General features: G+C 43.2%; 3 protein-coding genes and 1 pseudogene across 5 annotated transcripts; 2 read left to right on the top strand and 2 right to left on the bottom strand.

The window, feature by feature from the left end:
* Positions 1–44,996: 44,996 nt before the first annotated feature.
* Positions 44,997–89,954, top strand: IKBKB (inhibitor of nuclear factor kappa B kinase subunit beta). 2 transcript variants are annotated; one of them, XM_061592394.1, is made up of 21 exons: positions 44,997–45,218; positions 49,472–49,566; positions 50,608–50,725; positions 52,516–52,585; positions 53,245–53,333; positions 54,076–54,165; positions 54,811–54,935; positions 60,208–60,315; positions 60,860–60,989; positions 65,059–65,253; positions 65,768–65,882; positions 76,276–76,399; positions 77,343–77,494; positions 78,420–78,481; positions 80,651–80,760; positions 83,726–83,775; positions 84,464–84,563; positions 84,789–84,936; positions 86,998–87,041; positions 88,786–88,876; positions 89,726–89,954. In XM_061592394.1, the coding sequence occupies exons 1-21, from the start codon at positions 45,102–45,104 to the stop codon at positions 89,792–89,794; spliced, it is 2,202 nt and encodes a 733-aa protein (XP_061448378.1). In that variant the 5' UTR covers positions 44,997–45,101; the 3' UTR covers positions 89,795–89,954. The 2 variants fall into 2 exon arrangements, with proteins under 2 accessions (XP_061448378.1, XP_061448377.1); XM_061592393.1 differs by having other exon boundaries at positions 44,998–45,218; positions 86,914–87,041.
* LOC133368313 (transient receptor potential cation channel subfamily M member 3-like) lies at positions 56,652–58,053 on the top strand (annotated as a pseudogene).
* A 2,421-nt stretch (positions 89,955–92,375) lies between the features above and the next one.
* On the bottom strand, positions 92,376–115,461 carry VDAC3 (voltage dependent anion channel 3). 2 transcript variants are annotated; one of them, XM_061592396.1, is made up of 10 exons: positions 115,311–115,461; positions 107,995–108,118; positions 106,911–106,982; positions 106,265–106,314; positions 98,946–99,098; positions 98,021–98,073; positions 97,494–97,721; positions 94,934–95,084; positions 93,818–93,875; positions 92,376–92,905 (listed from the first exon to the last, which is right to left on the bottom strand). In XM_061592396.1, exons 2-10 carry the CDS (start codon positions 108,020–108,022, stop codon positions 92,814–92,816), a joined length of 885 nt encoding a protein of 294 aa, XP_061448380.1. In that variant the 5' UTR covers positions 108,023–108,118; positions 115,311–115,461; the 3' UTR covers positions 92,376–92,813. The 2 variants fall into 2 exon arrangements, with proteins under 2 accessions (XP_061448380.1, XP_061448381.1); XM_061592397.1 differs by lacking the exon at positions 107,995–108,118.
* Positions 115,462–125,492: 10,031 nt separating this feature from the next.
* Positions 125,493–135,257, bottom strand: LOC133368618 (S-adenosylmethionine synthase). The gene is made up of 9 exons (XM_061593065.1): positions 135,065–135,257; positions 131,967–132,044; positions 131,745–131,867; positions 131,526–131,638; positions 130,942–131,085; positions 130,552–130,770; positions 129,928–130,110; positions 128,765–128,898; positions 125,493–126,985 (listed from the first exon to the last, which is right to left on the bottom strand). Exons 1-9 carry the CDS (start codon positions 135,141–135,143, stop codon positions 126,883–126,885), a joined length of 1,176 nt encoding a protein of 391 aa, XP_061449049.1. The 5' UTR covers positions 135,144–135,257; the 3' UTR covers positions 125,493–126,882.
* Between the last annotated feature and the right edge of the window lie 8,922 nt (positions 135,258–144,179).

The following is a 144,179-nucleotide window of genomic DNA, read 5'->3' as shown; positions in this document are numbered from 1 at the left end:
GTAGTCATTGAGTTGCTGACTGTGTCCACTCTTGGACGTCTTCTGCGTCTCATGGTATGAGGGAAGGATTTCCAGTTGTCACAGTCAAGTAACATGTTGAACAGCTCATCTGATTCTGTTTCTTCTTCGTCCCACGGAGAGTTGATGTTGAATAGTGCCAGTAAATTTAGCATGTCTTTTTTAGTTGATGCTTTATGTTGAATGCCATCAATTTCTGTTATTAGCACAAATGGGAAGCCCCACCAATATTTGATGCCTTCTTTTCTTAGTAGTTCTGTAGCAGGGCGAAATGCTTTACGTTTTTGCAGTGTTGCAGTGCTCAGGTCCTGTAGAAATAAGACGGGGCTGCCTTCAAATTCGATTTGATTTTTTGTACGTGCAATTTTAAGCAGTTCTTTTTTTGCAAAATTATAAAATGCAATTATAATGTCTCTAGGAGGGGCATTATTTTTTGGGCGAGGACCCAGACTTCTGTGTGCGCGTTCTATGTCTGATGCAATGATGCCTGCTTCTGGCATGGTTGCTGACCACCAAGATATTAAAACCTGAATAATATTTTTATTATCAGTCCATTCCTTAATCCCACGCACTCTTAAATTCCGGCGACGACTTCAATTTTCCTGGTCATCGACGCGGGTTAATATTTCTTTTTGATCGCGAATAATGTGTTTGATCACCTCTGTGTGTTGAGTGCCTAAATCTAAGGCCTCATCTGCAGTTTTAGCAACGTCGGCCATTTTGGTTGCCAGGGATGAGATTTTTTCATCTAAGATCTTAAAGCTATCGTCCCATTTTTGAAATAGTGAACTTTGTAAGGAGGCAATTTGCGTAGAGAGGAGGCTTGTAGCTGGGTCTTGCTCTGAATCAGGGATTAAGGGCTGCATTAACTCACTTTTTGATGATGTTGATGTTTTCGCTGCCATTTTAATGTTTTTGGGTTGCTTTGATTCACGATGTGTCCACTGAGAGGTTGTTTTGTCAAGATGAGAAGTACTGCTGTTGATCTAACTCTGCAGGAGGTATTCCTGGTTCCGTCAGATATTTTTAAGAGGAGTTTTGTAATTTGTGTCGGCTTTTTTCGAAGAAAAGGCTGCAGGGTTAGCAGAGCTCACAGCTTACCCTGTTGCTCCGATGGTCGCCACCTGGTGGATCACCTTAAATCCACTTTTGATTCCATGTCCAGAAATAAACTCTGGCAAAAACTTGAGGCCTCCACAATGGAGCATCACTTGTTACTCCTTATGTATAAATTACATGAAATAACCTTTTTAAAAATCGGGTGCAATCCAGAGGGTCTTCTTTCAGGCCCTGTTCCAACTTCTAAAGGAGTAAAGCAAGGATGTATACTAGCCCCGCTGTTGTTATAACTTTTATATAAACTCTCTACCCATAGCCCTTGACCACTTTAATACACATCCCCCAAAGCTAGCCCACAGGAACCTATTGGTGCTATTATATGCTGACTGGCCTGGCCTGGACTGCCTTCAAGTCAATCCCGATTTATGGCAACCCTATGAATAGGGTTTTCATGGTAAGCGGTATGATGACACAGTAATTTTATCCCAGTCACCTATAGGACTGAAGAGAGCTCTTCAAGCTCTCACTCAACACTGCCATGAAATAAATTATGCCATGAAAGAAAGAAATACTGCCAACAAATAAATTACCAAAAAACAAAGGTTATGGTTTTTGTTAAAAGACTGAGGACGTATAGATGGTCAATAAACGGGCATAGGATTGAACAGATAAAGATCTTTAAATACCTGGCTGTGGTCTTTCAGGCAAATGGCAACCAGAAGGCGCAAATAGAGTGCGCTGCCAAACAGCCCAAAGAAGTGCTTCTACTATACTAAATTTTATCCCACTAGAGCAGGATTTTATGTACCAGCGGCAATAAAGTTGTTTGAAACCAAATCATTAACCCAGCTTCTATACGGAACACAAATCAGACCTTATTCCAGTTTTAAACCTCTAGTAGTACAATCCAAATTTTTGAGGGCTGCCTTCGAAGTACTTCACTGTGTTCCAAATGTTGCAGGCTGGCCTCCAGAATGTCAAACTAGAGCCTGGCTCCCCAACTTTAACTTCTGGCTGAAACTAATCTTTTTTCCAATTGGTTTAGCTCCACTAATTTTACAAGATGAGTTCCAGTCAATATGGAAGTAAACCTTGCCTCAAAAACTCCAGTTATATGGACTTCCCTTGGGTTATGTGATACAGCTAGAATGATTATCAGACAACGTATTGCTGATGTTGAACACCAATATGATCTGGGCTTAACCTCCAACTACACCGCAATTGACAGAGCACTCCAGCCTAATCAACCTGCAAACAACCTTTTTGTACTCTTGGTTCAGAAACATCACAGCACTTTCACAATGGCACATTTTAATGTCCTCCCTTCATCGGTTATGGAGGGAAGATATAGAAAAATCCCTTACCATGATCATTAAGTGCCCTTGTGACTCTGGAGAGGTGGAAACAGTGACACATGTTCTCCTGTAGTTTATTGTGGTTTACATAGAACTCTGATTGAACCTCTCCTACTGAAATCCCTAGGACGATCTGAGGCATTCTATGTTTCTTTACTCCTTTCTGACCAAAATACATTTATTACTTTTAGTGTTGCCAAATTTTGTGCTGCAGTGAGTAAAACCCGCCTGGAATTGACCCTCGCCATCTTGTAACCTTCCCCCCCCCCTTGGAATGTTATACTCTTATGTCTTAACAATCTTATCTTATAATATCATGTTTTAACAATTTTATGTTGTATTTTCTTACTCCATTTTATGAAATAGAAGTAGAAGCAAGAGACAAAACCAAAAAGGATCCTTTTAAAAGAGATTTTAAATTTTAAAGGAAGAGAAAGATTTGTTATCTGCTGAAATCTAAAGGTGAAACTAAATATATGGCACAATATGTGAATATGAAGAAGGAAACTCTGTTGGAGCAATATAAGACATTAAATCTCCCCTCAGAAAGGAAAGGGGCAGATGAAATAAAGTTAATGAGATAGCAACACCTTCTGAGAGAACTCAAGTGACACCAATGAGCCCAGAGTATATACAGTTTGAAAGGGAAGTCAGAAATGCAGCAGAAAGAGAGAGATGTTATAGAAAGAGAGATTGAATTAGAAAAATTAAAGGCAGAGATGTTATAGAAAGAGACAGAGAGGTAGAGGTAGAGAAACTGAGAATTCAGACACAGAAGAAGTGAAATTAAGAACTGAGAGAGAAAAAATGCCGGTTGAGGAAAACAGAAGAGACAGGGAGGAAGCAAGACCTTCAAAAGTAAGTCCAAAAGATTTTAATGTGTACATGGTAAGTGAGGATGCCCAGTTTTACCTCACAACATTTGAAAAAGCTGCTCAAATGTGGGGAATTGACAAGATGTTTCTGCCCAGTTTTGTGAGAAATGAGTTAGCAGAAGTGCTGGCAAGTTTTACCTCAGAAGAAGGAAATTATGAGAAATATAAATCTGCTGTCTTCAGAAGGTTTCAGTATGGGTCTGATTATTTTAGAAGACAGTTCAGGAGCATACGAGTTACACAAGCTAGATCATTCATGGAGTTTGGAGTAAAGTTAACAGATCTATTTGATAAATGGACGACTAGTGCTACTGCTAGAACTAAAGAGGAAATTAAGGATCTGATTATTTTACATCAGTTCCTGTACCAACTGTCCTCACAAATTCATCTGCTTGTGAGATACAGAAGTCCCAAAAATGTGAGGGAAGCCTCTGAATTAGCTGACCAACCTTCCTTGAAAAGAGGAGTCGGTTTTGGGAAGCTAAATAGAGATTAGAAATATGAAAATACTGATTGTTCTGGTGAATTTAGGAAGGGCCTAAATGAAGACAGAAAATCCCAGTCAAGTGAAAATGAAGAGAAAGTCAAACCTCTATTTGGGAAAAATGAAAAATGAAAAACTTAATTACCTCAGAACCTGAGTCATCACACAACACAGCTACTATCAGAGGTGTGAGAGAGGGTCCAACAGAAATACCACTATTTAATATTAAGGTATAATGGAGAGGTGCAGAAGACATCTACTCAGTATGTGTAAATTCTGACCAATCTGAGCCATTCATATTAGATAAAGACATTATGACAGCTAGTAAGCAAGTGTACATTGTTACCAGGCAACAAGGAAGATGCAATTAAAATACAGTCTCAGCTAAACTTAATAGAGGATGGTAACATCTTGACAGGAACTGAAACTTTTACCTCAGGATATGTTCCTGAAGAACAGTCTAATGAGGAGCAAGCTGTTTGTATGGTGCACAGACAGAATTAAGGGCTGACCCAGAGTTCTTTCAAAAAACAAAAACTGACAAGAATCTGGAGTTGTTAAGAAAACAAGCTAATCCTCAAGAAGTACCCTTCACTGACAGACTGAGGGAACAAACTGTGTGGAAAGGTGACCTATTGTATAGAATGTGGTTACCACACAAAAGAGATGAGGATTGTGAGCCAGTACAAAAGCTAACAGTACCACAAAAATACAAGGTATTTTGGCTCACAATTTGCCTTGTGCAGGACATTTGGGTCCAGGTAAAACTAAAAAAAGATTGTTAGCCAAATTCTGTTGGCCTAACACAGTGATTCTCAAACGGTGTGCCCAGGCACACTGGTGCGCCCTAAGAGGTGGCTAGGTGTGCCTCAAATATTATGAAAGTATGTTTTAAAAATGAGAAGAAACCCATTTGTATAGGGTAAGTAATAGTTTTCTATAGTTTATTTTATTCATAGTTTAAAATATATTAATATATTTTTAATTTTGTACATGAAGTACGCCAGAAAATTTTTATATGTTTTACAGTGCGCCGCAAATCAAAAAGGTTTGAGAACCACTGGCCTAACATCTCACAAGAAATTGCTACATATTGTAAAACCTGTGAAGTATGCCAAAGATCAGAGAAAGGGGAAGGAAAACAATTGCTCCCTTACAGCCTTTACCCTTAATGAGGCAAGCATTTTACAGGGTGGCAATGGATATTTTGGGACCATTTATTAAGCCAACCCAAAACCACAAGAGATTCCCGTTCCGCACCCAGTACTTACCGGGCAAAGGGGCGAGTTTGCAGCCGCAGCTGAAGCCTGAGCCACCATCTTGGGGGTGTGCATGCGGCGCGCTGGCACGCCGACATGTCACACAGCAAGGGCCTTTTCCCCGCCAGCTGGAACCGAAGGGTATGGGCAATCTGGGACTCCCACGGGGGGGGATGGTACGCCACAGCAACAGCATCCCCTAAGGGAGGCCTGTGAGCAGGTCTGGCACTCCACCACTGGGACAGCGATGGAAGGGGGGACTCATCCCTCCCTGCCAGCCAACCCCTCTGCAGAGACTGCTGACCCTCTGGGCTCAGTCAGAGACGGGGCTATACCTTTTGGGGAGACATCAGCCCCACTAGGTTTTCACCTGCTGCCTGCTACGAAGGAGAGAATATGGAGGGATGACCTATTCTCACTTCTGTACAGGGAGCCAGTTAAGAAGGATAAGGATAAGGGTGAAGATGCAGAACCAGATAAGCCCAAGCGGCAATGCATAGAGTACTCTTGGGCTAACTGGTTGCCTGCATTCCTAACATACATGGGGGTGGTAATACAGAGGCAGCCTCAGAGGGCCTCTGTACTTATTAAATACCTCGATATCATATATCGGGGCTACTCTGAGTTCCAGGGGGCGGCATGGCTAGACTACGACCAGGCGTTCCGTATGAGGGTGGCCTTTGACACTTTCCTCCCCTGGGACAAAAGGGAGGCTGACCTGTGGCTGCAATTTATGTCACACTCCAAGCCCGTGGCCAGTGATAGGGCAGACAGTGGCCACCTCTTGGAGCGGCAAGTGTCAGCAGCTCCTTCCTGCGGGCCTGCGGGGCAGGGGGTTCAAACCCACCTGCTTTGCTGGGAGTTCAGCTCCCGCATCTACTGCGGTCGGAGCCCCTACAGGTTCAGACATGAGTGTGCGATATGTGGGGGGGGCATGCCTGCACTAGCTGCCCCAGGGGCTGCCCCTTCGGAGGTGGAAACAGGGATTCAGCTGGCCCAAGGAAGCTGGGCGCTGTAGGCACAGCTCAAGGAAAGGGGCCCCAGTCCAGTTAAATTGGCTGAGCTCCAACACTTGCTCTGTCTTTACCCCCTAGTCCAGGATGCCCAGTTTTTGCTCGAAGGCGTTACAGAGGGTTTTTAGATCCCCTATTCGGGTCCCAGGCGGCTTTTCATGTCCCGCAACCTTAAGTCGGTGGTGGGCATGGAAGCGGTTGTGAGGGAAAAAATGGGAAGGAAGTGAAGGCAGGCCGAGTGTTGGGCCCCTTTACGGCACCACCCATCCACTCACTCAGCGTTTCCCCGCTGGGCCTTGTCCCCAAGAAGGCACCAGGTGAATTTCGCCTCATACACCACCTGTCCTTTCTTCAGGACGAGTCTGTAAATGACTTCATCCCATCGGACCTGTGTTCTGTCCGCTACACATCATTTGACTGTGCAGTATGGATGGTTAGGGACTACGGGGTTGGGGCCCTTATAGGGAAATGTGACATCAAGTCAGCTTTCCGTCTCCTCCCTGTTCACCCACAAGACTTCGAGCTGTTGGGCTTTGCTTTTGCGGGTGAATATTACGTGGATAGGGCATTGCCTATGGACTGCTCTATCTCATGTTTGGTTTTCAAGCGCTTCAGCTCCTTCTTGGAGTGGGCAGTCAGGAGATGGGCAGGCCTGCAATCAGTGGTACACTATTTGGACGACTTCCTGTTTGCGGGTCCTGCAGCATCTGGCACCTGTAAGGCGTTTATGGCTCATTTCTTGGGGCTGGCAGGAGAACTGGGTGTCCCCCTCACAGCCGAGAAAACTGAGGGCCCGTCCACCACTCTCACTTTTCTGGGCATCGAGATCGATACCGTGACCCAATGCTGTAGGCTCCCTATGGATAAGCTGGTAGCCCTGAGAGGGAAAATCTCGGAGGTAGTCAGGTCTAAGAATGTGACATTGTCCACACTCCAGGAGCTGGCGGGCCATATGAACTTCGTGTGCAGGGTTATAGTGCCCGGGCATGCATTCCTGCGGCGGGTATATGACGCCATGTCAGGCCTGTCACGACCCCACCACCACACGCAGGTTACAGCCACTCTTAGAGCTGACCTGGCAGTGTGGTCTACCTTTTTGCGAGAATGTAATGGGGTCTGCCTATGGAGAAGAGATTGCCTGTTGGAAGCCGAGCTACAGGTAAACTCTGATGCTTCAGGTTCCTTTGGTTTTGGGGTCATTCTTCATGACTCTTAGTGCCATGGCAGCTGGCCACAGCACTGGGCACAGGCTGGGCTAACCAGAAACCTTACTTTCTTGGAGTTCTTTCTCATTGTCGTGGCCGTACACCTCTGGCCCGACAAGTTGGGTAATTCCTCAGTCCACTTTTGGTGTGACAACCTTCCTACGGTCCAGGTCATCAACACACTGTCCTCTAGAAACCCCAACATTATGAGCCTTGTGCGAAGGTTCGTGCTCCAAAGTCTTCGCTATAATATCCAGTTCCTTGCACGCCATGTTCCGGGTATTGACAACAGTATTGCTGATGCTCTATCACGGAACCAGATGGAGAGGTTTCGCCAGGTGGTGCTGTGGGCAAGGGCTCAGCCGGACATGGTCCCCCCAGCGCTATGGGAGATTGGAGGACCGAATCAGAAAGGCCATAAGCCTGTCTGTGGTGCCCAGCACTTTGGCCAGCTACCAAGGGGCAGGTAGGGAACTGTCAAACTTCAGGGAGGCCAAAGGCTACGCCCAGGAGTGGCCCATTCCCATGGAGCTTCTTATGGAGTTCGGCGTGGAGGGAAAACTGAGGAGCCTTTCAGTCAGGACCATCAGAGGTAAGCTCTCAGGTCTCTCTTTCCTGGTGAAGGCACGGGGCTTTCAGGACTACTCGAGTGACTTTAGGGTCCGCTGTATGCTGGAGGGTTGGTCCCGTGAGTGCCCATGCCCCCCAGATGCCCGCCTCCCCTTTTCCCCAGAACTACTGTTCAGCCTGCAGGGACAGTGGAAGTACTTGTGTTCTTCACCTTTTGAGACACTGCTATATCACGCTGCAGCCCTCACTCTGTTTTTCAGGGCCTTCTGAATTGGGGAAGTGGTGGCGGGTTCTAAGGCTGCCGGCTCCCTCTGGGCTCTTCTGGTTTCCAACTTCAGCTGGAAGGCAGAGCGGGCCCTCCTGCAACTCAGGCAGTTCAAAATGGAACAACATGGTAAAGGCCGCCTGGTTGTATTAGCCCCCTGCCAGCAGGAGGAACTCTGTCCAGTGACAGCCCTGCACAGTTTTGTGGCAGTGCGGCGGCCGCAGTCAGGGTACCTATTCATACACAGGGACTCCCAGCGCCTTACCAGGTATCAGTTTTGGTCGGTTGCAAAGGCTGCACTGCGAAACTTAGGTGTGGACCCCAGTAAGTTCAGGACACACTCCCTCCGGTGTGGCCTCCACTGTGGCCCACCTGGGTTTCTCCAAGAAGAGGCTACAGGCAGTGGGCAGGTGGTCGTCAGACGCGTACAAGGCTTATGTTAGACCACTCGCTGAGATGCATGAGGCCAGCGGCTAGATGAGGCCAGTGGCTAGATGTGGCCCTTTACCCTGATGTTGTTTGTTGTTGTTTTGACAGACTTCTGGAAAAGATTGGAGCAGGTGCACATCCTCCTCTGCGGCCACAGCATGGTTTTCTGGGCAGGCCGCAGGGTGGCAAAGTCTCGCTTCGGTACGCAGCTTGGGCTCAGTCAATGGGCCTCAGTGCGGTGGCTGGGACGTCGGGGAATGCGTTGGGATGGGCTCCTACCAGCCTTGTCTCAGCCAGCTGTGGACCTGGCGATGCCCCAGGTGCTGGTCATCCACCTTGGGGGTAATGACTTGGGTCTGTTGAAGGGCAAGGCCCTAATCGAACAGGCTTGTAGTGACCTCCGGGCCATTGCAGGTCATTGGCCAGTAGGGTTGCCAGATCTCCGGTTTTCAGCCGGAGTCTTCGGCAAAAGGGGGCTGTCTCCGGTCTCCGGCCATACTCACATCAAACACGTGGATCTCCGGCTTTTCAGCGGCCCCCTCAGCCACGCATGCGTGATTGACACACGCATACGTTGAAGTCTCTGGTTGGCCGCCTTCCCGCCCTTTCTCAGTCAGCCGGGGACTGCAGACACAGGAGGACGAAGCGGCTGCCAGCAGGTGCCTCAAGACTCGAGCTGCTGCTGCCGTTGTCATTCCTGCACCTGAGCGAGGCCACCTCCTGGCCCGCGGCTGCCGCGTGGGTGCCTTCATCCAGCCACAGCCCAGCACGTCTAGCCGCCGCCCCTGCAGGGACCCCCCCAGCAGCAGCCCCTGCCCGCTGCCGAGCAGCACACAGCCACAGCTGCAGCAGCAGCCCCGCCGCCCACACAGCCGCAGGTGAGGGTCCTGGAGTGAAGCCCGCGGCCGCCTGGCCTGGGGCCAGAGCCGCCGCCGCCACTGCCATTCCTGCGCCTGAGCGAGGCCAGCCTCCTGGCCCGCATCTGCCGCATGTGCACCTTCATCCAGCCGCCATCCCTGCAGGGACCCCAGTAGCAGCCCCCGTGGGAGCGGTTGCTAGGAGACGGCATCTGAGCGGCCTGGCAGCCTCAGCAGGAGCCGTGAAGAGGCGGTGGCAGTGGAGGCCAGGCTGGGCCAGCTCCTTCTTAGCCCCAGAGTCGGTTCTCCTGCTCCAGAAAGGACGACCAGCCACTTCACCCCTCATGCTGTGGGCGCCGCTGGGCGGGAGCGGCCGTGATGGGGCTCAGCAGTCTCTGCCTGGGGGGAACCTAACAGCCCATTTTAGGAATTTGTATGAAGGAAAAGGAAAGGACAAAAGTAAGATGCAGAATCATGCATGGAAAAATCAGTTTTAAGTCTATCCCACTGCAGCTATTTCCAAACAAGCTTCTGGTCTCCCCTGTAACATAGCAGCATTGCTGGTCAGACAGAGGTTGAGGGACAAAGACTGTTGATGTCTCAGTTGTGGCAGAGGGATTGTTAAACATATTTATGTGTTTGGGATTCCCACATGAATTATTATCAGATAGTGGATCTGTATTCCTATCTGAAGTGATACAATGTTTGTGGAAATGTTGTGGGGTAAAACACCTGGCCTCCACTGCATATCATCCCCAAACAAATGGGCTGGTAGAACACGCTAATGGAACTCCACAGCGAATGATTAAAAATTATGTGTTGGAACACCCTAATGATTGGGATAAAAAATTGCCTTGCTTACTTGTTGCCTACAGGGAGGTGCCACAAGATTCAACAGGTTTTTATCCTACAGAGCTGATATTTGGGAGCAGATTTTGCGGGCCCCTTGACCTCATGGAAGAGAATTGGGAGGGAGCTCTAATTGAGGAAAAATATTCTGTAGTGCAATATATACTGAAATTTAAGCAGAAATTACAAAACATGATGCAAGTTGCACAAACACATCTCGCATCTGCACAAATAAAACAAAAAGTATGGTATGAAAACCCCCCCAAAAGAATAGAGAATATGAAATTGGTGAAAAGGACAAGGTCATGGTTTTCCTTCCTAGACAAACAAAAAGAACCTGGGAGGGACCATATACAGGCATACCCCGCTTAACGTCGCTTCACTTAACGTTGCCTCGCTATAACGTACATGCTCCATACTCCACCATACCCCACTTTATCGTACGCGCTTCGCAATAACGGACACTGACGGAACTTGCGTTCCATGTGCCACGTGCGTTGCGAAGCGTCGTCTTCTGAGCGATCTGAGCGGAGCGATTGAGCAATCTAGTGATCTGAGCAGCTGCTGCCTTGGAGACAGAACCTTTTACAGTACTGTAATCATTTAAAGATATTTTATTTTACATTTAAGTACAGTACTTTACTTTACAGTACTGTAAAGAGAGATCGGAGCTCTGCCTGCCCCGGCCTAGGTTGGTGGCGGCAGTGTGTGTGTGTGGGGCACCTTGTGCTCTTTAGATCCCCCTGATTTCATTTTAGATCCCCCTGATTTCATTTTACTGTCCCATTTTATACCTCTCCCTCTCCATTGTCCCATCTGCTTTACTGTAATTGTTTGTGATAAAAAAGTAAAAAAATAAAAAATAAAAAAAATCTTTAGATCACCCTGATTTCATTTTATACCTATCAATTGTCCCATTTTATACCTATCCATTGTCCCATCTTCCTTTCCTGCTTTTTCTCTCTGTCTCTGCCCATCATTAGTTCTGGCTTTTGCTTGTGACTCCCAATAGCGTGTGTGTGTGGGGGGGGTGTATTGGTATTGTTTTCCCTTGCCTTCAGTACTGTACAGTATTGCAGTACAGTACATAATGGCAGATACAAAGAAAAGTCGTAAATCTGTCTCCTTAGATATGAAGCTTAAAATGATTAAACTGTCTGATGAAGGTGTTTCTCAAGCTGAGATAGGCCGAAGGCTAGGCTTCACTCGAATGACAGTTAGCACAGTCATGAGGAGCAAAGAAAAAATTCTTGCGGAAGTTAAGAGTGCTACGCCAGTGAACACAACAAAAATTAGAAAAAGGGAAAGTGTTGTTGCAGATATGGAGAGACTCTTAATACTTTGGATAGAAAATCAGACTGCACGCCAGGTTCCTGTAAGCCAGGCAATGATTCAAAGTAAGGCCTTAAGCCTATTCAATGACCTGAAGGCTAAGAAAGGTGAGGCAGCAAAGGATGCTGAATTTGTTGCAAGCCGCGGATGGTTTGACAGGTTCAAGAAGAGGTCTAGCCTACATAACATCAGAATGCAAGGAGAGGCAGCTGCTGCAGATACTGAGGCTGCAGAAAGCTATCCACGCGACCTTGCCAAAATTATTGAAGAGGGAGGCTACTCCAAAGAACACATTTTTAATGTGGATGAGACAGGGCTGTTCTGGAAAAAGATGCCTGCAAGAACCTTCATCACCAGAGAGGAGAAAACAATGCAAGGCTACAAGCCAGCTAAAGAAAGAATAACCCTTCCAGTGCTGGATTTAGGCATAAGCTAAACAAGCTACAGCTTAGGGCCTCACAATCCTCAGGGGCCTCAAAAAAATTCAGAATTTTTTGGGGGGGCTTTTTAAATGTTATGTGTACTGAATATATAGATAGATAGATAGATAGATAGATAGATAGATAGATAGATAGATAGATAGATAGATAGATAGATAGATAGATAGATAGATAGATAGATAGATAGATAGATAGATAGATAGATAGATAGATAGATAGATAGATCTATATCTATATATGGTGTAATTTTTTAACAAAGGGCCTCCAAGCCATATATAGCTTAGGGCCTCACCAAGTCTAAATCCGGCACTGAACCCTTCTGTTAGGTGGCAATGCCTCTGGTACCTTGAAACTAAAGCCTATGATAATTTATCGTTGGGAAAACCCTAGAGCTTTAAAGAACTATGTTAAAACTAGACTTCCAGTGCATTGGAGGTCTAATAGAAAAGCATGGGTGACTGCAGCCGTTTTCGAAGATTGGTTTGACCCCTGCTTTGTACCAGAGGTGAAAGCCTATTGCAGGGACAACAATATCCCTTTTAAAATTTTGCTCCTTGTAGACAATGCTCCTGGCCACCCTTGAACATTAGATGAACTGAACCCTAACATTCGAGTGTAATTCCTACCACCGAATACCACCTCACTCCTGCAGCCCATGGATCAATGTGTCATAGCCACCTTCAAGTTGAACTACTTGAAAAGAACCTTCAGCAAGTGTATTGCAGCGATAGAAAATGAAGAGGGGACAGGGCAAGAAGTCCTAAAGAAATTCTGGAAAAGCTACATCTTGGATTGCATCAAAACTATAAGAGATGCTTGGAATGACATCAAGGAAACAACAATGAAAGGGGCCTGAAAAAAATTATGCCCACAGTTATTTGATGATTTCGAAGCTTTGAAGATCCTGTACCTGATGTTACTGAAAATATTGTAGAGATGGCAAGGCAGTTAGAGCTGGAAGTGGAGGCAGAAGATGTTGCTGAACTTATGGCGTCCCATACTGAACCCCTCAGCAATGAAGATCTTCTTGAACTTGAAGAGGAGAGAGAGGAAGAAAATGTGCCGGATGAGGATGAGACCATGGAACAGCCTGAAGGCCTAACTTCAAAAGTTCTCTTGGAAGCTTTCCGTCATCTTGATAGCGCCATGGCTCTTTTTGAAAAGCATGATAGGGACTTTGAAAGAAGTTCCAAAGTCAATGCAAACATTTCGGGGGCTTATGCCTGTTACAAAGAAATCTACAGGAAAAAGAAAAGAGCTACAGTTCAAACCTCCATAGACACCTACTTTCTCAGAAGGCCAGCAACAGCACCCAGTCAATCTCCCAGACCATCAACATCCACTGATCCATCTCTAGCATCGACATTAGCCCCAAGCCCTACTCCTACTTCAAGTAGTCCATCCAACTGCCAGCAAGAAAGCGTCTAGCCCTTGATGACTCAACTTATGAAGTAGAAGATATGCCCTCTCCTTCATCCTTCCTGCAATACATGTAAATTTTCGCTCATCCATTTCGCATCTGCCAGCTGACATTAAAGGTAAGCTTACTTCATTTTATTTTATGTTTATTTTAGTTATAAATGTGTTATTTACATAAGTTATGCCCATATATGACGATTGCAGTGCAGTACATGCATTGATAAGTGAAAAAAAAGTAGTGCTTCGCTTTAAGTACATTTTCACTTTACATACACGCTCCGGTCCCATTGCATATGTTAAAGCGGGGTATGTCTGTATAGTAAATTACAAGCAACCTGGGAGGAACCATATATAGTAAGAGATCAATATAATATAACTACTTATGTGGTGGCACGTAATAACAGTGGAAACATAAGGTAGTACATATCAACATGATGAAACCATACTATGAAAGGGAGACACCAGTATTGCAAATAACTGTGTTCCCAAAGTAGGGAGAGGGTGAGAACCAGGATCTGCTCCAAGAAAGGAGGGAGGTGTGCAATGTCTGGAGTGGACTAAAGATTCCTCTGAGCAGGTGAAAGTTGCAGGTACTTGCTCAGTTTGCCCATATATTCAGTGGAAAGCCTGGGAGAACCACTTTAACCAGTCACGTCATTAACACTGGGGACCACACACCCATAAGATTGGCTGCTTATAGGGTCAATGGAAAAGTGCTGGCAAATATCCACAGGAAGGTCCAAGAAATGCTGGAATTGTGAGTTGTGTTACTTCAAGAACTTGAAGGAGTAAAACATCCTGTACCTTACTATAGCTGAAAATTAAATGACAGAGAAAAGAACTATTCATTTGTTCAAAAAGAATGCTTGGCCATTGTGTGGGCTCTTGAAAAGATCAAGCCATACATATGGGGGCAAATGTTTGTTGTACAGACAGATTATTGTGCCCTCACCCGGCTACGGTCAATGAAAAACCAGAACACCATGTTGCAAAGATGGACCTGGAAGCTGCAGGAGTATCAAGCAACCTACTGACATATACCTGGACATGAGAACCTCGTGGTGGACTACCTTTCCAGAAGAGGAGCAGAGACATCACCCATCACCTGAGGCCCCTTAATGGACTTTTGCTGAGGACCCAGGAGACTTCAGGACCCAGACCAGTAAAAGAAGAAGATTCGGACTCAGTGATGTCATGAACTCTTTGGTTATGATCCCTACCTTCACTGCAAACAGAACTTGTGTGGGTGCCAGGTTCTGTTCTTTGCTGTATGTGTGTGTGTGTAGGGGGATAGTGACATCAGAAGACTATGTAAATATGTAATCCTGCTTTTATGTTTATTTGGTAACATATGTCCTTATTTGGTAAGTAGAGGGGGAGGGGTAAATGGAATATTAGGGAGTCATTTGCTTTTATTCTAGAGCTTGGATAGTTAGATAAGGAATTTGGGTTGTACTACTTCCACTACTACTACTTCCACTACTTGGACCAAGATGAAGGAGGTGTGAAAGCTGGAGGGAGAAATAGCAATAAATTAAGATATGCAGAAATGTGGTGGTAGAGGAGAGTTTTGCAGATACCATGGACTGCAAAAAAGACAAATAATTGGGTGTTAGGACAAATTAAACCAGAACTGTCACTAGAAGCTAAAATGATGAAACTGAGGTTATCATACTTTGGACACATAATGAGAAGACATGATTCACTAGAAAAGACAATAATGCTGGGAAAAACAGAAGGGAGTAGAAAAAGATGAAGGCCAAACAAGAGATGGATTGATTCCATAAAGGAAGCCACAGACATGAATTTACAAGATCTGAACAGGGTGGTTTACAACAGATGCTACTGGAGGGCACTGATTCATAGGGTTGCCATAAGTTGTAATCGACTTAAAGGCACATAACACACACATACACCTTTAAGTGGCACACCAGTGCAGTTCACAGAGCATTGTTTGTCTTATGGTAGGCAGTGCCTAAACTTAATTGCAACATTAGGAAATGGTGGCTTTGAGATCTTCAGTTTGAGCAACACTTTCCACATGAACTAATCTGCCAAAGAAGCCCTGCACATTTTGGCACACAATCCTTGTGCACTTCAAATGATTCTAGCGTAAACGTTCAGTTCATATAGGCGATGTTGGACCTCACCATTATCCAGAGAATGTGCCCTAGAACGCAGTCAACATTTCCTTGTGGCTACACATTTTAGAAGATCAGAAGTAGCGGACATACTGCCTTTCACTTGTTCTTTTCATTGCAAGCCTCATGCTCCTACAGAACTGGACAGTGAATTTGTGTGGCCTTCCTGTGATATAATAGGGGTGCATCTCATACGAAGAAGTCTACTTATTTCTGACATTAATCCAGGATCAAGTTTCACAAACAACATCAATACAGAAAAGGTGAGAGCGAGATGTCTCATGGGGTGTGGGTGTCTTCTGCCTTCGGGCGGGACTCCGGGTTGCTGGATAGATGCTAAAAGGGCTCTTACTCAGCCATGCTGAAAGTGGCCCAAATGTTATTGCTGCTCATTGGATTCATTTGCGTAAGATCTTCACGGTGGATAGATCACAGTACATACACCTACTTTGAAATTATCCCCATGTATGACTTAGTTATGATTCTAATTTTCTACATTGTCTACGTCTTCAGAATTTACCGAATGCTGGCCTGCATCAACTGGCCACTTGCAGTCCTTTCTTGGGAACTTCTGAATTGGCAGGATTCCCATGGGACTTCAGACTGGAGTCCCATGACTCCAGACTCCAGACTGCACCAGGGCCTTTGAAATGTGATGGACTCTGCAATCTGCATTTGTAGCTGAAGCAGATGCATTGTGTTGGCTGAGCTGCTTGACTGCCATGGCGATCCAGTTTAGCTATCAGTTTGTAATATGATTCATTCTACATCAACAAAAATGGTTGATGTTTGTCTTATTTGAATTTATTGTTGGCTTTTGTAAACTTGCTTCTCTCTGCACCCCCAGCGCTTTGTATTTTGATATTTTGAATGTTCGTTGTGAGCCACTTTGGGCACAGCATGCTGTAGAAAGGTGGCATATAAATAAACTCAATCAATCAATCAATCAATCAATCAATCATGTTATGCCAGTGTTCTGGCAATGTTTACTGTTCTTTCTATGGTTTTCTCATTTTTATAATATCCTTTTTTCCCCTTTTGACAAGTTAGGAGGCAAGGGTTGGGTAGTTCGTGAGCTATGGGTGACAAGAAAGTAATCTATACTATCCTTACATGTCAATGGCTGAAACTAAGGCACTTACACTGAATGTCAAACGGCTGGGGGAGGTAGTAAAGAGGCACATAACCAAATATTTAAGGGAAAGGCACCCAGGTATGATTCTGTTATGCTGTTAAAGCACATCTGGAATATTCTTAAAATATAAAGATTTTAAAATACAAAGATCTCAAAGTGACATTTTTGCAGGACCTGAGTTCTGAGACTCTGCAGAGATTGAGAGTCTTCTGCACTTATACTGAAATGCTCCAAAAAGAAAAAGTCAAACTCAGCACTGCAGATGGGGGTTCCCATTTAAATTAATTGTTCAGTGATAAAGCTAAACAGATCTTGCAGTAATTAGGGATGTGGGAAGTATATCTGCTAAATTGGACATAGTACCGGATTCCAACTGAATTCGACAGATCTGTCCCGAATGCAGCCCTTAGATTGGAAGCATGCGTACCATCGATTGAACGCCAAGCTTGGACAAATGCCTTTAACTATTGGATTAAACTCTCCTATAACTGTCCCCCCGGGTACCTAAATTCCCTTTGGGAAGACCCTTATCTCTCCTCATGGATGAAATCCTACCACGAAAAACTCCCCCGATTAGGCTTCTCCTTAGAACAATTAACCCTATTAGATTCTAAGTCAGCCAGTCTCTCCATTCGAACCAGACTCAAAGATTTAGACTGACAAATTTCTACTACTGCAGCCCTCAAAACGTGCTCTCCCCTACACTACAAACTGCCTTTAAATCCGTCTAAATATCCTTTATATCTTGAATACCTAACAACACCCAAACTCCGACACGCCTTCTCAAAAGCCAGATTTAATTGTCTGGACTCGGCACTTATGGATGGTAGATACCAAGGTATCCCTCACGATCAACGTTTTTGCCCGTGTAAAACGAAAGCTCTGGAAACCCTTGCCCATGATTCTCCCTTGTGAGATAGATACATGCAAATTCAGATGCAAATTCTGACCAAGATAATGAGGAAGATGTAGTGCAAAAGTTGGAGCAATAGAAAGCTCAGAAAAGAAGAAAACAAGATGCCCAAGAGAAATTAAAAAAAGGAGAAGCTAGGACAGTATTCTAGTATATCAGGATCTCTTCACTTCTCAAGATCTTTCCACTTCAAGTGATTCACCCAAGGGAAACAACTTAGTATGATTATTGAGGCTATAAATGGCTTTGGTGATCCTAAATCAAAAGGGGAATGATAAAATAGTGGTCAGTGGAGGTGCTCTGATTTTATAAGATAGTCAAGCCTGATGTAGTTATGTTTTCAGGGCAGCACTATTGAGCCCCAAGGAATCTGAAATCCAATGGAGCAGTGATACTGGCAAATTTAATATATTACTCTTAGCTAAACCTGAGACCTGGGAAAGGCTTCAAGAAGCTATGCATAATTGTTTTAAAGAAAACAATACACTAGGTATTCCCACCCAGAGAATCTATGGGATTTATTTATTTTATTTATTTATTAGATTTATTAGTCGCCCATCTGGCTATTTGTCCAGCCACTCTGGGCAACGTACAGAATAAAAACATATAATTATATTAGAACATTAAAAATCTCAACAACAATAATAAAACCTGACCCACCCCAAAAGCCTGTCCGAAGAGCCAGGTCTTCAAGGCCCGTCGGAAGCTCATCACAGAGGGGGCATGGCGGAGATAATTTGGGAAGGAATTCCATAGAGTGGGGGCCACAATGGAAAAAGCCCTCTCCCTAGTCCTCACCAGTCTAGCTGTTTTAACTGGTGGGATGGAGAGAAGGGTCTTTTGAGGCTGATCTTGTTGAGCAGCATCGCTGATGATGCTGGAGGCGCTCTTTCAGATAGACTGGGTCGAAACCATATAGGGTTTTAAAGGTCAAAACTAACATCTTGAATTGGGTCCAGAAACTAACTGGTAACCAGTGTAACTCCTTTAAAACTGGAGTAATGTGATCTCGCCGGCAGCTGCCTTTAATCAGGTGTGCCACCGCATTCTGTACCAGTTGCAGCTTCCTGACCGTTTTCAAGGGTAACCCCACGTAGGCCTCATCCGGACGACTGTATAATGTGTGACATGATCGCTTTGTGTATTCATTAATTTTCGGTTGTCCATATGACATTGTGCGCTTTTGCGCATTTTTGCACGGTTAAATTCACTTTTGCATTACCGCAAAAAATGCGATTTGCTTTTTAAAATCGGGAATCATCCGCTGTACCTTCAGGCGCTCGGATGCAATACTGCGGACTTTAGAGCTGTGGGCATTTGATGAGCGGTTCTTGGGCATTTCCCCATACCCCTTCCCTCATTCCCAGCCAATCATGTATTTCCACTTTTGCACATGTGCGCGAATGTCCGGGGAAAGCCCGGGAAAACTGAACCAATCAGAGCAATGGTGTGGTGTTGGGGGGCCTCTGCAATGTCTACTGCGCAGATGCAGAAATGTGCATTTGCACAGAAGCAGCAAGAGCAGTTTATTTTTAGCCAGCCTGCAAACTGGGCGGCTGCTCTGGGTGAGATCTGCAATTGTGGTTGTTTGTAAAGCCCCCCTTTTCCTGGCTGGTCTCACTCAAGTGCAACTGGTTGGTGCGGGGAGCTCACTTTGCTCTTTCCTCCTCGCTCGGAGACAGACAGACACGCACAGGCACACACACAGGGGAGAAAAGCGAGAGCCTGGCACTTTGCAAAGGGCCACGGGAAGGAAAGGGAGAAGGAGGGGGGATGAAGGCAATGGAGCATCAAGTTTTGCCCGAAGTGGTTGGGAAGCTACTGGGAAGCCTCTCTCGGTAGTTCTTCCCTGACACTGACACTGCCATCACTGCCTATGCGGAGAGCGAGAGGCAGGCAGGCAGAGAGAGAGAGAGAATGGGAAGGAGCTGGGAGCCACAGCCGAGCGCTGCACTCTAGAAAAGCTCAGCATTTACCATCTGCCAAGCGGCAACGCGCCTGGACGGGTGTGCGCAAATACTCAGAGTCACAAAGCTGCCCTGCCACCCCAGGAAAACTTGTTGCTGTCAAAAAGGGGGTGCTCCCCATTACACGCTCAGCTTTCCTGCCACTCTTTACAAAAGAAGCAAGTAGTACCAGCTCCTCAGTGCGCCAGTACCTCCCCTTATGCACGCCACTGTAGGGCATTGCTTCCCTCTTTAGCAAACAGCCCAGAATTAAATGGACCAAAGTCCCTGTTCAGGCACATCCAGAGAAACAAAGCTCCTTGCCAGAGCCAGCAAATATTTTTGTTGCTGGTGCAGCTTCACCAAGAACAATTTTGGAACGGTTTTCCTCTCTCGCTGGGAGGGAGAAGTGCTGGGCGTCCTATTGACAAACCGCATGTTTTTTGCTACAGCATCTCGGGCACCAACAACCATAGAGACTGGTGGTCTACCTTCCTAGACATGACACGTCGTTACATGCAGTTCTGGAGAAATAAGTAGAATTGCCAGCTGTGTGTATCTCCAGAATGTTTACTATGCATAAAGGCAAAAACACATACATTCGTTTTTGCGTAATATCGAAAATACAAGCAAACAAAAATACAGGAATTATTGGCATATAAGTGGTTTGCATGTTTCCTTTATCAGAGCCGCCGAGCCGCACAACGGTCCGGGGCTGAACCCAGCAGTGAATGAGCCCAGGGGTTATGGGGGGATTCGCCCGGCAATCACAAGTGCTGATCCCTTGCACTGCCCACAATCCCCCTGGATGGTCAGGGGCACCTGGAGACACACACACCCGGCCAGACCTGCTCCAGAGTAGCGAGCAGCAAGGAACTCCGTTACAGCCACTACTACCGAACCATCAGGAAATTCAAACTTTTGCACTCTTACGTTCAAGCGCATGCACGTTATAGTGCTTTGTTGCAAAGGGGAAGAGGAGCATACATCATATTTTGCGGACCAATTGGCTGATGGGGGTGGTGTTACAGGCGGAGCTGGGAAAAAGCAAAAAGAATGTATGGGTCTTCCCGCTGCGGGTGCAAAAAAAAGGTTTTTTTAATTGGAAAAGAGCGAACAAACAGGCAAAGTGGGGACTGTCAGATGACCAACTGAATACGGAAAACATGGATTATCCTGCTCCGTTTGGACAAGCCCATAGAACGTGTTACAGTAGTCTAGGCGAGAGGAGGGATGCTATGAAGCCTGTAGTTAAAGTAAATGCATCAAAGAAATGGCAATTCTTATGAAATAGAGGAAAAAAGGAAAAGGAAAAAGTACAAGGGGAGATTAAAGATTTAGAAAATAGGTACAACATTTTGGGGTAAGAATAAATATATAGGGAATTGAAAGCTAAAAGAAAATTATTGGAAGCTGTGGAAATTGACAGCTTTGCAACAAAATTCCTATATCCACAACAAAAATTCTCTGAATTTGGTAAAATAATCTCTAAACATTTGGCAAAACTCTTCATGTTTTTAATGAATAGAAATAGAATTACCATGATTAGCTCTAATCTAAACAGTGGTGGTGTCTAATAAAAAAAATGTGGTGTCTAATAAGAAAACACATGAAACAAAACAAATTGCAGAGCATTTCACCAAGTATACTACATATCTGTTAGGCTGTTAGAGCCATACGACAATGGAACCAATTACCTAGAGGGAAGGCATTCAAGACGCAGCTAGACAGCCATCTGTCGAGGATACTTTGATTTGGATTCCTGCATTGAGCAGGGGGTTGGACTTGATGGCCTTATAGGCCCCTTCCAAATCTAAGTACCTACCACAGGGTTTCATAGAAAGTTCTCCTTTAAGTGTAAAGTTGCCCCAAATTGTGGAAGACCACAAGGAGTACTTAAATTTAGGATTGGGAAATCCTAGATATGATTAATCAGTTAAAAAATAATAAGTCACCAGGGCCAGATGGCTTTGAACCAGAACTCTTCAAAACATTTAGAGATATCTAGCAACCCAATTGGCAATATTGGTCAACAAAATGTTGCAGAGGGAACCAACCCCAATGACCTTGGAAGATGCAAGGATTGCAGCAATGCTCAAGCCAGGTAAATCAGCAGAGCATTTGGATTAATACGGGGCCAGGATGAAAAAAATATCACTACAATCTTTTTGTCTAGATTGAGCACTATGATAGCATCAGGCAGGGCTCATCTCTCATTTTGGATCCTGTGTTTAGGATCTTAAATGCTTTATGCATAAGGAAACGGAAGGATGATTTGGTGATCCTATCCTTAGATGCAGAAAAAGCTTCTGATCACTTAGAATGGGCACTCTTGATTATCTGTGTGAGGACTGATGTATTGATGTAAGGACCGGAGTCAGCTGAGCAGCTGCCAGCAGGCTTGAGTAGCTCACCTGGAGGGAGGGATCCTCCTACTAGTAATGCAGGAAGAGCTGAATAATGCACACCGCTGAAGAATAAAAAGGCACCTGGCTGCATTTCAGGGGCAACTGCGAAACTGAGAGACAGAAGGCAGATAGAGTGTGCAAATATAGTAAAAGAAAGGCTGGGAAGAAGGAAACCAGGGAATTGAAGATAAGGAAAGTGGGGAAAGCTGGTGGGAAGCTTTTCCTCAGAGGGGGAGGAACAGAAGAAACAGGAGTTGGTCAGGAAGGTCTGGAGGCCAAGAAACCTCCAGTAGTGGGCTTCAGTGAGTAGAAAGAGATTCCACAAGGCTGGGAACCTAGGCTAAGGAAAGGCCAAGGGCAGGTAAAGGGGAGCACGTACTGGTGGGAATAAACTACACAAAGACGGGATCAATAATATCTGAGCACCTAGGCTTGTTAGAGCAAGCTGCTCACCGGGTGGCCTCTGAAATAAGAGAGATCCCTTGAGAGTCTGATGATCCTTGGGACTGACCAAGGAAGCAGGCCCTCACAATTGATAACTACAACTTGGACATTGCTTTATGCAGGCTGTGAAGTCAGTTTATAAGTGTTAAAAGGCAGTGGTTAGAGTAAACATGTATGACTCCAGACAATTTTTTCCATAGAGGGAAACCAACAAGGAGTCCCCCCCCCCGCCCCCCGCAGTTGCTTGTGCTGTTGCTGGAACTATCAGGAACTATAAAGAATAATGAGAAAATGAAGAGCCTAGAAGTTAACGATCAAACTCATAATTGTAGCCTGTTTGCCAGTGGTATCACTATATTCACTCCTGTACCCTATACTCACTCCATGCTGAAGATAAATGATAAAAAGTGAGGCATTATGTACATAAATGCAAGCCAAAAGGTACAGAAGGATACACAGTTGGCCACAGATGTATCAATACAAATCATTCTGATATTTTTGTAGTCCAAGGAATATTAAAAAGAATGAACATCAATCTGGTTATCTGGCAATTTAAAAGATATAAAAAATTGACTCAAATTTTTCACTCATCATGAGGCACGTTAGTGTGTGTGAAGTGTTCCTACTTCCAATGTTATTTTTCTTTCAGGTTGTTGTTATGTGCCTCCAACTTGACTGCGACCTATGGAGACCCTATGAATCAGTGACCTCCAAGAGCATTTGTCATGAACCACCCTGTTCAGATCTTGTAAGTTCAGGTCTGTGGCTTCCTTTATGGAATCAATCCATCTCTTGTTTGGCCTTCCTCTTTTGCTACTTCCTTCTGTTTTTCCAAGCATTATTATCTTTTCTAATTAATCATGTCTTCTCGTTATGTGTCCAAAGTATGATAACCTCAGTTTCATTTTAGCTTCTAGTGATAGTTCTAGTTTATTTGTTCTAACACCCAATTATTTGTCTTTTTTGCAGTCTATGGTATCCACAAAGCTCTTCTCCAACACCACATTTCAAATGAGCTGATTTTTTTCTTATCAGTTTTTTTCACTGTCCAACTTTCACATCCATACATAGAGATTGGAAATACCATGGTCTGAATGATCCTGACTTTGGTGTTCAGTGATACATCTTTACATTTGAGGACCTTTTCTAGTTCTCTCACAGCTGCCCTCCCCAGTCCTAGCCTTCTTCTGATTTCTTGACTATTGTCTCCATTTTGGTTAATGATTGTGCCGAGGTATTGATAATCCTTGACAAGTTCAATGTCCTCATTGTCAACTGTAAAGTTGCATAAATCTTCTGTTGTCATTACTTTAGTCTTTTTGACATTCAGCTGTAGTCCTGCTTTTGTGCTTTCCTCTTGAACTTTCATCAGCATTCGTTTCAAATCATTACTGGTTTCTGCTAAGAGTATGGTATCGTCTGCATATCTTAAATTATTGATATTTCTCCCTCCAATTTTCACACCTTCATCTTGGTCCAATCCTGCTTTCCGTATGATATGTTCTGCATACAGATGAAATAAACAGGTTGATAAAATACACCCCTGTCTCACACCCTTTCAGATGGGGAACCAATTGGTTTCTCCATATTCTGTCCTTACAGTAGCCTCTTGTGCAGAGTATAGGTTGCGCATCAGGACAATCAGATGCTGTGGCACCCCCATTTCTTTTAAAGCATTCTATAGTTTTTCATGATCTACACAGTCAAAGGCTTTGCTGTAATCTATAAAGCACAGGGTGATTTTCTTCTGAAATTCCTTTGTCCATTCCATTATCCAACGTATGTTTGCAATATGATCTCTGGTACCTCTTCCCTTTCTAAATCCAGCTTGGACGTCTGGCATTTCTCACTCCATATATGGTAAGAGCCTTTGTTGTAGAATCTTGAGCATTACTTTACTTGCATGGGATATTAAGGCAATAGTTCGATAATTACTGTATTCCCTGGGATCCCCTTTCTTTGGAATTGGGATGTATATGGAACGCTTCCAGTCTGTGGGCCATTGTTTAGTTTTCCATATTTCTTGACAGATTTTTGTCAAAATTTGGACTGATTCAGTCTCAGTAGCTTGTAGTAACTCTATTGGTATGCCATCTATTCCTGGTGATTTGTTTCTTCCAAGTATTTTAAGAGCAGCTTTCACCTCGTATTCTAAAATTTCTGGTTCTTCATCATATGGTTCCTCCATGAATGAATCTGTCATCCTGGCATTTCTTTTATAGAGTTCTTCAGTGTATTGCTGCCATCTTCCTTTTATTTCATCTCAGTCAGTCAGTGTGTTCTCCTGTTGATTATTCAACATTCCTACTCTTGGTTTAAATTTCCCTTTCATTTCTCTAATCTTTTGGAACAGGGCTCTTGTTCTACCCTTTCTGTTGTCCTATTTCTATACAGTAACTATTGTAATAATTCTCTTTGTCCCTACGTACTAGTCACTGTATTGTTGCATTTAGGGTTCTGACTGTGTTTCTATCTCCTTTTGCTTTTGCTTTCCTTCTCTCTTTAACCATTTGAAGAGTTTCTTCAGTCATCTATTGAGGTCTTTCTTTTTAACTTGAGGTATTGTCTTTTTGCATTCTTCTCTGATAACGTCTCTGACTTCATTCCATAGTTCTTCTGGTTCTCTGTCAACTAAGTTTAAAGCCTCAAACCTGTTCCTTATTTGATCTTTATATGCTTCTGGGATGTTATTTAGATTGTATTTTGGCATTATGAGTGCTTTGTTCTTCTTCTTTAGCTTTACTCTGATTTTCGATACGACCAGTTCATGATCTGTACCACAGTCTGCTCCTGGTCTTGTTTTTGCAGAAAGTTTGGAACTTCTCCATCTTCTGCTACCAATTATATAATCAATTTGATTCCTATATTGACCATTTGGTGATGTCCACGTGTACAGTCGTCTTTTCGGTTGTTCAAAAACTGTGTTCGCAAGAAACAAATTGGCTTCACAGAATTCAATAAGTCTTTCTCCTTCGTTTCTGTCTCCTAGGCCCCATTTCCCCACAATTCCTAATTCTTCTCTGTTCCCTACTTTTGCATTCCAATCCCCCATGATTATCAGCACATCTTGTTTTGGTGTGTGATCAATTTCTTTCTGTACTTCTGCGTAAAATCTCTCCAATTCCTCTTCTTCTGCATTTGCCATCGGAGCATAGTCTTGGATGATGGTTATGTTGATAGGTTTCCCATTTAATCTCATTGATATCACTCACTCTGACCTTGCGTTGTAGCTCCTAATTGCTCTTGCTACATCACTTCTCACTATGAAAGCAACCCCACTTCTTCTTAATTTCTGATTTCCTGCATAAAATATTTTGTAGTTGCCTGATTGGAAATGTCCCATTCCTGTCCATTTTAGTTCACTCACAGCAAGTATTGTAATGCTGATGCATTCCATTTCTTGCTTGACCATTTCTAACTTTCCCTGGTTCATGGTTCTCACATTCCATGTTTCTATTGTGTGTGTCGTACAACTCTGGACTCTCCTTTCGCATCTGTGCACATGAGCCTCTGGGCTTCCTTTTGGCTTTGACCCAGCTGCGTCATTAGTCACAGCGCTACTCGTACTTGTCTTTTGTTCTTCCCCAGTAGCTCAGTGAGTGCCTTCTGACCTGGGAGTCTCATCTTCCAGGACTATCTCGTGTTGCATTTTGGATACTCTGTTCATAGGGTTTTTGTGGTAAGAGATATTCAGTTTACCATTGCCTTCCTCTGAGTTTGAATGCATCTTAGTTTGGTGTTTCAGCTTTGACCATTCCGCCTTGGGTGCCCCTGCTAGGAGTCTAGCCTCTTGATCTAGACTCCTGACGGCATTGCTCCCAGCTTCTTCAACACACTCAAACCCCCTCACCACGTTAAGGTGTGCATCTGAAGAGGAGGTTCTTTCAGGTACTGCCCATTTTAATAGTTACCAGGATTTGTCAGAATGGCAAAGCTTACTTCCAAGATATATTCATAAAGGGATGTAGCCTAGGTTGAACAAACCATTGCAGCTAAAATCAGCAAAGCAAGGAGGATGGTGCGAACCTAGTATTCTGACAGATTATAAAGCCCATTGTGAAGCACATGGTTCTTCAAATATGCAGATCACAACAGAAGCCATGAGCACAAATGGAGATGTCAGAAGGAGTAATGATTGAGCAAATGATGCTTTCAAAGAATAATATGGGATGGATTGATTCATAATCTATCCCTACACACTGTGCTCCAAGTTTGGAAAAAGAGGTGAAACAAGCTAATTCCAGAAGTGTCAGTGTTGCTTCCATTAGTATTTCATCCATCATTTTACAGCAAAGAGAAAATGGTGCAGTATAAAACCTGGAAACATAAGGATATTTATAGGCTGATTGACTATGAAAATAAAAAGCCACTTAGGCTAAATCAGATGAAGGAAAGGCTTCAAGAAATTCAAACAAATGGGCTGTATTTCTACTGGGAGCATAATTTTATTTCAAATTTGACAATTAAAAATAGAGCTACAAGAGATTTAACACAATCTAACTACCTTATTGAATAATATATATCCAATACATGTTTGTCCTCAAAAATACATCAACTGTTACTTGATCTAGTAACTCAGAAGAGGGTTTAACGTTTATTAGAGAAGGGGATATAGCAATGCCATTACCATGAGATGCTTGGAACAAAATTTATAGGAGACAACCTCCTTGATTCATCTTAACAAAAATTTGGTAATATGCATTACATTTACAGTAGGGCCCCACTCACATGGCGGGTTACGTTCCAGACCCACACTGAAAAGCGAAAACCGCTGAAAAGTGGAACTCATTTAATAGAATGGTACGCAACGCCCGAAAACTGCCGTAAAAGTGGAACAAGCGCCCTATGTGTGGGGTTTAGTCTAATTGCGTCTAATTGAGACCGCCGCATTAGCGAAGCACCATAAAGCGGGGCCCTACTGTATTGCATTCTTTGTTCATCACCCCTGTAAAATTAGCACAAATATTAAAAACCTATAATGAAATCTACTTCAGGGAATGCACTCAAAGAGGGAGTGCCTGAATGTGCCTGTTCTCTAGAAAAAGTATTTTTGGAAATGATAAAGTTAAGCAATCGAAACCTAAGGTTTATGCCCTCTCTGGCACTCCTAACAATATGGAATGTGTAGAACAAGGACCTTAAATCCAAATATATTTTATGCTATCCACTGCTCAGTCATAGCTAAGTTCTAGGAAAATCCAGAGCAGATAAGATTATAACCGCCTGTGTCATTTTGTCTTGGCTAAAAAGTTGACGTACTAACTGAGGACAGTGAAGGTAAAAGTGGACATTGTGGACTCTTACATGGGCTGCTCAGGCCTCATCATGTATACTAACAAACAACAACTGCATGGCCAGTTACCAAAACCCTTCCTTCTGTAACAATATGTGGAACTAAGTGAGAGAGTCAGGAAATCAGACAGAAGCTGCAAGCCAGTGACACAGAGGAAAGACACAGATAGAAGAAACACACCCTGAACCAGAAGTTACTCAATACACGCAAGCAAGGAGTTCGTGCAGGATAGTAGAAGAGCAGAAGAAAACATATTTATGTAGTATAAATAAAGACTCTAGTTTTATATAGTTGCAGACTCTTCATTAACACCATTCATTAACATGGTGTAAGAGGTTTAACCACAGAACCCACTTTGGAGCAGTATTAAAGAGAGAGACAGAGAGAGAGCGCCACTGGAGATTTTGCATCATGGAGCGAGGCTTGAAACCCCCTGCACCTCTGGATTTCATTGTGCCTAATCCAGAGCTTGGAAGATTACTTTAAAAAAGTAATAAATTACAGTTACAGTTACATGGCCCTCCAAAATAGTAATTACCATTACAATTACAATTGCTCTGAAAGTAACTGATTACTTTACTTTTACTCAAAAGTAATTGCTACAATTGCATTTTAGTTACTTTTTTAAAAAAAATTGCCTACAAGGTGCTGGCCTCGGCTGCTGCACATCTAAATAGCCTAAAACAACACACAGAGGGTAGTAGAATAATTTTTTTATCCATAAGATTAACAGAACGGCATAACAGAATCTCACATCCCCTCACCCCACCCCCAGCAACAATGATACCCCAACACACATATCTTTGTATATTTATAATGCCTCCAGCTCTTTTCTCCTTCCACTCCTGTCAATTTTTAAACAATTGTTTTCTCCACGCCGTCTTGCTCTCCACCTCCTCCCTCATTGCCTCTTAAGCACCCATAGAGCATGAAGGAAGAACAACGCTGCACAGAAGCCCAATTTGAAGCACATGGTTTTTATTCACAAATCAGAGGAGCGGAAGACTTCCCCTGCTCCCCTCCCCAAGTAATATGCAAAAGTAATGCTGGAAACATTACAATTACTCCTCAAATGTAATGAAGTTACTACTCGTTCTATTACCAGCAAAACGTAATGAAGTTACCCACTCATTACTCAAAAAAGTAATAAATTACAAGTAATTCGTTACTTTTAACTAGTTACTTCCAAGCTCTGGCCTAATCTAGCTCAGACAGCTGGTATAGCACAGTGGGGAGGAGAACCTGGCTGGGAGTCCAGAGCCTGTGAGTTCAAATCCCTGCTTGTGTCTCCTGGGTGTCAAGGGCCAGCTAAAAGATCACCTCCACAGTGAGGGGCCCAGGGGTTGCATGCCCTGCCACCTGTGCAGCCGTGGGCAAGCTGCATAGTCCCAAGGAGCCCAGTTGCCCCCCAGCTGGCAGCTGTGGACAAGGAAGGGGCTGGCTTGTGCAGCTGTGGCAAGCTGAGCAGGCCCTAGCCAGCTGGGAAGGACTAGCCTCAGAGGAAGGCAATGGTAAACCTCCTCTGAGTACCTCTTACCATGAAAACCCTATGGGGAAAAAAAGGATTCATAGGGTCGCCATAAGTCGGAATTGACTTGAAGGCATATAACAACAACAAAATCTAGCTCAAACATGGCAGAACTGGAAAGAGAAGTTTGAACTGTATCATTCTGGATCTTGCCTTCACAGAAAAGGAAGAAGAGCAAAAGGTAAAGCTGTTATGTTACCCAAATTGGAGAAGAGTGACGAGAAATACCCCATACTCTTGGGCTTAGTACTACTTGTACTCTGCAACACCTATTAAAGGGGCTGAATGAGTACTGCATGCCTAAACAAAATGAAACAATGAGATGCTACCAGTTCTTTTTGAGCCAACAGGGTGCTGAAGAGAGGCTGGATGCTTATGTTACTGCACTAAGGACATTGGCAGCAACTCATAATTTTAGGGATATCACAGACTCATTCATTAGAGGCAGAATTATCTTGTGATTACAGATCAGTGTCTCTGTGAGAGACTATTGCAAGAGCCAGATTTAACACTGACTCGTTGTTTGGGGATTGGCAGAGCAGCAGCTTCTAAAGAGCAGCTCAGGATACTAGAAGGCACCCTTGAATTGCAGGTGCATGCGGTCCAACGCCAGTTAAGTCTCTGCCATGAATATGGCAGGCAGCCTCATGGAAGACTGCAAAGGATATAGTGCATATATTGTGGGAAACAACATGAAAAGAAAGCTGTCCAGTATATGAACGTATGTGCAAAGGATGTAGCAAATCTAATCATTTCCAAAGTCAATGCAGGAATGAGAAAAAAGCTCATAGGCCAGCTGTGAAAGCAATGCAGATTGAAAGTGATGACTCAGAAGGTTATGAGGATGTCTTAAGCCACACTTTGGGATCAATGGATCACAATGCCCACATAGTGGGAGATACAGGGATGACAGAAACCTACCCCACTGTCTTATTTGCCACTGTGTTGTTGAACAAGTATCCAGTTTATTTCCAATTAAATTGTGGAGCCTCCTGCAATGTGCTGCCATTAGCACTAGTAGACAGGAAAACAGACATTGGACCATGTGGTCAATTGCTCAGTATGTATAATAAGAGGACCCTGAAGCCTGGGGGGAGTGCAGGCTTAAAGTCTGCAATCCAAAGAACAATAAACTCTATTGTCCAGAGTTCATTATTGTTAAAGGGAATGTTCACAGACAATTCTGGGGCCTGGACTATGGAATAAATACTGAAAGATTGGGGACGTTATTGAAGGTGAAGGATATTTGGCAGGGACACCGAAATGTGAGTTGGATCCTATGGTAGAGCCAGTAAAGACCACCAAAAGGAGAATACCTATGGCACTGGCAGAGGCACTGAGGAAGGGACTGGCAAGCCTTCAAGCCAGTGCCATAATTGCTCCAGTAGAGAACAGCATGCAATGGATCAGCATCTTGGTCATCATACAAAAGCCCTCTAGAAAACTGTGTATTTGTATTGACTCTAAACCTTTAAACAAGGCATTAAGACTCAGCCATTATCCCCTGCGAACCATTGATGATCTGCTATGTGACTTATCACGAGCCAAAGTTTTCTCAATGTTTGAAGTGAAGAATGGATTTTAGCATATAGAACTTGATACAGAATTCCAGCTACCTCACAGCTTTTGTAACCTCTTTTGGAAGATTCCGCTGGCTACAAATGCCAATGGGCATCAGCCCTGCCCCAGAAGTGTTTCAATGCAGATTGAATCAAGAGCTGGTGAATATCCCAGGCCTGAACATAATTGTGGATAATATCCTCATTGTAAGAGAGGGAGATACAGAAATAGAAGCTACAAGGGATCACGACAAAATGTGCCATTTTCTGGAGCAGCGCAGACAGAAAAACATTAAATTGAATCCACGTAAGGTCAGGTTAAGACTGAAAGAAGTACCCTACATTGACTGTGTGTTGACTGCAGATGGACCCTGGGAAAGTTAAGGCAATGTAAGAGATGACAAGACCTGACAGACGACTGCAAAATGTGTGACACGCCCGCTATGTGTGTTCATTATTTTTCGGTCATCCAAATGACGTCTTGCGCTGTTATGCATTTTCGCAGGTTAAATCTGCTCCTTGCAATACTGGCAAAAATGCGATTTGCTGTTTAAAATCGGGAATCATCCACTGTGCCTTCAGGAGTTAGGATGCAATACCACAGACTTTACAGCTGATGGGCGGTTCTTGGGCGTTTCCCCTTGCCCCTTCTCCTCATTCCAGCCAATCACGTATCTGCACTTTTGCGCATGTGCGAGAATAAGCCTGGGAAAATTGAACCAATCATCGCAATGGTGGGGTGTTGGGGGGGGGTCTGCAACTACTGCGCAGATGCACTTTATTTTTTGCCAGCCTGCAAACTGGGCGGCCGCTCTGGGTGAGATCTGCAATGCACAGCAAGCGAGAAAGGGGGGGTGGTCGGTTTCAGCCTGCCTCCGGAAAGCTTTGTCAATTTCATTGTACTTGCTGGGGTTTTTGCTTCAAATCAGAAAAGCATACATTTGTTTAAGTGTAATATCACAAATACAAACAACAAAAGTGCTTCTGGTGGGTTTCAAGCCTGCTATGGAAAGCTTTGTCAATTTCGTTCTGGTGGGAAGGAAAGGGAGGAGGGGGGGTTGACACGTTTCTTGCTTTTTTGGAGAAATAAGTGCAATTGCCAGTGTGTGTATCTCCTTAAATATCAATAAGGGCAGAAAAGCATACATAGTGTAATATCGCAAATACAAAGAAGGCAGGTGTGAAACCGACCAGCAGCCTTTCCTTCCGAGGCGAGAACTTCTTTACAGCCATATTGTGCTTTGTTGCAAAGGGGGAGAGGAGCATACGTCATTTTTTTGCTGACCAATTGGTTGATAGGGGGAGGTTTTAGAGGCGGAGCTTGGAAAAAGCGAAAAGAATGTAGGGGTCTTACCGCTGCGTGTGCGGGTGCAAAAAAGCATTTTTTTTAGTTGGGAAAGAGTGAACTAAAAGGCAAAGTGAGGACTATCAGATGACAAACCGAATATAGAAACCGTGGATTATCCCGCTCCGTTTGGATAAGCCTGATGTGAAAGGAGTTCAAAGATTCTTAGGAATGGAAAACTACCTGGAAACGTTTTGCAAGGGGTTACCAACTGACTGTGAGCCACAGACAGCTGACACACAAAGAAGTGGAGTAGGAACAAACAGAGGGTCACCAGCAGACATTTAACAAAATAAAGAACACAATAACCAAGACACCCGTATTGAATTACTACAATCCAGGAGAACAGCTAGTCTTACAATGTGATGGATCAGAAAAGAGGCTAGGAGCTGCCCTGTTACAGAAGCAACAACCAATTGGCTTTTGCCAGTAAAGTGCTGTCTGAAACTGTAAGAGGATATGCACAAATTGAAAAAATGTTTAGCTGTGCTTTTTGGTATGGAATACTTATGGACAGACAGTTCATGTCCAATCTGTAAACAAGCCACAGGACACCATTGTACAGAAACCCCAAATTGCGGAATGCCCCAAAGAGACTTCGAAGGATGATGATGAGACTTCAAAAATATGATGTGCACATTCAGTATCATCCAGACAAGCATCTAGCAATGGCAGACACATTAAGCAGAGCATATATCTCAGAGCCCTGTGAAGATGGTACAGTAGAAAAGTACATAGAATGAATAAATATGCTGCAGTATCTACCCATTTCACAGCCACACCTACAAGCAATGCAGGAATGCACAGCTCAGGAGACTGATTTGCAGATAGTTAAATGTATTGTCCTTGATGGTTGGCTGGAGACCAAGCATCAGGTACCAGTTGGAAGCTGCACCTTACTGCTCAGTGAGGGAGCAGCTCAGTGTGCAAGATGGGATTCTCTTTAGAGGAAACAGCTATCATCCCTGTGACAATGCATTTGGACATTATGAAAAGGATACATTCCTCACACATGGGAATCAAGACCTGTCTGAGGAGAGCGAGAGAATGTGTATATTGGCCTGGCATGAATGGTCACTTGAAAGACTACATTGCGCAGTGTGAAATATGTAGGTGACAGGCAGCAGAAAGAAACTTTCCATCCACATGAGATACCAAGTTGAGCATGGGAAAAGATGGGAGCAGATTTATTCAACCTGCAAGAGAAGGACTATTTTGTAACTGTGGATTAGTATTCCAATTTCTGGGAGATAGACCCCTTTTCATATACCAGACTTCAGCAATCATCAGAAAACTAAAAGGCCATTGTGCCTGGTATGGAATACCTGAATGTGCTGTTTTCAGATAATGGTCCTCAGTTTGTGTCTGACGAATTTAGGCTTTCAAGAAATAGTGGACATTTGATCCTTAGACATCACTACCTTGGATGAGATTATAAAACGCCACTGAGCGGCCTTGAAGATAAGATTGCAGCCGGGGAGTGGCGTACTATCTGTTGGTCGTCTACAGCAGCTTAGAGCAGCTCAGAGTCGGGGTTGCTATTGAGATCAACCGTAAACAACTCAGAAAGGAACATCATAGGAGTTAACCCACACTATAACTAAATCACTGTGGAACTAAGAAGAAAAAGACAAAAAGATATTTTAAGTTTATCATCTACTTTGACTGTTGAGCTGGTTCCACCCTGTTGGGTGAATACTGCTGATGAATGTTTGTGAGAGGCCTCTGTAGGCCATGCTTTGTTATCTATGTTTCAGCAGTCTTGAGTGGAGGAGGATGCTGATTGAATATAGCCCAACAGGAGAGCTGATATTGAATAACGTTGTGGTGTTGTGGCGGCTAGTGTTTAGCTGAGTTGCATCTGTGACACTCTGTGTATCTGCACTTTCCTGCTTTGGCGGATGCTCATTGACTGTTGCAGATCTGGGCCCTGGGAGTGACGGACACCTATAGATTACAAGAACATCTATGAGGAGAGATACCATCTACAGGTGCCCGTTACATCTTAAACTAAATCTGGCAGAAGCTGGAAGAAGTAGAAGACCATCCGGCAGTTTTAGAAGCCTACAAGAACATCTATGAGGAGAGATACCATCTATTGCATACGGACGTTGTCGCTGCTGCCGGGGGGCATGCCGCTGTCGGGGATTCTGTCGCCGCGGCCCGCGCCGCCACCGTTGCTGCTGTCGGCCCGCTTGCATGCGGGCGTTGTCGCTGCTGCCGTGGGGCGTGCCGCTGCAGGGGACTCTGCGCCGCGGCCTGCGCCGCCATTGTCACCACTTGCCCACTTGCGAGCAGGGCGTTTTCGCCGCTGCTGGGACCGTGTTGCTGCCGGGGACTTCGTCGCTGCGGCTCGTGTTGCCGCCATCGCCGCCGCTGGTTGCGGGCGTTTTCATCGTCGCCGAGGACCGTGCTGCTGCCCAGGATATTACCACTGCGGCTCCGCTGCTTCTCTGCTCGTGTGTGGGCGCTGTTGTCGCTGCTTGGGGCTGTGTTGCTGTCCTGGTGCCATCGCTGGTGGCTCGTTTTTGGCTGGGGGGGCCGAGACTGCCATTGTTGTTTGAAGAGGACTAATTAATTTTAACGTTGTTTGTTCGGTGTGTGTGTGCATTACTGTTGAGTGAATGATTGTATGATTGCTTGTCTGTGTGAGTTTGTGTATTTTTAACATGTGCCTGGGAGAAAAGATTCCATCCTTCGTGGGGGGGCTTTCGGGGGCCCCAATTAACGTAGTGACGGGTAATGGGAGGTATGGCGTTAGGAGGAGAACAGGCCAGGTAAGGGGAACTCGTCGCAGACAAATTGTGTCTGTGCCTTGTTCCGGTTCTCCTCATACCCACAGGTTTGTTGGTTGTCCTATCAGCCAGCTCTCGGATCTCCAAGTGCTGCTTTTGAATGCCAGGTCGGTACATAATAAAACCTCACTTGTCCATGATTTAATTCTGGAGGAGGGTGCCGACCTGGCATGTATAACCGAAACCTGGGTGGCTGATCAGGGAGGAGTTGCTCTTTCCCAGCTTTGTCCACCCGGGTATTTGGTTCAGCACTGTGGTAGATCTGAGGGCCGGGGAGGGGGGGTCGCTGTGGTCTATAGGAGTTCTTTCCCTCTCACCAAGCACCCTGTCCAGATGGCGACTGGTCTGGAATGTCTCCACCTTGTATTGGGCCAGGGAGACAGACTAGGAATACTGTTGGTGTACCGTCCACCTTGCTGCCCAACAGCTTCCTTAGATGAGCTGACAGAGATAGTCTCGGAGGTGCTCTTGAGATCCCCTAGACTTTTGGTACTGGGGGATTTCAACGTCCATGCCGAGGCTGTCTTATCTGGCACAGCTCAGGACTTCATTGCCTCCATGACAACAATGGGGCTGTCTCAATTTTCTACCGGCCCAACGCATGTGTCGGGACATACTCTTGATTTGATCTTCACCACTGGACATGGAGATGGTGATCTGGTGGTGGGGTGTTTTTCATCTACCCCATTGTCATGGACAGATCACCGCTTGCTGAGATTTAGACTTACAGCGGCTCTTTCCCTCTGCAAAGGTGGAGGATCTATTAAGTTGATCCGCTCCTGGAGCCGGATGGATCCCGCAGGTTTTCAGAGGGCTCTGGGAGATTTTCCGGCTGATAGGTCTGGTGCTCCTGTCGAGGACCTGGTCGCACTGTGGAATACGGAAATGACCCGGGCTATTGACACGATCGCTCCCGCGCGCCCCCTCCACTGTAGAGCTCATACAGCTCCGTGGTATACCCCGGAGCTGAGAGCGATGAAACATGAGAGGAGGAGGCTGGAGTGCAGATGGAGGAAAACTCCCAGTGGATACAATCATGCCTTGGTAAGTGCCACCAATAAGTTGTATACAAAAGCGGTAAGGACAGCAAAGAAGCTTTTTTCTGCTGCCTCTATTAGATCATCCCTATGCCGCCCAGCGGAGCTTTTTAAAGTCGTGCGTGGGCTCTTACACTCTGGCCCCCACGATACTACAGAAACATCGGAAGCCCGCTGCAACGAAAATGCTGGACACTTTCAAGATAAGATCGCATGTATCCGCAGGGATCTTGACTCCGATGTTGCGACAGATGAATCCATTGAAGTGTCCGGAGCACGGCCTTGTCCATTATTGGATGAGTTTCAGTTGGTGCAGCTTGAAGAAGTGGACAAGGTGCTTGGAATGGTTCAGGCAACCACGTCTGTTCTGGATCCTTGCCCATCTTGGCTAGTGAAAAGCTAGCAGGGCTGGGACCACCGGTTGGGCCAAGGAAGTGGTTAATGCCTCCTTGAGTTAGGGAGTAGTCCCTGGTAGCCTCAAGGAGGCAGTAGTGAGACCTATTTTAAAGAAACCCTCCTTGGACCCAGATAACTTGAACAACTATAGACCGGTGGCGAATGTCCCTTTTTTGGGCAAGGTTTTGGAATGGGTGGTTGCCGGCCAGCTCCAGGCACTCTTGGATGAAACCGATTATCTAGATCCGTTTCAATCCGGTTTTAGGCCCGGTTTTGGCACCGAAACAGCCTTGGTCGCCCTGTATGATGACCTTTGTCGGGAGAGGGACAGGGGGAGTGTGACTCTGTTGATTCTCCTTGATCTCTCAGCGGCGTTTGATACCATCGACCATGGTATCCTTCTGGGGAGACTCGCGGAGTTGGGTGTCGGGGGCACTGCTTGGCAGTGGTTCCGCTCCTACTTCGCGGACCGTCACCAGAAGGTAGTGCTTGGGGAACATCACTTGACACCATGGACTCTCCATTGTGGAGTCCCTCAGGGGTCGGTCTTGTCCCCCATGCTTTTCAACATCTACATGCAGCCGCTGGGTGCGGTCATCAGGAGTTTTGGAGTGCGTTGCCATCAATATGCTGATGACACGCAGCTCTATTTCTCCTTTTCATCTTCTTCAGGTGAGTCTGTTGATGTGCTGAACCGTTGCCTGACCGCGATAATGGACTGGATGAGAGCTAATAAACTGAGACTCAATCCAGACAAGACTGAGACACTGCTGGTGAACGCCTTCCCTGCTCAGATGGTGGATGTTCACCCTGTTCTGGATGGGGTTACACTCCCCCTGAAAGAACAGGTACGTAGTTTGGGGGTTCTTTTCTATTCTTCCTTGTCTCTCGAGGCCCAAGTGGCCTCGGTGGCATGGAATGCATTTTATCATCTTCGTCTGGTAGCCCAACTACGCCCCTAGCTGGACAGGGACGACCTCGCCTCCGTTGTTCATGCTCTGGTAACTTCAAGATTGGATTACTGTAATGCGCTCTACGTAGGGCTGCCCTTGAAGACCGTTCGGAAGCTTCAGCTGGTGCAGAACACGGCTGCCAGACTATTGACGAGGACCAGTCGGTCTTCGCATATAACACCTATTCTGGCGCGTCTGCACTGGCTTCCTATTTGCTTCCGGGCGAGATTCAAGGTGCTGGTTTTGACCTATAAAGCCTTACACGGCGTGGGACCTCAATACCTTGTGGAACGCCTCTCTCGCTATGAACCTACCCGTTCACTTCGTTCAGAATCTAAGGCCCTCCTCCGGGTACCAGCTCATCAGGAAGCCCGGAGGGTGGTTACTAGACCTAGGGCCTTTTCTGTGGTGGCCCCTGAGTTGTGGAACAGCCTCCCCAAAGAGGTACGCCTGGCACCTACACTTCTATCTTTCCTGCGCCAGGTAAAGACCTTTTTATGCTCCCAGGCATTTTAATCTTTTAATTTTCTTAATCTTTCTACTTTTAACATGTATCCTTCTTAATTTGTGTTCTATTTCGTTTTTGTTGTGCTTTCTGTTGTTTGTTTGTACATGTTTTTGTGATTTTTTACTATGATATATTGTATTTTATCTTGTTTGTTCACCGCCCTGAGAGCTATTCTGCTAAGGGCGGTATATAAATTGAAATAATAAATAATAAATAAATACCTGCCTATCCTCAGAACAATGGGAAAGCTGAATCTGCTGTCAAGACTGCAAATCATATATTGGTCAAAGCCAAGAAGGCTGGGACAGTTCCATATTTAGCTGTCTTTAGATCACAGGGTTTGGGTGGAAATCCAGCAGACATTCTCATGGGCCAAAGAACAAAGACTTTATTCCCAATGCAAGAAAATACTGCTGCATCCAGAAAGCCACGACAAGCTGAATGTATAGTAAAACAAAAATCGAGACAAGCTCATTATTACAATAACTCAGCCAAAGATCTACCTGACCTACACACTGGCAAGCAAGTCTGTATATAGGCGCCAGGACAACAGAACAAGGAGTGGCAGAAAGCAGAGGTCCAATGTCAAGTGAATACACAGTTATTTGAGATGGTGACCCCAGAGGGTCATGTCTTCCAGAGAAATCAAACACACTTGCGGAGAAGCAGCCAATCTTTATCACGTGCAAATATAAGGGACCAAGACCAAGAACAGCAATTTCAGGAGGAAGAAGTAGCCACTTCACAGTCTGACCTTCAAATGAGAAATATTTTGGAATTCCCTGGCAGGCAGAATGGAGGATGATCGAGTTGTTCTCACATCCCATGGACACTAGTGATGCCACCTCTCACCCAAAAGGATCACCTACTTTAACAAGTCAGAAATCAGGCAGGTTGCCCGATGCAGGGGCCACAACATCTAAAAGACTACATTTAAACTTTTTTGAGGGGAGGTAAATGGGAGTTATCAAAAAAAAGTGTGTGTTAAATTTTAACAAAGAGATGATGTAATAATATGAGGAATTAAGTGAGAGAGTCAGCAAATCAGACAGAAGAAGCCAGTGACACAGAGGAAAGACACAGATTGAGGGAACACACCTTCAACCAGAAGTGACTCAATACACACGTGCAAGGAGTTTGTGCAGGAGAGTAGCAGAGCAGGAGAAAGCAAGTTTATTTTGTATTAATAAAGACACCAGTTTTATATAGCTGCAGACTTTTCATTAACAGCAAATGCTTTTTGAAACACCTTTGGTTATAGAAAAATAGACTAATTTCCACAATGTGTAGTAGTATTTTGAACTGGAGTTCCACAGCTTTGCCCCAAATGGAAAGGGTGCAAAGTGACAATAACTTTCTTTTTTCTTTCTCTCTTTTTATACAGAAATGACATTGTTGGATATGTATTGTGTTTTGCTTTTTCATTCAAATAAAGGTTATCTACATATATTATCGACTTTTGATTAAAGAAATAAGGATAAAGTTCTGTAAATGCTTAAAGCTCCCTTTATCATAGGTGGGCAGAATCACAACTGTTAAAATGGTTATTCTTCCCAAACGTGTTTTTCTGGATTATTCCAATAGCACTATACAACAAAATATTAAATAAGTGGCAACAAATGCTAAATATCTTTATACATGCAAATAAAAAGCCACAAGTCAGAACCAACATTAGAATTAACCCACTGAGTTCTGGGTATCCCTAACCTGAAGTTATAGAATGACAGTTCATCTTAGGACTTTGTTGGCATTATTCAGAGATAATAGAATCTGATTGTTTATGGAATTCCCAGCCACAGTGAACAGGAGACAAGCTGAGCTCTCCTTATCCATGGTGTCTACCTGCCATTTTACTACCATACATCTATGAAATTTATTGTTTTAACAGATCTATGGTCCAGGAAAAGATCAGTCTAGTCCAGGAAATTGCAAGGTGTATGTGGGTTAAGCAGAAATGGCATGGTACGTAATTTTAACTGAAAATGTGAGGCAGAGGGTTCAGCATTCAAAGCAGGAGACCATCTAGGGAGGCGATTGGACCCTTGGATGATAAGGGAGTCAAAGGTGTACTAAAGAACGATAAGGAGATTGCAGAGAAGCTAAATGAATTCTTTGCATCTGTCTTCACAGTGGAAGATATAGGGCAGATCCCTGAACCTGAACTGACATTTGCAGGAAGGGATTCTGAGGAACTGAGACAAATAGTGGTAACGAGAGAGGAAGGTCTAGGCTTAATAGACAATATAAAAACTGACAAATCACTGGGCCTGGATGGCGTCCACCCAAGAGTTCTCAAAGAACTCAGATATGAAATTGCTGATCTGCTAATTAAAATATGTAACTTGTCCCTCAGGTCCTCCTCCGTGCCTGAGGACTGGAAAGTGGCAAATATAACGCCAATCTTCAAAAAGGGATCCAGGGGGGATCCCGGAAATTACAGGCCAGTTAGCTTAACTTCTGTCCCTGGAAAACTGGTAGAAAGTATGATTAAAGCTAGATTAACTAAGCACATAGAAGAACAAGCCTTGCTGAAGGAGAGCCAGCATGGCTTCTGCAAGGGAAAGTCCTGTCTCAGTAACCTATTAGAATTCTTTGAGAGTGTCAACAAGCATATAGATAGAGATGATCCAGTGGACAGAGTGTACTTAGACTTTCAAAAAGCTTTTGTCAAGATACCTCACCAAAGACTTCTGAGGAAGCTTAGCGGTCATGGAATAAGAGGAGAGGTCCTCTTGTGGATAAGGAATTGGTTAAGAAGCAGAAAGCAGAGAGTAGGAATAAACAGACAGTTCTCCCAATGGAGGGCTGTAGAAAGTGGAGTCCCTCAAGGAACGGTATTGGGACCTGTACTTTTCAACTTGTTCATTAATGACCTAGAATTAGGAGTGAGCAGTGAAGTGGCCAAGTTTGCTGACAATACTAAATTGTTGACTTCCGGGAAGGGTGACTTCGCTTGTGCCTGCTTTTGAGACGGGCTCCCGCCTCAAAAGAAGCTTATTCAGATATAAATCAGTCAGAACATTTTTTTTTTGACTGATGAAATTTCTCCCGGGCAGGGAGAAACGTAGAGATCAACCTCAAAAGCCTGTTTTTGTTGGGAGGACTGGATTTCATTAATTTATGAGAAAAGGTCCAGCCAGCAATGCCGGACGGACTTCCGAACAAGCTCTATCTGATTAATGCGATACGTTTATCTTTTCTTCAAAGAGAAAACGGACTAACAGGCAAGCACCCTTCTTTCTATTATTTTTTTTACTTGGTTTAAATTGTTGCAGCAAAAAGAGATTTGTCAAATGAATTAGCTTTAAAGAACTTCTGGGTGAGCTATAACTCTTCTCTGTTATTCACGAAATTAACAGCTTATCTCTGTTTCTATTGCAAAAAGCTGTCCTGGAAGTGCATTCTAAAGATATAAACAGAAGAGGGATTTCTATTCCGAGGAACATTATATTGTCTGGGACTATTCTCTTTTTGGTCTATTTTATTTTGACGAATCTGCTTCTTCACGACGCCACTAACTGTTTTGATGCTGGGAACTAAATTTGATTTGTATTCTTGAACAAAGAGAGATAAGGCAGGCTGCTCTGTTTATACTGTGATGTCATCAAGCCTGGAATATTAACCCAATTGTTGCTGAAATAAGAAGTGGTTCTTCTTTATTTTTGTTTTGTTTTGTTTTGGTGGTTTTAAAAATGGCAATCAAGAAAGTGGCTGAGAATCTGGAAGTAATTATGTTTCAGAAAATAATGGATGAGATTGAGATAACGAAACAAACCCTGCGACAGGGCAGTAAGGAGCTGAAAATTGAACTGAGCAAAATGACGCAGGAGCTTAAAGAAATAGGGGATCCTGTGAGAGAGGAGAATGAGATCAGAGATGAGAAAAGAAAAAATAAAGGGAAGATACAAGCCCTGGAGATTGGAACAAATGTGGAATTGGAAAAAGATCTGGAGTTTATGGATATTAGAAATAAAATCTACTGTTTGGAATTTAACGTTATCTCTGAAAAAATTAATGAAGATATTAGAGATAAAGTTATCAATGGCTTGGATAATCTTCTGGACTGGAATGACGTGATGGAGCTTGATATAGAGAAAATCTATGGAATTAACTGCAGCCATGTGACAATGGAAAAACTCTCAAGAGATGAGCCAGTGCATTTTGTAAAAAAGAAGAACACAGATATGACTTTACAACAATATTTCAGCAACTTATTCAGAATTGATGGCAAGAAAATATTTGGGATAGAGGAAATTCCCATCAGACTCTTATTATATGACTATGGCTATGACAGCAAGATTATTATGGAATACTGATAATGGAAGATTGGACACTGAAATTACTGGACTTAACAGGACTATTGAAGATGGAAGATGGAATTAATATGGATAATGGAATAATGGCTATTGAAATTATTGGACCTAACAGATTTTGATGAGATGGATTAATCAATATGTTTATTTGGACTATGGTTATGACAATAAGATTATTATTATTATTAACGAGATGGATTAATCGACATGTTTATTTGGAGAAAAATTGATAGATATATTTCTTAAAGAATTGAAACCTCTCTTTGACTTTTTGTGGAAAGAATAAAGTAATGTTTATGAGATTTGATGATTAATTAAGATAACTACTGGAGGAAAGTGATTTTATAATATAATTTAAGAGACAGGATTGTTATATATTGTAGACCTACAACTGATTTGATCTGCGACAAATGGGAAGTCAACATTTTATTTTTTTGTTTAATCATTTTTGTTTTGTTTTTTGTCTTTGAATGTTTTATGATTTTGTTTTGTATGTTTTATGAAAATTTGAATAAAAATTATTGTAAAAAAAAAAAATACTAAATGGTTCAGGGTTGTTAAAACAAAAACGGATTGCGAAGAGCTCCAAAAAGACCTCTCCAAACTGAGTGAATGGGCAGAAAAATGGCAAATGCAATTCAATATAAACAAGTGTAAAATTATGCATATTGGGGCAAAAAAATCTTAATTTCACATATACGCTCATGGGGTCTGAACTGGCGGTGACCAACCAGGAGAGAGACCTCGGGGTTGTAGTGGACAGCACGATGAAAATGTCGACCCAGTGTGCAGCAGCTGTGAAAAGGGCAAATTCCATGCTAGGGATAATTAGGAAAGGTATTGAAAATAAAACAGCCGATATCATAATGCCGTTGTATAAATCGATGGTGCGGCCGCATTTGGAATACTGTGTACAGTTCTGGTCGCCTCATCTCAAAAAGGATATTACAGGCATACCCCGCTTAACGTCGCTTCACTTAACGTCGCCTCGCTGTAACGTACATGCTCCATATGCCTGTATTTCTGCAGAAACGCAGCGCGGCAGCAGAGGCTTTAGCGCGTGGGGGTGGAAATAGACACGATCGCGCCACCGCAAATCAGCTGGGAGGCACGATCGCGATCAGGTGAGAGGCGTGGCAGCGCAGCAGCAGAGGCTTAGCGCGGGGCTTTGAGGCTCCGCATGAAGGAGAGGAAAAAAAGTTTTAAAAGGTAGTGCTTCACTTTAAGTACATTTTCGGTTTACGTACTCGCTCTGGTCCCATTGAGTACGTTAATGCGAGGTATTACTGTACAGAGTTGGAAAAGGTTCAGGAGAGGGCAACCAGAATGATCAAGGGGATGGAGCGACTCCCTTATAAGGAAAAGTTGCAGCATTTGGGGCTTTTTAGTTTAGAGAAAAGGCGAGTCAGAGGAGACATGATAGAAGTGTATAAAATTATGCATGGCATTGAGAAAGTGGATAGAGAAAAGTTCTTCTCCCTCTCTCATAATACTAGAACTCGTGGACATTCAAAGAAGCTGAATGTTGGAAGATTCAGGACAGACAAAAGTACTTCTTTACTCAGTGCATAGTTAACTGATGGAATTTGCTCCCACAAGACGCAGTAATGGTCACCAGCTTGGATGGCTTTAAAAGATTAGACAAATTCATGGAGGACAGGGCTATCAATGGCTACTAGCCATGATGGCTGTGCTCCGCCACCCTAGTCAGAGGCAGTATGTTTCTGAAAGCCAGTTGCCAAAAGCCTCAGGAAGGGAGAGTGTTCTTGCACTCAGGTCCTGCTTGCGGGCTTCCCCCAGGCACCTGGTTGGCCACTGTGAGAAAAGGATGCTGGACTAGATGGGCCACTGGCCTGATCCAGCAGGCTCTTCTAATGTTCTTATGTAGCCTTGTTGGGAAATTGTTGAACTCTGCTTTCAGGAAGCCCTTCTTGACACAGTTTGAGAAGGAATTTTCACTCTATGTAGGGAAATTTTATTAGGAGGGGAAAGATCATTTTCTCTAAAAAAAAAAAAAAGCTGTACAGCAAACAACAGTTTACTGTATCATCTTTCAAGATGCATCTGAGAGTAGTTGACATTTTTGCAAGAACTGTGAGTAGATCGGTGTGCTTGTTGGCTTGTGAAGTCTTACACTGGCCACTTTCTCTGTTTTTGTCTATTTTATGTTTTACAGCACAACCCCATGTACAGTATATCTATGAAGAAGTAAATTCTATTTAGTTCAATGGGGGTTATTTACATACTTGTTTGACGGTAAACCACAGCTTCCTCACCAGATATTACTTGTCTGGGTAACCTTGACCTATGTCTGCAGGAGGAATGGTAATGTTGTTCTCAAAAAGGAAGTAAGGTACAGGAAAGGAACATTGAGGAAATACCTCTGAGACCACTGGGTTGTGTCCAACATTAGTCTCATTGAGAGTAAAATTAATGGACATTTATTTATTTTAGCTTTATTAGATTTCTTACCCGCCCTTCAGCACAAGTTCCCCAGGGTGGATAACAACAATAAAATATACAATTATAAAACACATAAAGCAGTTACAACCATAAAGCAAGTCCAAAAAGTTTCTTTTTTTAAAAAAAAACACCCACAAATATGACTAATCCGTTAATTTCAGTGGATAGGTCTTCTCCGAGTAAGGCTCAGATGGCTACAATCCCAATTTCTCTGCGTCAGAGACAGAACACTTTGTACATGCTAAGAGGCACTTCTCGCGTGGGACGAGCTGATCTCAGACTGCAAATACAGGCCCGAAGCCTGCCATTCCAGAACAGTTCTCCTCAATAATAAAGTTGTTGTTGTTTTATTGAAAGCTGCCCCTTTAAGAGCCGGCCTACTGGGCCCTCCGCCGAGCTTTTCCTCCTTCCTTCTCTGTATACGGAAGTAGCCGGGCCTGCTTTTGCTTAGTGCTCTCCTCACGGGAGTGGGGGATCCTCAGTCCTCCCCTCGCCATGGCACCTCCGCCTGCTCCCGCACCTCTCCAACCCATGACCAGCTGCGGCCCGTGGGAAATGCGGGAGCGCCTCGGCACCGGAGGTTTCGGCAACGTTATCCGCTGGCAAAACAAGGTGAGGCTGACAGGACGAGCAGAGACCGCCCAGCAAGTTCAAGCTGACTAAACCTCACGCCCTCGGAGGCCCTGACGGAAAAATTGGCGGGAAGGAGGGAGGGGGTGGAAGCAGCGGGGTCTTTTTCCCTCTCGCGCGCGCCCCGTGGTGGATTGGGGGGCAAACGGGCGGGAGAGCGGGAGCGCGCGCCTGTGTGACGAAGGCTGTGGTGGCGACCTCGTGCGTTATCCGGTGTGGCGGTGGTCGCCTTGGTCATAGGCCCCCGATTCAAGCGAAGTCGTATTTCAGTTGCCATCGTTGTCTGGCATAAAAAGAGGACCCCATTTTGCTGAGAGCCTTTTACTTCTCGCTCCTCAGCAGCCAGGAATAAAAGTTTTTAAAGTAGCCACCGTCTTACTACTTATTTTATTTGTAAACCTTACATTCCCTTCCGACTGGGTTTCGGGGCTCCCAAGGGGCTTAGAGATCATATAGTCACACGCGCCATAGGCAAGATTAGAACTCTTGAAAAACACAAATCTGTCTTGTGGTATCTTATTAGAGCAAAAGCTTTTGTGGACTGCAGTGCGCTTCATCTGGACATGGGAAACAAGCGCAAGAAAAGTCATACCTCTAAGGTGGATTACCCATTAAAGAAGAATCAGCTTTTAGTCGGTCAGAGCAAAAACAAGGATTCTTGTGGCATCGTAAAGATTAGTGAAATTTATTGTAACGTGAACTTTCCAGTGCTGGAGCCCACTTTTCAAGTATATTATTATCCTTAGTTTACGTCATATAAGGAAAGCTGAAGGGCCCAATACTGTAAACTCTGGGCCAAATGATAGGTGATGTTTGCATTGAAGGCTCAGAGTTTTTAATATGCAAATTGGATCGGGTTTTTTGGGGGGGGAGGGGAAGTGATAATGATATGAAAGCAGGCCTGGTGGGAGAAGCTTAACCCTCTATTAGCCTGTAAAATCAGTCTTTTGAAGCTAGTGCTAACAAGAGAGACCCCCCATACAAATACCATCTTCAGAGGAGGGTTTTTCCTCAGGACTGCAATGTTAGGGGGAATAAATTTCCCCACTGAGTGTGCTCTCATTGCTGATGCATTTTGCAACAGCTGCAACATAAGATAATATGGCAACCCCCCCCCCCCAGTTAGCTATTATTATTGTTTCCCATCATCACTCTCCTACAGGTAACACCTGATGCACAAAATCTTGTCACATTAACTGTGACCTGTGGGACTCTATCTAAGAGTAAATATTCTAAATCAAATGCATCAGACCTTCCTGGGATATTTTGAAGAATTGGGGTGATGAGATCAAATCGGGAGTCCCGATAAAAAGGACAAAATGAGCAACAGTTTCTACTACATCTCCCATATCACAGGAGCATAAGTGCTCTTGTACTAGCAGAGCACCTTGTTAAATCTGCCTTCTAGAAGCGCAGAAGGTAAACCATTGATACTTGGGAATTTACAAATTTGTCAATTTTTTTAGAAAATGCATGTTAGTTACAAAAAATGCATTTAATGTGTGTAGTTTGGCTGCAAGATAAGAGGAAATCTCCAAGGTGTGTAGGAATCAGTCAGTTATCAAGGGCCAAAATGTTTTGAGTTAAGAGACTATTCTTTGAGGGCAACAGAATTCTTTAAATTATTTCAGAATTAATCTCTTGAAAACGAGAATATTGAATCAAATGTTGGCCCTTCTTATCCTTGTATTTTTTCCTGTTTACTGAGGCCTACACATACACCTACTTTTTAAACAAGCTTTCATGGGCAAGAGCCCACTTCATCATGAGTGAGGTATAATCCTCAATTACTTCATGCATTTGATGAAATGGACTCTAGGTACTTGAAAGTGCCGCAAGACATTTGGTTCCTATTTATTTTTTTCTTGGCTCCTGCTCTTGGGCTTTTACAGCAGCCCTGTGAACACTCAGGAAGTAAATTTTTTCCTGGCATGGAGATAAGTAGTGTGTGTGTGTGTGGGGGGGGAATTTGGCCTGCTATATTTCTTGTTCCATCAGCTGTCTGATAGTACAACAGGGCTAGAAATCAAGGGATAACCCTCAGCAAGACTGCCCTTTCAACATAAAACAGCAATGTGGATCCTGAATGTTTATAATGCTCAGATTTTAGGAGCCATTTCACGTTGCAGCATTTCCACCTGTAAGAGATTTCCATACAGGATTTTTTTTTCAGGCAAGCTGCACATAGAGGGTTCATAAAAATAAAGGAAGCTGCCCGTTATTAAGTCAGATCACTAGTCTATCTTGCTTGGTATATATCTGAGTGGCAGGGACTCTCCAGGGTTTTCCCCCTCTACCTGCAGTTGCCAGGGATTGCACCTGGGTCACTCTGCATGCAAAACAAAACATGCTCCCCCACACATAATTATCAGTGTTGGTTCTACATATGGGGCTTTCTACAATATGTACAGGAGATGCAAACAAAGATGCTTAGAACACCTCTATTCTCCGACTATTAATGGTGAACCCCTACCCACATCATACAATGCTGTAGGCTTTGTTCTACCTGCTCTGTGCTATGTTCATTGTAACTTCAATAACTCCTCCGGCACTAACTTTTGAAACTTTTCATAAATTGGCCAACGACAGTTTCCTTTCTGACTCCTAGGCCTTATGCAAACATAAAAACTTTAATACAATGTTTAAATGTAGAGCCAGTGTGTTGTAGTGGTTAAGGTGTTGGACTACGACCTGGGAGACCAGGGTTCGGATCCCCACACAGCCATGAAGCTCACTGGGTGACCTTGGGCCAGTCACTGCCTCTCAGCCTCATGAAAACCCTATTCATAGGGTCGCCATAAGTCGGAATCAACTTGAAGACAGTCCATATTTGTTGTGGAGCAGAAGCACCCAAACACACTCAGCTGTGTTTATTATCTAGATGCAACTACACTGGTGTTCATGTGAATACATTCTTATGAACATAGAATCATCAAGTTGGAAGGGGCATATAAAGCCATCGAGCCCAACCTCTTGCTCAATGCAGGAATCCAAATTAAAGCATACTCGACAGGTGGTTGTCCAGCTGCCTCTTGAGTGTCTCCAGTGTTGGAAAGCCCAGCACCTCCCTAGGTCATTGGTTCCATTGTTGTACTGCTCTAACAGAATGTTTTTCTTGATGTTCAGCCAAAATCTGGCTTCCTGTAAGTTGAGTCTATTATTCCATGTCCTTCACTCTGGGACGATCGAGAAGAGATCCTGGTCCTCCTTTGTGTGGCAACTTTCAAGTAATTGAACATTGCTATCATAACTCCCCTCACTCTCCTCTTCTCCAGGCTAAACATGCCCAGTTCTTTCAGTCTCTCCTCTTAGGGCTTTGTTTCCAGGCCCCTGATCATCCTCGTTGCCCACCTCTGAACCTGTTCCAGTTTGTCTGCATCCTTCTTAAAAGTGTGGTGTCCAGAACTGGACACAGTACTCAAGATGAGGCCTCACCAATGCTGAATAGAGGGGAACCAGTACTTCATGCGATTTGGAAGCTGTACTTCTGTTAATGCAGCCTAAAATAGAATTTGCTTTTTTGCAGCCACATCACAATTTTGGCTTACATTCAGCTTGTGATCAACAATAATTCCAAGATCCTTCTCACACATAGCATTGGTGAGCCAAGTATCCCCCATCTTATAACTGAGCATTTGGTTTCTTTTTCCTAAGTGTAGAACTTTGCACTTATCCCTGTTAAATTTCATTCTGTTGCATTCAGCCCAATGCTCCAGTGTATCAAGATCCCTTTGAATTTTGTTTCTGTCTTCCACAGTATTAGCTATTCCTCCCAATTTTGTATCATCTGCAAATCTGATAAGTGTTCCCTGCACCTCCTCATCCAGGTCATTAATAAAAATGTTGAAAAGTTAAGAGTGTGCACTAGAGGCAAGTTGCATCTATTCTTGTTCAGAGATTTCTAGAGATGTGGGGAATGGAATGGAAAACTAAAAATTTAAAAGGCATTCTCCTGAAATCAAGACAGTAATTTATTTAAGAGTGATGGGTAACAGTAAATAGGGAAAGTTGGAACAACATGCATGTGCTGGGACTGGCCTTAGCTTCATGTGTGGGTGTTTGTATATATGTAGTGGAAAAAAGCTACTTGTACAATAATCCCAGTACAGTCTGCACTTGGTTTTCTCCTCACATTTCCATAAGACCTGCACTGGAATTTGTCTCATCTACAGTAACATTAAGAATCCCATCAGGCTTGCTGAGTTTGAAGGTCAGTGCACTTTTTTTTAAAACAGGAAACTGGGGAAGAAATTGCTATCAAACAGTGTCGTCAGGAGCTTAGCCCACGCAACAAAGAAAGGTGGTGTTTGGAAATCCAAATCATGAAACGGTGAGCAGTCCTGGAAAACATTCTTTCTATTAAATGCATTCAGTGTCAGGATTTTTATCCTGTTTGGTTTCAGAATTATTTTTTTAGCTTGCCCAATTTTGTAAGCTCAGGAGGCCAGGGCTGGGGGTCACAGCATTTAACCAGGTTAGGGCATGCTGTAACACGGGTGGGGAACCTCTAGCCCATGGGTCAAATTAGGCCCTGTGTAGGTCCCAGGTTGGCCTGCAAGGTCAGTTCCCCCAAACCACACCCCCTTGTATCACACTTGACATCATATGTGACATCAGGTGTGGGGCAAGTAGAGACATGGCAGCAAAGGAAGAATAGGGAGCCTTAAAATGCACTGCTAATTGTTTCTTGGTAAGTGAGGTTTGCTATCAGTGCCACTTAGCTGTTCATTGGTGACAGCAAGCCCTAGTGAGATTGATCACATGCAGAGATCCAGGTTGGGAACTCCTTAGCGTAACTGATCTCTGCCCATAGTGGAGCTTCCTCCAAAGTGTTTAAAAGGTTCTGTGGTGGAGGTTCTCAAATCTTTTTCCCCATGGACCACTTGATAATTTCTGAGAGTCTTGGCGAGAACCACTTAATGATTGTTCTGCCTGTTGTAGCAATTGTAATGTGCTGTGCTAAATGCTGTATGTTCCATAGAATTCTTAGTGTAATACAATATAAGAAATAAGCAATAAAATACAATTAAAAATCAACATGGATATTTAATGCAATGGATGTGCCATCTCCCATCTTCAGCTACAAATCCATAGACATGCTGCGGACCTGAATGAAGCTCACTGACCACAGTTTGGGAACCCCTGTTCTAGGGCACACTGTCCACACGGTCGTGGGGCCCAACAAGATGAACTGAGTGTGCGCTGTAACTTATGCCCCAGAATCCTTTTCTGCACTTGATTTCATGGTGGATACTCAGAAATATCATAGAAAGACAGACCAATACAGAAAGTGTTTCCCCACAATAAAAAGTTAGAAAGCCATTTCTTTAAAGTAAAATTGTGGATGTTTTCTCTATTTTCTTTTCCTCAGTCTAAACCATCCCAACGTGGTGGCTGCCCGAGATGTCCCAGAAGGGATGCAAAATCTTGCACTTAATGACTTGCCGCTGCTGGCTATGGAGTACTGCCAGGGAGGAGATCTCAGAAGGGTGAGTTTGTGGTATATAGAGCTTTAGGGAGAAGTGGGAAGACTGGGGAATCTGATCAAGTTTAATCAAATTGTTCCGTTTTCTTGGATATAGTGATGGGCTCGTCCAAGTTTGTGGCACAAAGAGGGAAACTTAAGCCCGTTAGATAGCAGTTCATTAAAACGTTATCCTTGGAGAGATACTTATTATAAAGCATACATACAAGGCATCTACTGGCAGCAAGCTATAGTGTAATTTCAAAGCCCTTGACAGCAGTGGCAGAGTACTGCTGCTTATACTTCCTTCTCTTTCTCACTGTCTTTGTTGTTGATCACAAGCTGCATGTGAGCCAACAGTGCGATGTGACTGCAAAAAAGGCAAATGCTATTTTAGGCTGCATTAACAAGTATTATTTCCAAATCATGTGAAGTACTAGTTCCCATCTATTTGCACTGGTTAGGCCTCATCTTGAGTACTGAGTCCAGTTCTGGACACCGCACTTTATAAAGGATGCAGACAAACTGGAACAGGTTCAGAAGAGGCAGCAAGGATGATCAGGGGACTGGAAACAAAGTCCTATGAGTGAGACTGAAAGAACTGGGCATGTTTAGCTTTGAGAAGAGAAAACTGAGAGGACATATGACACTACTCTTCAAATACTTGAAAGGTTGTCACACAGAGGAGGGCTAGGATATCTTCTCGATCATCCCAGGAATAATGGGGTCAAGTTGCAGGAAAAACTTCCTAACTGTTAGAGCAGTACAGCAATGGAACCAGTTACTTAGGGAGGTGGTGGGCTCTCCAACACTGGAGGCATTTAGGAGGCAGCTGGATAGCTATCTGTGAGGTGTGCTTTAAGTTGGATTCCTGCATTGAGCAGGGGGTTGGACTCGGTGGCCTTATAAGCCCCTTCCAACTCTTCTATTCTATGATTCTCATTCAGGCCTGGATAGTGGAAAGACAGGTGGATAAGGCAATCTATGGCTATTACCCATGATGGCTATGTTTTACCTCCACTGTCAGAGGCATCTGACTATCAGTTGCTAAGGATCACAAGTGGTAAGAGAACTGTTGCACTCATGGCCTACTTGCACCTGTATAGGCACCTGGTTGGCCAGTGTGAGAACAGGATGCTGGACTAAATGGGCCTTTGTCCAGATCCAGCACAGCTCTTTTATGTTCTTACGTGTGTTCTGTTTAAATTCCTTCCTGCCCTCTTATTTCCAGAAAGGGTTGCTAGGGTTGTGTGCTTGATTTTTCCAGGAGGGCAGAGAAGTTGCAGGAAACAGAGTAGTGGACTGGATACCACAGGGCTGCTCTTACAGAAAAAGAGACAGAAGATGTTTGATAAATTTAAATCCTAAATGTCTAAACATATAGTCCTTTACTTATATCAGTTCAGAGTTTAGGTGGAAGGTAACATGATTTAAAGTTCCACTATATCAAAATATCTCTGCCTGTGGAAAGCTAGTTTGAAAAGTGTGTTCTAGCCTATTCTTCTCCCTGATGTGCTGTTTTTTTACATTCAAGACTTTTGTTAAAATGGAGGAGAATGCAGATATGTGGTCTGCTTTAAGAAATGGTGCAATCTCAGGAGGGCCTATCTACATGAGTTGGTACTGCCTATTTGGTGGACTAGTTCTAAACATTTGGGAATACAGCTGTTTAGCTGAAGGGTGAAACTACAGGAAGGTGTCTTGAAGGAGAAGCTACTTAGCTGTAAGCCAAATGTTAACAGTAAGTGAATGCCAACTACAGAAGCCGTCCAGAGACAGGGTGCCTTTCTCATGTCCTCTGTTCCGATCTTGCAGCATCTGAACCAACTTGAGAATTGCTGTGGCCTGCGTGAGAAGGCTATCCTCATCTTGTTGTCAGACATTGGTAAGTGACTAGAGGCAGCCCTGTATTGAGGTAAGGAGCCTTAGGCAGTGGGTGTTTGAGTGACATTAATGATATCACAGTGGGACGTAGATAGCTTTAAACCATGGGGCACATTTTGGTGGAAAGCTCTCATGTATGAGCCCACTGAAATGAACAGCAGTGTGCAAGAGCATTGTACTGCTCATGTACAACTTCTGTTAATTTCAGTAAGGTTATTGTGCTCCTGGGGTGTGTGGATGCCATTTGGATTTTCTATTTCGGGTGTTATCCCACCTTTCAATGCAGGGGCCTTTTGTTTTTTCCCTTGAGAAGAGGATGAGTTAGAAATTGGCATAGGGCAATCTCTGTGGGTGAAACAGGCCCTCAGGAGAAAATGTAAATGTGCTGTAGCACCTCAGAAGACTGGCTGACTAATTAGCATATGCCCCAGTTGTTAGGGTGCCACAGCTTGTGTTCTTGCTGCTATAAGCTAATTCTGCTTCGAAAGACAGACTCTGTCCAGTGAATCTGTCTGAGCTTCCTTTCCTCATTTCTGGTGCTTGTCACCTTTACAATCCTTGTGCTGCTTGGCCTTTCTGCTCTATCAACAGAATGTGCAAATTGATCTATTACTAGGGAAGATTTTGCTGATGACAATACATTTGTATTCTCTCTCTCAGCCTCTGCTCTCAGATACCTTCATGAGAACAGGATCATCCACAGAGACCTGAAACCAGAAAACATTGTCTTACAACAAGGAAAAGAACGGGTGATTGATGTTCTTCATCTAAGCTTCCTTACCTGCCATCACTAGTGCAGGATGCTGGAAAGAGTTGCACCCATCCCATCCAAAGTGTCATTTGGGAAGGATCAGTGGGTGGGCGTGGAATGTTCTTGTGCTAAGAAATGGACTGACCTGCCATATTTAGCCAGACAGGAAAAGACCAAATTGGCTGGAAATCTTAGTGATGTGGTGTTGCTTTTCTGTAATGTGACTTCTTGGTCTTCTTGGAATTTGTTGATGTGCAGACATCTTTTGTGGCACAACTACTATTTGTAGCACACCATGGTTTGGGTTAAGTGGGTTGTTTTATGGTGGGCTGTTGTAGGTTGGAGGATAGTCCTGCTTTGGGGCAACATGTTGGCTGCAAGGATTAGTATCTTTCATTTCTAAATTACTGATTCTGTTTTTGTGGGCCCTTCCCTCATCTTGATCACACTACTTATATTACTTTGTCAGTCCTCAAACTTTTCTCCTCATTGGTCATCCAAGCACAAGGGGAGAATGAATTAGAGATCACTCTGGGTCCAGAGCTCAACTCAGTGGGGACATCAAACATCCATGGGCAGCCACCCAAGCTTGCTAGGTGCAGGCCATCCAACTCCATGTTTGTGCTCTGTGTTTATCAGCTGTTCTTTCTTGGGGTTTTTTGCCACAGCTCTTGTGTTTTCTCCCCCTCCCCAAGCCCTCTCAGTATACTCACACAAGTGCCATCTCTGTTTTCTTTCAGTTAATACACAAGATAATTGATTTGGGGTATGCCAAAGATCTGGATCAAGGCAGCCTTTGCACTTCCTTTGTTGGGACATTACAATATCTGGTAAGGATTTGCTAGTGTGAATGGAGTGCAAGTGCCCAGGAGGGCACAACTGGGCCGGAGAAACAAAGGAAGCACATTAAGGCTGCCACAAATGGACAGAAACTGAGCTGTTAACAACCAGAAAAGCCAAAGGAAGCATTTCAAATCTGTTGCACAAATGTTGCCTTCCTGGGTCAGATCAAGCCATATGGCTCTGGGCTCTTACATGCTGGACATGGAATGATGGTCTTCCTATACTTTGTCAGTTCCATTTAGCTCCCATGGCTAATAGCCATTGACAGACCTCCTACGTGAACTTGTTTAATCACCATTGCTTTTTTTAACCATTGCCACATCCTGTAGTGAATTCTGTGACAAACTTATCTTGTGTCATGAGGTCCTTTCTTTCATCAGTCCTGAACCTACCAATATAAAAAATGTTTTTTCAAAATGTTGGCATAAGAAAGTGGAGGGAGGGGAACATCTCAAAAGCTCTGCCTTGATTCTAGTAAGTCTTGATTCCAGCGAGCTGGGGTGTGTGTTGACTTGTGTGTAAGATTACGCACACAACCTGGAGTAAATCCCACTGAACTCAATGGTGCTTGCTTCTGAGTAGACATGTATAGGATTATACTGTTAACCTTTTCCTGGGTCTCAATGTTTTAGGCCCCAGAGTTGCTGGAGGAGCAGAAATATACAGTGACAGTGGATTACTGGAGCTTTGGTACATTGGCATTTGAGTGTATAACAGGCTTCCGACCTTTTCTGCCTTCCTGGCAACTAGTGCAATGGTGAGTAACTTAAGATGGGGACTTAGATATGACTCCTATCACTTGAAATCTGAGAATAAGTTGGTTAATATTTTTCTTGGCAGAGAGGAGAGAAAATCAGTTAATGCTGACCTAGCTTCTCTATTGATTGAAGGTGATTTATAAGAAATAGATTAGAGTGTATATAGCTGTGCATAAAAACAGGAATATTTTAGGCCTAAGAGGTGAGCCTGGCTTTCCTCCACCTTCAAATGGTACTCATACCTTTCTTGGCAGCAAATGCTGATTTCTTCACCTGCAAAACTCATTTGGCAAGTTCTTGCACTCAATCCTCAAGAGACTATTGCTGTGTGTGACAATGACTGTGCTTGGATGTAACACGAAACTATGGCTTAGCATTACAAGAATGAGCCTCAGCGAACTTTGGGCTCTTGCACTCCCTCCCCTTCCCCTCTGATGCAGCCACAAAGAGGAATTTGGAAGCTTTTGCTTCTGTTTTGGATTCATCACAGCTTGCCTTATCATCTGATCCCAGGCAAATTGGTTAATTTTTACTGTGGCTTACTGAAATAAGCCATCTTTGTAAACTGTGGTTTGAAGTTGGCATGCTTCAACTAATCATAGTTAAGATTAACCAATTTGTCCGGATTTGGATGACACAGCAAGCTGTGGTTAACCAAACAAGGAAGCAAAAGCTTCTGAGTTCCTCTTCATGGCCGCACGGGGGTGGGAATGGTGGAAGCATGTAAGCCCAAGGCTCGGTGCAGTTATCATCATGCTAAAGTCTGAATCAGCTAGTGTGTCCTTTCCAGAACAAAGTGGCCCCTGCATGCTTTCCAACCGGTGGTGCTCTTCTATCTGACTATTGTGATGTACCACCAGTTATGTCGCATTGGTCTAAACCAGGAATGGGGGACCTGTGGTCTTCCAGATGTTGTTAGACTACAGCTCCCATTCTCCCTGGTCATGCTGGCTGGGGCTGATGGCAGTTGATGTTCCACAACATCTGGAGGGCTACAGGTTCCCTATCCCTGGTCTAGACTCTACTTATGTTTAGCCAGTGCTTCGCTTTTGGAATAAGGGAAGGAATAAATAGAAGAAAAATAAAGCTGAGAGGATTTGGATAGAGGCAGTACTTGCATTATGTGTTGGGTTATATCTATTCTTGCTACACTTGCTTCTTCCTTGTGTGAGGCTCTTGCAGTTTGATCCTGATACTTTCTGTATTCTCTTTCACATGTATAGAATTTATTTATTTATTTATTGTTTTATTTATATCCTGCCCTTCCTCCCAGCAGGAGCCCAGGGCAGCCAACAATAGCACACTTTAAAACATCATAAAAACAGACTTTAAAATACATTAAAACAAAAATATTTAAAAACATTTTTTTTAAAAAGCTTTCAGAACATCTTTTTTTTTTAAAAAAGGATTCACATTCATATGAACAACTTGATGCTTTAGATGTGTGGATATGCTAGTGTGGGCCTAAGTATTGTTGAGGGATATATATTTGGGATCTGCATAGCAATACTGCAGAGATAATGCTACTGCTTGCATTGTGCGGCCTTAAATGGAGTATTGTCCTTAGTTATCTGACAAAGTGGGCTCTAGACCACAAAAACTACTGCCATGTTAAATCTGTAAGTGCTTAGCATTGGAGCAGACATTTCCTGGAGAAAGGAAGATGAGGTCCCTGAACCCTTAGTTACTCTTTGCTCCCTTTCTCTGCCAAGAAGATGGGGAAGAAGTGGAGGAATCCTGGTGAGGCGGAGAAAGGCAGTTGTTCGGACCAGGAAGAACTTGGCAGGCGAAGGAGCAGTAGCACTAGGTGGAGGGAGGTTTGCAGAGTCTTGGAAGATTTTAAGTTCCAGGCAAGGCTCCACCAAACACTCTGGACTTCTGTCACAGCAGCCTCTGGCTCAGAAGTCATGGATAGAAAGAGAATTTTACAAAAGGGAATGTGTTCACATCATACCCAGCACCAATGACCCCCATGGGTGTTGCTGTGGACATTAATAGGTCAACATGTGGGACTTACTCCAAGCATCTCCATTATTCAGAAAGAAAAATGAAGTTGGCTTACTCAAAATGACATCCAGTCAGAGAAGTGGTCAATTAGCAAGCATACTCAGCTCAGTTCCACTGATGGCTTTCGGAACCATTGAGTTCTAAGGAGGAGGTCACTCGAATAAAGCCATGTATGTGCATGTGTCTTTTGACACAAAGCCTGGTCTTCTTCTGCACTTGATGACCAAGGAATGGCAGCTTGAACTACCCAAACTTCTCATCTCTCTGCATGGAGAGCCCCAGAATTTTGAACTTCAGCCAAAGCTCAGACAAGTCTTTGGAAAAGGCCTTGTTAAATCTGCCATGACAATTGGAGCATGGATATTTACTGGAGGAGTAAACACAGCAGACATTTGGCATGTTGGTGATGCACTGAAAGACCATGCATCAAAATCAAGAGGGAAGATCTGCACTATTGGAATAGCTGGGGAATTGTAGAAAACCAGGAGGATCTGATTGGCAAGGATGTGGTCCAGCCATACCAGACAATGTCCAATCCAATGAGTAAGCTGGCAGTACTCAGCAGTATGCACTCTCATTTTATTCTGGCCAACAATAGGACAACAGGAAAATAAGGTGCAGAAGTAAAACTTTGCAGACAGTTGGAAAAGCACGTCTCACTTCAGAAGATAAATACAAGGATTAGGCAAGGGGTCCCAGTGGTGGCTGTCATTGTGGAACGAGGACCTAATGTAATCGCTTTCATCCTGGAATATCTACATGACACTCCCACTGTTCCTGTTGTAGTGTGTGATGGCAGTGGCCAGGCATCTGACATCTTTGCTTTTGGTCACAAGTATTCAGAAGAAGGAGAACTCATCAATGAATCTCTAAGGGGCCAATTGCTTGTTACCACTCAGAAGACCTTCACCTATACTTGGACTCAGGCTCAGCATCTATTCATAATCCTAATGGAATGTATGAAGAAGAAGGAACTGATTACAGTGTTTCACATGGGATCAGGAGGACACCAGGATATTGACTTGGCCATCTTAACAGCTTTGCTAAAAGGAGCAAACTCATCTGCTCCAGATCAACTGAGTCTAGCATTAGCCTAGAACAGAGTAGATATCGCTCGCAGTCAGATTTTTATTCATGGGCAACAGGGGCTGGTGTGGCCCCTCGAACAAGCAATGTTGGATGCCCTTGTACTGGACAGTCAATTTTGTGAAATTGCTCATAGAGAATGGAGTAAGCATGCCCCGTTTTCTCACCATCTCCAGACTAGAGGAATTATACAATACGAGACATGGACCATCCAATACTTTGTATCATCTTGTCAGAGATGTCAAAAAGGGTAATCTACCTCCAGATTATAGGATAAATCTAACTTATATTGGCCTAGTGATTACCTGATGGGAGGAATTTATCACTGTAATTATACTTGAATCCTCTATCACATTTGGCCCTAAGAGACCCAAAGCACTGAAACTTCTGGGAATGGAGGAGGATGTCCCACTGCGGAGGTGAAGAAAAACAACCAAGAAGCAAGAAGAGGAAGTGGATATTGACCTTGATGTTCTTGAGATTAACCATTTCCCTTTTCCCTTTCATGAGTTGGTGGTGTGGGCTGTGCTGTGCTAATGAAGCACCAGAAGATGGCCCTCTTCTTCAGGCAACATGGAGAGCAAGCTGTGGCTAAGGCTTTAGTGGCCTGTATGATGTAGAGACCGAGTGTCGTGTAGTGGTTAAGATGCTAGACTACGACCTGGAAGACCAGGGTTCGAATCCCCACACAGCCATGAAGCTCACTGGGTGACCTTGGGCCAATCACTGCCTCTCAGCCTCAGAGGAAGGCAATGGTCAACCCTCTCTGAATACTGCTTACCATGAAAACCCTATTCATAGGGTTGCCATAAGTCAGGATAGACTTGAAGGCAGTCCATTTCCATTTCAAGCTCTGCAAAGCAATGGCCCACGAAGCCTCTGAGAATGACATGGTGGATGACATAGCTCAGGAGTTAAATCATAACCCAGGGTTGAATAATTAATGAATTCATATGTATTTGTTCTATTGATACTACATAGAAACCTGTTAGAATAGCCCCAATCCTTTTTAATACCGGTCTGTTAATAGTGAGACTACACAAGAAACCTTAGAGCACTTGTGCGTAGCTGTTTCCAGGCTAAGCCTATTTATTTGAAGGCTGCCATAGGCTCAGAGGGCAAGCAGGTAACAGTAGCAAGACAATTGCTAGCTGGGAGGTGGAAAACAACCTTACCCTCTCCAACCTTTTCTGCTGTACCCGCCTCTACTGAAGACTCTTTTTAATTTCAGCAGGCTTATTCATTGAATTCTGATTTCATCGTTTTAATTTCATTTCATTTTTAGTTCCACTGTATTGAGTCTCCTGCAAATTGCTGAGAGACAGCAGTAATTAAGTGATATATAAATTGTTGAAATAAAATACAAATTATAAAATAAATAGAAGGGGAGTCTATTTCAGGAGCCAGAGGGTTTGGCTAGCTAGCCCTACCCATGAAGAGCAAGAACTTTGCCACAACAGTAGCTGGTTTCCAGGGGAAAAGCTATTTATCTGGAGGGCACTGTTGGAGTTAGGTTGCTGCCAGTGAGCCAGCCCCAGTCATCCCTTTGGGTCAATCCTTTGAAGAGCGGGAGGGCAATCCTCCTGGGTAATTGGTTGTGGGTGAACTTGCTCCACTGTGAAAACCTGGAGCACCCAGAGGTGAGGGATGCGAGTTACCCTATCTTCCAAGCAAAAGGTGGAATGCTGTGGAGTTGTATCTGCATGCAGCTCACAGATACATATCCTGTGTGATTAGTGGGTGGCATTAGAGCTTGGTGGTGGTGGTGGTGGTAGTAGTATTGGCATCAAATCTCCTGCAGCCTATTACTGTAATGTCAGCGTCTTGTAGTAGGGCAGGGAGGACCAGCAAGTGGGTTGATAAACGAAGCATGCAGGTCTACTTGTTTGCCCTGATGTAGAAGAGAGGGATAGTGACTAGAGCTGAAGGTGGGTATGAAAGGCAGTGATTGGGATGGGTGAGACAGTCGTAGGTAAGTCAATCAACATCATATTTTGTCTGGTTTGCTGTGTAGGTGGGACCTATCATGTCTTTTGATTACTGATTTACTGTATTTATTATACTTTTATTGAATCTTTCTATGTATTAATTTGTTGTTCACTGCTTTTGGAGCCTTTTGGCTAAAAAGCAGTATATTAATAAACCGTAATAACCGTAATAATACCTTGATTCTCTTAGGCATGCAAAAGTCCGAAAGAAGAGTGAACTAGATATTGTTGTCTATGAAGATTTGTCAGGAGAAGTGAAATTTTCTAGCAAACTGCCATACCCCAACAATCTGAACAGGTAAGGAACTACTTACACATCAAGGAAAAGCTGGTTGCCTATTTACAGGCCAGCTGGGGCTTTCTCTGTATCCAGTTCTATAACCACAACCTCCAAATCCCATGGACGTGACAGTGAGTTATGCAAATCAGCTGCTGTTAATTATTTTTCTTTGCTTATTTTATGGCTGTTAAAACCTGGATTTGAGGAAAATATTTAGAGAAATCTGGCTTTTCCTTTTAGGCTTATTTGCATCATGGATGAAGGATGAGGCCAAAGGAAAAGGGGTTGGCTTGTTCATTGTAATTGTACTTTAGCCCTTCCTTCAAATGGCTCAGAGTGGTGCTCCCTGTGAGGCAGGTTAGGTGAGAGATAATGTTTAACCCAGTGAATAGAAGCCATGAGGAGACGTTAGCAACTGTACCGAATCCCCCATGTCTCCAAAAGATACACTTTTGTCAATCTTCACTGCAGAAATGAGGCTTAGAGAGGAGGTTTGATTAATTCCACCTGCTTCAATGTTTTCTTCATTGCAACTCTTCCTTTTTCATGCTTGTGTTCACAGTGTTTTGGCTGATCGACTGGAGAAATGGCTACAGCTTATGCTCAAATTGCATCCACGGCAGAGAGGCACTGACCCTGCATATGGCCCCAATGGCTGTTTCAAGGCTTTGGATGATATCCTGAATTTAAAAGTATGCTCTGTTAATAAGGAAGAAATAAAGAGGGGGTCAGCACATACCAACTTGCTGCTATTTATTTCCTTTCATTATGACTTCTTGCACCATATATTTTATTTATTTATTTTATTTTATTACATTTCTAGACCGCCCTATAGCAGAAAGCTCTCAGGGCGGTGTACAACAAATAAAATCACAATTAAAATATGAGCAAGTGTGAAAAATATAACATGATAAAAATCCGAAATAGAATTGCCATGAGTTTATAAATTAAAATCCATATTAGGTTTAAAATTAAATTTAAAATGTTTAAAAAGCCTGGGCGAAAAGGTAGGTTTTTACCTGGCGCCGAAAAGATAACAAAGAAGGCGCCAGGCGTATCTCGTCTGGGAGGGCATTCCATAGTTCGGGGGCCACCACCGAGAAGGCCCTAGATCTAGTTGTTGATCTCCGGGCCTCTTTATGAGTTGGGACCCGGAGAAGGGCCTTCGACGTCGAGCGTAGTGAACGGGTAGGTACATAGCGAGAGAGGCGTTCCACCAGGTATTGCGGTCCGATGCCGTTTAGGGCTTTATAGGTAAGAACCAACACTTTGAATCTGGCCCGGAAACATATCGGTAGCCAGTGCAGCTGCGCCAGGACAGGTGTTATATGGTCAAATTTCTTTGTCCCAGTGAGAACTCTGGCCGCAGCATTTTTCACTAGCTGAAGTTTCCGAACCGTCTTCACAGGTAGCCCCACGTAGAGTGCATTACAGTAGTCCAATCTAGAGGTTACCATAGCATGGATAACTGAGGCGAGATTCTCCCTGTCCAGATAGGGTCGTAGTTGGGCTACCAGCCGAAGCTGGTAGAATGCATTCCGTGCCACCGAGGCTACCTGAGCCTCAAGTGACAGGAGCGGATCTAATAAGACCCCCAAACTACGTACCTGCTCCTTTAGGGGGAGTGTAACTCTATCTAGGGCAGGTCGAACGTCAACCATCTGGGCAGAGGGCCCTCCCACCAACAGCATCTCAGTCTTGTTAGGATTGAGTTTCAGTTTATTAGCTCTCATCCAGCCCATTATCGCGGCCAGGCAGCGGTCTAGTACATCAACAGCCTCACCTGACGAAGATGAAAAGGAGTAGTAGAGCTGCGTATCATCAGCATATTGCTGGAAACGCACTCCAAAACTCCTGATGACCTCACCCAGCGGCTTCATATAGATATTGAAAAGCATGGGGGACAGAACTGAACCCTGTGGGACTCCATATTGGAGTACCCAGGGACTCAAGTAATGTTCCCCCAGCATCACCTTCTGGAGACGATTCCCGAGATAGGAGCAGAGCCACCGCCAAGCAGTGCCTCCCACTCCTAAATCCGTAAGTCGCTCCAGAAGGATACCATGGTCGATGGTATCAAACGCCGCTGAGAGATCAAGGAGAACCAACAGAGTTACACTCCCTCTGTCTTTCTCCCGACAGAGGTCATCATACAGGGCGACCAAGGCCGTTTCTGTACCAAACCCCGGCCGAAAGCCCGATAGAAATGGGTCCAGATAATCAGTTTCATCCAAGAGAGCCTGGAGTTGGCGAGCGACCACACGCTCTAGGACCTTGCCCAGGAATGGAACATTTGCTACCGGCCTATAGTTGTCCAAATTATCAGGGTCCAAGGAGGGTTTTTTTAGGAGCGGTCTCACCACCGCCTGTTTCAGGCAGGATGGGACCACTCCCTCTCGTAAAGAGGCATTAATCACCTCCTTGGCCCAGCCGGCTGTTCCATTCCTGCTAGCTTTTATTAGCCATGAGGGGCAAGGATCCAGAGCAGAAGTGGTCGCCCGCACCTGTCCAAGCACCTTGTCCACATCCTAATATAGGGAAAAATCTAAAGTGGCTTATTGGAGCAGTTGTTATACAGAAACTTCGCTTGGTGCAAAATGCAGCCACCAGGATGCAAATGGGGCCAGAGGTTCTGAACATCTGAAAACACTTTTGTGCCAGTTGTATTTCCAAGCCCAGTTCAAAATACTCCTGTTCAAAATTTAAGACACTAAATAGTTCGGTATAGGATTACCTGTAGGATCACTTGCACTCATATGCGCCTGCCCATAATCAAAGATCCATGGTTGAAGTCCTGCTTGTTTGTCAGCCGGTGAAAGAGATTAAGTAGGTGAGCACACAAGGCATAGCCTTCTCGATGGTGGCCCCACTATTATGGAACTCTCTTCTGCTTAACATTCCTTTGGACACTTTAATTTTGGCATTCAGGGAGGCTTTAAAAACTTGTCTTTTTACTGTTGGCCTTTCCTTAAGAACATTTTGGTGTTCTAATTCAGTATCCCACATGCATACATTTGTATGTATCAACTCAGTGCTTCAAACTCTACCTGAGGGCCTATTGTTTTATTTCTGTGTACATCACTTTGTGAGGGCTTGGCCCTGAAAAGTGACAGAATGATAGATAGATAGTATAATTATACAGTATAATTGCTCAAATAAATTACAATGTATGTGTATTCAGGTTAGAGATTGGAGAAATTTGATTCAGTTCACACTTAAAGCAGAATTTATCACATGCACACTTTCCAAAATAATAGAACAAAAATAATAATAATAATAATAATTTAATTTGTGGGTCGCCTATCTGGCCAATGGCCACTCTAGGCGACGTACAATTTAACAACAATACATTACATCATAATAAAATACATCATAAAATACAATATAACAATAAAACAGTTCCAGTACAGAGTAGTAGGCTATTGGTCGTAAAAATTTAACCCTCCCCGGAAGTCCCAAAGGCCTGTCTGAAGAGCCAGCTCTTCAAAGCTTGGCGGAATACATTCAGGGAAGGGGCATGTCGAAGGTCATACGGGAGGGAGTTCCAGAGAGTGGGGGCCACCACTGAAAATGCCCTCTCTCTTGTCCCCGCCAACCTAGCTGTTTTAGTTGGCGGGATTGAGAGAAGGTCCTGTGTGGCTGATCTTGTTGGGCGGCATGGTTGGTGGCGCTGGAGGCGCTCCATCAGATAAACTGGGCCGAGACCATATAGGGATTTAAAGGTTAATACCAACACCTTGAATTGGGCCCGGAAAAAATGCAGCCATCCTTTGAAATGCACATTTACCTGAATTTTTCAACCAAGCAATGTTTACAAAAATGCATATATTAGGGGAAATGTGCACAGAATGAATATATTGGTGAAAATAACATACAAAAATGCTTTATATTGAGAGAAATAGCTTGCAAAAATGTGTACGATAATCAAAACTGCATACAAAAATGTGCTTAGTGGGAGAGATTTGTACTAAAATAGTGAATAATTTTCATTAGTTTTTTTTTTAAATCGCAAATTGCTGCAGAAATGTGGAGAACAGAATTTTAGATTAGAATAATGAGAAACAGAGAACTGAAATTTACAGATCATTCCATCCTTATGTTTGTGTATTTCTGCAAGGTAATGCTATATGCACTCATTGTCACCAGTTAGCTTTTCCTTAACTTTGTAAACATTTTTAATGAAACTTGCATTACTGTATTCAGTATATTATCTTACAGAGTGATGTACTGAATAGGAGTCTTTTGGATTGTTTACTGTACAATACTTTGGGCAGAGATTTTCTTTGGAAAGGGGGATGGCAAATATTTAAATTTATATCTAAATGTGAAAACATTGTTAAAAGTCATTTCACAGCCCTGTTGAAGTAGATTTGAAATCTCCCCATAAGCCACTTAGTGTTCAAAAATTCATTTAGTTTTCTTGCTGCTACAGGGAGAGATAAGCAGAAGTTAGTCATGTAGAGTTATGTGTGGTGCCATGCTCCATGTGGCTGCAGCACCTCAGAATGCGCTTGAGAGGTGGCTTGTTTATGCCAAAAATTCCCTTTGCAAATGCTTACATGAGCAGAATCTGGGTTGCTTTGAGGCAAAATTTACGCCTGCCTATTATCCTTGGGTTCACTTTGGCAGCCAGTGGTTTTACTAATGTTGAGCTCTATCTGTTGCTTCATTTCTGGACAAATTCTTGAATTAGAGTGAGGTGGGATGTGTCATGTACCCAGTTTCAGTTTCACCCTGCTTGACAGGTTTTTCTTTTTGCAGCTGGTGCATATCCTAAACATGGTAACGGGGGTTGTACATGTGTATCCTCTGGCAGAGGAAGAAACCTTGCAGAGTGTGAAAGCCAAGATCCAGGCAGATACCTGCATCCCAGAGCAGGATCAGGAGCTGCTCCAGGAAGGGGGGTTGGCCCTATTTTCTGAGAAACCAGCCATTCAGTATCTGACTGACATAAAGGTGGGCCCAGTAACATTTTCACCCATTGGTACCAACTCAGCTCTGATTGCTTTTTAGGATACCTTCAGCCAGGGAGAATTTAGTCCTGTCCTTTAATTACAAAGCTGTGGAAGGAATTGCCATTGTTGTAAAGGGAAGGGAAGTTCAGATGGGGAGGGGGATCCCCTTTTTTGTGGGAGATGGTTTGATTGAGAGACAGTTTGAGAACGAAGGAAACATGAGAAATAGTGAAAGTTTGAGGGATGAGGAACAAAACATGAGTAGCTGTGAATGACCCAATGATTTTATCTTGTTATAGGGAAAATATGCTTTGTAATACATCTTACCTATTTCAAATAGGGCACTTGGGAAAATGATTTAGTGTGAGTCCTTTGGGGAACCGGCCATTAATATCCTATTGCTTTTGGCCACTCTATGAGTCCTTCAGATAGGGCACGATTGTAGATATAGCAAAGTAATCTGTCTTATCTGACAGGCCCTACTCTAGAGGATTTATGCTTGCTTTTCCTTGCAGCTAAATGATGCCACAGCTGCTGATACAGGCCTTTTTTTCCTGTTCGACAACCGAAAAGTCACCTACAAGCCTCAGATCTCCCCATGGTCTCATCTGGAAAGCATTAACAGTATCCGTAAGAACGCTTTCAGTGTTTTAGTGCTGCTGGGGAGGAAAAGGACAGTAAACCATTTCCAGGAGAATATATGTTAAGGAATATTTGCTGCCTGTGTGACTGAATGGAAAGATAGGTGTATCCTGTGCTTAAAAAAAAAAATCCAAATTCTACACTAAGAAACATTGCATTTTGTAACATGTACAAATTAAGCATAGAATCATAGAATCATAGAGTTGGAAGGGGCCTTGTAGGCCATCGAGTCCAACCCCCTGCTCACAGCAGGAAATCCACAGCTAGAGCATCTCCCGCAGATAGCTGTCCAGCCTCTGCTTGAAGACATCCAGCGAAGGGGATCCCACCACCTCCCTAGGCAGTCCGTTCCATTGCCAAACTGCCCTTACTGTCAAGAAGTTCCTTCTAATGTCCAATCTGAATCTACGCTCCTGCAACTTAAAACCATTAGATCTAGTCCTACCCTCTGGGGCAGCAGTGAAAAAATCTGTACCCTCCTCTGTGTGACAGCCCTTCAGGTACTTAAAGAATGTAATCATGTCACCCCTCAGCCTTCTCTTCACCAGACTGAACATGCCAAGTTCCTTCAACCTTTCCTCATAAGACTTGCTCTCCATACTGGCTATCATCCTTGTCGCCCTCTTCTGAACCCGCTCTAACTTGTCTATATCTTTCTTAAAATGAGGTGCCCAGAACTGAACGCAGTATTCCAGATGAGGCCTGACTAATGCAGAATATAGTGGGACTATTACTTCCCTCGACCTGGAAACTATAGCTCTGTTTATGCAGCGCAAAACCGCGTTTGCCTTTTTTGCCACAGCATCACCCTGCTGGGTCATGTTCAACTTGCGATCCACTACAATTCCAAGGTCCTTCTCACACGCACTACTGCTAAGCCGGGTATTTCCCATCCTGTACCCGTGCATTTTGTTTTTGTGGCCTAAATGCAGAATCCTGCATTTGTCTTTATTGAACGTCATTTTATTAATTTCAGCCCAATTTTCTAGTTTATCCAGGTCCCTTTGGATTTTATTCCTGTCTTCCATTGTGTTAGCTATCCCTCCCAGTTTCGTATCATCCGCAAACTTCATAAGGCTTCCCTCCACCCCATCATGTAAGTCATTGATAAAAATGTTGAAGAGTATCAGCCCCAGGACAGAACCCTGTGGCACTCCACTCGAAACCTCCTTCCAGTCCGAAGCACAGCCACCGACGACCACTCTTTGAGTACGGTTTTCCAACCAGTTGTGAATCCACCTGACAGTATTTCCATGTAGTCTGCATTTGACCAGTTTGCTAATCAAAAGGTCGTGGGGGACTTTGTCAAACGCTTTGCTGAAATCTAGATAGATGACATCTACAGCATTTCCACCATCTACTAAGCTAGTGACCTGATCAAAAAAAGAGATGAGATTATTTTGACAGGATTTTTTCTTGACAAACCCATGCTGGCTCCTACTAATCACAGCATTGTCATCTAGATAGTTGCCAATGGACTCTTTAATTATCCATTCTAATATCTTTCCCGGTATTGAAGTCAGACTGACCGGCCTGTAATTCCCCGGATCTTCTTTTTTACCCTTTTTAAAGAGCGGGACGACGTTTGCCCGTCTCCAATCCTCCGGCACCTCTCCCGTTCTCCATGATTTCTCAAAGATGATGGCAAGAGGTTCCGAGAGTACATCTGCAAGTTCCTTCAGTACTCTGGGATGCAGTTCATCAGGCCCTGGAGATTTGAACTCATTTAGGTTAACTAGGTATTTCCTGACTATCTCCTTATCAATCTCGAACTGCAATCCCGACCCCTTACTGAGATTGCTACCGATGCAAGGTTGCACACTGTTCCCTTTTTGGGAGAAAACAGAGGCAAAATAGGTGTTGAGCAGTTCTGCCTTTTCCTTGTTATCTGTCAACATTTTGCCATCCTCATTGAGCAGCAGTCCCACCATTTCCTTGGTCTTTCTCTTGCTTCGAACATATCTGAAAAACCCCTTTTTGTTGTTCCTCACTTCCCTCGCCAGCCTCAGCTCATTCTGGGTGTTAGCTTTCCTTACGCTATTCCTGCAAGCCTGAGCCGCTCGTCGGTACTCTTCCTTGGTGATGCGTCCTTCCTTCCATTCTTTATACATGCTCTTTTTTACTTTTACCTCCTCCACCAGTCTTCCGTGTAGCCACATTGGCTTTTTCCGATGTCTTCCGTTTTTCTTCCTCTTTGGAATTGTTTGCGATTGCGCTTTTTGTAATATATTTTGCATATTGTGTTATTTGCTGTATTTGTAAAAAGCTGCCCAATATCCCCATTCTCCAGGTTAAAATGTTAATACAATTAAAAACACAGTTTCATAAAATAACAGTTTCTGGCATAAAAACTTCCAGCATTACATAGGCTTGTATCCAGTGCTACGCCCACTCTGAGTAGACCTATTGAAATTAATAGATATGGCTCTGAGTAGAAGTTAGTTCTGAATGCATTATTATTGTTGTTGTTATTGTTATTATCTTCCTGTTGCTGCTAACCAAAAATAAGAAGCAGCCAGCTTATCTTATTTATTTTTATTGTTATTACATTTATATCCCACCTTTCCTCCAAGGAGCTCAAGGTGGCATGCCTGACCATTTTAATCTTACAACAACCCTGTAGGTACGTTAGGCTAAGAGACTGTGACTTGCCCAAGGTCTGACACTCTAGCCTTTATACCACACTGGCTCTTTTGAGTGGTTAATCATTATTATTAGCCAGCCAGCCAGACTTTGAGAAGCTATTAGCCAGCACTCTAAGAATTATTATTTCCAGTTGCTAACCACAGTGAATATTATTAATGTTAAATAATATTATTTTTCCCTAACTATTGCTGTTGGCAATCTGTCCCCTATATGATAGGATCTTTTAAAAAAAATATTTTTTTGAAAAAGCAAACTTTAAAGGTGGTTAGCATGGAGCTATCCACCTGAAATTTGGCAGGGGTAATTCCCTCTATAGGAGCTACCATGTCCCCAAATTTCACGTCCATGGTGTTGCCAGCCAATGCCTGCTTAATGCTGCCTACTCCGTCTAGTATCACAAATCTAATTTTTAAAAAATCCTCAAATTTGTTCAAAATCTTTTTTTTATAAATCTTTTTATTAGGTTTTTAATAAAAGTGAACAAACAGAAACAAAGGAACAGTACAATTACCAAGTTAGTTTACAGAATGTTAGGAGATTTATATTTTACTCTCGTAAACAATTCCGGTTAGTCATATATGATGCCTGCTTTCTCTCATATTACTTCATAATAACAGAAATCTAGTTTTGAGGGACTTCCGGGAAGGGTGACTTAGCCTGTGCCTGCTTTTGAGACGGGCTCCTGCCTCAAAAGAAGCTTATTCAGATATATCAGTCAGTTTTTTCTTTTTTTTTTTGACTGATTAAACTTCTCCCGGGTAGGGAGAAACGAAGAGATTAACCTCAAAGCCTATTTTTGTTGGGACGACCAGATCTCATTAATTTATGGGACGAGGTCCAGCCGACGAAGGTGGGACGGATTTTCAACAGCAAGCTCTATCTGTTAAAGCGAACGTTCATCTTATCTTCTAAGAGAGAACGCACTAACAGGCAAGCACCCTTCTTTCTATATTTTTCTTTTACTTGACTTAAATTGTTGCTGTTTAAAAGAGATTTGCCAGATTGATCAGTTTTTGACATCTCACTGGGGAGCCATAACTTCTCTCTGCTACGCACTAATTAATAGCTTATCTCTGTTTTTGTTGCAAAAAGCTGTCCTGGATTTGCATTCTAAAGATATACACAGAAGAGGGATTTCTATTCCAGATTTTTATTTTGAAAAATATTATACTGTTTTGAGACTACTCTCTTTTTGGTCTATTTTATTTTGACGAATCTGTTTCTTGACGATTGCCATTAATTGTTTCGATCCTGGGAACTGCATTTTGTTTACTTAACTATTGGAGAGATAAGGCTGTCTGCTCTGTTTATACTGTGATGTCACCAAGTTTGGAGTATTAACCCAATTGTTGCTGAAATAAGAAGTGGTTTTCCTATATTTTTCTTTTAAAATGGCAATTAAGAAAGTGGCTGAAAATCTGGAAATAACTATGTTTCAGAAAATAATGGATGAGATTGAGATAACGAAAATTGAATTGAGTAAAATGAAGCAGGAGATTAAAGATATAAGGGTCCCTGTGAGAGAGGTGACCCTGGAAGGGGTCCCTGTGAGAGAGGAGACCCCGGAGATTGGAACAGGGGTCCCTGTGAGAGAGGAGACCCTGGAGACTGGAATAGGGGTCCCTGTGAGAGAGGAGATCCCGGAGATTGGAACCAACGTGGAACAGGAACAAGATTTGGAGTCTATGGACTTTAGAAATAAAATCTATTGTTTGGAACTCAATGTTATCTCTGAAGAAATGAATGAAGATTCTAGAGATAAAGTTATCAATGGCATGGATAATCTTCTGGACTGGAATGATGTGATGGAGCCCAATATAGAGAAAATCTATGGAATTAACTGCAGCCATGTGACAATGGAAAAACTTTTAAGAGATGACCCAGTGTATTTTGAAAAAAAGAACAGAGATATGATTTTACAGCAGTATTTCAGCAACCTATTCAGAATGGATGGCAAGAAAATATTTGGGATAGAGGTAATTCCCATCAGACTCTTACTATATGACTATGGCTTTGACAGCAAGATTATTATGGAATACTGATAATGGAAGATTGGATATTGAAATTACTGGACTTAACAAGACTACTGAAGATGGAAGATGGAAAATGGAACTAATAGAGATAATAGAACAATGGCTACTGAAATTATTGAATCTAACAGATTCTGATGTGATGGATTAATTGAAATGTTTATTTTGACTATGGTTATGACAATAAGATTATCATAATTAGTAATGAGATGGATTAATCGATATGCTTATCTGGAAAAAAAAATTGATAGATATATTTCTTAAAGAATTGAAACCTCTCTTTGACTTTTTGTGGAAAGAATAAAGTAATGTTTATGAGATTTGATGATTAAGTAAGATAACTACTGGAGGAAAGTGATTTTATAATATGACTTAAGAGACAGGATTGTTATATATTATAGACTTATAACTGATTTGATCTTTGACAAATGGGAAGTCAATATTTTACTCTTTATTTTTTATTTTTGTTTTTTTTTTTTTTTTTTCTTTTTGTTTAACTATTTTTGATTTTGTTTTTTGTCTTTGAATGTTTTATGATTTTGTCTTGTATGTTTTATGAAAATCTGAATAAAAATTATTGAAAAAAAAAAAAATAACAGAAATCTAGTTTTTAGCTGTGAATACATAGCTGCACCACAAAGAAAGGAGCGCAAGAATTGGCATGACAGAGCACTCACACCCTTTTGTAAAAAATACTTTCGGAAAAAGCAAACTTTAAAGGTGGCTAGCATAAAAACCCCTGGAGCTGCCCACCTGAAATTTGGCAGGGTTAATTCCCTCCGTAGGGGCTACATGTCCCTTTGTGAAAAAACAAAACCGTTAGGTCTGTTTTAATTTTAAAACATTTTAAATTTTAAAGATGGCTAGCATGAAAACCCCTGGAGCTATACACCTGCAACTTGGCCAGTTTAATCCCTTATATAGAGCTACCATGCCTCCAAATTCCATGTCCCAATGTCAAAAAACAAGAAAGCTATGGTTGTTTTGGTTTTGCAATGTAAGTCAGTAGGATTTCTGGAGATTTGTCATATTCAGATTTGGGATTTGGTCCAAATCTGTCTGGACCAGATTGGGCCTGATCTGCATTTACAAATTGGAGTCACAAATTGGATTGGGGAGGTCCGTACACAACCCTAGTCTCATGCTCAATTTGGTGTTGTGAAACATTGCATGATCACTAAGACCAAGGTAGGAAATTCATTCAGTCTAAGATGTGCTTATACTTTCAGTGGGAAATTTCAGAAGTTGGAGTGAATTGAAAGAGTCAACCACTGCTGGCAAGAGTTGTGTCACTCTGAAATTTCTTGTTTCTGTAGACAGAGGTCTACACTTAATGGACACTCATGCTCTATGATGAAAAGCAGGTATACTGTGTAAGACACAGAACTGTTCTCTCATTCCCTGTCTGTCTCTGCATCTGTCAGGAGATAACCCAACAGGAAGGTACTTCCACCACTGAGGTCTGTGGGTACTCAGTGGCAGTAGTAGGATCCATCCGTAAAACTGACTGGATTATTCAGGTGGGGGCTGAAATAGCAAGGAGTAGCAGGTGAGGGCTGAAATACTTAAGGAGTAGTTTTGCCTTGCTGGTTAGAGGACTGAAGTTTTGAATCATAGAATAGTAGAGTTGGAAGGGGCCTACAAGGCCATCAAGTCCAACCCACTGCTCAATGCAGGAATCCAAATCAAAGCATTCCCAACAGATGGCTGTCCACCTGCCTCTTGAATGCCTCCAGTGTCGGAGAGCCCACTACCTCTCTAGGTAATTGGTTCCATTGTCGTATGGCTCTAACAGTTAGGAAGGTTTTCCTGGTGTCCAGTCGAATTTGGGCTTCCTGCAACTTGAGCCCATTATTCCGTGTCCTGCACTCTGGGATGATCGAGAAGAGATTGTGTGTGACAAACTGTACTTGAAGAGTACTATCATATCTCCACTCAGTCTTCTCTTCTCCAGGCTAAACATGCCCAGTTCTTTCAGTCTCTCCTCATAGGACTTTGTTTCCAGTCCCTTGATCATCCTCGTTGCCCTCCTCTGAAATTGTTCCAGTTTGTCTGCATCCTTCTTAAAAGTGTGGTGTCCAGAACTGGACGCAGTACTCAAGATGAGGCCTCACCAATGCTGAATAGAGGGGAACTAATACTTCACGCGATTTGGAAGCTGTAATTCTGTTAATGCAGCCTAAAATAGAATTTGCTTTTTTGCAGCCATATCACAATTTTGGCTTATATTCAGCTTGTGATCAACAACAATTCCAAGATCCTTCTCACATGTAGTATTGCTGAGCCAAGTATCCCCCATCTTATAACTGTGCATTTGGTTTCTTTTTCCTAAGTGTAGAACTTTGCACTTATCCCTGTTAAATTTCATTCTGTTGCATTCAGCCCAATGCTCCAGTGTATCAAGATCTCTTTGAATTTTGTTTCTGTCTTCCACAGTATTAGCTATTCCTCCCAATTTTGTATCATTGCAAATTTGATACGCATGCTCTGTACCTCCTCATCCAAGTCGTTAATAAAAATGTTGAAGAGCACTGGGCCTAGGACTGTGCCCTGTGGTACCCCACTCGTTACTTCTACCCAGTTTGAGAAGGAACCATTGTGAGTATGATTCTGGAGCCAACTATGGATCCACCTGATAGTTGTTCCATCCAGCCCACATTTAGCTAGGTTGCTAATCAGAATATCATGAGTCCCTTTGTCAAAAGCTTTGCTGAAGTAGAGATATATTATGTCAACAGCATTCCCACAGTCTACAAGGCAGGTTACCCGATCAAAAAATGAGATAAGATTAGTTTGGCAGGATTTGTTCTTCATAAATCCATGTTGGCTCCTAGTAATCACTGCATTGTTTTCAAGGTGCTTACAGATTGACTGCTTTATAACCTGCTCTAGAATTTTTCCAGGGATTGATGTTGGGCTGACTGCTCTGTAGTTTCCTGGTTCCTCCTTTTTGCCTTTTTTGAAGATAGGGACAACATTAGCTCACCTCATCCGGCACATTACCAGTCCTCCACAATTTTGTAAAGATAATAGACAGCAGTTCTGAGACTTCAAGACTTCAGCCAGTTCCTTCAATACTCTAGGATGCAGTTTATCGGGCCCTGCCAATTTAAACTCGTTCAACGTGATTAGGTATTCCATGACCATTTGTCTATCAATCTCAAGCGCTAATCCTGTCCCTTCTACTTCACGTTTCCCAGGAGGGTCATAGACCCTTTTTGGGAGAAGACTGAGCCAAAGTAGGAATTGAGGACTTTGTCATCTGTTATCATTTTGCCATCCTCACTGAGTAGCTGTGCCACTATTTCCTTTCTTTGTCTTTTACTATGGACGTACCTAAAGAAAGCTTTTTTGTTGCTTTTAGCATCCCTCACTAACCTCAGCTCATTCTCAGCTTTAGCCTTCCTGACACCATCCCTGCAATTCCGTGATACCTGCCTGTACTCTTCCTTTGTGTCCTGGCCTTCTTTCCACTTCCTGTATGTGTCCTTTTTTGTTTTCAGGTCAGCTCTAACCTTTTTGTGAAGCCACATTGGCTTCTTCTGCTGTTTTCCCCCTTTTTTCTTTGTTGGAATTGCTTGCCGTTGTGCTTTTAGAATTTCCTTTTTTAGAAACTCCCACCCATCTTGGACTCCTTTTCTCATTAGGGTCGCTTGCCATGGAACCGTACTTACAATTGCTCTGAGTTTATTAAAATCAGCTTTCCTGAAGTCCAGGGTGCACATATGGCTACTCTCAGCTTTTGCTTCTGTTAAAATCAAGAATTCAAGTATGGTCTGGTCACTTTCCCCCAGAGTTCCTGTAACTGCCACTTCATCCACCAAATCATCTCTATTGGTTAGAATCAAGTCCAGAATAGCTGATCCTCTGGTTGCTTCCTCCACTTCCAAACATATAGTGCAACTCCACCTTCCTTTTTATTTCTTCTGTTCTTTTTGAACAAGTTGTATCCTTCAATTGCTGTATTCCAGTCATGGGAGTCATCCCATCAAGTTTCAGTTATACCTATCAAGTCGTAATTACCCTCCTGTATTAAGAGTTCAAGTTCGTCCTGCTTGTTTCCCATGCTCTGTGCATTAGTAGACAGACATTGAAGACCATGTGATTTGTGGCTTGGCTTCCTTACTACATTTTTCTGAGGACTGTTAATGGGCCCTATTAGAGCTGATCTCTCTGTTCCCGTTACTGTGCACAAGTCTTCATCAGTCACCACCAAGTTTACGTCTCCCTGCCCCTTAGGATTCAATTTAAAGCCCTCCTGATGAACGTCTCCATGCTGTGGCCAAACACATTCTTCCCAGTCCTTGTGAGATGCAACCCATCACTTGCCAGCAGTCCATCTTCCAGGAAGCATAGCCCATGGTCCCAGAATCCAAATCTCTCACGTCGGCACCACCTTCGTAGCCAGTCATTCACACTGAGTATTTTTCTTTCCCTTTCTACTCCTCTTCTAAGTACTAGAAGGATGGATGAAAAACTATCTGGACCCCAAAGTCCTTGAGTTTCCTTCCCAGAGCTTCGAAGTCTGATGTGATTTCTTCATAGCTTCATTTGGCAGTATCATTTGTTCCCACATGGATGAGGAGAAAGGGATACCTGTCGTTGAGCTTGTTGAGTGATTGCAACCCTTCTGTCACATCTCTAATCCATCCTCCTAGTAGACAGCATACCTGGCAAGTCCACGGATCTTCTCTACATACTTGGGTTTCGATCCCACACAGCAGGGAGTCTCCCACTACTAGTACTCTCCTCTTCTTGTTGTGGGGCGTGGTTTCATTGCCCCTGCTTGATTGAGTTTCAGCCTCTTGCTCATTATCGCACAGGGTTTCCTGTAATTCTTCCACCACAGGCTGTCCTCTAGTCTCATCCTCGAGTGGTTGAAAGCAGTTCCATAGTTCCACTGGTGAAGGGTGTCTTCTAGCTCTTCTGCTCCTAACTGTCACCCTTTCCCACGGAGTTTCCTCCACTTCATTATTCCTCTCCAAAGCAGCCTCTTCTGCTACCACATGCTGTTGCTGTTCCACCTCCACTTCACTTTGCTGCTGTTGTTCCAGTGTTCTGTCTAAGAACTTTTCATCTTCTCTTACAGTGCTCAGTGTAGCCACCCGCCGTTCCAGGCCTCTCACTTTTTCTTCCAACAGCGCCACGAGCTTGCACATGTATGTCATGTTGTTCTCAGGCAAGAAAACAAACATGGCACACACCTCGCAGGTCCCAAACATTGGATTGTCCTTTCCGTTCATACTCTCTTCTATCTTTTGTTTCTGACTACTTGTTTTGGAGTGGCCTGTGCTTTGTCCTGTCCTACTTCAGGGTAAACGTGAGAGTCCCACTGGTATGCCGTGCGCTGTGGACCAACTGAGACAGCTCCCTCTGCTCTACTCACTTAGGAGTCAGGAAACAGAATTTGACTTGAAACGGATTTGATTTGACTTGAAAAAGCTTTATGTAGCATCCAACTAATTTAGAGACCATGCTAGTGTCCTGCTGAGTCCTTGTATAACCTGAAAAAGTCCAGAGTCACTAATTCTAATTAAGTAGAAACCAGGACATTATTATTATATTATTTCTTCCTGAATTTATATCCCTCCCTTCCTCCCGAAGGAGCCTGTGTTAAGCATCACAGACCCTAAGTGGGGTGGGGGGAGTGGCGTTTCCATTTCTGTCCAGCTTCCTTGTTGATCCTGCTCCTCTTTCTCCTGCAGTTCAGGATCCAAAGAAGAACCTCACCTTCCTCCAGCTCCGCAAAGTATGGGGGCAAGTCTGGCATACTATCCGAAGTCTGAATGAGGACTTTAACCAGCTTCAGCATGGTCAGCGGGCAGCCATGTATGTGATATGATGCAGCTCTTTGTGGAAGGGAGGGCTGTAAAAATTTATGTCAACCTAGCTAAGGCCTTTGTAAGCTGTTTTTTATTTGTTATTTTATTTCACAGGCAACCTATGTGAACTCTGTACAAAAGAACGTATTCCCAGTTCTGTGCCTAGAGAAACTATAGTTCTGAAACACTGAACATTTAGACAAATTTGCATTATATTTATTTGCCCAGTTGATTTTATTTATGCTAGCCTGAAGGAGGGGGGAATGTGGGTCCATGCCTGGAACTCTGTCCTGCTCAGCTGCCTTCTGAAATTTCAGAATGACTTTCCATCTTGTCCTGCTCACACTGAAGCCTTGCTTTAAAGAAAAAAAAAGGGGGGGACGACAAGAAGGAAACAAAAATTCTCAAGTATCTAAATTCTGTCTTTGATAACAACATTTATGGGCTGAATGCATGCTGTTCTGAATACAGTCTATATGGAATAGTCTCCCACAAGAGGCTTGCTTGGCACCTTCTCCTTGGTCTTTTCAATTGTGCTTTTAAAGTAACCTTGGGCTATTGTGGTCTTGGGTAGTTTAATCTGGTCTCAACTGTTTATGCTGTCTCTGTTGTTGTTTCGTGCTTGTTTTTTCATGCTTTCTGTTTGTTTAAATTATTACGTACTGCATTGGTAGTGTTGGTTTGTGTGTAAGACACCAGGAAATATTTACAGATGGTGGTTATATAAATTTACTAAACAAATAATAGTATCTGTGAGACTGAAAGAACTACTGGTTGAAAGGGTTGGGTCACGTTTGTTGGGCTGATGCTGGGTGGTGATGATGGCTGTGGAGCCCAAGTGTGGGAGAACAGGGATACAGGGTTTAGTCAGCTGGAACTCTTCATAGGGTGACTCTCTGTCTCTGTCTCTCTCGCTCTGTCTCTCTCTCTCTCTTTCCTTGGCTTCATAGGAGGAACCTGTTACGCCACAACAGCACCCTTTCCAAGATGAAGAACACTATGGCCTCCCTGTCACAACAGCTGAAGGCAAAGCTGGACTTCTTCAAAGCCAGCATCCAGATTGACTTGGAGAAGTACAACGAGCAAACTGAATTTGGAATCAGTGAGTTTTGCTGTCTCTAATGAGGCGAAAGAGACAAAAGCAGTTGCTAGGACAGGCTGGTGACCTCTTCCCTATTTTTCTTTGCCTTGATCCTGGGTTACATTGTCTACAGTATCATTGCATGCTGCAATTCTTCCTGGACTAGACCACTTGACACTGCAAAGAAAGGCTTGTAAGTCTGAATCCCTCTGCATGCCAAAGACTCTCGGCACAGAGAAAACTTGTCTGGGAAAAAGACTAGGCCAGAATCCTTCCTAGGGTTTGTTTATACAGGGAATTCTTGGCATGAGAGAGAATTCAAACCTACAACAGAATTTGAATACTGTTTATTCACTCTATGTGCTTAATAAATTACATTTATCTTCTTGTCTACATATCACATAGCTTGGCATTGGTTAAGAAAAGAGGTTTCTCTCCATTCCTTCACATTCCATGCAATGCCACCAGTTGTACCCTGTGTATCCCACCTCACTTTCATCATATGTTGAGAATCTGCATCCAGTTGGACAGCTCCCTATTTTTCACAAGCTTTTCTTTTGTCTGTGGTGGCTCAGGGGCTTCCCGAGCCTCTAGGACAGCCTACAATTCTAAACTTCCCACCTTTATTATATATATCACCCCTTGTACTCTCCAAGACTGGCAAGAGCTCTCTAACCACCGCCTTCCCAGTGTGTACAGCAACAAAGGCCCTTCAGCCCTTGCTCAGTTCAGAATATGGCTCCTGTTAAAAAATTAGTTGCCCTGTGATGTAGTGCCCTGAGTCCACTCTATCCTAAATTTTCTCATCAGACTTGAATTTCACCTGCCCCAGCATCTAAGGTTTATTGTGACCCCCTGAGAAGGCTCAGATGGACAGTTTTCCTGATTTAGGAAGAGCCACTTAGCTTTATAAAGTTTGAAAACCAGTGCTCTATTTGTTTTACAGCTTCTGAGAAACTGCTGCTTGCATGGAAGGAAATGGAGCAGACAGTAGAGCTCTATGGGCGGGTATGTTTTAACTTTTCAACACTTTTTTTTGTTTGATTGAGTGTTTCCCCCCCTGCTCCTTTTTATAGACTGGCTAGAGTTACCAAGCCATAACCTGTAAGTAGGTAAGGTGGGTGGAAACAATTTCTGGGTAGGGGAGATGGAAGCACTTCCTGCGTGCAGTATTGGAGGCTGCATATTAGTGGACAAGGAATTAACAGCTATTTAAGCTCATTTCCTTCACAGCTTGGGGTGAGGGGTAGGACATTGGCTGAATTTTAACAGCTAGAGTTGTGTAATAATGGGGGTGGGGAGAGAGCACAAAAAGAGCCAGTAACAATAAACATTTATTGTGTCGAGCAGGGGTGGGCAGAAGCTAGATCTACTGGCAGATCTCAGTGATTTGCAGTAGATCAGCAAGTATTTCTGACTCTGAATTGTTTAACAATGGCAGCAACAAAATGACTCTTCCCTACATTATACTGCTGAAATGAAAAAAGACTGAGGTAGTGCAAGATTTTTGTGTGAAAGGACTGTGAGCTCCATCCAGTTCTGGAACACAAACAAATTCCTAGACTCAGAATTCTTTCCTTTGTGTGTCTTTTGTACCAGGTTCTGGTTGATGGATCTTGATGCTCTAGATCAGCCTTTCCCAACCAGTGTGCCTCCAGATGTTGTTGGACCACAACTCCCATCAGCCTCAGCCATTGGCAATGCTGGCTGAGGCAGACGGGAGTTGTGGTCCAACAACATCTGGAGGCACACTGGTTGGGAAAGGCTGCTCTAGATAAAAACACAAAGTAGATCCCCAAGCCTGATGTCTGCCCACCCCTCCTTTTAAGTATTCAAAACATTTCAGATACATTGTCTCAGTAATCATAACTTGTGAGGTAGGCTATTATTATACTGCATCCCATATTGCAGATGGGGAGCTGAGGCTGAAAGAGGGCTTTACCTAAGGCCACTTAGTAAGACTGTTGTTTATTCATCTCCTTCACCAAAGCCTCAAGGTGACTTAACTATGAAAACAACAAATACACTTTGATAATTAAATGTGAGAAATAAAAAAAATGGCAGTCAGTCAAGACACTTAAAATAATCACCAGAATAACCAAAGTCTCTCCCGACAGCATAAATTATGCTGCTGAAGTTTTACATTGTTTATGGGTCCTAATGAAGGTTTTATTGTAATGTATTCTTTTTGTGTTTATGCTGTGCCTTTGGCTATTAATTTTTTCTAAGTCGTTTAGAACTCTTTTGAAGTGAGCAACTAATTTAAATAAGTTAAATAAATAATAATTAGTCTCCATTAAAAGTGATCAGCCTAAAAAAAATTATTTAGTTAAGAACAATAAAGACATTAAATAAAAGCATTAAACAACATTCAAAATGTTAATGTGCCAGGTGAGCCTCCTTAAAGAGAGCGTTCCATAATGGATGCGGGGGGGACAAAAGACCCTTTTGTCACCATTTGTTCTGCTTCTCCTAGAGGAATATAAGGAGGTGAGATAGATTTCGAAGTGAGGGTTCTTGGCTGATAGGCACCTGGTTATACCAACACCATTGTCTGTCTGTAACCAGCAAGTGTCCCTCAAAAGGCTCTGAAAGTGCTTGGCTGATTTATACCCTCCAGTGTGTCATTCAAAAGCTTATGATGTGTTAACAAAACATGGTTTTTAATTTTAATTGGCTGGTTTGCGGGCTTTGAAATTCAAGATCATTTGGTTGCCCCTTAATCTTAGTCAGCCTTTGCCAACCTGGTGCCCTCCAGATGTATTGGACTACAACTTCTATCAGCCCCATCCAGTATGGCTGTGCTGGTCAGAGCTGATGTGAGCTGTAGTCCCAAAGCATCTGGAGGGCACCAGGTTGGCAAAAGCTGGTCACTGGGCATTCAGCAGTAGAGCTCAAGACCAAAAACCCCTGTGACATCAGCTGAGACTGTGACTTTTGAGCAATTGAGTTGATAGCAGCAACCAGAGGGGTCAGAACACAGTTGCCTGGTGTTAGTAGTTCCTCCAGCCTTCTAGGGCATGAGGCCATCTTCTCATTGCCAACCTGGGAATGTTTTAAGACTGGCTGAAAAGAGCTGGGTTACCTGCAGCCTAAGCTGCTGGGAATGTCTTATCACATGGCTAAACAACTCCTGATCTGCTGTTGCTTCCTTGGCCCCTCCTCTGCCTCTCTAAGGAGGAGGAAGTTGAGCAGCTGGTGAAGAAGACAATGGCGCTGCAGACAGATATTGTGGACCTGCAGAGAATCCCACAGGGCCCAAAACAAGGGAGCTCTTTGGATGCCCTGTAAGTAGTTGCTTTTTATGCCTTCTCTTGTTTTAGCCTTTACCTAAAGGTACTGTTCTCTCCAGTATCCATCATCCAGGTGCAGCAGAAAATCACTTCCTTTGCCAGTGTGTTGATAATCATGTACCCTGGCAAGAAGGGTAGGTATGTGTAACACATCAAACATGTCAGCTTTTATTTGGGTTGCCTGGCGTCAAAAGACAACATAAAAGTCATGGAAAGTTAGGCACACCTTACAGCAACCAGTGAGAAAACACTTAAATATGTATTTAAAGTCAATTGATTTTATTTTTTTTCTTTGTGTGCTTATCTTTATCTAGGTTGCTGTTATAACAGGGGGTAGCCTGGGGAACTGATTCAGACCCACAAGCAAATGTTTACACCCCCAAGGCATCCTCAATTTTTGATAGTGGTGGCAAAAAAAGAAAACAATTAAGGTAGATATCATGCTGGCAAAGTTTAAACCTCTCCCCTCAGCCCAACAACCTGGTGGGTGTGGTTTGCAAATCACTCCTTTCCTGGTCATCAGATCAGTCATTTGATTGATGAGCAGGGGGGTGATAACCTTCCTCCTCCTCAGCTGATCTGCATGGATCAGCTGACGGAGGAGCTGTGTGCCCCATGTGTGCAAGAGTGTGCGGTAGCCACACCCATTGCTGGGAGGCAGTCCTCAAAGGGTTGGCCAAGGGGGATTGTGACCGTTGGGTCAAATAAGGTTTAGCCATCCCTGACACATAGGCTAGCAAGGCAGGGGGTTGGACTCGATGGCCTTGTAGGCCCCTTCCAACTCCACTATTCTATGATTCTGTGAAAAGGCTAATGTGAGCTGTAATCCAAAGCATATGGAGTGCAATGGTTTAGGGAATCCTAGACTAATCTGTCTCCCTGCCTGCATATTAAAGGCCCTAAAAGGTATTTTATATAGGGTTATATCCAGTGCTAGTCCTACGCAGAGTAGATCCACTGAAATTGATAGACATGGCAAATTTTAAGCCTGTTAATTTAAATGGGTTTACTCTGAGGTTAGATGGATACAACCCACACTCAGCAGAGCCTTTCCAGGCTCCAAATGAGTAATAACTGTACACCTAGGGAAAAAAAAACATGTAAGGAGCAAGACATTTCTAGTCTTGCAATGTCTTTCTAGTTATGAACTTGCAAAGGGAGCAAACATACAAGTTATACCTCCCCCAGCTCAAAAAGGTGACATTCAGCAAAAGGTTTACCACTTGATTCTAAGAAATGAATAACTGAACCGAATTTTATTTCCAATGCTATTGTATAAATATTGTGCTGCTAAGAAAATTTGTATGGTAGATCAAGAATCTTATGGGTCTTGCTCATGTATAATTATTAATTATTTTTATTTATTTATTATTAAATTTGTTAGTCGCCCATCTGGCTGGTTGTCCAGCCACTCTGGGTGACGTGCAAGATAAAACAGTATATAAAACAATTAAAATTTAAAAACAGCTGTCACATGTCCTTGGGATTAAATCTAAATTGGCAAATGAACAATAGACCTGTATTCATTCTACTGAGAAGCTGTAGTGCTGCAAAATAATATGGCACAGAACTTTAGTTGTTGCACAATTCTCCACTTCACACACCCCACCCCTCATCTCCATACTGAAAGAGTGCCATTGCCAATAGGAGACGAGCAGTAGGGAAGAGCGAGGGAGAGGCAGTTTGTGGGGGGAAAGTGATGTCAGAAGAAAGGCTCCCTTATCTGGCTGCTGTAGTTGTAGTGTTAGTATTTTGTGTTTTTATTTTTATTTATTTTATTTGTTTATTAAAGTATTTATAAGCACCACTTTCATACAAGTGCATCAAGGCGGCTTAAGTTTTTTTAAAGCTGTTATTAAATGAAATGTTATTTTAATATTTTTTGTTTTTGTTTCTCACTCTGGGATTGTGTGAACAATAAATAGCAGGTTAGAAATTTAAGTAAAGCAATTAGCTGTGGCCAGATGGAATGTAATTAAGGGGGAGGATGGCAAGCTGTAGGGCAGGGGTGGGGAACCTCTGGCCCATGGGCCTAATCAGGCCCACCAGACCTCCCCATTTGGCCTGTGAGACCAATTCAGCCAAGCCATGCCCACCTGCCCTACACGTGATGTCATATATATGTCAGGTGTGGAACAGGAAAAACAATCAGGGTCAGCTGAAAGGGGGTTTCAGGCACTATCAGTCAGCTGATTGGCATTGCCTACAAAGCCCTATGCAAAACTCTGAGGAAGATAGCCTTTCGAAAGAGGTTTCTGAAGACCCTTGCAGCCAAAAAAGGCCAGAGGTGGGCAGTTCCACGCACCTGTCAAACTTGACCTGTGAGGGGTGGTGAAGATCTATCCCACCAACCAGATCCAGTTTGTCACCCCTATCTCTGCTATTGGGGAGATAATTACATTTATCATTGCAAATTAAAAGTGCTTTCTAGTTTGTAATGTGTTTGCTCAGTGAAGTAGATCACTTAGTATACCTCCTTTACAGGATAATTGAGGCTGATTTACCCAAGGCCATACAGAAGGTCTTGAGCCACGTTGTCCATTGGTCTGCCTCTTATGTTGCAAGAAGCTTTGAATATTTTGCAGAAACACAGGATACAAAGTTTGGTTAATAATGAAAAATGATGATCAATCTCTTTCCCCTTTCTCTCTTCTCAAATGGTCTTAGTTTCACAGCCTTAGGGCAAAAGACAGGGAAATATGTTGGTGGACTGATAAGAAAAACTGACTTTAGGATAGAGTCAAAAGGTCGGTCTATTTGACTGTAAGTTACTGGTCTACTGACAGTTGATTATAGCAATTGCTTTATACTTTCTTTCAAAAATTTTCTTCTACTTCTCATGTGTAGAATTAAACCCATCCAACCCAACTCCATATTTAGTCTAATTGAGTTTTCTTGGCTCCAGGAGACTATTTTTCAGATGTGTATTCTTCTGATGGCTATTGTGTTTCTTTTATAGAGAGGGACAAGCGAAGGACTTGTACCAGAGACTGAGGGAAAAGCCAAGAGGTAAAAGCCTTTGTAGCATCAGAATCTTGCTGCAGCGTGCTGTTCCAAAGGAGATTACAGCTGGGCATAGGAGAAGAGGAACTGCTGCAAGACAAGATGCCAGCATTGCTTCCTCATCCCACCATTTCCCCATCATTGGGCTCCTTTCCAGCACATTTACAAACCCAGCTCTTCACTCAGCATCAACATACCCCCTTCCAGACTTGTATCTTACCAACACAGAATAGAACATCACTAATGTGGAATAGTTATCCCTTAACACACTTTAGCCTCTTTTTTGTTGACTTAGTGAGGGATGCTTAGAGTGGTGAACTGCAATCTGGCAACTTCATTGCTGCATCCTCAGCTTTCACAGGAAGCCTCATTTCACTCTGCTAAAATAGCTGTTATCAACTGGCTCTAAATTTTACTAATATTGGAAAATGCCCCCCCAAATATAGAATGGTGGTTCTAATCTTCATTAGTGGCAGTGATGGCAAACCCTAGAGAGTGGTATTAATTTATACTGGAATAGATGTGATCTTGCTGATGCATCTCAAGGGTCTTGACTCCTTTGCCCATTGCCAAACCTCAAATATCCTAACAGTCACAGCAATACCAGATATGAGGGCCATTTCGTTTCTTATCTTTTATGTGTTCTCTCTCTCCTGCCCAACACATCACTTGATTCTGCATACTTTCTCTCTAGACCAAAGGACTAGCGGAGACAGCCAAGAAGTAGCACGACTTCTCCTGCAGGCAATCCAGACCTTTGAAAAGAAAGTCGGCCTCCTCTATGCTCAGCTCAGGTAGGACTCCTAAAAACCCACTGTAATGAAGTTGTGCTGATTACTTGGAATAAAGTTGGAATGAGGGGAATACTTCTGGACTGCCTTTTTGCCTCTTACAGTAACAGTGCCATCATCCCATACCTCTCCAACACTAGTGAACTCTTCAACACAATAGTTTTCTGTCCCACCCACTCTGCTTCATGCTGGTACAGCTGCTGATTAGAAGGCTATCATTCTTTACAGTAAAACAGTTGTCTGCAAGCAAAAGGCACTTGAGTTATTTCCTAAAGTGGATGAGGTAATGAGCCTGATGAATGAAGATGAGAAAATGGTTGTCGAGCTTCAGGATAAACGGCAGAAAGAACTGTGGAACCTGCTGAAAATTGCCTGTGTGAGTAAAGTTTAAGATATTTTTCCTGTTAGGGACATCAAATCCTTCTCCATTTGGCAGAGATCAAGTAGTATTCACTGTGTCCATGGCTCCCTCCTAATTCTCAAAATGTGTACCTTCTGGGAACCCTTTCCCTTTTTGTCTGTTGAGAAACCCCTGTATAATGCACAAATTCTGGGGAGTGCACTACCTGGCTGGGCATATTGGGTCTCACATGAACTGAGTGTGCACCCTAGAACATGCCCAAGGCTCTCCTGTTGCTGCACACTGCAGGATAAACTTGGTAGGAAGCTTTCAGGGTAGTGTGTTTAATATTACTGATCTTCTCTTTGAGGAAATTTGGGGTTCCCTGCGGCAGTTTGAAAATCACTTTTATTAGAATCATAGAATCATAGAGTTGGAAGGGGCCTTGTAGGCCATCCAGTCCAATCCCCTGCTCACAGCAGGAAATCCACAGCTAGAGCATCTCCCGCAGATAGCTGTCCAGCCTCTGCTTGAAGACATCCAGCGAAGGGGATCCCACCACCTCCCTAGGCAGTCCGTTCCATTGCCAAACTGCCCTTACTGTCAAGAAGTTCCTTCTAATGTCCAATCTGAATCTACGCTCCTGCAACTTAAAACCATTAGACCTAGTCCTACCCTCTGGGGCAGCAGTGAACAAATCTGTACCCACCTCTATGTGACAGCCCTTCAGGTACTTAAAGAGTGCAATCATGTCACCCCTCAGCCTTCTCTTCACCAGACTGAACATGCCAAGTTCCTTCAACCTTTCCTCATAAGACTTGCTCTCCATACCGGCTATCATCCTCGTCGCCCTCTTCTGAACCCGCTGTAACTTGCCTATATCTTTCTTAAAATGAGGCGCCCAGAACTGAACGCAGTATTCCAGATGAGGCCTGACTAATGCAGAATATAGTGGGACTATTACTTCCCTCGACCTGGAAACTATAGCTCTGTTTATGCAGCCCAAAACCGCGTTTCCCTTTTTTGCCGCAGCATCACCCTGCTGGGTCATGTTCAACTTGCGATCCACTACAATTCCAAGGTCCTTCTCACACGCACTACTGCTAAGCCGGGTATTTCCCATCCTGTACCCGTGCATTTTGTTTTTGTGGCCTAAATGCAGAATCCTGCATTTGTCTTTATTGAACGTCATTTTATTAATTTCAGCCCAATTTTCTAGTTTATCCAGGTCCCTTTGGATTTTATTCCTGTCTTCCATTGTGTTAGCTATCCCTCCCAGTTTCGTATCATCCGCAAACTTCATAAGGCTTCCCTCCACCCCATCATCTAAGTCATTGATAAAAATGTTGAAGAGTATCGGCCCCAGTGGTACTCCACTTGAAACCTCCTTCCAGTCCGAAGCACAGCCACCGACAACCACTCTTTGAGTACGGTTTTCCAACCAGTTGTGAATCCACCTGACAGTATTTCCATGTAGTCCGCATTTGACCAGTTTGCTAATCAAAAGGTCGTGGGGGACTTTGTCAAACGCTTTGCTGAAATCTAGATAGATGACATCTACAGCATTTCCACCATCTACTAGGCTAGTGACCCGATCAAAAAGAGATGAGATTATTTTGACAGGATTTTTTCTTGACAAACCCATGCTGGCTCCTACTAATCACAGCATTGTCATCTAGATAGCTGCCAATGGACTCTTTAATTATCCGTTCTAATATCTTTCCCGGTATTGAAGTCAGACTGACCGGCCTGTAGTTCCCCGGATCTTCTTTTTTACCCTTTTTAAAGAGCGGGACGACGCTTGCCCGTCTCCAATCCTCCGGCACCTCTCCCGTTCTCCAGGATTTCTCAACTGATTAGTTGTTTAAAATCTGAATCCATTTTGATATGACTGCATCACCATTCCTCTCCTCCCGATTCTTGGAAGAGGATGGCAGCAATACCTTCTAGTAAAAATAGTTTTTCTCCATTTTGCATGTAGAAAGTTTGATCTGTGTTCTTCCTCTCCTGCAGAGCAAGGTACGTGGACCTGTCAGTGGCAGCCCAGATAGCATAAACATATCACGCCTTAGTAATCCTGGTCAACTCTCACTGCAGGTTCCAGCTTCCCACAGTAATTTACTGGATCCTGGGATTAAAAGGTAATGCTTCAAGCAATCGTTTGCTGTCATAGTTATAGGTTACCTCTGTACTGATAGTACTCTTGTCTGCAATTAGATAGTTGAACTGGGTGATGTTTCCAGCTACAGTATTGCAACAAGTGTAATTTGCAATTATACACTGTGGTACTTGGAACAATTTCCTTTGCTTTTGAGAAACTGGAAAAATAAAAGATACACTAAGACAACAAATTGGTCTCGTAGCATCTCCTGCTTAAGTTGTTCCTGTGTTAGGTGGCTATATTGCTGAAAGCTCTTAACATCTTTGTAAGGTAACTGTGTAAGTCAATGTACAGGAAGAGGAAATACAGCCCTGTCAATTTTTGCTTTTAGGCATTTGTTTAATTTTGTTTTATAACAGTGCTTATTTAGATGCACGTACAAGCAGAACAGTCTGGACATAGTCTCACACTACACGGTGCAGGAAATATATCAACCATCTTGGTGAAGAAGAAAAATGGAGCTAATTGTAGTCATTCCCAATGCTTAAAAGCAACAGTTGGCTACCCAGCACTCCTAAATACCATCATAGCAGCTTCCGTTCATAGAAAAACATATTGTGTTAATGCCTTAAACCATACACATCTTTAATTGCTTCACTTGAATTAGAACATGTGGCAGTACGAAGTTGAATATCTGACTAGGATGCCTTACTATTAACTCTTAAAACCAATGCCAGTTTTCAGGAAGAGAGGAGCCCTACCTCTACAATTCAAGATGCATGGAGGGTTAAGAAACATAGGAGTAGACTATATCATCTTGCAAATGTGTTTAAGCTTTCCACATTGTATCTTCATGTTGCCTGTGCCCTGTAACCTATAGGTAATACTGGTCACCAGGGCTGTGGAGTCAGAGTCGGAAGCAATTTTGGCTGGAGTCTGAGTCGGTAGAAATGTTCCGACTCCGGCTTCAAAATAAATTTTGATTGACAAATTTTTTAAAATATAAATTCAAAATGTCAAAGAAGCTTCCCATGAAGTCAGCTGTATTTGAGCATTTCACCATAACTCAGGATGGAAAACTTTTTGTGTGTCAGTGTATGACACAGGACCCAGATGAAGACAATGCTGTGATGCCAAGATCAGCGCATATTCAGGCAGCGATAAAAATGCTCCTATGAGAGCTTCCAATTTAAAAAGACATTTACAGCCCTTTCCAGGGCTTTAGAGTTGGAAGCAATTTTGGGTGGAGTCAGAGTCAGACAGTAGAAAAATAGAGGAGTTGGAGTTGAAGGTTTGGCGTACCGACTCCACAGCCCTTTTGGTCACAGGCTACCTTGACACTAATAATGAATACTGTGTTAGAAAAAAGGTATGTACAGAAAAAGGTGTGCATGCTATAATGTGTGACTGGTAGCATGTCTAGCTACAGGAGCATGGTGTAGCAAGGAGATACTTTATTGGCTTCTGACACATGTACTGAAAGCCAAACAAGTTTGTTCCTCTACTCACCATTACAGTATACATGCCTTTTTCTCAAAGCAAGTAATGCATTTTTAAAAATGTTTAAAACATGCACTGTATCACTAGTTACCTTTTTCCATTCTCATAGATTCAGCAAAGAAAACTATGATTTGCTTTTTTAAAAACACACAAAACCCCTAATGGAAATGTGAAGCTCTGCTAAGCCTGACAAAAGTATGCAGTGATGAGCAAACGGGCTTCTTTTATACCTTTTCTTGTCATTGTGATACTCTTTGAAAAAAATTCTCTAACTTCTTTTTTAGTGAGGAGCTACTGATGGAATCTCAGAGTCTCTGCAGTCAACTAGAGCATGTGATGCTTGACACAATGAAGGATCAAGAGCACAGCTTTATGGTAATGTCGCTTTACTTTTATGTAGTAAAGCAGGAGTGGAGAACCTTTGGCCCTCAAGGCCATTTACCTAAAACCATGGGTGGCTGTCCCTCACTTGATGTCACTGGGTGGCATCAGCTGATGGGACGGGGTACGGTTTAATCCTGCTTCACCAGCATGTTCCCTGCAAGTCAACTTTGGCCAGGTATACAGGACCACATATGTCAGTCACTTGATGCCATTGTGATTGACAAGTGGGTGGTCTTGCCCACCTGTCAAAGTTGGCCAGCAAGGGGGGGGGAGTTCTAGCCCACTATGCCAAAAAGGTTTTCTACTTCTTTTGTAAAGAGATGGAGTAAAGGAGGGAAATAACAGCATCAGTAACTTGTTTTTAGCTAAAAGCAGAGGGAAAGCAAACTCATTTAGGTTACATTCACATCCTACATTTATTCCACTTTAAACAGTCATGGCTTCCCCCAAAGAATCCTGGGAGGTATAGTCTGTGAAGCATCCCGTGATTCTCCTCACAGAGCTACAATTGGCAGAGTGGTTTAACAGTCAACCCCTCTTTCCAGAGAACTCTGGGAATTGCAGGTCTGTGAGGGGAAAAGGGATTTTCTAACAACTGTCAGCACCCTTCAAACTATATTTCCCAGCATTCTTTGGAGAAAGCTGTGACTGATTTAAAATGGAAAAAATGTATGGTGTGAATGTAGTGAAAGACTAGCTATGGTCACACAAAAGCTGGTTTAACATGATTTATTCTAGTGAATAAAAGACTTTAGAAGAGAAATATTTTGGGAAGTGGAAGGGAAAGAACACACACTTATATGTGAGAGGTTTCTAAATGAGCATTTGTTTTGTTTACAGACTCTGGACTGGAGTTGGCTGAAACTTCAAGAGGAAGATCGAGCGAGCCTAGAACAAACCCAGATGTGAAAAAGGCCATAATTAAGCCATTTGAAAGCTAACTTTTTCATGTTGGTAGCCCTATATGACTGGGCTGCTGTTCTTAATAAGAAATCTAGATGTATTGCCCATTGACTGACAGTATTCCTCTTTGAATCATCTGTATATAATAATGACTATATTGTTTCTATACTGTGCTTGAGTGTCTTTTTTTTTTAATCTCCGTAATGCTAAAGTTATCGACCCTGACCATTCCTATCTTGAGACTTCAGTAGACTTCTGGCTTGCAAACGAAGAGGGAACAATGTTAGAAATAGCAGACATGCAGGAGCAATCAGTATACGCTAGTTTTTCAGAGAAGGGTGACAAAACAGCTTTAAACTAATATCCATGGGTATGAGTAAGCATCCTTGGTCCAGTCATGTTGGCTTTAAAGGCCTAGGGACCCCATAGCATGCAAGTCCTACTCTACCCAGTGCAAGCAGAGGCAAGGCCAGGCTAGCTTTGGCAAGGAGACTCAGCTAAGGCAGGGAGTATAGCTTGGCATGACGCTACAAGCATATCTGCTTAAAAGCCTAAGGATTATGTAACTCAGGAGTAGCTGGGCCTGAAGCTTCATAATCATGCATTTTCTGGTTCACTGGTTCACTGTTAGGCTGCAGAAAGGCAACACTTGTTTTTTCACAACCAGGATTCACACCTCAAGGATAGACTTAGGCAGTCAAGATGTGGGGCATTACCCAAGCTGCAATGCCTAAATTTTCACCTCCAAATTAACAAGGTCAGCAGATTCTTGCAATATTGCATGTGGCATGTGTTAGGGTTGCACCTGCAGGCAGCTGGGCCCAGAGTCCCCTATATTCATTCTCACTGTCAACTGTCCATCTAGAATACTATGTCAAATCTGGTGATAAGAAAACTGAAGTGATTCTGGAGGTACTTCAATCATTCAACCTGACCAAGTCTTTCTCCACATGGGAGAGCCTCTAAACGAAGTAGTGAATGTTTTCCCACAACATGGAAATCATACCTCAAACAATATAGATACATGCAGGTGGGTTTCTCTTTAGTATCAGAAGTTTTTGTTTTCTGCATGCTGGGATGAGTGAAGATCTTCATTCAAATACTCCTCGATGCTAGACAGCCCAAGCTGGAGTTTTGGGGAAGAACATCTCCCTGTCTCAGCTGAAGCGTTTTTGGCATTTTACATTTCCATTCACAACTGCTGCACAGGAACCCAACCAAGATCTTCCAAAGGACCTCAGCACTCAAACAATTGGCCATTTCCACTCAAGTTGCTGCCCTGGAAATACCTGTGCTTAGCTGCCATAACTTTGGCCAGGCAAGTTTCAGTCTTTGTTGCCTTATCAGTCAATGCAAAGACAAGTCACTAAACTAATCCTTTCTACAACCTGAAAGACAAACCTTTGCTTCATGCTGCTGAGATCGGCTGTGTCCAATGCTGTGCGCACAGAGTTCTTACACAACAGGACTGATCCTTCTCCCGCATACCCTCAAAATCTGCTGCAGAGGGTCATCCAACTCTCTGGAAGAGATTTTGAGGGCAAGGAGGGTTGCAGAGAAACCTTTCTTGCACAAGTAGAAGTTCCGCTGTACTAACAGAGCAGCACTATGCTTTTGTGCAAAACAGACCGACACCGAAGAGAACTGATGATATATTTGACATGTAGAGATAATTACAGGTGTACATTAGCTAAGGAAGTTCTTGGAAGCCCAATGAACTATTGCCTTTCACCTAGCTACCGGGGGAGAAGGTGTCAAAAACGTTTTGGGAATGAAGGCCATCATTTGAGGTCCAGCATTCCACAATTCCTTCCCTATTAGTTCCATTTTGCTGCAGGTTTCTGACTAAAACACAGGACAGCTACTTGAGCAAGTTATCTTTGGTAAACACTATCAGTGGAGTACTCTCCTCCCCAACAGCACATACATAGTGTTCCTTAAGAGAGAAAATGGCAGAAAGATAAACCCATCACCCAAGTTGGTCAATACTGCTACCCAACATCCCTTTCTTGAATCCCCCACCTCCACTGGTTGAGAAAGAGATGTTAAGATTACTAATGTTCTTTTCTGCAAATGGAGTGTATTCAATCCTACCTACAAGAGCTTATTTACCTCAACTTGGGAGGGCATCTCCTACTTAAGTTTGGAATAAATTGTTCCAAAACCGTTCCTCCATACTTTCTTTATATTTTTGGTGCATCATCTATACAAGTTTGTTTACACATTTCTTTCTCACCTGAATTACATGCTGAAACTGGGAGGGGGACTCCTTCTATGAAAGGACTTAACCCAAACCTTATCAGCACAGGCCAGTCTACAATGCAAGCAAGAAGAACAGTCATCTGGTTCTCTTCCATCTACTGAAGAGAATGAACATTCACAGTAACACCCATATCCCTCTCTAGTTGCCTAGTGTTGAGTTTGCTTTTGTACCTGTCTAGGAGAGCAGTGTGCTCTATGTACAGCTACCCCCAAGCACATATGACAGCAAGAATTTAATATAACCCTAACCCCTTTCATTTCCTGGTTGTAGCTTAGTCTCTAGCTTTAAACTTGTGTGCTAATCAGGCAGTAACCATACAAGGAATAAGTTCCAAATGCGATCTTGATTTATTTCCACTTTGATGCAAAACCAAAGCTTTCACTACAGCACAGAGACCAATTTTACAAAAGGTCATGAGGTGTAGGACATGCAGGATGTGATGTAGTAACACAGAAGGATGGGGAGTTATTTCCTTTCACCAGATGCTATGCTATCTTCTGAGGAACACATTTTAAAGAAACTGAGGAACTGAACTGAAATGTAGCACAACCATTACAACTTCCATGCATGCCTTCAAGTATTTCCCTTCGTGGTGGGTTTGCACTCTCCAGACTTCAATGTTTGGGGTTACAACAATTCTTTGGAAGAATATCAAGTTCACACTTTTTGAAGTTTCACAGAAGAGTTTAAGGCCAGAACATGTGGGGTTTGTTTTCTCCTTCATCTTCCAAATAAAGATCTAATACTTCATTAAAACCTACATTAAGCTTCCAGCTCAAATCCCAGCCCAATTTTATGGCCGCCAGTACTGAAATTCTTGCCATCAACCAGAGCAGAGAGAGTCAACTTCACACCTGGGAGAAACACAGTGCCGTTATTAAAAGAATACAGCAGATCATCAGCCAATCAGGGAAAATGTGCAGCACTGAGAGAACCAGAGTATGGCAGGTTTCAATTATAAGGAATTCTTTGGAAGGCTAAGGTGTTTTGCTGGGATGTCTCAGACAAGCTAGTCCCTCTGGATGTGCTCTGGCTCAGCCACATTAACTTCCCCTTGTTATTATTTTTGCTTTTTGGGGCAGGATTTCCTCAGGACATGATTACTAACTACTAGTAGGGCAGTGCACATTGTTCTCTACAGCAGTCGTTCCCAAACATTCCCCCCCCCACAAAGCATTAGAGAATGGCTGAGGGTCTTGGTGAACCACTTAATGATTGTTCTGCCTGTTGCAGCAGTTGTTACACACCGTGTTAGATGTGGAATGATTTTTAATTGTATTTTTATTTCCTCTTTTATTTGTTATACAGCATGTTATTGTATTACAATTTGCATTCCATACAAATCTAATTGCAATATAGGAAAATACAATGTAAAAATAAAGGAAGCAACAAACATACAATTAAAAATAAATATGAATATTTAATGCAGACATCCCACGGACCGCAGTTTGGGAAACCCTGCTCTGCAGAGTTCTGAAATCCCACCCTTGTGACCCCTGGAAATATCACTGGACCATTCTGAGATTTCAATAGGCACTGGCCACACACGTTCAAACCTATCACCAATAGCCAGAAAGACTAGAAGTTTGGTTTAAAAAACCCCACCAGATTCTGTATTCAACACAAAAATCCCATGGTTCTACAGATTATGTAGAGCCCATCTTGTTTTCCCTAAATTTGCTTTTCTTCTGTTACAGCCACCTATTTTTGTCTACAGCCGTGATCAAAACTAAGTTATGCATTCAATACATTCACAGTTTACATACCAGGTCGTAAGGTCTGAGTGTAGCCAAGTCCAATAAGGCTGGCATTATTGACTTTGGCCTAGAAAGAAAAAAAAGGAATAATCAATAGAGATACCAGTTTTCACTTTCCTTCCTGAGAAAGCACTTATGAAGAGTCAGCAGACTTCTAGAACTAGATCTATAAGCACAGAGATGGAGAAGGTTAGTAATAACTAGCCAGCAATTGCCAAGTGTTCGCTACAGGTCTTTTAAGTATGTCTTCACTGGTCCTGGGTGAGGTAATGGTACCCACAGTAAAGGAAGCATGAATCTAATTGCCCTCAAGCATCAACGTAAGCAATAAAACATGCTCCTGTGTGTTGTATGAAGAAGAATTTGACCATATCGCATCTAACATAGCCAACATTACCTTGAAGGAAATAAGACTGGATGTTAAACAAAGGTCAAGATGCTCATGTAAAAAACTCTTCTCAGAACACAGAAAGGCTTTGTTCTCATTGAGAGGATAGACCTGAGCCTTCACTCTGCAGGTGGAGACTCATGACTGAACGCTCCTCCATACAAAGCAGTTGCCTGCAAACAGAAAACTAGACTTGACCTGGGAAAAAGTTCAAACCCTTCTCCCAGATGACATCTTCTAGTCTTTTATGTGGAAGAAATTTGGAAAAGAGAAGCATTCCATAAGAGCACTCCGTCCACCTGCCATATGAAGCTCTTATGGTTTACATCCTGAGTGAGAACTAAGCAAGAGATGTCAACACATAGGATTGATGCCATTGCCAATTGCATCAATCTCACAAACAGTGCAAGGTGTGTTCTTACTTCCCCCCCCAAGTTGATTCTACACAGACAATTCAGTTAGCGCATAAGAAACTAAGAGGATGCATTTTTAAAAGATAATGGTGATAATTGAAACTTGCACTTGACAACTCGCAGTACACACTAAATTGCTCCTTATAGGGTTCATCCTAGAATCACAAGGCAAAGGTTAACACAGCACTTTTGTGTTCATGACGATTGCTCCAAAGAAACCTGAGGCACACAGCCAAGAGGCAAGGAAAACAGGAAGACGCTACACATTCAACTTCAAATTACCAGCACGTTTATAACATACTGGGAAGATGGAAAAACTCTTACCGAGACAGAAGCTTTATCATCCAGCTGGTACTTGGTGGCAATGCCAAACCGCGTGTTATTACTGCCAGCAGTCCAAGCAAGACTTACAGATGTTTCAACCTTGTTATTAACCTTCTGATAGATGGAGCCACCAAATTCAGTGCCATCATTCCTGTTTGTAAGAGATCACATGAAGATTCCATTTTGCTTCTCCAGAAAAGTGTTCCACCTCACTTCCACCAGTTGCAAATATTGTCTCTCTCCTCTTCACCCCTACCCCTAGTCTTAGTCTACCTTTTATGGATTCACAGAGGCAGATAACAAAATTGAATATGGCTGAATCCATAGATTCCTTTCTTGTCCTGACATTCTTCTATTTTAACAGAAGTATTCAAGTCAGATTTAGGTGGATATATGAATATGCACCCATTATCAGCTGGAAAAGGGAGAGATTTGGAATAGTCACAGAAGTACATAAATGGACTTTTTTCCCAGCTGTATCCAGAGAGGGAAGCATTTCCTGATATAAAGTAGAAAGACCAAACTTAAGCTAAAATGCACCTTTATAAACCACACTGTGAGTGAATAAAGTTTGAAATAAGTCATTCCAAAGGAGAAGGGCTTCCGTGTATGACATTCATCCTGCCTTTCTTCCATCATGAAACTGGAGGAGAGGGTTCTCAGGCAGTCTCCCATCCAGATAGCAACCAGACCCAGATTTCCTTAGCTTCATCCTGGTAGCTGCATTATGTGCCTTTGTGATGAAACATGCCTTGCTCCATGCAACTAAGGAACTGCCCCAATGCTACAATAAGGTGACACCTGGGAAACCAAGAGTAGTTTGGCACTGTTTGGCAGTGGTTCCGTTCCTTCCTCTCCGGTAGGTACCAAAGAATAGCATTGGAGGAGGAGGTTTCGGATCTCTGGCCTCTCACTTGGGTTCCATCCTCTCCCCGATGCTGTTTAACATCTATATAAAGCCGCTGGGGGCAATCATCAGGAGATTTGGGCTGCAGTGTCATCAATATGCAGATGACACGCAGCTCTATCTCTCATTTAAATCTTCACCAAGGTTGGCTGTTGAAACCATGTCCAAATGTCTGGAGGCAGTGAGTGGCTGGATGGGAAGGAATAGGCTGAAGCTGAACCCAGACAAGACCGAGGTACTGTTTGTGGGTGACAAGGGAAGGTTGGGGGATGTGGATCTTGTGCTTAATGGGGTACAATTGCCCCTGAAAGAACAGGTCCGCAGCCTGGGGGTCATTCTTGACTCCCAGATGTCCATGGAGCCTCAAATCTCGGCTGTAAGCCGGACGGCGCTGTATCAACTCCATCTGATACGGTGGCTGCGCCCCTACCTCCCCAATCATCTGCTCCCAGCAGTAGTGCATGCCCTGGTCACCTCTCGCCTAGACTACTGTAATGCGCTCTACGTGGGGTTACCCTTGAAAACGGTCCGGAAGTTGCAGCTGGTACAGAATGCGGCGGCTCGTCTGATTAAAGGTAGCCGCCGACAAGATCACATCACTCCTGTATTGAAGGAGTTGCACTGGCTACCGGTTGCTTACCGAACCCAATTCAAGGTGTTGGCTTTGACCTTTAAAACCCTATACGGTTTTGGACCAATCTATCTGAAGGAGCGCCTCCAACATCGTCAGGGATGCCGCTCAACAAGATCAGCCTCAGAAGACCTTCTCTCGATCTCACCAGTTAAAATGGCCAGACTGGTGAGGCCCAGAGAGAGGGCTTTTTCAATAGTGGCCCCCACCCTTTGGAATTCTCTCCCAAATGATCTCCGTCATGCCCCTTCTTTGATGAGCTTCCGCCAGACCCTGAAGATATGGCTCTTCAGGAAGGCTTTTGGGATGGCCTAGGCTTTTACTGTTGTTTTTAAATTTTAATGTTTAATGTATTGTTTATTCTGTACGTCGCCCAGAGTGGTTGGTGAACCAGCCAGATGGGCGACTAATAAATTCAACAACAACAACAACAACAACAATAATAGTTCAGCTATGCAATCATCTTTCCTCTTTAATAAGTTCCTGGATCCTAGCAAATGCCCTAGGTCCTAGGATATAAACAGAGACTAAGTCTTGTGCTCTTTCAGGAAAACTGCTACAAGCAGTCAGCCAAGACTGTGCTTGCAAGCTTTAACATTGGAATCACCTTCAATATATCCTCTTTCAGTTTCAGGTACACTTTTAATCTATGTTAGTAAAAAGCTGATATTCTGTATTTTATTGCTGTGAAATTTTAAAATGGGTGTTGGTTTTCTTGTATTGTTTCATTTATCTTATGTACTTCTGTCCTGGGACCTTTTGGTGAAGGGTAATATATAAATACAATTAAATGAATACATTTCCGAAGTAAAGTTTCCCATGAAAAAAATATTATGGTTACAACTATTTGCCAAAGTCTCAAGAAATGGATGGCTACCAAAAAAACCACCTCTGGATCTATTTCCGAGGGGGGGGGGCGCCCAAGATGTTATCGTTCTTTCAGCCTGAAATCAGCATCTTACCAAGGTCTGAGACTGCAGCTACCAGTACAATCTGGTCCCCAGCCACAGAGAAATACTTACACGTTCGTGTGCAGCTGGAAGTCTGCTGCCTTGTATCCCAATGCAAAATTATTCTGTGATAGTTTGGACTTGGCTGTGTCAAAAGCCATCTGATAGCCAGCAAGCCAACCTTCATAGCCCAAAACAGCCCAGCCATGGATGGTTGGTCCAGCGAGGTCAATGTCAACATTACAACCTATGTTGAGATACTCCCGTTTATAGGACGTCTTCAACTTCCCACTCTTCTTCCTGGAGAGGAAGAAAAAGTAAGGAATCAAGTTTAATTCCACCTGTAACCTGCATCAGGTATTTCTAACATTAAACTTAAATCTTTAGTAGAAAATGGGTGATGAAATACCCCTGCATGCTACCTGATGTTATAAAATCATTCCAATTCAACTGTCATCATTTTAATATATTTATTTAAAGATAGCCTTAAGAAAAAGTATGGGAAAGCACCTCTTAGGGAAGCGAGTGGCTCCAGTGCAGCAGGCTGCATGTGGAATGCACCCAGCTAAAGGCAGCCCTTTCAAGGGAGGAATACTTACCCTGTGTTTGGTACGAACATGGTTTCAAGGGTCAGCTTCAGCCCCTCAGCCAACTGAACAGGAAAAAAGGGAAACATCATTTGTTCCTTCAAAATAAATTAACGCTGGGGGGTAAAGAAAGGCCGGGGAAGGAACTGGCAATCCCACCCCATATATACGGTCTGCCTAGTAAAAGTCGCAAGACGTCACCCTAAGAGTCGGAAACGACTTGCGCTATAACTGCGGGGACACCTTTACCTTTTTTATGCTTTATTAGCATTACTGTCATATTTGCTTCCTACTTTAACAGCCTCTAAGCAGCATTTTTTGTTCTATTTAATTAAGGTAAAGAGATCCAACTTTTCAAGTATTATAGTCTTTGAAAGCCAGGCTCCGTTCCTATTACCTCCCTATTTAGGGACACCTTCAGTTGCATGCAATTCAGGAACTGGTTCCTGAATTGCATGAAGTTGAAGAATTCTCACACACTGTTTGTCTCAAACACCTAACTAGGAGCTCAAGTCATTGTGGGTTTTGTATACGTAAATTCAATGGCACACTAATTATGTCTTTAACTCAACATTCACAAAATAAAACCTAGGACTGATCTTTGATGGGTCATAAAGCAACCTCACTATCTGAAAGTTCAGAGCCTATTCAAGAACACTCATATCCCCACCCTTCAGAGGTTAGGTGGTTGGTAAGTGGTGAGAGGACCTTTACAGTGATGGTGCTTACCTGTGGAATATTCTCACATGGTATAAAATCATTTTATATTACCACCAACCACAAACTCCAAATTCCTTCCCCTGCCCCCAAAATTTCCCCACAAATAAACACCTGCTTTAACCTGGATTATACACAATTCATTCCTCCCCCATTAAGCTCCTCATAATTTCTTCCAGTTTACCTGCTATGCTGAAGTCACAATGCCACTTCCTCTTACCTTATCCTCGATGGACAGTTCCGTCCCCAAGGTGTTGTCAGTGTTCCATTTCTGGGTGAACGTAAGTCCATAGTCCTTGAACTTATATTTGGTCTCTAGGCTGCCTGAGGCTTTGCCTGTGTCTGTGTTGGAGGAACCAGTGGTGATAAATTCCTGTGAACATACCACATTGAAATTAAAATACAATAATATTAAAATTAATATGCAATTCCAGCAAATCATGCAAGCTTTAGTTCTACCTACACAATATGGTTTACATTCACCATGCCACATTTATTCACATAATGACTGTATTTCTAACTTCTCCTTTCTGAGGTCTGGACCTGATGATGCAACACCAAATGTTTCAAAAGGTACAAACCATTCCATGATATTGGGCACTTGCCACAGATCTTGCTATCTACAACCACCTGAGACGTTCACTGAAGAGTTTTATGATATCAGTTTCAATCTTTCATGATCAATACCCTGATCTACTTCCAAATATTCTTTTAACTAATCAACATGTGTGCATAAAAGAATTACATTTTAGAAAACATAACGCACAGCATACAACACAGAAGTTCTGTTACACTAGGCTAATACTTCTTCAGACATGTTGCAAGACTCATGAGCCTCATGCCTAGAACAGCTGGAAAAGAACTACTAGAAACACGCCAGATTTGTTTTGTCAGTAAGGCCATATGCCCCCAAATGCTGCCCCCCCCTCGCCTGGGCTACAACATCACAAGTGAAGCCAGCTGGGAGAAATCACTGCAAGAAGAAAGCGAGGGGGGAAAGGTCTGGTCAAGCAGTTCCTTGCACACAGGAAGCTGGAGCATATAGAGGAGTCCCACTGGTATATCACAGCACCCACAAAAGCTCAGGATGATGGGCAACAAGTATAACAATATCTACACCAGCAGTTCTCAGACTTTTCCCCCTGTGGGCTGCTTGAAAACTGTTGGGCATCTCAGTGGCCCACTGAATTTTCTTTTTGTTCTGCAAATCAAAGCACATAACTCATACTTGAGTAACTATAGTCCTGCCTAACATGATGGAAGTGCTCCTGGGTTAAACATTAAGAAAGTAAACCATATTGTTTTTTCTTTAACATGGGCATCACCACTGAAATCAATTATGAAAGTTACACACCCAAAGACAGGCTGTTGAGAAGGGCCCATTTAACTAGCAAACATTTAGGGAAAATCAGTAGACTGCAATAGTGCCATATTGTGAAACTCACTGGCCTTAAGACAGGGCCTTGTTAGCCTATGTAATAATGGCCTCTGTCAAAAACAATTAAGCCTGTGGAATATGTTCCCCAGTGAGGTCCACCTGGAGCCTCCATTCTTTTTTGGCACCAAGTAAAGACTTGTCTCTTTACCCAGGCATTTGTTAGACCAAGATGTTTGCATTAGTGTGCTTGAGGGTGGTCATTTTATTATTTTATTTTATGGTGCGATATATTTATCTTGGTTTTTAACAATGTAATAAGTTATTTGGGAACCTTCAGCAACTAATATAACTAAGCGAGGAGGAGGAGGAGAAATTGTAGTCCAGGGTCAAATACAAAGATTCTTAAGGCATGATGGCTATGCTCTGCCTCAACAGGCAAGCAGGGTGCTTCCAATTACCCGCTGCTGGAAACCGCAGGAGGGGACAGTGTTCTTTGCACTTAGGTCCTGCTTGTGGGTTTCCCACGGGCATCAGGTTGGCCACTGTGAGAACAGAATGTTGGACTAGATGGGCCTTTGGCCTGATTAGCAGGCTTTTCTGATGTTCTTACCACTTGAATGGGGCTTGCAGGTCAGTTTAAGAATCTCTGGTCTATATTATTTATTTGGGAGCATTTATAAACCACTTAATATTTTAAAAATATCCCTAGTCTTGCAAGTCAGTCCAACAAAGTTACTAGCCCACAGGAATTCCTTCTAGCCTGCTTGCATACAATATGCCTTTGTTGGCCATTTAGGGCATAAGACATACACAGCCACCAATCAGCTTTTGTGGCCCCCTATAGTCTGTTTTTACATGTCACAGGCAAGTAGCTAACAATAAAGCTTATAAATAGCCAACTCTCTCATCTAAAGTTACGAGTAAGTGGGCAGAACCAATCTTTCCAAGTTATTTTTGTACAGCAATTAGCATGTAAATGCTAGATGTAATATTGCCTTAAGCACTGTACAGTTTCACACACACAACACACAAGTGCCTGGTAACGGCTTACAAGCTAAACAGAAACAGAAACAACTGCAAAAGGAAAAGAGGAAGGAAATTCTAGCTCAGAAAACTGATTCAGCTGCAAAAGCAGCTTTCTCCTAGCCTAAGGAAGATGTGACATCATGCACACTTTCATAATACTTTAAAAAACATGTTTTAAATAATTGTCAGCTAGAAATAATTCTTTGTTCCTCTTTAAAAGGCTGAACTGACATCAATGGAGGAAAAACTCATTCTTCGACTTTCTTGCTAGGCAGAAAGAAAAGAAAATCTTGCTAGCATATGATCAGATCAGAAGAGAGGATTTTCCTGGCAGCTGCCACAAGATATGAGTGGAGAGAGCAACAGTGCACATAACATATGCTATTTATCATCTTACAACTGTGATATGCAGAGCTGTGATAGTTGCTTAGACCTCAAATATACAGAGTGTTCGAAGGCTTTGCTAAACCTGCTTCTGGCTTGATATTTTAGCTCACCACCTACAGGTACGATTATTTATTTATTTATTTATTTAATTTGTGTCCCGCCCTTCCTCCCAGCAGGAGCCCAGGGCGGCAAACAAAGCACTAAAAACACTTTAAAACATCATAAAAACGAGTCTTAAAATACATTAAGACAAAACAGCGTTAAAAACATTTTTAAAATTTTAAAAAGGGCTAAAAACATTATTAAAAAACATATTAAGCAATTCTGACACAGACACAGACTAGGATAGCTCTCAACTTAAAAGGCTTGTTGAAAAAGAAAAGGCAGGAGAATGCTTTATAATTCAAAGTTTTTGTGACATCAAACAGATTGAAAAGGAAGGCCGTAGCAGCATGGGGAACTTCAGCCTTGACGTATAGAAAAAGGTACCCAGAGCAAAAATACCTGCACATGAATCCATCCAGGTTAAAAATAGGGAAACTACAAGGACTGTGCAATTTACAGAAATAGATTTTACACAACTGAGCAGGAACTGGAATGGTGATGGACAAGGAACAAAAGACTTTGTGAAGGAACAGAGTGCCAAGGAAGGCAATGAAGCGCCAAGCACCACACTAAAAACCCTTCACAAGACTCCCTGCATTTTGAACCTTTAGAAGATGCTGCCTGCATACTTTCATGCTTCTCAGAAAACATGCGAACCAGCAGCTAAAAAAAGTTAACACCCCAGGCATTCTCAAGAACTTGAATCCCATGCTAGGGATTCCACCCTAAGCAATATAGATACACATAAGAAGCCCTGCCAGAAAGCAGCGACAAATGGCTGCAACTTCCAGGTCTCCATCCTAAAATAGGCTTTTGGAGCAAATTATATATTTATTTATTTGATTTATATCCCGCCCTTCCTGTCAGCAGGAGCCCAGGGTGGCAAACAACAGCACTAAAAACACTCTAAAACATCATAAAAACAGACTTTAAAATATATTACAAAACATCTTTAAAAACATTTTTTAAAAAAAGCTTTAAAAATCTTTTTTTTAAAAAGCTTTAAAAACATATTAAAAAGGAATTCCAACACAGACGCAGACTGGGATAAGGTCTCTACTTAAAAGGCTTGCTGGAAGAGAAAGGTCTTCAGTAGGTGCCGAAAAGATAACAGAGATGATGCCTGTTTAATATTTAAGGGAAGGGAATTCTAAAATGTGGGTGCCACAACAGTAAAGATCCGCTTCCTATATTGTGTGGAATGGATCTCCTGATATGATATCTGTAGGAGGCCCTCATCTGCAGAGCGCAGTAATCGACTGGGTATATAAATGGCAAGAAGATTTTTCAGGTATCCTGATCCCAAGATGAATAAAAGCCGAACAGTGGCTTTTAATACAGCTTTTAACACACAAACTAAACCCTGGAATAAGTAATAGATGTTTCCAAGAACATGAAAAGCACCTTCCTCTCCTCTCCACATGCAACATTTGGGGGACAACAGCTGTCAAACCTTGAGCACCCAACACCTCTCTTCCGAGAAGGGGTGGCAAACCTTTTTCAGCCCAAGGGCCTCATTCCATATTGGTTACCCTCTGGGGCCCACAACCAGCACACAAACACAGACTCACATTTCCCCACTTCAGCAACGTGGCTTAAAGAAAACATTTCAGCTTTTGTCAAGCCTAATTGCTGGAGAGAGAACAGGGTAATCTTCCACAGAGATGCCCCCCTCCCAACGCAGAAATTCAGTTTGAAAACAACTTCCACTGGAACCCAGAAAGCTGTTTCAAACCCAGTTGTGGCTTGGGGGAGCCTTTTTCTGCCGGAAGGCTACAGTCCACAGGAGAGGGTTAACCGTTCCTCTGCAGCTACTGACTCCAAGATGAGGCTTTTTTTAAGCCTAACACATGAGCAGGGGGACAGAACAAGAAGGAACACTGTAGACTGCATGAAGAGGTCCTCACGAGCCACCAGTTCCCCACCACATTTTAGAGATATAATCACCAAATGATACTAAGTGATCATACTGCTATCTCCAATTCTTCTGACAATTCGTCCAAATGCTGCTGGGTAATGCAGCCATACACAATGCAACACGTAGCTTCTGATTACCACATTTGTTTAACCCTTAGAATGGATTAGGAACGGCACTGGGTCACAGTCCAAGTACACAAACCCTAAGGAAAGGCATACAACAAGAAAGCGAATACATGGTTCTCTTACCAGCTGAACAAACATCCAAACAACAGTGTTGCATGGAAAAAGGAAAAGACATGTTAGAAGTTAATGTCTTTAATACATGACACCAGTAAGGGTGGATCAATCCAAGTATCCATAGTGCCACTTCCATTTGCAGAGTCAGATTAATGTCACAGTTACAGCTTTAAACTCCTTCAAATGATCACTTCCATTGTAATTACCCAGAACATGGCAGACACGTGGACAGCTCATTTGCTATTAAGCCAAAAGACTTTCTGCACAGTTGATGAACAGCTGCTCTATGTGATGTCCAGCACTCAGGAGTAGTAGTAATAATAATAATAATAATAATAATAATAATAATAATAATAATAATAATAATAATAATAATAATAATAATAGTAATAATAATAAACTTTATTTCTACCCCGCCCTTTTCCCAATAGGACTCAGAGCGGCTTACAACTAAAAACAACACACCATTAATACAAAGTATACAATTAAAAATAGAATTAAACTTTGAGAAAAATTAAAACCCATAAAATATACGTTAAAAACAGCAGACAATTTAAAATAATAAGACCATATAATGTAGTCACCAATCCTAGGACACTTAATCCTAGTCGTTCTCTATCCCAAATGCCCGTTGAAATAAAACAGTCTTTACTTGTCGCCAGAAGGACGGCAAGGAGGGAGCTAATCGTACCTCACTCGGAAGGGAGTTCCACAACCTAGGGGCGGCCACTGAAAAGGCCCTCTCTCGTGTCCGTGTCATATGTACTTGCGAAGGTGTGGGGAGCACAAGAAGGGCCTCACCTGAAGATCTCAAATTCCGGACAGATTCATGTAGGGAGATACGATCTGCCAAATAGCCTGGACCTGAGTCATATAGGGCTTTGTAGGTCAAAACCAGCACTTTGAATTGTGACCGGAAACAAATTGGCAGCCAGTGGAGCTGTTGTAACAGGGGGGTTGTATGGTCCCTGTAACCAGCCCCGGTTAGCACTCTGCCTGCAGCTCTTTGTACCAATTTAAGTTTCTGAGCAGTCTTCAAAGGCAGCCCCACGTAGATCGCGTTACAGTAGTCTAAGCGGGATGTAACCAAGGCATGCATCACCCTAGTCAGATCAGGCAGCTCCAGGAACGGGCGCAGCTGGCGCACCAGTTTTAATTGGGCAAATACGCTCCTGGAAACAGCAGTAATCTGGGCCTCCAAATTCAAAGCTGAGTCCAGGAGTACACCCAAACTGTGAACCTGAGACTTCAGGGGGAGTGCGACCCCATCCAGCACCGGTTGAATCCCTATTCCCTGATCTGCCCTCCGACTGACCAGGAGCACCTCTGTTTTATCAGGATTTAATCCCAACTTGTTTGCCCTCATCCAGTCCATCACTGATGCCAGACACTGGTTAAGGACCTGTACGGCTTCCTTGGCTTCAGGTGGAAAAGAGAAATAGAGTTGAGTGTCATCAGCATACTGATGGCACCAAACCCCAAAACCCCGGACAACCTCTCCCAGCGGTTTCATGTAGATGTTAAATAACATGGGGGACAAAACTGAACCCTGAGGGACCCCATAGGTCAATGGCCAGGGGGTCAAGCAGGAGTCCCCCAGTACCACCTTCTGGGTTCGGTCCTCCAGGAAGGACTGGAGCCACTGTAACACAGTGCCCCCAAGTCCCATCTCGGCAAGGCGGCCCAGGATACCATGATCGATGGTATCGAAAGCCGCTGAGAGGTCCAGCAGAACCAACAGAGACACACTCCCCCTGTCCAGTTCTCTGCGTAGGTCATCCACCAAGGTGACCAAAGCCGTCTCTGTCCCATAGCCAGGCCTGAAACCAGATTGAAATGGATCCAGATAATCCGTATCATCAAGGAATCTCTGGAGTTGGGCGACCACCACACGCTCTATTATCTTGCTTAAAAATGGAATATTGGAGACTGGCCGGTAGTTACCTAGTAAAGAGGGATCCAGGGAGGGCTTTTTCAGCAGTGGTCTTATAATTGCCTCCTTTAAGCATGATGGAATTCTGCCTTGTTGTAGAGAGGCATTAACTACTCCCCTGACCCAATCGACCAGTCCCCCTCTGGTACTTCTAATGAGCCAGGAAGGGCAAGGGTCCAGTACACAAGTGGTGGCACGCACCGCTCCAAGGATCTTTTCCACATCCTCGGGCAAAACAAGTTGAAAAGAATCCATTTTAATTGGACAAACAGGTGCCAAAGTTACATCCTCAGAGACTGTATCAATTTTAGCGTCCAAGTCAGAGCGAATCTGAGCGACTTTGTCTGCAAAGTAGAGTAGAGCCTCAAAACACCAAAGCTAATATTGTCTAGAGAGATGGGCAAGTACAAACCTTTGGGACTCTCCAAACTTACAGGGGAAGCAGAAATTATGAAAGGTAAAGTGTGTGCAGTGACTATTCCAGTGCCATGGACGTAGTATTAGTGCTCCACAAGCTTGCTTGTTACAACAATTCAAAGTGTTCATTACTTACCACTCCGCTGGAAGACTTGGTCTTCAACTCTAACTTGACCATTCCAAACCCTGAAATTGCCAAAACACCAGTTTCTTATTCACACAACAGATGAACGAGAACAAAACCAAGTCATAACAAAGAGGATACTCATGCCTGAGACAGATGCATGTGACCATATCCAATAAAGAGAGAAAGACAGACCAGATCAGCCCATTTTGCCTTTAGGAAGCTGCACTAGGGTTTTACTGTAGTTGCCACCCAAGAAACCTGATTCAAAACTAATGAAAATAAATGATGCCACTTCTCTAAGGTATTCATCACAGCAAAAGCTAAGATAGGGGCACAAATTGGCTAGGCTACTGTGAGATTTTCCTCAATTTTGAGATCTGAAAACAGTATTTTTAAATGGCACATTGCTTGCTGTTGATGATTGCTATTACATTCTCTTTATTTTTCACAACCCTTGATGTCTAGAAATATATCTTTCTGTGAAGTTGTGAAAATGCTCAATACTTTAACAAGGTCTCACAAGCCCCATGTTACCGACTGGTAAAATGAACACATGAATACAAAGATGCCACTCTTAACATGCCTAGAGACCTTGAGCAACAGATTTAACAAATATCAGCAAAGCACTAGCATTTGTTACCATTGCTCTACTCACCATATCCTTTGTTGAATACATCCCTGGCAGATTTCCCCAGGTCGCAGTACGATGGTGGGATAGCCATGGGGTCTAAAAGAAGTAAGATAACAGTTCAAATTTGGAAATAACTGACCATCTCTTCACACATATGAACACCATCTCAGCATTCAACTTGCATCTTCCTTCCCTACTATCCGGAATTTTTTCAAGCCAAAGCACTTTGATGGAAAAGACTACATCCCATTAATGGAGTACCACTCTAGTGATATATTCCTTCCACAGCACACTCTGATAAACCAAAGGCCCCTTTCTCTTCTTTATGGCTCCAACAGTAACAGAATAGCTCCTTTGTGTCAAGAACTTCTTCAACCATAAGAGCCTTTGATCTAAATCTATCTTGGCTTTTCCCCCCCACAGGAAATCTCCCGGCCTGTGGAAAGCCTCAAGTCTTTTTACAGCAATGCTGAACTCCACTAATGGTGCTGTGTTGCCTTCTTACTTTGAGAAACAGCTTTGTTGCATTATTCCAAACTCTACACGTTGGAAGACACTGTCTTAAGGTAATAAATTTATTGGCAAAAACGAAATTGGCTGGACTCTACAGCGGGAGATTTTGACCTCTTTGGCTGTACAGAGAAACACAGCCATACAGTAGCTATCTTGCTACACTCAAGTTTCTATTTGTATTTTCTCCTAAAGCCTAGCAGGAGTTCTTCTGAACCTTGGTCAAGAAGAAACCTATTTTTGCCACATTCAGCTTCCAATGTCACATCTTAGAACAGGAGCAGGGACCCTTTCACCCTCCAGATGTTTCTGAACTACAATTCCCATCACCCTTGGCCATTGGCCATGCCCGCTGGAGCTGATGGAAGTTGCAGTTCAGCAACACCTGGATGCCCAAAGGTTCCCCACAACAGCTTTAGAAGATAGCACAGCTCAAATGCAGAAGTGTTTGCAAGACACTGACATGCAGGATATCAGTAAACCAGTTATGTGCTGCTGAAGAGCACACCTCTTGCCAGTCAACAAGTCGTCTTAGAATACTTAAGTTTCTAAAATTTTCCTTTTATATCTGAACTTCCATAATAATACATATAGATACCTGAGGCTCTAGGTGTACAGCTGAACATGGTTGCAGACTTCTTATTTCACAATTTAGCTCCTAAATCATTTACTTCTCAACGTGAACCTACAGAAGGACTCTCCTCTAGCTCTTTTATATACACCTGTCAAATATGGGGGGGGGGAAACGTATGCATCATTAGAGATCAAATCTATCACTTACAATAGAAAACCTACAACAATGCTAGCTTTCCGCACGAAGTATCTCAAGGAATCTCTATTTTTAAAAATGTATATTTAATATTCTCAAAACGGTATGCCACTGTTCCCCAATTTAGATTTAATTAGAAGTGTAATTACAGCATTGCTGAAATAAAAAAAACCATACATCTATGCCAGGGTAAAATAGTGACTACTGTGTTAGACCAGGGAGGCATGGGTCCAAATTCTTGCTGAGCCACAGAGCCTCTGGGTGACCACAGCTCAGTAATAAACTCATAGGCTAACCCTATTCTCATAGGATTCTTGCAAGATAAGAGAAGAAGGGAACACATACACTACTCTAGACAATTTGGAGAAAGGGCTGTGGTGTTTTATAAAGTAAACACACTCACTATGCTTTTCTATCAGCCTGATTCTTTGCATATCTATTTGCCCGTCCCATCAAGATCAGTGGAACTTTTTCTGAAGTAATTCCATAGGATTCCAGCCTTATGCTCAGCATATCTACTTGTGCTTGCTAGCAACTACCAAATTCTTAACAGCGCTCTCAGATCATGAGAGTTCAATACCAGCATGCTGGAAGGTACTAAATGTGGAGTCTTGCAGCCTTCTGCAAGAATTCTTGGCTAATCACGTTCTCAGAAATCTTTGAGTATATTCCACCCCACTTAAATTTGGCACATGAGATTATTGATTGAAATGTAATGTATATCCTGAACCATCGAAGGAGGCACCCCAAATGCATCGCAGACAAATAGGGAAACCCTCGAAGTGTAAGTAACACGCTGCTATCTCATCAGTGTAATCAGTTTTATACACCAATGAGATAGCAGCATGTTACTTGCACAATTTGCCCTTAACAAAGGGTTTTTTGATACCCAAAATGCGTTGGGCTGCAATAAACAATTACCACTTTTATTTTTGGCTGGTTCCTGGCTCGACACTTCGAGGGTTTCCCTCCTCTTTGTCTGCAAAACTTTTTTAACACACAAATACAGTCAATTAATACCACCACCATATTGGCTTAACTCCCAAATAAGATTCTGAAGAGAAAGAGCCACTTCATGTAAGATCACACACACACGGTTATAGGAAGCATGTATGTGCATGGTGTGGGGGATGGGGACAGGGGAGATCATGTATGCTGTCATGTGCACATGCACTGGGAAAGTGTTCAGAAGTGTTGCTTTCCAAATGTACGCATAAATAATACATGACACGCTTGCTACTTTCCTACATTCACATCAGATGTACATGAGGAGGCCCTTACCCTTGTGTCAGTCACAACAATTTTTCCCTTTGAACACAGAGATAGCATGACACCTAGACAAAAATCCTGGAGCAGTCCTGGCATAAGGACAGGGAAGGAAAAGTCACATGGTTTCAGGTAGTTAATTTTCTTGTTGAGAATTTTAAAAAACTGTAGGGAGGTTTGTAATAAGAACAGCAGAATGACTACTGATCAACTATGATGTTATTGAAACATACTTCCATATGGGAAAATATTTGCCAACCACAGAGGCCCCTAAGCTAGGGGTGAAGGGAAGTTCTCTGCCTGCAGTCAACTCCTGCAGTTACTAGCAGAAATGCATTCTGATTTCACCTGCTCAATTCCTATCCCAGATTTGCCATTCATCCAGGCAAGTCAATTCTTTTTATAATGCAGACCCACTAAAAAGCAGAGATCCAACCTAAGCCTTATTATTCTCTTTATCTAATTCATTCAACAATAAATGATTGTTTCAAGAGCATTTAAGATAACGTATTACTAAGAAAGAATATTTTAGAAGCAACTCAAAAATACAAACTCTCAATCTAGGGAGTTAAGGTCATATAGCACTTGCTCAGATCTGTGATAATTTTGTTGTTGTCTGTTCCAGGGGTTCTCAAATTTTCTATCCCAGAGCCTACTTGAGAGAGCTAAGAGTTACTGAGGCCCATCAGTCAGAAAATAATGGTGCAAGGGAAGAGCTAATAACAAGATTGAGGTGGAGATTGGCATAACCAATAGCCAGTTCCTGCCATCGTTTTCTACTGATATCCATTCTCTTTGGATATTGCTAAATTCTTTGCCACTCTGATTTCCTCGCAGCAGGGAGTTCCACAGTTCATAAGAAGAGCCTGCTGGATCAGGCCAGTGGCTCATCTAGTCCGGCATCCTGTTCTCACAGTGGCCAACCAGATGCCCATGGGAACCCTGTAAGCAGGACCTGAGTGCAAGAGCACTGTGCCCTCCTGTGGCTTCTGGCAACTGGTTTTCAGAAGCACACTGCCTCTGACTATGGAGGCAGAGCATAGCCATCACTGCTAGTAGCCACTGACAGACTTATCCTCCATGAATTTTTCTAATCCTCTTTTAGAGCCATCCAAGTTAGTGGCCTTCACTGCCTCCTGTGGGAGCAAATTCCATTATCTAACTATGCGCTGGGCGAAGTAGCACTTCCTTTGGTCTGTCCTGAATCTTCCAACATTAAGCTTCAATGGGTGTTCATGAGTTCTAGCATTATGAGAGAGGGATAAAAACTTTTCTCTATCCACTTTCTCCATGTCATGCATAATTTTATACACTTCTATCATGTCACCTTTTACTCACCTTTTTTCTTGAAACTAAAAAGCCCCAAATGCTACAACCTTTCCTCATAGGGGTGTTGCTCCATTCCCTTGATCATTTTGGTTGCCCTTCTCTGAACCTTTTCCAGCTCTACAATATCCTTTTTGAGGTAAGGCAACCAGAATTGTACAGTGTTCTAAATGCATCTGCACCACAGATTTGCATAATGGCAGTATGATTGTTTTATTTTCAATACCTTTCCTAATGATCCCTAGCATGGAATTTACCCTTTTCACAGCCACCACACACTGGGTCGACATCTTCATCAGCTTTCCTCAGGCCAAGCCCAGACATTGGTTATGAGGGTATTATGACTCAGTCTCAGCGTTTCAGGTAGACTGTGTTGGAGATGGCTTTTTATTTCATATTTTCCCGTCTCCCTACATGCCTCCCATTTCTTTTCACTTAATTTGTACTTTAGTCCCCAACCCAGCTGCTGGGTTCTTTCATCCTTCCTTCCTGCTCTTTTTACATTCATTTCCTCCTACATCAGCTTCCTTCTCTATTCCCAGTTTATCATCATTACTCTTGGAGCTGCTCCTAGCATCTGTTCAACCAAAAGGCTACTGTATGACCAGCGTGTGGGCTGCTGTGCTGAGGCTGATCTGAAAGTGGGCTGAGGCCCACTGATGGTCCCTGGCCCACAGTTTAAGAAATGCTGATCTATACTAACTGATGCCTAAGACAAGGTCCTTGTCATCTTAATGGAAGACAAGAGAAAGAGAATACTTGCTGACATTTATACTCCCAAAGCAAAGACAAAGCCATTAATCACACTAGCCTTCTCTTCAATAACCCTTCCGTTTTGGAAAATCTTTGTACTGTGCATCAATCATTTCAGCCTAATATAATGTACCCACCCATCCACGCCACCAACAAGCCTCCCCAAGGAAAGATACCTACCTACTGTAAGCAATACGTATACATGATGGCATTGCACTTTGGGAATTATTTTGGACAAGAAACTAGAAGAATTTCTATTGTTGTAGACAGATACAGTATTCAAAGGTTAGATATTTCAAAGGCTTCAGATACAGTAATTAGGTTGTGATCACAAGGTCTAGTGTACAAGTCACTATGTTTGCTGGCCTCATAATAATCAGAAAGGTGGGATCAGCCACAGAACTTATGAATACTAAAATGAGATGGACTGAGTGCCACTCAAACTGGACAAGTACTCTCTCATCCCCAAAGAATACACTATAGGAGGATTGTATCTACACATTTCCTACAAGCCTTACAGAAGATTAACCAGGAAACACACCTGACTTCAACAAAGAGACATCACTGCCACAAGGATATGGCCCACTTCTGTTGTTATAAAATTAAGTACACACCCCTTCTTGGGTTCTTTGTTCCTCTGCCTCAATTAAGATAATAGTGTTTCCAATTCAGTAACAAAAAGATTAAGGAAATTAAATTTTTACTTTTGTCAGCATTCTTGACCTTACGGTATTAGATATTTTGAGGATAAGAGGCATCTGTACTCTAATTTATAGAAGACTAGAATACTAATTGATTGGTTTTTATAAGTATTTTCTTTCATCCATGATTTCAATTTTTAAAAAGCTTTTCAATTTGCAGTCCTCTCCACTTACAATACATGTGCTATTTCGAACAGCTTCCCCCATTTGTTGCTTTCCAGCTAAGTCAGAAGGAAAGAAGAAAGTTCTTGTAAGAAAGCACTGAGTTATGGGGAGGAGGTGCTCCACTTGATCCCCGGGAATATCACCTGGCTTAAACTTGCTACATCCCAGCTAGATCCACCAGAGTCAGAACAGGCTTAGCTTGCAAGTAAGTAGTTGATCAGGTGTAACTCCCAGCCAGTCCTTATTGATGCTCAGCCAGACTGCCATGGGCTCAGCCACTGAGATACTTGCCAATGTCACATGTTAAACTCGACATGGACTGGTTTTTCATACTCCAAAACTGCAGCTATAGCACAGCATTTCCAGACTTTGAGAGCAACTTGTGCCAATTTCAGCGCTGGAATCAACATACATACTTAGCATGTGGCTGCCCAACTGATCACGTACCATGACTAAGAGGAGCTGAAAGGCCAATTCAGCCTTTGCCAACCTGGAGCATTCCAGATGTTTTAGACTACCACCTTCATAATCCCCACACAGCACAGCCATGCTGTCTGGGTTTGATGGGAGCTGTAGTCCAAAACATCTGGAATGCTCCAGGTTGGCAAAGGCTGAGCTGAAGCATGATGCCCTCTTACAGCCCTCCACACAAGAGCCTTTAAAATAAGTACTGAAAATCACCCACCCATCCCTACTCCAGTCTATCTTGGGTATAGAAGAATCTGCCTCTTTGAGACAATAGCAAAACTTACTTTGATGTCTATAACTAGAGTGATGTAATCTCAGCACCCCTTGGCAAATCTTCCTCCCCCTCCAATGCTCCTATTACCTTGGCCACTCCTAGCTTTCACTATAGCCCGAGACCCACTTCTCTGAATCTCATACATTAGGGATAACATTTCAAATGAGTATGGGCACCGTTGGGATTTCTGAGGGGAAATCAAAGTAGCATGGGCAAAACCATACTACCCTTTCATTCCCAGTGGTAGTTCCCTCCTTGTAGTCTCTCTGCAAGGGCCGTAACCAAAATGACAATGAAGAAGAGGAAGAAAGTACGCGTGTGGCACATGCATGGCAGCTGGCCACACACAACTTCAAATATAAATATGTACACCTGTGCAAAAATGCGGGGAGCCCTTAGATGCAGTCTATCAGCAGATTCACAATAGTCCTAGAAGCCAGAAAAAATGGGGCAATGCCCATGCCCTCCACCAATACCACCATTGTGGAGTTACTATAAATTTCAAGAAGTGTCACTGAAAAGCCTTAGGGCCACAGCATTTCTTAGGGCAGTATCAGCATAGGAATTTCCCACCCTCTTAGCTCAGCACCAGAGCAGCAGTACCACCTTAAAGGAAAAAAAGTTACATACTCAGTTGCTGAGTTTCCAAGCTGCCCTGACATTTCAACATCTTTTTCCTGTGTGGACTGTGACACCTCTGATGCCTTTACAACAGCTGTGTGACTACCCACAATTTCCATGCAGCTATTGAGTATTGAATTAAAGGGAATTCTGTGTATACCCTAACTCTTCAGTTACTATTCCTCTGACAACACCAAGGCTTAATTTTTCACAAATTTTCTTCTGAGACAAGTTAAACACTGCTCACACCCACTCCCATAACCACCATGCTGTTGTGTCAGATCTATATTGGGAAGACCTTGCTTAAAAGTCCTGCTCAGACACAAATTTCCTTGGATGACCTTGCCAAAACAAAAGTACTGGGAGGGGGCAGAGAGAAGCCCTTCTATGTATAGGCTGTATGGAAGACTGGGACCCACATCATTATTATTAGCCACCTTCCTTACATACCCCACCCAACACTACCAGGCTGTCTAGAAACAGGCTACGTACTTCACACATGCACATTCACCACTCAATGACCAAAATACAAAATGTATAACCAAACATCACCATTTCAAGATTTATTTGCAAGTTCTCTCTGCATAAGATTTTAAAAAATCTACACTTTTCAAACAGAGGAGAGGGTAATACATTTTTAAACCAAACTACTGAACCTCAAGAAGCTCAGTGACAACTGCCAACAGCATGCAAGAGCCAACCATCTTTCACCGTGACTTTATTACCATGTATTCCCTTTCATGAAAAGATGAAGGGACCATAGCTCAAGCTTTGTATGCAGAAGGTCCTGGGTTCGATGCCTGGCATTTCCAGTGTAAAAAAATAAAAGATCAGGAAGCAGGTGATGTGAAAGACCTCTACCCACTAGAGGCTCTTGAGAGCTGCCACCAGTCAGAGTAGATCACATGGAACAAGATACATAAATAATCTGATCTGGCATAAGGCAATTTCCTACAGTCCCAAAAGCTCACCTTTCAACACAGAATTGATTACATTACATCTACATACACACATTTTAACCTCAGAACAACCCTGCGAGGTAGGGAAGGGTAGGCCAAGAGAAAGAGAGAGAACCCCAAAGCCACAGGCTGAACAGAGATTTGAAGCTGGCTCTCCCCAACCCACTACACCACCCACTGGTACCCAGTACCTCTCTGCTGCTGTGTAAAGCTCAGAGTGGCCTCACAGCTGCTCCCCAACACACACACAAATACATATACAATGCAACTCCCACCACACTTGCAGCTATGCCCCCCTCCCCTTGGACACCGCTTGTGATTGAGGCCTTGGAAACAGTCAACGGGGCAATGGAGGGATGGGGAGGGCTTGAAAGGATTGTGGGCGCTGACCAGCGACAAGGCCCTTACCCAACAATCCCAGGAAGAGGGAGAAAGGAAGGGGGAGCCCTTCCTAATAGCCCCCACCCCGACCAGGCCCAACCCTCTCCTCTCCTCTCGCCCTCCAGGCCCCGTAGCCTCAGGCCTCCACTACCACCCCTGTGAGGGCGGGGAAGGCGGTGCCCCGCTCCCCCAGGGCATAGCGGTAGGCGTGAGCCGCTTGTCTCGCCGCACCTCAAGGCCGCCGCTGCCGCCTCCGTCCGTCCGTCCCTCCTTGTCAAGCTGAAGGTCTCTCGCCACGCACCGCGCAGGCGTAACGCTCAAGGGCCTCGCTCTGGCCCCGCCTCCCCACTCCCGAGTCGGCCTCAAGGCGCACGCGCGGCACTCGTCTCCCCTCCCCCCCCTCCGTCACGGCGCAAGCGCACGGGCGCTCGCCAGTTCCTTCCCGGGTGAAATGGCACGTTTCCTTTCCCCGCCCTTTGTTTTAAGAGTTGCTCTTGGGGGTGGGGCAGGTTTGTTGGTGTGGTCGCGTGTGCTTATTGGTTCATGATATCGTTGTTGTCTTTAAGTAGTGTTTCATAATTATTCCGAAACTGCAGGTTTTTGGAAACTTCTAATAAAATTGATAATGGGGGGAAATAATTAGACATTTTAATAGGAATTGGTTATATTTAGAAATTATTTCTGTTCATTTGCTCTTTTTAAAAACGTGTCCACTGAGGAGGGGCTATACAGGACGTTAACTGTTATATTAACCAATGGGCATATGTTATTTCATAATAACTGATTGGAAATTGTGACTTTACCAGCTTGTTTTCTTAAACGTCCAATAAAATAGTAACGGGGCGAGGACAACGCTAAATTAATTCTACAACTCTAACCGTGTCTGCTCAGCAGTAATTCCTATTGAATTCAATAGGGCTTATTCCCAGGAAGTGAGGTCAAGATTACAGCTGTAAAGATTTATTGGGACTGTGCAGCAATCCTATACTGTTACGTGGGAGTAAATCCCACTGAATGCAGTAGGACTTACTTCAGAGTAAATATGCATAGGGCTGGGCTGCTCTTCTATGAACCCCCTGCAGAATTTTAAGAAAGAAATGCCAAAATGGGGGGGGGGGGGGCTAGATTGCAGACTAGCTCGCAGACTAGCTCACACAGAACTCGCCTTGATTAGTACAGGCACCATACTACCACAGACCTGAACTTACAAGATCTGAACAGGGTGGTTCATGACAGATGCTCTTGGAGGTCGCCGATTCATAGGGTCACCATAAGTCATGATCGACTTGAAGGCACATAACAACTGTCTCATGTATGCCATGTGCAGGTGGGTGGCTTTCCTAGTCCAATGGGAGGAGCGAATATTATCAATTTGAACTCAGGACCTGAGCTGCTTTGCCTGAATGGAACTCCCAACGCAACCCATGTAGTCATGGCAGCCTGAGTCCCAGGGCTGATGGATGTCTAATGGGGAATGTGTTCCTTTTCTGTCTGATGCTGTGGCCAAGGGCATGGAGAGCTAAAACATGGAGATTTCAAAGCGGGTTTATACTCTGAGGCATGTACTGTTCCCTTAACTCTAAGTACAACTGTTTTGCACCTGCATGTGGTTCTGTCCATATTTTTATTTTTGTTATATCATGACTATGATTATTCTCTAGGCATTGTACAGATATTTTTTTAAATGACAAAGGCCCTGCCTTGAGAAACATTCAATACAGGGGAAGAATGTGGATGGGAGAGGAGAAAAAGGGAATTCATACATTTTCCAATGTTTACCCCTCCTTGTCTCAGACACTCAAAGCAATTTACAGTAAATCATGAGTCACATCCACACCACTCAGAGAATCCTGGGAACTGTTGTTTGTTAAAAACATTACTGGGAATTGTAGTTCTGAGGGATAAACTAGTTCCCATGATTCTGTGGGGGAAACCATGTGCTTTAAATGTATGGTGTGGGTGTGACCTTGGGAAGAAGGCGTGTTGGATGGTTGGAAGTGAATTCATGTGCAGCCCAATTCCATCCTTCTTTTCTTTGAAGTAAGCCCCTATGTGTTCAGTGTCACCCATTCCCAAATGCATGTCCACATGAATGCCTCCTTAGTCTCCTTTTATACACAAGAATCAGCATCATAGATAGCCATAAATTCACAGGTTATTTGCACTCACTTCCCAAGCCCCAAGAACCTATGGCGGTGTGGGGCTGCTCTCCATATGTCAAGTTCAAGAAATAACTGTCAGTATGCACTCCCCTCCCTGCCTGCACTGTCGTGCTATGATCCTGGTCAGGTCCAAAGCTGAGGCTCCAAGAGCAAATGAGCTTGCGAAGAACTGGAGAGATTTTATGCAGAAGTACAGGAGGAAATTGATCACACACCAAAAGAAGTTATGATGATAATCATGGGAGACTGGAATGCAAAAGTGGGGAACAGAGAAGAACTAGAAATTGTGGAGAAATGGGGCTTAGAAGACAGAAAGGAAACAGGAGAAAGATTTACTGAATTCTGTGAAGCCAATGATTTGTTTCTTGCAAACACATTTTTTGAGCAACAGAAAAGACGACTGTACACGTGGACATCACCAGATGGTCAATATAGGAGTTAAATTGATTATATAATCAGTAGCAGAAGATGGAGAAGTTCCATACTTTCTGCAAAAACAAGACCAGGAGCAGACTGCAGTACAGGTCATGAACTGATCGTATCAAAAATCAGAGTAAAGCTAAAGAACAAAGCACTCATAATGCCAAAATATAATTTAAATAACATCCCAGAAGAATATAAAGATCAAATAAGGAACAGGTTTGGGGCTTTAAACTTAGTTGACAAAGTACCGGAAGAACTATGGACTGAAGTCAGAATCATTATCAGGGAAGAATGCAAAAAGACAATACCTCTTGTTAAAAAGAAAGACCTCAATGAATAAATAAAGAAACTCTTAAAATGGTTAGAGAGAGAAGGAAAGCAAAAGGAGATAGAAACACAGTCAGAACCCTAAATGTAACAATACAGCAACTAGTACGTAGTGACAAAGAACTAATAGTTATTGTATAGAAGTAAGAACAAGAGACCTATTCCAAAAGATTACAGAAATGAAAGGGAAATTTAAACCATGACTAGGGATGTTGAATAATCAACAGGGGAACATACTGACTGACCGAGATGAAATAAAAGGAAGATGAAAGCAATACACCAAAGAACTCTGTAAAAGAGATGCCAGGATGACAGATTCATTCACAGAGGAACCATATGACGAAGAACCAGAAATTTTAGAATGTGAGGTAAAAGCTGCTCTTAAAATACTTGGAAGAAACAAATCACCAGGAACAGATGGCATACCAATTGAGTTGCTACAAGCTACTGAGACTGAATCTGTTCAAAGTTTGACAAAAAATTGTCAAGAAATATGGAAAACTAAACAATGGCCCACAGACTGGAAGCGTTCAATATATATCCCAATTCCAAAGAAAGAAGATCCCAGGGAATGCAGTAATTATCGAACTATTGCCTTAATATCCCATGCAAGTAAAGTAACGCTCAAGATTCTACAACAGAGACTCTTACCGTATATGAAGTGAGAAATGCCAGACGTCCAAGCTGGATTTAGAAAGGGAAGAGGCACCAGAGATCGCAAACATACATTGGATAATGGAACGGACCAAGGAATTTCAGAAGAAAATCACCCTGTGCTTTATAGATTACAGCAAAGCCTTTGACTGTGAAGATCATGAAAAACTATGGAATGCTTTAAAATGGGGGTGCCACAGCATCAGATTGTCCTGATGTGCAACCTATACTCTGGACAAGAGGCTACTGTAAGGACAGAATATGGAGAAACCGAATGGTTCCCAATCGGAAAGGGTGTGAAACAGGGGTGTATCTTATCACCCTACTTGTTTAATCTGTATGCAGAACATATCATACGGAAAGCGGGATTGGACCAAGATGAAGGAGGTGTGAAAATTGGAGGGAGAAATATCAATAATTTAAGATATGCAGATGACTATACTACTAGCAGAAAACCAGTAATGATTTGAAACGAATGCTGATGAAAGTTAAAGAGGAAAGCACAAAAGCAGGACTACAGCTGAACGTCAAAAAGACTAATGACAGCAGAAGATTTATGTAACTTTAAAGTTGACAATGAGGACATTGAACTTGTCAAGGATTATCAATACCTCGGCACAATCATTAACCAAAATGGAGACAATAGTCAAGAAACCAGAAGAAGGCTAGGACTGGCGAGGGCAGCTAGAGAGAACTGGAAAGGTCCTCAAATGTAAAGATGTATCACTGAACACCAAAGTCAGGATCATTCAGACCATGGTATTCCTGATCTCTATATGGATGTGAAAGTTGAACAGTGAAAAAAGCGGGTAAGAGAAAAATCAACTCATTTGAAATGTGGTGTTGGAGAGCTTTGCGCATACCATGGACTGCAAAAGAGCCAAATAATTGGGTGTTAGAACAAATTAAACCAGAACTGTCACTAGATGCTAAAATGATGAAACTGAGGTTATCATACTTTGGACACATCATGAGAAGACATGATTCACTAGAAAAGACAATAATGCTGGTTAAAACAGAAGGGAGTGGAAAAAGAGGAAGACCCAGCAAGAGATGGATTGATTCCATAAAGGAAGCCACAGACCTGAACTTACAAGATCTGAGCAGGGTGGTTCATGACAGATGCTCTTGGAGGTCACTGATTCATAGGGTCGCCGTAAGTTGTAATCGACTTGAAGGCACATAACAAAAAGAATCCTTTTGAGCACTTCTTCTCAGCACCAGGGGGCAATGCAATGGTCTTCAAAAGGCAATGCCTCATTTACATGACCCAGTGCTCACCTGTGCACTACTTCCATAGGCCAAACCGGATTAGAATAGCCCTGGGACAATAAAATCTTGGGGGACAATACTGGCAACAACGCCATCCAGCCCGTTGGGACTGCATTGTCTTATCTCAAGCCTGGTTTGTTTTTACTGATTCAGATGCTGCTTTGAATGACTGTTCTATTGTGTTTTCCCCTCACTAGCCAACTTGATTTTTTGTCAAACGGCAGGATATAAATCCACAAATAAATAAAACCACAAACTTCACTCAGAAATAATTCCCACCAAATGCAATACAGCATTCTTCTGGATAAACATGATTCAGATCAAGCTGTAAAACAAAACAATAAAACTCTGCTAGCAGCTTTCCAGTAGGAAGATGAAGAGAAGGGCTGGGGAAACTTTGGCCCTCAATAAGTTGAGTTACACAAATCCCAGCCATGCCTGGGCTTGATGGAAGATGGAATCCAACATCTGGAGCCACAAATTCCCAGCCCTGTTGAAATTGCATCAAGTGGTGACAGAAAATGAACTAACTGAACAATTCAAAGTGCTCGGTTAATGATAATGTCTGTAAAGCCCTAAGCACCTATTTTGTTTGATCTGCATTGATCCCTGGTTTTCGGGCTCAATCCAAGATACTGGTGTTAATTCTAAATGGCTTGGAACCTGGATATCGTAGCACAGCCTTCTATACTTTACTTTTCACATATTCCAGATTATCATCTGAAACACTACTCCAAATTCCTTAACAGCATGAAGGTTGGGGGGCAGCCATAAGAAACAGGGCCTCTTCTGTAGTGACACCCACCCTATGGAATGCCCTGCCAACAGAAATCCATCAGGCCCTGAGAAATGCTCTATTGTAGAGAGCAGACAATGGCTTTGGGCTGAATCTTGGTTCTGGCTTTTTAAAATGGTATTCCCAGAAACTGTAGTTTTAAATAAACAAGCAAGCAAGCTTCCTTCCTCGTGTTTCCTCCCCTTGAGATCAATGGATGTGTCCTAGTTAAGAGCTCCCATTCACAGCAGTAACACTAATCAAGCAGCACAAGATGGTTTCTTTCAGTGCATCTCTGTGGAACTCCCTGCCCAGAGATTTACCAAGCAACAATAATCTCACTATAATGATGGCAATCACTGGTGGCAGAGTAAGATTGTCTTCCAAGATAAGGTGTTTAACAGTGGGTCTAAGTGACTGTGGAGGCCAATTCTGGATCCACAGCCTCCCACAGTGAGGACATAGGTTTCCAGATGGAAAATGGTTGCGATGAAGATTTGTCTGACGTGCCTTCTGCTTAGTCCGTTTGTCCTGTTCGCCCTGTATTCATGCTTCTTCGAAGTCCACAGCACCTTTGATAATAGTATTTGGGACGTTCATGGGCCAAGACTTCCCAGTTGTTGATGTTCATGTTATTTTTTTAGATTCGCTTTAAGAACAACTTTAAGCTGGGAGTAAAGTAGCTGCTTTGGAAGACGGTGATTAAGCATTCGAATAACATGGCCAGTCCAGCAAAGTTGATGTTGAAGGATCATTGTTTCAACACTGGTAGTCTTTGCTTCTTCCAAAAAGCTTTATATCCTGCTTTTGAGTGCTCCACATACATTACCGTATAATCCATTACCTTACAATAGCCTTGCAAGATAGGCCGCTAACATTACCTGTATATTACAGATGAGGGGCTGAGGAAGGAGGGGCGTGCCTTAGGCTGCACAGTAGTTTCATAGGACCTCCTGATTTATAGTTCAACCAACACACATTAGTTCTGTATGACACAGCTGTAGGTGGAGATTTTCTCAGCTATTCATAAGAGTTCCATTTTTAACATACAGATGTATGTATTGTTGTCTTTACCAAGTGTATTATTATTATTATTATTATTAATTTATTACCTGCCCTTCACCAGTATGTCCCAGGGTGGGTCACAACATAGAACACATTATTAAAAACAGTTTAGAACAAATTAAAACAGATTACACTCTCAGCAAGAAACTTACATCTCAAGTGTCAAAAGCCAGGGTGAAGAGGTGTGTTCTCAGCATAGGCTGAAAGTTATATTGTACAACTCAGTCCTATCTTGACTGCTTCCACTCTGAAGTCATTGCTTTTCCGTAGCTAGTTGGATGAAACTGAGGTTTTACACAGCTCTACATTGTCCAGCAATGGTCTTCCCTATAGCGAAGATCTTTCTATAAAAGTTCTACTGACAGCAAAGTCTCTATCAATGTTAATTGTTTCCTACTTATAAACTGAACCCATTTTATTGCTTCCTGGTGAGAACAGGTGTGCAAACAGCAATAAATTGCCCTTCAATTAGTTGGCATTTGTTCTTGGGGCAGGATATAACCTTACTGATTTCCTTTCATTATTGTGGTGGTGGTGGAAAGAAACTAGTTAAAGGGCAATTTATAACTAATCCCACAGACATGTAATTAAATGACTTGTGAAGAGGAATCTTTCAGATAGGACAGTACACCCTAAAAAGGCTTCCAAGTATTTTCCAAATTGCTGCAAATGAGGTCTGAAAAAACAGACAGAAAACACTGGAATGAAATGAAGTGAGCAAACAAAGGAAGGGCATTAGAGATAAAAGGGTTACTATGGAAGCAACCCGTTTACTGATTTCGATTACACATATTCCCATGGATGCAGGGACTGCTATCATAGGCCACAACCCACCAGAGGGCAGAGCAATGTCATTTTGGGCCTGTATAGAGCCTGATATGACACAAACTAGCAGCTTATAACAACCTTCACAGATAAGGGGAAAAGACTTCGAGGGTTATTTTTTTAAAGTAGCATTTCTCTATGTTCTTACACTTACACTGTTAAGTCTAAAATCATACAATAGCAATCAAGCTACTGTTCAGGCTGGCAGCTGCCACCAAGACAGAGAAAGTGTGTCATAGGATAGGCCTGACACACTTTAGGACAGGCAGGTTTGGGGAAAGGAGCTTAAAGGCTTTAGGTGGGAGAGCTGCTTACACAGGCAGTAGGTTATTAGGGCAGACGGGGCTCACCAATGTTGTGCCTGCCTAAACCATACACTCTGCTTTAAAACAGCTGCACCAGTTGTCACTTTGCTTCTGGGCCCAATTCAAGATGCTCACGTTTTTAAAAAATCCTTAAAACATATCCCATCCCCAGAATGCTGGAGATGCACCTGTTTCCCCTGGCTTTTGACACCCAAGATGTATGCACATTTAGACCCCTCCCTGTTCTTGATTGTAAATTGTTTTAACCATTGACAGTGGACCTTGGGCTATTTTCAGATCAGACATCTGGTGCATCTGCTGAACATGCCATGTCCTAAATTAGCTTTTGCCAGGTGGGAGAGTTTCAAAACAGCCAGGGGGCACCAGGTAGGTCAAGGGCTATCGTAAACGTAAAGGTGTCAGAATCCTGGGGGATCCAACTCCTCTGCCAACCTCCACAAGAGGATTCAAACTGTACAGCATTTCCTATTAAAAATTGCCTTCTGAACTTCATGAGGTGGAAGTTGGGAATGCCTCTTAAGTCTAGGTCAACTGTCATCATTTTCAGATTGGGACTTGACTTTAACCCAAACTAGTCACAATGGCTGTTCTTCCTCCACTGACGGAGGTAATATGCCTAAAAGTACCAGGTGCTAGGATCTGCAGGTAAGGATGCTGCTGGTCATTCTACATGTGGACTTCCCAGGGGTATTTTGTTAGCCACTAAAAGCAGAATGCTGGACTACATGGGCCACTGGCCTGATCCACCAGGCTTGCATTTCCAGGCTCATTTCTTAGCATTTTAGCCATGTACAATGCAGCACTTGGAAACAAATGGTCTAGGCCAGGGATTCCCAATTATGGTCTGTGGCCCACAAGCTTTGTTAAGCATATCTGCACTAAATATTTATATTGATTCTTAATTGTATTTTCATTGCCTCTTTTATTTCCTATGCTGTATTTTATTCTATTGCAATTTCAATTCTATTGAATGCAAACTGTTAATACAATAAAATGCACAAGCAACAAAAATACAATTTTAAAAAATCACACAACACCTAGCACTGCACATTACAATTGCTGCAACAGGCAGAAAAATCATGAAGCAGTCCACCGAGACCATCAGCAATTTCCAAGTGGTCCATGGGGAAAAGTTTGGGAACCCTTTCTCTGGGCTATACAGAAAGTAAAATTGTTTTCCCTCATCCTTTACTTTTTGGTCTCTAGTTCAATTTGGAATCGTTTGACTGAACACTTTGGCCAGCCCAAGGATCATTTCCTTAAGCCAAGCAAATTGCTCACCCTAAGACCACCCTCCAAGATATCCTTTTTATTATGCATTCCTGATTTGTTTTCCTGATGGTAGCAGTGGCCCCTATACACAATCCTTCTTTCAATATTACTTCTACCGCAAAGGTTTTGGGACAAACATGGTACACCTGGCTTGTAGGGCATTACAGCAGCACAATGCAATACAACATAAGTACAATGAAGCTTCTGCCAACTGGAGAATGAAGTCGGTGAGCTAAATCAGCACACCACAGCCGCCTCTGATGGTGTGTATAGCAGAGGCTTCACAGGCCAAATCCTTATCAGGATCTGCCTTACAGACCAAATTTGACAGGTGGGCAGTCCTACTCACCTGTCAATCACATGACACCATCACATGTTGAACATGTGGACAGGACTGCAGTGCCTGTTCCCACTTTTTCTTCTCAGATTAATGCATACAGCCCTGCCCTTCTCTGCAACTGGCTACCTAACACAGCGATTTCTTGTGGGGCAGTATGTTGCAAACTGTATTAGTAGCAACAGATGAGATAATGAAGGGTTATGAAACAGCTTCTTCCTTCTCCAATAAGTGTAACTGCCTTACTTGTAATTTTTGCATGTTTGCTAGCTGCACAGCTGTTTAATCTCGTATCAGCATCTGCAATTGTACACAAGTTGGTAAATAGTACTGGGGAAATGGTGACAACTTGGTGGTTCCCCAACTTGTTTTCTCTGCGGATCACTTGAGAATTACTTAAGGTCTTAGCAGACTACTAAATGATGTTTCTGCCTATTGAAGCAACTGTAACACACTTAGCAATCCTGATTTTTTAAATTTTATGTTTATTGCTTTTTTAATTTCTTGTATTACAACTTGAATTCCATAAAATTCAAGTTGTAGTACAACAGAATAGAATAGTATAAAAGCAGAAATAAAAAAAACTAGAAATTAATATGAATACTCAGTACAATGGATATGCTGTCTCCAATTTTCAATCACAAATCCAGACACACCAGGCCACTTGTGGTGCATGGACAACAGCTTAGAAATCCCTGGACTATGTGAGAGTAAACTGAAACAGTCCCAACACAGATAGTTACGACCCAAGGCATCACGCTCCAACTTCATGCAGACTCTTATTAAATTTTCACTTCCCCACAGGACAAGAAAAGCACTGCACCCTTCTCAGTATTCATTCCTCTATTCCTGTGTATGAATTAGTATGAAAGATGTTTATGAAGAGACCCCTCCCCACTCCTGCTTTAACTCACCTTTAGTCATGACGCACACATCGGTGTTCCAACCTTGACATTCAAATGACACACAAACACATTAAGATAGAACCTAGCACTTTATTAAGATCTTTAAAATCAACTTGGAATTTCAAGAACCAGACATACGTAATAAACGCTCAGAAAAAATGGAACGCAAAAGGCACTTCCTGCTTAGGACACTTGCCAAGGAATAGGCAGGTAAACAAGCTGGCTTCTCTGTACAACACCAGCCAAGTTAGCCTCTCCCAAGACTAGTTGTCCCAAGCACTGCCCTCCCCTGTTTTACACAAGCCAGACCCCCTGTAGGTTGTGACCCAAGGCTTTTCTGTAGGACACCTTGGCCTATCAGGGAATGCTGGATACTGTCAAGGAATTTATGGTGTCAAAATAAAGTTTAAAAGCTGCCATTTGAGACTAGGGCTTCTCTGTACTCACACCCTGTCCCAAACACAATAAATAAGCAATTATAAAAAAATTTCAAGTATGTAGGGTTTCTCCCCATGTCCTTTCCAAATGCACTTGTACTCTGAAGGAAACTGGCTTCTCTGTAGCTACACCAGTGTTTCAGAATGCAGTTTGGATCTGGCTTTGAAAATAAACCCTGGGAGTTTTGTGCAACATGAAATTCTTGGCTTTTCTAAAGAAAAAAATTCCAGGTGCCAAAAGTGTGCAGCCTACAGACCTCAGGTACAACCCTGTGACTTCTCTGTAATACATCGCAAGGTTGGCCAAGTGCCTGTTTGAAGATGGTGAGGTTTGGCTAGTGCTAAAACTGTGCATAGGGTTTTTAAAAACTTTTATTACGTACATCCCCCAAGATAGAGCAGGAAATGTTTAAAATATGGTGCTGACTGAATTTAAGAGTGTAACACCACAAGTTGTTGAAACCAGAACTGTCTCCATTTAAAAACCACATTGGACTGGAGTTCCAAATTGGAACCTGTGTTACATGCAAGGCTATCTGCTAAGATGGTGATGGCTCGCATGAGATCAGTGGGGAAAAGAGAGGGTGGGCTTTACATTCTCAATACAGCCAAGTAATCGCACCATGCTGCTCTAGATGTCTGGACAGAGACTATGTGGAACCACAGACTGTGCACGTTACAAAGGAAGTTTCTTGTTCATTGTTCGAAGGGAAATTCCTGTTAGCCTTTGGACAATACAAAGGATTAGACTGAAGCACTGTTTTCATTACAACCTGTTCTGTTTTACATATAGCGCCTACGCTCAACTGGCTGTACGCATACGTCAAGCACACCAGGAAGAGAAAGCACAGTGCAATCTGTGGTCCCCAGAGGACTAACGTTCATGGCAATGGACAGAGTGTGCCAAATTAAGAGCAGAGAAGGACAGGACCAGTTTAGGGAATGGGGCTCTTTCCCACAGAAAAGCCTGAAGGTTTCTCTGTAATGTACACCAACAGGTCTGGGGAAAGAAGCCCAACATGTTCAGTATTTAAGTTTTTTGGGCACTTCCCATGGGAAGTTGTCCCTACCAAAGTGGCCATAGGCTGCAGTCTTCTGATAAATAGGCCTCTTCAGATCCAGATCCCTGGAATATACAAGTCCGTAACTCAATACAGAACATTTACCAAGCAAAGCAAAACCAGCTACACCTGAAGTGGCCTCTCGTTAGCAGAGATTATCAATGCTGCAGGCCCAAAAACAGGGACTAATGGCTGCCTTGTACAAATGTGGTAGATGTGACTTATTTGCTCCCATTCTGTATGTCAATGCAAACACATCACAAGGAAACTAAGCCCCTGGGCTCAACTGACATTACAGGATACTTACCTATGAGTGACTACATCCAAATGCAAACCACAAGGTTCTCCACTGGGGATGGTACTCCCTATCTGAATAAACCAGCTATTACAGAGGCTTTTAGAAGCAGTTAGCAGGTATAGGCAGCAGCACAGCTCAGAAACTTGTGTTTACAGAGCTAAGCATCCCCAACTTCACACTGGAGTCCTAAGGCAGGACTGTTTTTTTAACATCCAGTACAAAGAAAAAGTAGCTAGCTTTGGGCATCAGTGATTAGCCCAATACCCAGCAGCGGTTGTATCCAATACTAGTCCTGCTTTGAGCAGATCCATTGAAGTGAATGGCCATGGCCAACTTAAGTTCGTTAGGTCTACTCCAAGTAAAACTTAGTCAGGTACAAGCCTTCGTCTCTATAGAATAGATTTTAGCACTCAGAACACCTACTTATGTGCCCAAGACAAGTCTCTAGTAACACACTAATGTGAAATCCTCATATCCTCCCCTCCCGCCAGTCACTATCCATACTAGAGGTACAACAAATCACTGTAAGAGCCATAAAGACCACACCATTTTGTAATGGTGGAGATAAGATAATGATTAAGGAAAATCTCTCTTCAGTTCTGAGTATGTCAATAGTGAAATTCCAATTTCCTACTTAGGTAGGCCTGAAATCATGACCAGAAAGCAATATGTATTTTCATCTGTGATCAGCTACTTTTGCATTACAACTTGCTCACAGCATGAATTGTAATCTGGCCTAGTACACAATGACTCAGGGAGGCAGTCTACTGAACCATTCTTTTTTAGCCACTATATATCAAGCTTGCATTGGCTGCCTGTATGTTTCCGAGCTCGATTCAAGGTGACGGTTTTAACCTATAAAGCCTTACACAGCTTGGGACCACAATACCTGATGGAACGCCTCTCCCGACACGAATCCACCCATGCACTATGCTCATCAAAGGCCCTCCTCCAGGTGCCTACTCTGAGGGAAGCTCAGAGGATGGCAACAAGGGAGAGGGCCTTCTCAGTTGTAGCCTCCAAATTATGGAATGATCTTGATGAGGTGTGCCTGGCGCCAACTCTGTTATCTTTTTGGCGCCAAATCAAGACTTCCCTCTTCTCCCAGGCATTTTAGCACGTGTTTTTAAATTGCTTTTTAAAAATGTGTTTTTAAATTTGTATATTTGTTTTTAATGTTTTTAATTGTTGTAAGCCACCCAGAGAGCTTCAGCTATGGGGCGGTATACAAATGCAATAAATAAATAGCAAGCACCACTTTGTGTTAATCTCTAGGGAACGTGAGCCACCCGAAGCTCCTCCACAGTGTGCATGGGAGTCACCTCCACTTTGACACTGCAGCCACCACCAGAAGACTTGGTGCTTGGCAACTTGCCATCTTCTGCCACTGGGTAGTAGGCAGAATGTATATAGTAGGGGATAGTGCAACTTCTTGTACATTTAGGGCAGACTGCCCAATGCCCATGCCTTGTTTAATATCTAGGCTCATCCTTATTACCTCTTTTGTATCTGTCTGTATATTTGTGCATGCACCACCATGTTTTACCTGACAATGACCCCTGGGCGGAGGTCAAAGTTCTTCTTCACAATGTCTAGCAGCTCATGCTCAGTCTTTTGGGAGGTGCCATAATGGAAAATGGAGACTGACAGTGGGTGGGCCACTCCAATGGCATAGGAGACCTGAGAGCAAAGTTAATATAAACCAAGAGCATTAAAATACGTAACAACTTCAACTACTGTTCAGGGTATCCCATTTCTCTTCTCATTCCTCACACAACTTTTCTCCACTATTTTACTTTCAATTTTCCTTCCAACTCTGCTTCCCTGACCAATTCTGTTACTCCTAATGCTGTAAAGCAATTGTTTTCAAATTGAGTTCAAATTGATGGATACTGCATCCTACTTTTCCTGTTCTATTTGTTTCATTTATATCCCACCTTTCTTCCAAGGAGCTCAAGGTGGTGTACATGGTTCTCCCCCTCATTTTATCCTCATGACGACTCTGTGAGGTAAGTTAGGATGAGAGTGATTGGTCTAAGGTCACCCAGCAAGCTTCAGGGCTGAGTGGGGTTCAAACACAGCTTTCCCAGTTCATAGTCCAACACCCTAACCCTTACGCTACACTCACTCTCTTTTTACCCTATACCCTATAGATTTTTAGGGACACCTAACGGCACAGCCATACATCAAATTGATTAATACTGCATGGCACCCAAGCAACTAATGCTAGAGTAGGGGTGACCATAGTGGTGTCCTCCAGATGTTGTTGAGACACCTATCAGCCCCAGCAACCACGGCCAATGGTCAGGGATAAATGGGAGCTATAGTCAACACACCTGGCAAGGACCATTTTGGCCACCCATGTGCTAGAGTAAACCTCAAATGCTGCCGGTTACAGGGAGACAATATTCAGGTGCAACAATAGGATTGAAGTGTTGGGGTGCATTTTACTAGAAGTACTACATGCTTTCAGGCAAGAACACAAGCAGCTGTTACATACCTGAACAGTACCAGCACACGATTTGCACCTTCACTGCCAGTAAATAATTGTATGAAACTCCCAGCTCCAGATAAATTGCAAATACATTAAGCTATTATAGTCTAACATCTTAAACCCACTGCACTCATTTAAGAGAACACAACCAAGAGCTATTAACTCTAATAGCAGATCTTGGCAAACACATCTTGTAGCCCAGAACCAGTACATACCTGAACAAGCACTCTCCGACAGAGACCAGACTTTACAAGGGATTTTGCAACCCAGCGAGCAGCATAAGAAGCTGAACGGTCAACTTTTGTGTAGTCTTTACCAGAGAAAGCACCACCTCCATGAGCTCCCCAGCCACCATAGGTATCAACAATGATCTTCCGTCCAGTCAAGCCAGCATCTCCCTGCAATTAGCAATTATTTTCATTAATTTTCTCCTAACCTTCCTGAAGAGTTCATTACATCTCTGAATGGACACAGGGCAGCCATAGTCTATAGCTGCAGAAATTGCTGAACTCCATCAGCCAACATGGCCAATGATCAGGGAAGCATGATAGTTGTACTCCAACAACATCTGGTAAGCCAGATTCCCCACCCCTGATCTATAGTACGCCAAAGCCTTCTGAATCTGAAAGGCTATAAATAACTATCCTGTTCTGAGAGTTGTTTTGCTTTCTGCATTTCTATACCATGCCATAACTCTACATGGCATTTGGAGCAAAGGCATTTAATTTGACATAAAGGCACTTTGTATTTAAACAGCAATTCTGTAGCTGTGACCTTCCAAAAAAGGTACCATCATTTGTTGAGATTAAGCAAGGGACAGAATCCAACCCTCATCATACCTGGGGGCCACCAATTACAAAACGGCCACTAGGCTGCAGGTGGTAGACAGTATCATCATCCAGGTATTTTGTTGGCACAACAGCTCTGACCACTTTCTCTTTCAGGGCATCCCTCATGTCATCCAGACCAATTTTATCATCATGTTGAACAGAAATGACAATTGTGTGGACTCTAATAGGGATGACAGCACCACGGTCTTGTCTGTACTGCACGGTCACCTGAAAGGGAATCAAAGGAAATATCAGAATTTTTGCATTCTTTCGTGACCATCTTCCACATGCATTTTGATTGTAGTTAAAGAAGCCTTAACAAACAGATCTGTTTTTTCCCTCCTTTCAAGACTCTGCAGAGTCTAGTTCAGCAGGAAATGCAAGCCAAGACAACTTCACCTGAGTTTTAGAATCTGGTCGCAGCCAGGGTAAGGTATGGTTACGACGGAGCTCTGCCAGCTTTGCGTTCAGCTGGTGTGCCAACAGAAGGGTCAAGGGCATACATTCTTCTGTCTCATCGGTAGCATAGCCAAACATCAATCCCTATTTTCATAAAAGGAAAGGTTGTGAATCTCAGCTTCCAACACTCAAGTTTTAAGAATGCACATCATGTATAAATTAAGGGTAATCCACAGCCCATTATTTATTATTATTTTATTTATATCCCGCCCTCCTCCCAGCAGGAGCCCAGGGCAGCAAACAAACACTAAAAACACTTGAAAACATCATAAAAAGACCTCAACGCTAAAAACATTTTTAAAAAAGCTTTTAAAACATCTTTTTAAAAAGGGTTAAACATTATTAAAGAAAACATATTAAAAGCAACTCTAACATAGATGCAGACCGGGACAGGTCTCAACTTAAAAGGCTTGTTGAAAGAGGAAAGTCTTCAAAAGGTGCCAAAAAGATAGCAGAGATGGCGCCTGCCTAATATTTAAGGGGAGGGAATTCTACAGGGTAGGTGCCGCCATTAAAACACTAACCTGATCTCCAGCACCAATGTCTTCTTCTTTTCTGTCAAGATGAACTCCCTGAGCTATGTCAGGGGACTGCTGCTCCAGGGCAACCAACACATTGCATGTCTTGTAGTCAAAACCTACAATGTACACATATGAGTAGCTTAGAACAAGCATTAACAGTCAACATTTTTATTCAAAACTAGAAGGACAAAAGGCAGTCCAATATACAGCTGATCTACTTACCTTTTGAGGAATCATCATAGCCAATATGCTTGATTGTTTCACGAACAATTTTCTGATAGTCAACCGCAGCTCTAGATGTGATCTCGCCAGCCAGAAGGATCATTCCGGTCTTTGCAGCAGTTTCTACAAGGGAATACAGTATGGGCACCATCTATTCAAAGTACAGAAGAGTTATACTGCTTTAACTATGCCATTTCCTTCCGTAATAATCAAGAAACTTACCACATGCTACTTTGGCATCTGGATCTTGTTTAAGGTGTGCATCAAGGACAGCATCACTGATTTGGTCACAAATCTTATCTGAAATCAGAAAGATGTTCCATTACTTTCCAGACCTCAAGTTTGTTATATTTTAAGACGTGAAAAAGTTATCAGCCAATACCCATTCATGTTTGGTATTAAGTGTCATGAAATAAAGTTTAATGTAGCCTTTTGGTAGTTATTTCTGGAATTATCAATTAAATAACTTACTTCAGCTTCCCAACAGCGTAAATATGGAACTCTCTTCCTAGGAAAGCTTCCAATATCGCTTGTTTTCTGGTAACAGGCAAATATGGTATATTCCTTCAGAGGGGTTTACAGGGGTCCTTTGTTCAATTTCTAGCTGACAGAACTGGGTTTCTGCTTATCAGTTAAAACTGTTGGTTTTGACAATAACCACCATTATAAAACAACTAATACAAGAAAAAGCCCACAATTAATGGTTCAGCAGAAACCCATTAGCCAGAAATGAAAGAAAAGGGGAAAATTCTATTTAAATTCTGTTTAAACAAGTTACCACTGCTTGACAGCACAAGGTCGAGCTTTCCTCGCTCCCTCTGCAACACATGAACCAAAATAACCTCAGAACTGCAAAAGGTGTCCCTCAGTTCTGAACAACTAGTTTTAGTTGTTTCATCTACTGATTAATCCTTGTAGCTCTATGCATTTCTTATCCACTGGTTCAATCAGCACCTTCAAGGCATACACTTAAGACTTTTATTCTGTTGCCCTCATCTTTGCCTCATACAAGTGAGGTATTGCCTAGGCATCACACCCAAATGCCCATGATTCAAGTGCTGCAATACTGCATGACTTTAGCTTTTGTAAGCAAAACGAATGTACCTGGTTACAAAATACCCAATTAACAAGAATTTAACTCTAATTCTAAATTTTATCAACTGCCATTTGAACTGGTTGCAGCAGAGAACAGCAGCCACACTGCTGTATATTTTATCAGAGAACACTCAAACCTGAAAAGCCAAAACACTTTAGAGCCATTCATGTACGCTATATCAATCAATATGGGCCAATGCACATCCCTTGAGATGTTTGAGACTTGTTCTATTCCAACCATTTCACTCAATGACAAGGATTTAGCCATCTCTTGTTACCTTTGAGACCCCAACATGCCACAGATAAGCCTTCCCCCTCTTGCAATCAGCTACTGGTCCAGTCACATGTCAGTCTTTAGCAGAAATGCTTAGGCATGCTTCAAAAGCCATCATCTTGTGCAAGGTGCACTATTGAACCAGTTACTGCCAGAAGCATTGTCTGTACAAAAGGCTGTAAATGCAGACTAGTGTCACTCTATATCTAATCCAGGAAAACAAGATGGTAATGAAGATGAATACCACCAGAGGAGGATTCCTAAATATGGCTGTCTGAGACAGAAGATATGGAGCTTTCCAGATCAATACGTACACCATTAGTATCAAACACACACATTTATTCTAAAATATATCTCCGATTTGGACTCTGCCTAATCTAGAGAAAAAACAGTCTTAAACAGTCTAACTACAGATTTAGCAGCCCTGCCAAAGGTGGTTGCAATGTTTAAAGTAACCTACTTTTTTATATCAAGAGATCCTTAACTAGACATTTGTATTAAGTTAGGTAATGTTCTGATTTGACAGTATCAAGAACTCAAACAGAGCCAGATAGCCCAAATCAGAAGAGTATTTTAAAGACATTCAAGCACTATGGCATTAAATTAATAGGCAACTGCTCAGTAAGAATCTGGAATGGCTCCAGTTTAGGGGAACCAAGGTCTAATAAGTATAAGGAAACAGGCACATGAAAATGGTGGACTCCCAAGGTCAGATGAGCAGATGCTACTGTTTCTTGGAAAACCAAATAAAAGGATCAGTTATGATTTTCTGACCAGTTCTTTCATACTCCCCAGGCAAAAATAAGCTGAAGCTACCCAAAAGGTGCTATTCTTCAATGAAAGCCACATGGCTCTAACAGCCGCATGCCTGTGGATGAAAGAGGTGCAATCTCCCGCTTTCCTGCACCAAAGGTTTGCAGTAGCCAGCGCTAAATTTTTGCTCTCCCCACCACCACTATCAATGGCTCCTTGTTCCTATGCAGTCTCCTAGCAAAGGCTATATTTAGCAAGTGTTCCCTACAAAAGCACACATGCCCAGCCACCAAGATTGGAGGCAGCCCATCTCAAACGCCAGCCCTCCCCTCCATCCAGAGCTACAGAGATTGTCCAACCATCATGGCGGAGGACAATGAAAACACAAGCCTCTTCTTCCTCCTCGGGCGTCGTTCGGCATCCACACCAGTCTCCCGACCTCCTTTCTGAGACGCCGCCAACAAAAAGTTCTCCCATATTTTCTGTGTGCTTGAGTTGCTTTTACTTCATATGGGCCATAATTATATTTTATTCCTTAAAAAACTACCTGTATCTATATTAAAAGGGCCTTTCTCCGCCCAACTTTTCTCTAATTAAGAAAAAAAAATCATATGCATGTACACGGTTCAGTTTAGGGATTAGTATTTCTTTCATCCCTCCCTCCCCAAATCCGTTTTAATATGAATGTCTCCCCTCTCATCCCCTCCATCCTCCTTCCCAAGATCTCTCCACGCGGATACCACGTGGTCGTCTGCAATGCGGGGGCGCGTCCCCGACACCAGCACGCGCTCCCGCCCGAGAAACGGCCGGTTTCATCATCCCTTTTTCCCCCTTCTAATTTTTTTTCTTGGTCGTCGTACCCCCATCCTTCCCCCCCCAACATAGAAACCCTGAATATAGGGAGAAACAAACACCCTCCTTCTCGAGGGGGGGGGGAGAGGGAAGGAGGTGGAGTACCAGTGACGCGAGGCGATGCTCGGCCACGTGCCACCATCACGCCCGAGATCCGCTCATGCCACTTCCCCCCTCCTTCACCCGCCGAAAAGGGGCTTCAAAGGGCCGCTCACGAGCGGGCCGGCCCAGCGCGCGCGCCCCAACTAACCAATCATCCAGCGGGGGAGAGAAAGCGCGCGTGCGCGCCCGTCCCCATCCCCCTCGCCGTACAGCCGGGTCTTTATCATTCCTCCCTCTCTCTCACCTGGGTGTCCCTCCCCCACCGACTCTGAGGTGAAGAGGAAGGTGCCTTCTTCGATCCTGCTGTCGCGGAAGCCGTTCATGTTAGCACCGAAGAACACTACTGTGAAGGAGCGCAAACGTGGAAAGGGGAAACCAGTCAGAAGGCAGTCGTGACAAAGCCTATTCCGGTAAGCCCTCTTTGCTGAAATCTCGACCGTCGCCGGAATGAAAGAGCTGTCCGGACAACGCGGTTATTTATAGGGGTGGCCACGCCCACCTCCCGGCGAAACCACGCCTCTTACTCCTTTTTCAATAGACACGAAGAAAGAAAAAAAAGAGCGGGCCGCCTGCGCGGTATCTTGGGATCTACCATCCCGCGAGGGAGGGATAATTTTACGTAATCACTAACTACTCTCCTCGTTCCAAACCCATCATGAAGGAGGATTTTTTTTTCACAATTAAATTCAGGCTCGGCAAGGCAATTCCAGTTTATGCTATAATTAATTATGACCAAAGCAAATACATATATTTGAAAAGTCCCTCCACCTCCCCCCCTCTCTTCGACCGATGTCTGGCCTCTTCCAATCTCCTCAGCCTCCGTTGTCTTACGGCGGCGCTGGCCCAGTTAGAATTTTCTCGCCTTCAACGTGAGGGGGAAAGGATGCGGGCTGTCTTCTTATGTGCGCCTTCTTTTGAGTAAGTCCCCTTGAATAAAATGGGCTTTACTTCCGAGGAAATGCGCATAGGAGTGGGCTGTGAGCGTGGCCCCTTATCCTGTCTTTGTTGAAGGCTTCATTGCCCTCTCAAAACGGGAGGAGGAGTAACGAATGTGGACCTTCGTTAATTCATTTATTTGACAGACACGACGGCCATTTTGGTTCATTTTCTTTCTGTTCACTTCGCTCATTCACACGTTAAAACAACTCAGATTAGTTTCTTACAGTTTTGAAAACGTAGAAATACTGAAATTGCGGCGGCGGGGGGAAGAGAGTTGGGGGCTGGCCTTCCTGCCAAATATGGACGACACTTAGCCACCACCAAAACCAAATTCCCCAGTTGGCAGCTTTACAGGCCAGTCCTATCCATGCCTTGCTTTCAGGTAGCTGTGCATAAGTTTGCAGTCTTAAGTCTTTGCAGTCTCATTGTGCATGCTTGCCTCATAACAAAGCAGATCCCATCAAATTCTTTGGGACTTGTTTCTAAGCAAACAAGCATAGGATCAGGATACAATCCTAAATATGCACACTTAAGTTCAGAGCATGCCTTACTGGCAATCATGAGACTGCTTCTAAGTAAATTAGCTTGCATTATGTGACAAATACGTTTTTCCAAAAATTTGTTAATACACATTTATATAGCAGTTTGCAGTATTTTGAGATGTCTGCTATAAAGGACACAGTCACATGCACACTTAACTTGGGAGCAGTGCTTTTATTGGTAAAACATGAGGTGCTGGTACTTGTTTCTTGCTAAAAGTATTGTGGGTGCCAGCACATGATGGCTGCCATGAGCAGCAAAAAAAGATGTGCCGCTGGAACTCAATATGGGTGAGCACTGTCACGAAAAAAGGACTGCTGGGGAGAAATCCCAAATGAACTCAATGGGACTTCAAGGGTAAATATGCATAGAATTAGGAGGAACAGTGTAAAAGCCAGAACAGAAAGGGCCAGAATAGCTCCCTTTTTTTATTTAAAACATATACCACTTACTCATTTGCATTTCTAAGGGGTGTACATAAAATCAAGCCATACACTAAATAAATGGTAAAACAATTACATCATAATAAAACCAAATACTTAAAAATGCCTGCTGGAACAGGAAAGTCTTAATCGTGCGCTTCAAGGTTAACAAGGAGAGTGCCTGTCTAAACTCAGTTGGGAGTAGGGTTGCCAGGTCGGAAGCATCCCAAAACCTGAGATGTCATGGGGCGGGTCCTAGTGATGTCATGGGGTGGGCCCTAGTGATGTCATAAAGCATGATACATTGTATCAACCACAGTTGCTTGGAGCATACCATTCAAACAAAAAAAAATGCTTTTGCTGTCCAGAACACCTTCTCTCTACTTCTGTGCAAGAACCCAATAAATTCTTTGCAAACTTCAAGAGAAGGACACCTAGGGATATTGGGAGGGGTGTGTGGAGAGAGAGAGAGAGGTTCTCTCAAGGACATATCTGTCCTGTTTACTTGCCGCCCTGGGCTCCTGCTGGGAGGAAGGGTGGGATATAATAATAATAATAATAGTAATAAATGAACATTAACACTAGCTCCACCAAATAATATAAATTAATGAATTATTTAAATCACTCATTGCATCTTAGAGGAATACAGGAGCATGAAATATGGTCTATCCAGATAATAAATCCAATCTCTTGCACAAATACCTAGAAGTTCAGATTTGATGAAGATCAAAGTACTGCAGGAATTATTTTAGGTAACTGATAATCCTTAGGAGAAATAGTTCTTCCACTATACACACCACGTTGTACATTCCCATTACCCTCTGCTTAAGCCAATAACATTTTTCTAAATCCTGTGATGTTAAAATCTAAAGCTCTCCTATAAAATTTTACATTTATAGATTAATTACAGAACTTCTGAAATATATTTTCCTTATGCTGAAAGCACTAGTTAGTCTCATTTAAAAAATCCCTCCACTTTTTACATTTTCTAGGTTTATTCACTCTCCCACACATGCTTCTTATTTTAAAATGTGTTGTCCTGGAGTGCTCCAAGCACTAGAGGGCTAAACCCAAGTATGGAACACATCTCTTCTAGTCTAGCACTGGAAAGCACACCAGGGCAGTTGTTCCAGAGTCTACAAACCTATAATAATTATAGATATGCCATGCATTAATTAGTGCATGGTGTGTGCACATCACCAGCGGCATCTTAAGGCAAAAGGAGGGGCCATGTACCTGAGCCTCAGTGTATGAGGTGCAGTCAATGAAGGCGGGGCATAGGGAGCTGCCTGCCACCAAGTCAAACCATTGGGTACATCTATCTCTGTACTGCCTACACTGACTGGCAGCAGCTCTCCTGTGTTTCAGGCAGGGAGTCTTCCCAAGCCCCACCTGGAGATGAACCTGGGACCTTCTACATGCGAAGCAGGTGCTCTGCCTACTCAGCCATAGCCCTTCCTCAGGGAGTGTGGGGAGTTCCGGGGGGAGGGAGGATGCCAGGGGTGGCTCAAGGCATGTTTGAGGGAGAAGGGAAGGGGGACTCTTTTGGCAGGAGCCCAAACTGAAGTCAACCTGCAAGAAAGTGTGGCAGGAGGGGGTGCCCACCTGCATTGACCCAAGTGTGCGAGGAGGGTTTGGTTCAGTTTTGTTTTTTGGGACAGGGGGGCGGGAGACTATTAGAGGGTGGTTAATCCAGGCAGCGCCCTATCAGTCCTGGGGAGGGAGCAGCACCAGGGATCAAGGGTGGCTCTCTAGTCCTCATGGAGGATGGTGGGTTAAGAACCTAAGAAGAGCCCTGCAGTGCTGGATCAGGCCAATGTGGGCTCATCCAGTCCAGCACGTCCTCTTCTCACAGTGGCTGAACAGCTGTGGGGCCCCTGCGCTCCCCTTCCGCAATCCGCAGCAGGATAGCAGGGCAGAAGCTTCAGAACCACCCACCATTCTCCCGCTTCACCTACCTTTCTCTCTGCTGTTTTTTGCAGTGCATGCAGGTTTGCCATCAATTAAGATGGTGGCCAAGGTTTCCCTAAGGGGCTGAAGCCTCTGCTGCCATCTTGGTTGATGGCAGCAATACAAGCATGTAGCACACATGCATGCCATCAACCAAGATGGCAGCAGAGGCTTCAGCCCCTTAGGGAAACCTCAGTCGCCATCTTGATTGATGGCAAACCTGTGCGTGCTGCAAAAAACAGCAAAGACAAAGGTAAGTAGAGCGGGGGAATGGTGGAGGGCTTGGGATCTCCTGCCCTGCGGCCAGCCCTGCTGGGTGGCCATGCCACACCATGCCAAAAACTGGAGATCCAGGGACAGGGTGTGTGGTCTGGCCAGGGAGCCAGAAAACACCCCCCAAAGCCGGAGACTCCGGCCAAAACCCAGAGATCTGGTAACTCTGGTTGGGAGGGAGTTCTACAGGCTTGGGCCCACTACACTGAAAATATGGTTTCTAGTTATGAGCTGTGCATCTGAGCCATGGGGGACCACCTAAAGAGGCTCCTCCAAAGATCTCAGTGATTAGGCCAGGATATAAGGAATCAAATGGTCCTTGTAAATAAAACTGATGCTAAAAACATTGAGATGTGTTAGAGTTACTTGACAACAATATTTTAGAAATGAAGCCATTCCAATATTGTACATTTATTAACTCGTTCACACCTAGAACTCATCCCAAACAAAACAGAATGACTGAGCTAGCCAAATCAATCAAATTGTCTACTTCCGAGCTAGCCAAATCAACCAAATTCACGAGTCACTAAAGACTGGATGGGATTTATGTATATCAATTTCCAAGCTAGAAAAATCAACCAAATTCACTCATCACACAGGAATAGAAGGATACATGCATTAAGCTACAAAACATCTGCAGAAACCACATTCCAGGCCATAAACTATATTTTGGGGGAGAATGACCAATGGCTTCCAACCAATCCAAATGAACAATATTCATGTCACATTCACCTAGATGGGAATGATGCATCAAGCCACAAAACATCCATGAAACTATACTATGATACCCGTTCTGGCATTACATAGATGGAAAAATATCCCAGAAGGTTAACTTCTGTGTAATCCGAATTAACCAAATTCAAATCATGCATGACTAGATATTCTTGAATTTGTGAGCCTGAAAATGTCTACAGAAGCCATGTTCCAATACCTGTTCCAAGCAATAAACGGTATTCTGGAACACAGTCCAGAATGCTGATTTCCAAATAATCCAAACGAACCATATCCATAAGTTACATTCAAGCATGTTGGAATGATGTGTTAAGCTAAACCACCAAATATGTACAGAAGCTATGTTCCATAGCTTGTTTTAGGCAATAAATACTATACCAGAAAAAAGGCTTGAAACATCAGCTTCTGAGCTATCCAAACTAACCAAATCAAGCATTGATTCGGACATTATTTTTAATTTTATTATTACATTCATAACCCACTTTCCTCCAAGGAGCTCAACATGACGTATAAACACAGTTCTCCCCCTCCCAATTTCATCCTAACAAAAACCCCAGGAGGTGGGTTAGGCTGAGAGATACAGAGATAAGACAGTGAGCTTCATGGCTAAGGAGAGATTTGAATGCAGGTCTCAGTCCAACACTCTAACCGCTGCACCACACTGGCTCTCCATCTAGTCATGTGTGACTAGTAAATTGGTTTGGTTTGGCTAGCTCAGCATTCTGGGCTGTTAAAAAAAATATGGTGTGTAACAAGTATTTGAATTATGTGGATTTATGATGATATTATTATTATTATTATTATTAGTTTATTGCATTAAACCCATCTAATCCTATGTGACTGATGGATTTGTTTGGTTTGGCTAATGCAGACGTTGGTGTTCTGGAGCATTTTTCTCTGTTCCAGATGAGTTCTGGATGTGAATGGGTTAATAAATTTATACAATTAGAGTGGTTTCAGTTCCAAAATCATTGTTCTTAACTTTCTCTAACATATCCCACTGTTTTTTGGCATCAGTTTTATTTATAAAATGGGCAGTTCCAGCCCATTCAGTTCTGGTTTTTACATCATCCAGGATCAGGAGATGGGCAGAGCAATCCAAATGCCAGGGAGCAGGTAAAAGGGGGGCTGGCGGAGGAGGGCAGAATCCCCCTCCTGCTTGGGAGACACCAGCCAGGTTGAACACCAGCTCTGTCAGGAGTCGTGCACACGAGCTGGCCAGAAAGCATCGGCTCCCATGAATTAGCCTCCCGGGGAGTAAGCACTCTGTGTAGAGGCCCATTACAATTTTTTACTCTGCCAGCCTTTTCTCACATAAGTTGCCCCCCCCCCGTGGCTGCTCCCCCATCACATCCCCGAAACGCCCCATTTTCAAGGCTTCTGCTGCCTCTTCATCCACTGGACTGGCTGTCCCTAGCGGGTCCCCGGCAGTGCCAGCAGGCTCCTGGCAGTGCCACAACTCAGCGGGCAAAGCCTGCCAGCAAAGCCTGGTGGAGCCTGGTGGAGCCTGGCACAGCCGGAAGCCTGCCAGCATCACCAGGGATCTGCGGCATCCAACTTACAATTGCTGTAAACTGCCCAGAGAGCTTTGGCTATGGGGCAGTAAAATGTAAATGTACTGCCTTCAAGTTGATTCCAACTTATGGCGACCCTATGAATAGGGTTTTCATGAGGCTGAGAGGCAGTGACTGGCCCAAGGTCATCCAGTGAGCTTCATGGCTATGTAGGGATTTGAACCCTGGTCTCCCAGGTTGTAGTCCAACACCTTAACCACTACACCACACTGGCACCACACTGGCACTCTGTGGGGTGGTATATAAATGTAATAAATAAATAAATAAACTCACCCCAACTCGGCCGTAAAGTTAATTGGATTGTGCCCTAAGAAAGGAAAAGTGAAGAAAAGAAAAGTGAAAGCAAACCATGTGTCAGTTTAGATTACAGGTAACAGCACTCCACCAAACAGAGACCCATTTCAAGAAATAGGGCTTCTACTTTCTACTGCCAGAATATGTCTGAAAACACATCTTGGAGGAAACGGATAATTTAGATCCATACAAATCGGGTTTTAGGACTGGTCATGGTACGGAAACAGCCTTGGTCGCTCTGGTAGATGATATGCGGAGGGCATTGGATAGGGGTGAATACACCTTCCTTGTCCTCCTGGACCTCTCAGCGGCTTTCGATACCGTTGACCACGGTATCCTTTTAAACCGCCTAGAGGGATTAGGAATAGGAGGCACTGTCTTGCAGTGGTTCCGTTCCTATCTCTCGGATAGGCAGCAATGGGTGGCATTGGGAGATGAGGTTTCAGACCCTTGGCCTCTTCATTGTGGAGTGCCACAGGGTTCTATCCTCTCTCCCATGCTATTCAACATCTATGTGAAACCTCTGGGAGCAATCATCAGGAGTTTTGGGTTGCAGTGCCATCAGTACGCAGATGACACTCAGCTCTATCTCTCCTTTAAGTCCTCACCGGAGTTGGCTGTGAATACCATGTCCAAGTGCCTAGAATCCGTAAGTGGATGGATGGGAGAGAATAGGCTGAAGCTGAACCCCGACAAGACTGAGGTATTACTTGTGGGAGATAAAAGGAAGTTAGGAATTACTGACCTGATGCTTGATGGGGTAAGTTTACCCCTGAAGGACCAGGTCCGCAGTCTTGGGGTCATACTTGACTCCCAGCTGTCCATGGAGGCTCAGATTACAGCAGTGAGCCGGGCAGCTTGGTATCAATTACATCTGATAGGGAGACTGTGTCCCTATCTTCCTGTTCACCTGCTCCCTCAGGTGATACATGCCCTGGTCTCCTCTCGCTTAGACTACTGCAATGCGCTCTACGTGGGGTTACCCTTGAAAACGGTCCGGAAATTACAGCTGGTACAGAACGCGGCGGCACGCTTGATTACACATAGCCGTCGCTGGGATCATATCACCCCAGTGTTATTAGATCTTCACTGGCTACCAGTTGTCTACCGGGCCCAATTCAAGGTGTTGGTGTTGACCTTTAAAACCCTATACTGTTTCGGCCCAGTATATCTGGGTTTTCCAGAAACCTTTGACTGGTAATTAGGCTAATTTGCATCTGAAAATGTTGTAATGCCCTAGAGAGTGATCTAATGTAGCATGTATATCTTACTTGCACATAGTAAACAAAGCTAAAAACACAGAAACAGCCAAATTTGTCTAATACTTTGTGTGGTGTAATGGTTAAGGTGTTGGACTACAACAGGGTTCAAATCCCTACATAGCCATGAAGCTCACTGGGTGACCTTGGGCCAGTCACTGCTTCTCAGGCTCATGAAAACACTATTCATAGGGTCGCCATAAGTCGGAATCAACTTGAAGGCAGTACATTTACATTTTTATTTTGCTATTGGCATCCATTCATGGTTACTAAGGAAGAAAACATTTTATGCAAGAAAGTAAAGCAGCTGGGATTGGATCTGACCCATACCCCTGGTCTTTGCAGTGAGGAGTAACACTGGGGCCCACCTGGGGACCCTTTTATTTGACCTATCTATAATTTTCACCACTCATGAAGTAATTGTTACTTATGCAAAAAAACTGCATGATTGTCACCTTTATATTTTACACTTTTGTCAAATTGCCGCATCTTACAATCCCGAAGGTCACAATCCACATCCTTTTTGTTTCCTTCACATCATCAGTAGCCTCAACCCCACTCACTTGACAAGCCAACCATTTTTTCAAGGGAAAGGAGCCATAGCTCCATGGTAGAGCATCTGCCTTGTATATAGAAGGTCCCCTGGCATCTCCAGGTAGGGCTGAGAGAGGCTCCTGCCTGAAATCGTGGATAGCTGCAGCCACTCAGCATAGACAATACTGAGCTGGATGGCATCTCCCTATACCCCAATATTTGAAAAACAGCTTCCTTCTGATGTAGATTGAGAAGCTGGTTTTGGGAGAAGGCATACCCTAGATACATTTTTAAAAGGACTCTTGGGCTTGGAGCCATATTTCATTTGTTTAAAATATTTTTATCTCTCTCTACCAGGCATCTTACAGCAACTGTAACATTGATAGCACTGGGGAATGAGGTTAGCAATGGGCGTCAATAAAAATAATGGAGATGCCCCAAATGTCACCATAAAACAAAATTTCTAGGGGTTTTTGAATGTTTCTGCTCAAGCAAAGCATCTGAAGAATTTTGAGGAAAACAAGTGTTTAGTACCAGCAAAAGTACCAAGAGAAGCTTTTGCACATCCTTAGTAGCTTTATTTAAAAGGAAACATTTTCCAGATGGGCTAGAAATGCAATTTCAAACCAGCTGCTTAAACTGATGGATCAGGCTGGCTCTGTACCCCACTGTGAGGGCAGGGTCAACCCGACCATTAGGCAAAGTGAAGCGGCAAATACTGGAGAGAGGGCTACAGCAGTGATCCTCCTGGCCATTCCTCCTGGTCCCCTGACTGGTTGTGCAGGGTAGATTCTGAAGAGAAGGCTGTCCTCATTGCTCTCATAGCCACATCCTTTCTAAGA

Source organism: Rhineura floridana, chromosome 12 (assembly GCF_030035675.1).
Source record: "Rhineura floridana isolate rRhiFlo1 chromosome 12, rRhiFlo1.hap2, whole genome shotgun sequence".
Lineage (NCBI taxonomy): Eukaryota > Metazoa > Chordata > Lepidosauria > Squamata > Rhineuridae > Rhineura > Rhineura floridana.
The sequence above is the reverse complement of the archived record's forward strand: the minus strand, read 5'-3'. Positions and strand labels throughout refer to the sequence as shown.

Bases quoted from the DNA above. Each gene is read 5' to 3' on its own strand.
- IKBKB (XM_061592393.1), top strand. From the start codon at position 45,102: ATGGCACCTCCGCCTGCTCCCGCACCTCTCCAACCCATGACCAGCTGC. The intron at 49,567-50,607 runs GTGAGCAGTCCT...TCTTTTCCTCAG, and splicing joins GAAATCCAAATCATGAAACG to TCTAAACCATCCCAACGTGG. The intron at 54,936-60,207 runs GTGAGTAACTTA...TGATTCTCTTAG, and splicing joins TCCTGGCAACTAGTGCAATG to GCATGCAAAAGTCCGAAAGA.
- VDAC3 (XM_061592396.1), bottom strand. From the start codon at position 108,022: ATGTTCAGCTGTACACCTAGAGCCTCAG. The intron at 99,099-106,264 runs GTAAGTAATGAA...GTATGTTCACAG, and splicing joins CCAAGTCTTCCAGCGGAGTG to GAATTTATCACCACTGGTTC. The intron at 95,085-97,493 runs GTAAGTATTTCT...TCTTACAAACAG, and splicing joins TTCCAGCTGCACACGAACGT to GAATGATGGCACTGAATTTG.
- LOC133368618 (XM_061593065.1), bottom strand. From the start codon at position 135,143: ATGAACGGCTTCCGCGACAGCAGGATCGAAGAAGGCACCTTCCTCTTC. The intron at 131,086-131,525 runs GTTAGTGTTTTA...TTATGAAAATAG, and splicing joins ACATTGGTGCTGGAGATCAG to GGATTGATGTTTGGCTATGC. The intron at 126,986-128,764 runs GTAAAACATGGT...TGTATATTCCAG, and splicing joins CGCCCAGGGGTCATTGTCAG to GGATCTGGATCTGAAGAGGC.